At 40.8% G+C, this 121,896-nt stretch overlaps 8 protein-coding genes across 12 annotated transcripts; 3 read left to right on the forward strand and 5 right to left on the reverse strand.

Annotated features, from left to right (window-relative positions):
• Positions 1 to 9,032: 9,032 nt before the first annotated feature.
• On the reverse strand, positions 9,033 to 18,766 carry arrdc2 (arrestin domain containing 2). 3 transcript variants are annotated; one of them, XM_085246954.1, is made up of 8 exons: positions 18,703 to 18,766; positions 17,627 to 17,881; positions 11,961 to 12,178; positions 11,760 to 11,862; positions 11,422 to 11,678; positions 11,170 to 11,332; positions 10,675 to 10,835; positions 9,033 to 10,404 (listed from the first exon to the last, which is right to left on the reverse strand). In XM_085246954.1, the coding sequence occupies exons 2-8, from the start codon at positions 17,877 to 17,879 to the stop codon at positions 10,351 to 10,353; spliced, it is 1,209 nt and encodes a 402-aa protein (XP_085103080.1). In that variant the 5' UTR covers positions 17,880 to 17,881; positions 18,703 to 18,766; the 3' UTR covers positions 9,033 to 10,350. The 3 variants fall into 3 exon arrangements, with proteins under 3 accessions (XP_085103080.1, XP_085103078.1, XP_085103079.1); XM_085246952.1 differs by lacking the exons at positions 17,627 to 17,881; positions 18,703 to 18,766 and adding an exon at positions 13,527 to 13,965; XM_085246953.1 differs by lacking the exons at positions 17,627 to 17,881; positions 18,703 to 18,766 and adding an exon at positions 13,536 to 13,964.
• A 2,101-nt stretch (positions 18,767 to 20,867) lies between these two features.
• On the reverse strand, positions 20,868 to 24,139 carry LOC146558742 (uncharacterized). The gene is given in 7 exon segments (XM_085245912.1): positions 20,868 to 20,981; positions 21,239 to 21,266; positions 22,561 to 22,628; positions 22,631 to 22,654; positions 23,262 to 23,328; positions 23,665 to 23,987; positions 24,023 to 24,139. Coding segments are annotated over 7 exon segments (741 nt in total).
• A 1,178-nt stretch (positions 24,140 to 25,317) lies between these two features.
• Positions 25,318 to 27,202, forward strand: uba52 (ubiquitin A-52 residue ribosomal protein fusion product 1). The gene is made up of 5 exons (XM_085248268.1): positions 25,318 to 25,374; positions 25,803 to 25,914; positions 26,302 to 26,388; positions 26,683 to 26,785; positions 27,108 to 27,202. Exons 2-5 carry the CDS (start codon positions 25,812 to 25,814, stop codon positions 27,199 to 27,201), a joined length of 387 nt encoding a protein of 128 aa, XP_085104394.1. The 5' UTR covers positions 25,318 to 25,374; positions 25,803 to 25,811; the 3' UTR covers position 27,202.
• A 592-nt stretch (positions 27,203 to 27,794) lies between these two features.
• On the reverse strand, positions 27,795 to 81,861 carry homer3b (homer scaffold protein 3b). Its single transcript, XM_085248267.1, has 10 exons — positions 81,406 to 81,861; positions 53,642 to 53,798; positions 51,000 to 51,131; positions 50,402 to 50,509; positions 44,346 to 44,354; positions 41,536 to 41,672; positions 38,873 to 39,029; positions 34,656 to 34,766; positions 33,645 to 33,725; positions 27,795 to 32,306 (listed from the first exon to the last, which is right to left on the reverse strand). The coding sequence occupies exons 1-10, from the start codon at positions 81,408 to 81,410 to the stop codon at positions 32,121 to 32,123; spliced, it is 1,083 nt and encodes a 360-aa protein (XP_085104393.1). The 5' UTR covers positions 81,411 to 81,861; the 3' UTR covers positions 27,795 to 32,120.
• Positions 81,862 to 84,068: 2,207 nt separating this feature from the next.
• ddx49 (DEAD (Asp-Glu-Ala-Asp) box polypeptide 49) lies at positions 84,069 to 90,712 on the forward strand. The gene is made up of 13 exons (XM_085246132.1): positions 84,069 to 84,336; positions 84,520 to 84,643; positions 85,609 to 85,694; positions 86,067 to 86,188; positions 86,424 to 86,611; positions 87,066 to 87,206; positions 87,464 to 87,539; positions 87,839 to 87,915; positions 88,101 to 88,198; positions 88,287 to 88,361; positions 88,656 to 88,744; positions 88,929 to 89,000; positions 90,459 to 90,712. The coding sequence occupies exons 1-13, from the start codon at positions 84,222 to 84,224 to the stop codon at positions 90,627 to 90,629; spliced, it is 1,434 nt and encodes a 477-aa protein (XP_085102258.1). The 5' UTR covers positions 84,069 to 84,221; the 3' UTR covers positions 90,630 to 90,712.
• Position 90,713: 1 nt separating this feature from the next.
• Positions 90,714 to 104,862, reverse strand: LOC146558746 (regulator of nonsense transcripts 1). Of its 3 annotated transcripts, none has more exons than XM_085246129.1 (24): positions 104,463 to 104,862; positions 103,945 to 104,087; positions 103,196 to 103,285; positions 102,650 to 102,817; positions 101,029 to 101,209; positions 100,780 to 100,941; positions 100,239 to 100,449; positions 99,964 to 100,062; positions 99,684 to 99,792; positions 99,301 to 99,460; positions 98,924 to 99,042; positions 98,657 to 98,821; positions 98,427 to 98,541; positions 97,849 to 97,992; positions 97,379 to 97,592; positions 97,137 to 97,254; positions 96,769 to 96,925; positions 96,342 to 96,484; positions 95,947 to 96,121; positions 95,129 to 95,207; positions 94,882 to 95,046; positions 94,285 to 94,505; positions 93,548 to 93,670; positions 90,714 to 93,247 (listed from the first exon to the last, which is right to left on the reverse strand). In XM_085246129.1, exons 1-23 carry the CDS (start codon positions 104,631 to 104,633, stop codon positions 93,551 to 93,553), a joined length of 3,429 nt encoding a protein of 1,142 aa, XP_085102255.1. In that variant the 5' UTR covers positions 104,634 to 104,862; the 3' UTR covers positions 90,714 to 93,247; positions 93,548 to 93,550. The 3 variants fall into 3 exon arrangements, with proteins under 3 accessions (XP_085102255.1, XP_085102257.1, XP_085102256.1); XM_085246131.1 differs by having other exon boundaries at positions 100,365 to 100,449; positions 104,463 to 104,861; XM_085246130.1 differs by having other exon boundaries at positions 100,362 to 100,449; positions 104,463 to 104,861.
• Positions 104,863 to 106,624: 1,762 nt separating this feature from the next.
• Positions 106,625 to 115,212, reverse strand: LOC146558747 (pyroglutamyl-peptidase 1-like). The gene is made up of 5 exons (XM_085247274.1): positions 115,055 to 115,212; positions 113,287 to 113,339; positions 112,205 to 112,321; positions 111,376 to 111,608; positions 106,625 to 110,516 (listed from the first exon to the last, which is right to left on the reverse strand). Exons 1-5 carry the CDS (start codon positions 115,086 to 115,088, stop codon positions 110,321 to 110,323), a joined length of 633 nt encoding a protein of 210 aa, XP_085103400.1. The 5' UTR covers positions 115,089 to 115,212; the 3' UTR covers positions 106,625 to 110,320.
• Positions 115,213 to 116,503: 1,291 nt separating this feature from the next.
• Positions 116,504 to 120,209, forward strand: lsm4 (LSM4 homolog, U6 small nuclear RNA and mRNA degradation associated). The gene is made up of 5 exons (XM_085247805.1): positions 116,504 to 116,633; positions 117,159 to 117,200; positions 117,561 to 117,659; positions 118,141 to 118,321; positions 119,320 to 120,209. Exons 1-5 carry the CDS (start codon positions 116,631 to 116,633, stop codon positions 119,436 to 119,438), a joined length of 444 nt encoding a protein of 147 aa, XP_085103931.1. The 5' UTR covers positions 116,504 to 116,630; the 3' UTR covers positions 119,439 to 120,209.
• Positions 120,210 to 121,896: the final 1,687 nt, after the last annotated feature.

Raw genomic sequence — 121,896 nt, forward strand, 5'->3', positions numbered from 1 at the left:
TAACATTTACTTCTCAGGCATTTGAAACCTTTATCCAGCTATTGGCTCCGTGCAGCAGTACACGTTCTACTGCAAAGCATCACAACAGGAAACGAGAAGTAATGAGGTCAAGAGTTAGAAAGATAGTGACCTGGTAAAACTAATGACAAAAGACAAAGCATTGTGGTAATTAGTGAACGGACAGCAGAGGAGAAAAACAAAAGAAAACATAATCAACAAAACTAATCTTTTAAACCTCCCTTAAAAGTTACTTGTAAACTGTGGAACTCATTTTTACTGCCTCAAAAACAGTTGAATTATTTACTAATCATATTTTAGAAAAGTATTTTCATTAAATGTATTTGAAATTTGAAAGAGCCAATCATGCCATGAAGTATTGACAATCAAGGCAATCCATCCATTCTCTTCTGCTTTTCCTTTTCATGAGGGGGGGCTTGAGCCTATCCCAGCTGTCGTAGGCACTCAGGAAGGATACACCGGGACAGTCTGTTGCAGGGCTAACACATAAAGGCAGACAACCACTCACACCCATAATGAGCTGCCAGTTGCCCTAATAAACCCACTAAGTGCATGTCTTTGAAATTTGGGAGTACCCAGAAACCCACATGCAAACTCCACACAGAAAGACCCTGGGCCAACATTGGAATTGAACTCAGGACCTATTTGCTGTGAGGCAGCAGTGCTAACCTCCATGCTGCCAAAGCGAAGTGAACGCATTGAGTGATACTATATGAGGCTGATTTAAACAGCTGCAGCTGTTGGACGTTAAAATATTTTAATTACTTTGAGTAGCAATACAATTTTTACATACTGCTCATTGTCTAAATTTATCACTGATTGATAGAGATAATAAAGAGAAAACAGAGGAAAACCCCAACAGTGACTCCCTATGAGCAAGTGGTTTGGCGAAGGTGAGAAGGAAAATCTCCCTTTTAACAGGAAGAAACCTCCAGCAGAACCAGGCCATCTGCCACGACCGGTTGGGGGTAAGTAGTTGAAGACAGGACAAAGACATGCTTTGGATGAAAGTTAAAAAGACTTCTTATTCCTAATCTTGTGGCAGCTGAACTTAATCCTTGTTTTAGAGAAGAGGGATGATTACCTGCCATATTTACCTTAGCTTGAAAGTATTCAAATGATTGATGCCAAGATACTTCTGATCTCTTCTTGGAGAATAGTCCTGACCCTACAGAGCTGTCCAAACAACAGCCTCAGGGCCACCTTCATCAAATAAACCACTTGCATTTTATTTGCATGTTATCTGCTGTCCTGACTACGGGGGCTGGGGAAACCGGTTTTATATCCACATTAACTTGAATGCACATAAAGTTATGTCCTACATTGCTTCCACCAGTGCACACGAGAGGTTGTTTTATGGCTTCGCTTAAGTGTCGACAGCTGTTTAGTTTTCAGTTTTTGTTTTTGCATGCATGGCTTTCATATTTTCTGTTTGCAGCATCCTGTTTTACTGCATGGATAGCTTTCACGCCTTTCCTCAACCTTTCTTTTGGTGTCGTCATCGATCTATACATCTGGAAATGCGTCCTATATGTGATCAGCTCAACAGAAACTTTAAGTACTTACTATATTCATACTAGAAGAAATAATATGCACCCAGGAAGTGTGTATTGTGGTTCCATCTCTGAATAGAAACTTGAACTGTGAAGAAGTACATCACTTTTGTTTTTAGGACCTTAAATCCACTTGAACCCTTTAACAAATGTTCTTGTTTTTGTGCTGTGTTCAACAGCAGACACGGGCTAAAGTCACATGGGGTCTGATTTCAGTTCATAATCTTTTATTCACATGACCGAGCTGACAGTTATGTTAAAAACAACCTCTTCCCTCTGGTGTAAACTAGTTTAAATGCTTTGTTCAGTGTCTCAGCTGCACGGTATCAGAAGATTTGATTTACTTTGATAGAATTAAACTATTCAGTTGTGTTTATGTATAATCCTTCATATCAAATTGTCCAGGAAGAAAAACCCTCAACTGGATTCAGCCTTAAATATTTCAAATAAATGCTGTGTACGTTTGAACCCTGTAACAGCAGAGAAGTGACTGCAGTTGAAAACCTGTGTTTACCACAAGTCTCCTCCTCCTTCTATACATTTCAAAAACATCCAGGATATCTGACACTAAGCTCCGCCACACCTCCTTTTTCTTGGTGTTTTGCACTTGTGGGACATAATGTTCTTTTGGCCCTGAAAAGCAAGACGATTGGGCAACACTTTAAAGTCAAACTCACAAGTAACCAGCTCACAGTGACCGTTGTTTTCCTACTCTGCAGCTCTGAAGAGCTACATCATGTGCTAATCTTTTGCTCATTCCTGAGCTCTGCTTTCATGTTCGTTACATTATAGGGACCTGGCAGACAACCAACTCTACCAGCCAAACAACCGAGCCACGTGCACTGTAGTACAGGACGGGACAGGATGGGGGGAAACATGCATACGTCTGTGTGTATAACATGCAGGGAATGGATTCAGGAACAGCCTGAGCCGATTGCGTTGAAGTGGTCCAAAATATGACACACACACACACAAAAATGAGCTTTGATTTTATCACCTATTTACCTAAAATTCTAAATTTCAATTCATGTTCGATGAAAATGTAAATACAGTGGACTAAAAAGGCACCATCACAAAGCCTAAAACAGAGCAGCTGTTACAACACGCTTCCTCACAATAATAATAATAATGATGTACTATTATTTATTTAGGACCCTTGTTGCATTTTATTCATTTATCATGCATTATCTTTTTTTAATATAAAGATATATTTACACATTACTGTGTGAATGTGTAAATATAATCCTGGGGTGAAATGAGTCTCAGTCTTTTGAGAACAGAAAGCTAAATAAAAACATATTTATGTGGTTCCAGTGATAAGTGGAGAAACTAATGTAGTGCTGCCACAGGTGCTGATCGTCATCCTCAGATCATCACCTTTTCCTCTACATTTGATAAGAATCCAGCTGTGGCTTGTGGTGATGGCACTTGCAGGTACTGCAGATTGATTTAATTATTTGTTAAAATTCATCACGTCAGGCATTTTGGACTCTGTGTGCAGCCTCCATTGTCCAGGCAGAGATTCCCCAACAAAGAGCATCACAGAGTACCAAAACAAAGGGAGATAGATCATAAGCACTACAAAGCAACAAATAGATTTCATGGAACTCTGGGTTACAGCTGGAGGCGGGGTGAGCAGAAACAAAGCTGTCCTTATTGCTCAATGTCTGGGGATGTTGTTTGTTCCTACTCTGTATTTTTCCCCTTCTAGAATATTTTGGGGAGCCGCTTGGCATGCAGCCTCTGCTGTCTGCTCTCTGACCCCTCTGAAGTTACATTGATTTCCGTGAAGTCAGGGGAGCTGCAAGGTGATCTTCTCCTCTGCTCACGGTCAACAAAGTGCTGATCTGAACCAGCCCTGACGTCCTGATGTCAAATCGCCTGGATCCAAATCATCCACATCATGGCATTCATTGCACGCAGTTCAGTTAGCACAGGACAGAACTGGTATGGTAGTCAAGAATGGTAAATGGACTGGCACTTAAAGCACACAAACACCTTTTTCTTTGCTCTTTCCATGTAAGTGCTTTCTATGTAACCTTTACACACATTCATACTTTGATTAATGCACTGGAGAGCAACTTGGGGTCAGTATCTTGCACAAGGAAAAGCCAACAAAAAGTTTAAAACCCTGGAGCTTCTGTGCGTGAGGCAGCATAGAAACCCAACCATATCAAGTATAATTTTAATGAGGTTTCATTGTTGTAAAAAGGCATCTGTCTAGCAAGCGGGATGATAGTTTAACTAATGAACTCGGTTGAACTTGGTTGGACTTTGATTTTGTTCTGTATCATTGTATCAGTTGGACAGACATAAATTCAGATGGCAAAATGATCACCCAGACTTTGTGCTGTAGTCACTGTTTACAGATACATTTGACTATCCCTCTTGAACTTGCTATAGTGCATAATTACACTCCTGTGAAGCATGAGATTACTGTTAATAATCTCAGTGGCACCTAAAAAGCTGTAGCCTAATTTTCTAGCCAGAGTTGGCCTATTGTACTATTGTAGATCACAGATTTGGTCTTTTCAGTGTTATAGCTGATAGAAACCAAGGCAACATGATGTCTTCCTATTTAATCTTTCCTCCTGAAAAAAAACAAACCTCTGTGATACTTCAGCCAACATTATCGCAAGACTTTTTCCAGACTTTAGCTGGTTCGTTTCCTCTTTGGTGTTATGTCGGCAGAGCTGTAGACTCTTTTGGTGTTGTTGTTTTTAGTAAGGAGATTTTTGCTCTTAGCCTTGCTAGAGCAAACTCAAATCTTTCTAAATAGCAAAACGCTAAAGACAAAACACACTTTATTATTTTGCCCTGAACAAACCTCAACACTCAAACACCCAGCAACTTCCCTGTAGTCAGCAAAAAGCCAAGCCTGAGGATGTCCTCTAAAACAACCTGATGATGTGTCCTCCCCCTTGAAATGCCCGGGCGTTGGAGGAAAAACAGCTCTAGCTTGTTTTGGTTTGTCTGCCACCGTTTCATCTGGAGTTGCTGTGATCTCTTTGGAATGTGAAGTGGGCCAATGCTGATTTTAAACGTAGCAGAAACAAACCAGGATGACTGACTTCCTCCCAGCAACCTTGAAGAAGAACCTCGTTCTCAGCTCAAACGTTTTCCAACAGGATACTTTTTGTTTTCCTTGTTTATCTGCAGAAGAGACATGTGACAGTGAGTCTAAATGTGTCCAGATAAGGCTCACTGATGTCAGCACGAGATCTCAGACAGGTTGGATACAAGAAGGCCCGAAAGAGGAAGTTTGTTATGGAGAGTCCTTGGTCTGTTGACTGTTTGCCAACCAGTGTCTCAAAATGACTCAAAATTATAAACTTAAAAAGAAGTATATAAAAGAAAAGCACAGATAAAAACTGCACAGCTCAGCTAAGTAATTATGTTTTTTCTTCAATTTCTTTAGTTAGGTATTTATTGCTAAATGTCGCAGTTGTTCCATCTGGCACATGCCCTGGGAGCTGCCATATTTTCAGGATTATTATCTGAATGAGGCCTTGTCTTTGTAGCTGTGAATTTAAGAAGTATTTAAAGCCTAGAATCAGTCAGTGAGTGAGTTCGCTGTTTGACACATCCACTATGGATGAATGGTAACATGTTAAATGTTAGCTGGACTGAAAAGAATGAGCAAAAACTCTTAAAATGTGATGACAGCTGTGTTTAGAAGGTCAGGAGCTCAATGTGTAACGGTTTAACCCCAAAACACTTGCTTCACTTTAATAATCCCCAATGTGTTGAAGGGAAGTTCATCAGCAGCAGAAATTTGAGACGACTTGTCCTAAAAAGAGGAACCGTTTGACATCTTTGACATCATTGTGTCAGTTTAACTTCTTCATTCATGCAAAAATCCCATTTTCTTTGTGACTCATTGTTACCATTCATTGTGTCATATCAGCACATCTGGCTTTTAAACAAAGATGTTTTTTTTCTATTATTGATAGATTTTTAACTCAGTCCGAAACTGAATATGTAGTTATTAAGTGTAAACCTTATCAGCTAAAACGTCCTCTACAATTAAAATAAATATAGTTTGCATCCTGCATGCTTATTGGCCAGCGTAGGTGAGGTGAGTTAATATGTGCTTATGGATTGGTGAGTTTGCTGAGGCAGGGAGTGTTTCTGATGAGTCAACTGCTCGTGTGTGTCTGGAAGTAGGATCTGCAAAGGCATTCAGCAGCCGCTCAACAGTGTCTGGACAACAACTGTGACAGTTCACAGCGACTTAGACACAGAAAATATATACTCATGTAGTAACTAGATGACATAATGACATTTTGGAAATAAAAGCACATTTTAACTGATAAATTGACACATTTATAATTTACATACTTGTATATTAAACATGTTGTTCACTGGATAATACTTTAAAAGAATGTGAAATGGCTGTTTTTTACATACTGAGTAAATCCCTTTGGTCCTTGTTGTGATGTAAATCTTAATGCTATGGCATACAGCAGTGTTTTAGTGCTTCTATATATCACACACAACGAAAAGACTACTTGGTTTACTCCGTTTTTAAGTGGAGGAACTTGTTGTCCCTGCACACAGTCCTGTTCTTGTGGCTAAATTATATTCCAGAAACTTTTGACCAGAAAATATGTTTTCCAGGGAAGAGGCACCTCGGCGTTCCCAAAGTGGCACTGCTGTTTTTACACTCGTGTGATGTTATGCGTGTAAAACAACAAGCTTACATGACATCCTGACAGACGTTTTGGCTCCGTGGAGTTAATTGAAAGTCCAGCACAAACTAAAGCAATCGTTTTCCTCAGGCAAGTCACATAAACACACTCGTGGGTTTGTTTGTTTACCACTCGCAGCATGTGTTCCAGAACATTACTGCCTAGAAATCCAAAATGTAATTAGTGATCAGGAATGTGATGCTGACAACCTGTCCCGACTATGGACAACATCTTTGTTTCCATATGGAGCGTTGTCATTATATTAACCTGTTTAGGGCTTAACAAAGACGTCAGAGGGAACGATCACTTAGTGGTCAAAGGCCTATTTTGTTATTCAGCTTTTTTCCTCCAACTTTGAAAGTGGGAGGAATAAAGGGTATGCACAGATCTCTTGGAATGCTTTGCTGACCAAATTATCCTTCAGAAATTCCTGGATTTACTTGTTAATGACGCACTCAAAGCACGACAGCGGGCACGTGGTTAGGGTTAACATTTACATCATCTTTCTGCATCTGTCATTCTCTTTGTCCTTTACTTTAGAAGAAATAGCCAAGTTTTTTCTTAATGTTTGCCATTGGTTGTTTTCTGCATCCCTAAGAAGATTTACGATTTTAAGTAAAATTCTCTCCAGAGTTTTGCAGGTAGACTCTTTAATTCAGTCAGCTCAGCAATGTACAAAAAGATCTGCAGGGCATGTTTTGGGGGGTTTTCGGCCTTTTGAGTCCCATTAAACTGGGGCCACACAACAGCCAGGGGCATGACTTCTAACCTGCATGGAGGCATGCAGGTTAACATATGTGACTCCACAGTGAGTGCTTCCTTCCAAACCTTTTTGAAGACATGACAGGTAACTCAGAACACATTCAAAGTCACGGAATAAGTAAAATTGTACTTGCACATAATACAAATAACATAATATCTGAACTATGATCGGCACACGCTGAACCAGATGAGCTGGTTTGATACAGCAGGTGCTGAAAATACTTTTAGTGACTCATCGAGACAAATGAGAACATTGACTCGCCTGAAACGATTTCAGGAAAACAGCGGACGGCACTTCTGTTTTCTGTGTGGAAGAGTTTGTTTAAAAAAACACGCGGGATCACCAAGAGGTCACTGCAGAACATCAGGAAGACATCTGCATGTCACATGCTTCAAATCATTTCAACCTCAAATACAAAAGGTCATTCTAACTTTTAATTTAAACTGTGTTTCTCTTCTGTTCTGCTTTACATTCTCCATGGATTCATATTTTAAAAGCCATTCCTGAATAAGTCCATCGAAATTAAGGTGAAAACATGGCTGAACTTATCTGTTTACAAGAATGAGATTTAAGTTTCCTCATGCTGGAAAAGGTTAAACAGTTAAATTCACAACATTTCGGAAACACCCTGTTTATATTCAGTCGTGTGTATTACAAGACTTCTGCTAGTAACTTCTTTCATTTACAGCTAGAAGATGTATGCGGCCAGTGCATCTTCTTTTCATCTTTCTTCTTTTTTTCCCAGCACAAAGTAAACTTGGTCTCTGGATTAACTCTAGGCCTTCAAACATGTGTGGTGACGTATTGGGAGAGCTGAAATACATGTTATGCTTACAGCCTCAACTCTTATTTAAGTGAGTGAAATATAATTAAAGACAGGTGTCCAAGCAAAACATATCTGTGTACACAAGCTCGCTCAAACAGAACAAGCATTGTCTGTGCACACAACTATATTAATATTGCTGCTGTCACGAATCCTGCCTGTCTGGACTTTGAGCATGTGGTGCAAACATGAGAGGGGTATTTTTGTTTAAACTACTGCTTTATCTTCTGCTTTTTCATTAGGATTAGTGCTGAACGTAATCTTTGCATCCACTTGTAAGGTTGGTCTGATGTTTTGGTAAACTCGCGATTAGAAAATGGTTTTACTTTAATTCTACTCATTTGAAAAGTGTGAAGCTTTTCAGCCGCACTACTATCCTGCATCCACACCCATCTGACGTCCCTCTGTCCTTAATTGCTGTTTGCAGAAGAAACCCTTGAGAATTTCCTCTGATTTGGCTTTTAGCCATGATTATAGCTATGCTCGTTCGCTCCAATGTGTTACATGTTTATGTGGTGGAAAAAACAAACCAAAAAAAATAAAGCAAGAACTAATTATTTGTAAACAAATTACAAAGTGAAATCCGCAGTGTGGTGTGACTCCATTTTTATTTTGTGGAGCTCCAAAGGCACCGAGAAAAATTCGATTGCATAAGTGCGCAATAGAATAAATGTCACTGGCTGAACTTCAGTCTGTAATTATCAATTTGAATCACTGAGCCTAGCTTGTTTCTCCACTGAACCCTGCCCTTGGCAGTAATATAGCTTTGACTCATGGTGTTGGAGATGCTTTTCCAATTCACTGGCACGCAACATTGCTAAACAGAGACTCTCTATTATTTTCTTTAAAAGAAGAAGAAAGAAGAAAAAAAGCGGGCGTCCTAGCACACGTACCAGTCAAGGCAGTCGTAGCGCCTAAGCTGTGGAATAATTTACCCCTACACATCAGACAGGCTCACACTGTCAATCCTTTTTAAATCTTATCTTAAAACGCATTTTTATTTATTGGCTTTTAATACAGCATGAGAGTTATTTGTTAATTCATATTTGGTGTTTGCTTTTAATACTCTAAGTTGTTTTATTATGTATGTTGTATTCTTGTACAGCACTTTGGTCAACGCTCCTGTTGTAATTAAATGTGCTATATAAATAATTAAACTATTAAGGAAACACTGAAGACAAACATCTGTTCAAAAATTGTTTATTAGAAAAAACAATTACAAAAATTTGGGCAATACTGTGAATCAACAATTGCACTTGTATAAAAAAATAATACATTCGTCGACTTCAGCCATTGTCACACAGCTGAACCTGAAGACTTCTGAAACTCCTTTTTTTTTGGAAGTTGAGGAGAAACATAATCCTTGAGAAGGTTTTTTTTTTTGGAATGTTCTTTGTCCCTATGTTTCAGTGGTATCTCCACCTAAAGGCTTGACCCACAGCACCGAGGCATCTGGCTCCCACCGAAAGATTCAGTCCACACAGCTCGGAGGTCTCCACTCCTCCTGTCCTTTTGTTTAGCAGCTGGGAGAGCTAATCTACGAGCCTTGTGCAGTTTTATAAGCAAACTGGAACCCCCTATTTTATTACCACTGCATTATAACACCATAGCCATCTAACACTTCAGTGCCTTGAGCCTTGTGTTAACACAACAAGGCTCTTGGAATACATCTACATACATGCTGACTGCTTCTTTTTTGTTCTAAGTTCTTGCAGGATACATTCAGCTCTATCCAGCTCTGTCCGAGAGAACAGCTCCCTGAAACTCTCATGCAAACTTCAACTGCAGATAATTAAGGCACACATATTTTTTTCCCTTTTACATATTGTTACCTGCATGCATAAAATACGTCTACATCTTCTTTTCTGACTTTTCTGCTCCACCGTCACACCTACAGATACAGTATGCGTTCGAGTAACAGAAATCACCGTAGGCACACAATGCATAGTGATGTGTGTTTTAAAAATCTCAGGCATAGGGAAAGTTGGAAACTGAGGGAAATAATTGCATTTCTCTCTTTACGCCACTCAAAGATGACAGTCGGCCATCTTATCAAGAGCGCCTTTTTCAGACATCTGAATGCCAGGTTCAGTTCCAACTTTCCGCCTGGTGAATATCAAGTGATCTCAACCCTTCCCAAAATGTCCCAAATTCCTTGAAAACACAAAAAAATATATAGATATCTTCACGTTAGGGAATCGTTGATTGGGAGGTATTTGTAGCTCACCACGCAGGGAACCAAAAGTCACTTGGGAAGAACAGGAACCAAAGCAGAGAAGTTGCTTTCCTTTCAGCCAGAACAGGAAAGCATCCACTTTACTGGACTGGAAACAAAGTGGCACCTCCTCCACTAACATCCAGTTCCTGTGAGCTCCGTCTCCTGGCGCTCCAGTCAATCTGTTAGCAAGTGCTATTAATCAGAGAGACATAATCCGGGAGAAGACAAATCTCTTGATTTGTTTCGTTAATGAGGCTGCTTGAAGCTCAGGCAGGGCTCTTGGTTCAACATGTCATGCAGCGAGGTCTCATGTTGATGGGCTGAGGGTTGGGGTCAATCTGCAGGAAAGAAAAGAAAATCAAAATGCATCAGATGAAGGTTGGGCAAGCAGATAATCCAGTGTTTGAATAAAACACTCTTCAATTATGCTCAACCTACACTCTGCTTACACCCACAGATTTGTTTCCATTTAGCTATTGTTACACAACACAGCTGAGATCTCAAGGTTTTGGTAAGCAGGGAATAAAAGGCCTTTATATGTAAGCTTTTATATGTGCCACTCAATCGCAGTAAACAACAGGAGTCGCTTCCAGCCAATGGTGACTCACCTCGCTGTACATTGGCGGAGGTCTGAAGCGAAACTCTTGGACAAAAGCCATTAGGGGTCGCTCCAGGATCCCGCTCAGGTCTTCAGCCTGTTGTGAGGCCACGGCGTTGTGGCGCTGCTCGGCCTCCTCCTCGGTTACCACAGAGCTGTAATCCGGAGGAGCTGCAGGGAAAAAACACAGGCAGGATGAGTCCACTCGCGTGACACGACGGAACAGCACAGGTCCAAACATCGAGCTGCTGACTCATGACTTCATTTTGAAAGCCCACGTAACATTAAGCGCCTTTGGCAGTAACAAACACTGATCTGATCCAACATGAGTTTCTGTGGAACCAAAACCTTTGTTTGTACATCTGACTCATGCAGTATTTTGGCTTTCTTGTCAAAGAAAAAAGTGGCATGCTCTAAAAATAATACTGGCAAAAAGAAAGAAAAACTTGTTTGCCATATGGGGAGTTTTTCCTTTTCTTCCCATAAAGCAGTACGGGACACTTACGCTCTGGCTGCTCGGGGATGGCCATGCGCAGCCACTCCAGGTTGACGCTGTACTGGCTGCTGACGCTGGATGTTCGGCTGCCGAAGGGATGGAGGGGTATGGTGCCTATGACCAGAGGCAGCTCGAGACACAGCTTGGATGTTCCGGGTACATCAACACAAACCTGACGGGAGGAAAGAGAGTTTATAATGCTACCTGGACTGAGTGAGGACTCAGAACTGCAGCAGCGCCAATGTTAGGCCGGCAGCTTACCTTCAGCATGTACTCCACTTTGATGATGCGGCACTGCAGGATGGACGGACCTACAGGTGGGATTTTGATGGCGCGGCCGTGCCAGGTTTCCCGACGTTTGGCACCGACGATGTCACCGCAAAGCGTGGCCACGACGGAGCGCTTCTGCTTCATGGTGCCGCGGGCGATGAACGTCTGCGTCTGAATGATAAAAGCTTTGGGGACAACAGATCTGGAGGTAGAGTTGTCGAACTCGGCAAAGACCGGTATCACCTCGCCTGTGGAGAGAGAAAAAGCACGCTTAGAAAGATGAGACACTACAAAAGTTTGAGCACATGGGAAAAGCAGAATGTGCGTACCTGGTGTGTAGCCTTTGCGGTCAATCTTTGCAGTTACCGACACCTGCCCAAAGCTGCGGTACCACGCCCGCGCCATTTTATCCTTCGTACCCGCCTGTGGTGCCTGGAGATTATAAAAACCAGTGAGCAAATTCCATAAAACCCTCAAAATGCATAAATAAATAGATCCCAGCGATTAAAGGTGAAGTCTGAGGCACTTACCAGTAAGGCTGGTGTGTTAATGTCGATGGGCTCGATGACTGTAAATTCCTTCTTGATTTTCCTGACTGTGGCCCACGGCCTGTGTAGCTTAACTTTGACCCAGTAACGGATGCTGCCATGTTTTCCCTCGAAGGAGGTGACCAGAGTTTCTTCTGGCAGCTGGAAGCTGAATGGAAACTCGTGTTTGCCAGCAGGTAGGACTGTCACTTCACCGTTATCTGAAAGAAAGAGGGGGAAAAAATTCTAAGTCAGTCACCTGTTCTTTCATTTTTTTGTTAATTTCCCAAAACAATTTCTATAACAGAGGCGCAGAGACTCGCTCTGTGGTAGGAGGAAATTTTACAGCGCAGACGATCATGTAGCGCAGACTTTGTTTTATTTGATGATTTAATGGTATGTATAATGTATACTTCATATAACCTGCATCAGCTTTGCTTGACTGTGGAAATAAACCTCAACTTGACAGTAGAATGCGCTCTGATTACCTGAAAGCTTATTTATTTGGCAGCAAATACCCACTTTTAAAATTATGCATCACAACAGACACAAAAGTATTCTACATGAATAACGCTTGTTTCATAGGAACAGTCCCGTAAGCCTGTGTTTCTCTGCAATCACATGGTTGCTTTGCTTGCTCAGAGGGGCGGTTCCTTCTCTATTGTGCTGACTGAGAACATGTTTTCCTCGAGCGATATCACACAGCTCGTCTCAACTCTCCTGGGTTCTCTTCACTCTTGCAGCACAAATCCGGGGACTGGTGTTTTGGTTTTGGTGAACCTTTGTTAGATGAATACTCCGATTTCATTTAAACAACACCAACAACATGTCAACTTCACGGGTCAAGTAGGCTGCAACAAGAAAGCCTTTCTCGTGCTCATCAGCAAAATCCCCCAAAGCAGATTCAGCTGATATGTGCTGCATGATGTGTTTTCTCATTGCTGGCTGCAGGTTTTCACACAACATGCAGCCGAGCATAGAGGCTAAACTCGGCAGGAAAACAACAGAAAAATCGACAAAGCCCTTGGCTGCCCATTTCCTGCCTGTACTTTAAACCAAAAACAGCTCTGTGTCCAAATGAATGAAGCCAGAAACCTGAGGCAAAGTCAGCATGCAGAAAAGAAGGAAAAACAAGTCTGGATTTGCTTTCAATTTGGAAAAGCCAGTCTTACTTCTTTTATTTTTCCCCACAGACGTTTTGGGGGTGAGGAAGCAGCTGCTGCTCTATGTTCTTTATGTACATGCTCACGTATTCTTCTTCAAGGAAGTAAAAGAAATGAACCTGAATGGTTTTCTTTTTCATTGCCAGCGTTTACACGAGTTGCTGTTCTAGTTTACAAGTTTATAAATCATTCGTAACCAATGCAAAGTCTCCGATCTAAGGTTAACTACAGAAGTGGGGGCAGTTAGACTTTAACTCATCCCAGTCACCATCTACGCAAACATCCTGAAACACACTATTTTAAGTCTGCAGACAATCTGTCCCCACACAGATAAGCTGTTTTCACAGTTGTCTAGACCGCTCGATCACAGAGAGGACACTTTGGCTGCTTGAGTTGACAGACTTACTGGACTGACCTGCCTGCAGCAGCACCTCTCTGCGGTTCAGGTACTCCACTTCGTCGCCGTAGTTCTGGGTGTACGCGGTGCTGGAGCCCGCCGATCGGGACTCGGTCCAGTGCACTTTTGCAAAACCCTCAGCGTGAAGCTTCAGGGAGTCTACCCGACTCTCCCCGGACAGCTCCAGCACCACCCGCCCGGACACAACATCCCCACTGCTGTACACAGGAGGACAGTCCACCTCCGGAGAGTCGAAGACTATGTCAAACTTTTTCAGCTTGTCGAAAATCATTTTTTGCAGGTTTTGCGACTCCTCTCTGTTCTCAAACGAAAAGAAGTGAGAGATTCCTTTATTGTTCCTTCGCAGTGTGTTTAAAGGGTGCTGAGAGTGGCTCTCCAGGTTGCTGCCGCCTACTCTCGTGTGCTCGAAAGCTCGATATGATGTTCACTTTCGGACGGCAGCCTTTTTGCAGGCTGAGAAAGTGGGCGGAGTCTACGGATCGTTATGTAAGGCCTCAGGAGAGGGTTGAAGGCTGGGCGATGCTGCCTTCAGGAACTCCTCCTCGGCGCTGACCCTTCAGACTGCTGCTGTTGTTGTAAATAAGACATAGCCGAGACAGCTTCTTTACTCCGTCAACGTAAACAAGAAAACCTATCAGGTTTCAAAAAAGTGGACAGAACTTGAACTTCCCAGGATTCAAACAGCACATCTGGTAAACAGCAGGCTAAACCCACTTCAAATGCAAAAGAGAAACAAGTGGTGCGTCCGTGTTTTAGGGGGTTGTTGTTGGTCTAATTTGACCTCTTTTCTTTTTCTGCGTGTTTACAAGTTGACCTCCTGCTCCAGGAGGACGGAACAGGTATGAAACCACAGGGATACGTGCTCACAGCAGGGCCTACGAAATGATGTCAGAATTAACATGAGACTGTAATCATGATGAAAATGAAACTGAAAACAACAGCCGCTCATCTGGCCTGCTTATCAAATAAAAAGTCCCGGCATTACTTTCCATTTTGTCGGGCTGTTAAGGTGCAGCAATTCTCCCACACACAGGCACACACACACACACACACACACACACACACAAAAACGTCCACATTTCCAAACTAAGCCTGAAGGAAGCATAACAAACACGCAGGCTGGGTGTGGAGGCGGTAGAGGGGAAAACGGGGCCTGGGGATGATTGATGGTTACAGGTTCTTAGAAGAAAACAGGCTTACTGGGTATGCCTCGGTCTGGGAGAGACCCTGGGAGGCTCAGGGTAGTTTCAGTCGGTACCGAAGCTGTTTACTCCACTTCTCCCCTGTCTCTTTTAACATACTATTGCAATTCAGTACAAACACAAGCAGCAGTTATTAAAGAAAATAAAGAAAAGTCATAGATGAAACGCAAAGAAAAGCTCTGCGACAGTTTAATTATGTCATCAATAGAGACTTCTTTAAATTTAACATTCGGCTCCAAAAATGTCCGAACAGAGTGATCTGTGCGCAGAAGTGGGGGTTTTAATCCGCCACTTTTGCAGGTTCTCTTCATTCAGGTCTGCTCTGTGAAAAACAAACTTGTTTACGTCTTTGTTCCCGGGACGAAGAGTCAGCTCTCTACTGCCACTTACCGATCAGCTCAAGCCCAAATTTAACTTGTAGCAAACAAGTTGCATGCAAGGAGTTCCGATTTGGAGTAAAAGCAAAGCCAGCACGCCATCTGCTGGTAAGCAGGAGCAAAGCCGGCTGTAAAGTGCTCCATGCTTTAATGCAGAAGGCCATGTGGCTTTCTGCACATGCCTGATAGATCACCCCCACTGTGCAGATGACTCTGTATGATTACTCTCGGAGGGGGACCAAAGGGGCTCCTCTGTGTGTGGAGCTGCTCACTAAACAAATATACGAACTAAATTACGACACAGCAAATATCAGTTCTATAAAGTTCTGCGTTAATTCACAGACAACTGGAGAATAATGAGCCTTAAAGAACACTGCAAAAAGAATGGGGAACAGCAGCAGCTGACAGCACGGTAAAGAGGGCGGCGCCAAGGAGAGCCGTGGCTTGGTTTCCTTGTTGCCATAGTGACGTAGGCTGCATTTTTTAAAAACAGCCCCCCTCCACCCCACTCCTTCCCCCCTCTTCCTTCCTTTCTTTCTCCTGTCTTCTACCTCCTCCTCTTTTTTTTCTGCTTAGACCACATACAACATCCCACAGCTTTAATTAAATGTATATTTACTCCTGTTCTAAACTCACCAGGTATAAATAAATAAATAAATGTATAAAATCTAAAAAAGGAAATAGGATTTTGTTCTTGGGAAGATGTAGGACACATATCAGAAGGTTAAGGCTGTGCAAAAATAATTAGCGCTGCTATTTCCTGGAGAGGTCCTGCAAATGTCATTTACAGGACAAACCTCCCAGCGTCTGTGCCAGTGTAACATTATTCTGTACAAACCACACCAGTGCAAAATATACACGTACAACTCGTGCAATAAAGTTTTAAAAAACAAAATAAAACTGCATTTGTGTGACAACATTTATGAGACTTTTTTTTTTCTTTTCTGTGGCTATTAGCAAAGCTAAAGCTGTACCACCAGGTCCATCTTTCATACACAGGTTCTATGGCTCTACACCTTATTCACACTAAACAGTTTTTTTAGGCTTCACTGCTACAATGATCATTAGGACCAAAAATTGTCAAATCCTCACAAAACTATGTGATTTCACATAGTTTTGTGAGGATTTGACAGTTAAATTGCTTTAAATAGCACACTTCATTTCATGTAATAAGTATGGTAGGATTTAGAAGTTCAACATGATGAAATAACCACAGATAACTCTCCTGTTTGGCTAATTGTAAATAAATCAACAATAAAATAAAAAGTGTTCTTCCAAAATTGATGAATGAGATGAGGAAAACTGCAATGAGTTCAATTGGAAACCTGTTCTTTTAGTGACATATATGACTGAGGTGCCTCCATAGTGTAGTGGTAAAAACAAATCTCTTGCGTTGTGTAAGGAAAGGCATCAGGTCTAAAGTAGACAGTGATATATATGATTTAGGATTAAATGTAGGCTGTAGAATTAATATGAATGTAAAAAGCATGCTAAGTGCACCTTTAACCACAGAGCAGAAGGCGCAACTGTTGCAGCAGATAATGATGCACTGTCTGGAATTGCAATTTCAATTCAACTGCACTGCAGCCGCTGGAATCTAAAACTACTGGCATCTACTTATCTGCCCAAAATATGGAGTCAAACACAGCATCCTATGAAACATTAACCACTGTGTTTATTTACACTGCTACGATGGCCTGTGCTCTCTGTTTCTCGATGCTGTCCATGCTCAGAGAATTCAACACGTTACAGTACCACGTCCAGTACAACGTCATACCCAGTGAACCAACTGCATATGTTTGGACTTTACACTAATGGGTTTGTGTTTAATGTCAAAGATTATGCTATCTGGCAGATATATCTGGTCGCTCACGCAGGTTTCCGCGCAACACATTTGGCCCAGGTGGCTCCAGTTTGCAAACTGCATCGACTACAAGACGCAGTGTTGACCAGCTGGCACACAAACAACAGATCAGCAGTTTAACACCACATTATTCGGCGCAGAGAGAACACTTTTCATCCACCAGGTGCAACATACACTGAAATACAGTTGTTACGTTTATATTTAGCAACAGAGCCGCAAACTGCAGAAACTTTATTGACAATAAGACTACACAGCTACATTATGGGACAGAAGAAGTAGAAAAAGAGTATGAGAATGGCATCAGGTTCAACACAAATAATACAAGTGTCTTTAAAAGTGCTGTCCTGCCCTTTCCAGCAGTCGCAGTTAATAGTTTGTGTGTTCACCACTACTGTCACTGCATCAAGTGCATCAAAAATTAACTCATTTGCTCACTCAGTTGTTTATTTTGTTAAATATAAAGAAGAATGGCAAAAAATCTACTTCTCACTTGCAACTTTTGCATTATGTGTGAGCCTGATAGTGTGTTTGTGTCTCAACAGAACCTTGAAAAAAAAGACTGTGGAAATTCACCTGGGGATATTTTACAGTCAGAGTGAACATTAACCACTGTCAGTAATATTATCTGCAATCTTTAATACTAACCTCTGATCAGATGCTGTCTCTTCCTAAAATAGGTGACTTTAGAGGTGTAGTCATTATAGACGGAGTTCATGCCACGGTTTTCCAGCCAGTGTGCTGTGGCTACTCCTCGTCCCAGCACCTTCATGGAGTGTACTCTGGTGGCCCTGCGCAGCTCCAGGACCACCTGGCCAGACACCACCTCCCCTCCAATGAACGCCGCATCAGCCGGACCATCCAGCTCTAGGGTGAAGGACTTTATGGAGCTCAGTGCCATTTCTACATGCGAGGACAGAAGAACAGCACATAATGTGCACACACTGTTCACCAAGGTTGAATAGGTTGCCACAGTAATGATGCAAAAGTGTGCAAAACTGTTTTTTGGGTGCTGTAAAAAATATAGGTCTACTGCAAATAGAAACAGTCAGGCAGAGTATATATACTGTAGCGTGTCAGCTGGAGACATGAATGCTTCTAAAGCTTCTGTAAACACTAGGGAACCATGACACAATGAAATTATGCATGATGTCCTACCTGCCATGTTTAAAGGCTGAATTTAAACGTGTACAATGCATTAAATAAAACTCGAATCGAACATACAGTACTGCAGTTTTTCTTTCAGAGTTATTTGTAGGGTGGGGTTTGGGTGGTCTTAATTAGGGTGTCGGCCAAGATAGCAACTATTATGCGGGCTGTTTCGGTTTACAAACATACTTCATAATAATAAAACGCTCCAGTGTTTCTGCTCTTTAAACACAAATCAGGCCTAATGGTTACTTGGATGGTTTTAGTTACCTGTTTGGCCACGATGCATTTAAATTCAGTCAGCAATATTACAAAAACATTTCCCTATATACACCAAAGCCACATCTGCTTTGTCGTGCTATAATACTGTAGTAACAACCAACACATGTTTTCTGTTTATCGTAATGCATTTGGATCAAGACAAGTTCAGCCTAATATTATTTCCATTATGCGGCTGCTACGTTTCAAATTTATAAGTGTCCAGAAGAGCAGGTTAGAGTTAAGAACAGGAACTGCGTCTTATTAAAACAGCTGCGACCGCTGAAGTGACGTTTAAAAGGCTCCTACTAACTCACCGACGGAAGATAAGAGACGTAGAGGTCCTCGCGAGGGTCGACGTGCTCAACTGCGCGTTCGCTCTGACTCAGTGAATGTTAAATGGGAGCTCGGGCTTTATGAACGGGGGCAGGTTTCAACGCCCAGATACAAGACAGCTCCGTGCTGTACTCCAATGAAGAAGAGTACATGCTCGCACATGCCCGCCCACTTTGCCGCTGAGGAGGAGGAGGAGGAGGAGGAGGAAGCACCGCGTGGAGTGTGCTCGCTGTACATCAGTTAACAAGGTGATTTTTCCCCGCTGTATTTACACAGTTTGTAGCATACTTCACCCGTGTTTATGTCTGTATATAAACAAGGTTTAGGTTAAGGATAGAGAAGGGTTGACTGCAGGCTTTTATTTTGAAGGCCGTGTGTATTTTTCATTTGAACTATCAACGCTTAGTTCTCTTATTAGTTTTTCTATTTGCATTATAAATACCAAAAAGTGTGTATTAAACTTGAAATGTAAAAGCCTCTCTGTGACAGTTGTGAGGCAGACGTGCCTGGACGCATGTCAGGCGTTTAAAAAGGAGGAGAACAAGGGCAATGAAAAGTGTTTTCTTGTTTGCATCTCAGTCATGTGCCCCAGCTGAAAGATCTGCTCACATGTTGGTCTAAACTTGATTAAGTTGTGATATGATCATATTACTCACTCGGTTTTTTTGTGTTTGTAGAGTTTCGTCAATTAATGATAAAAATGTGATTATTAATAAATCAAATCAAATGTAAAAAATAAAAACATCCTTTTCAGCATTTTCTGTCTAATGTTGTATCAGCGCAATATGCTGTATATTCATTATTTTCATGTATTGGGCTTACATGTCTACAGCAGTTCAGATAAATCAGGAAATCATAGTTGTCCTTTATAAGCACTCGTTAATATTAAACTTCTATGTCTTGAAAGCTTAATTATTAATCATTTCCATTTACTTTAAGTGCTGATATTTTCTAATCTGGTCATTCTGGAGTTTAATCTGATATTGCTCTGTCTCCCTGGCTGGCCTGCTAACTTTCCAGCCCGTAACTGGACTGTTGCCTTTAAATGGTAAATGGCCTGTATTTGTATAGCGCTTTTCTAGTCCCTAAGGACCCCAAAGCGCTTTACACAACCTGTCATCCACCCATTCACACACTGGTGATGGCAAGCTACAATGTAGCCACAGCCACCCTGGGGCGCACTGACAGAGGCGAGGCTGCCGGACACTGGCGCCACCGGGCCCTCTGACCACCACCAGTAGGCAACGGGTGAAGTGTCTTGCCCAAGGACACAACGACCAAGACTGTCCAAGCCGGGGCTCGAACCGGCAACCTTCCGATTACAAGGCGAACTCCCAACTCTTGAGCCACGATCGCCCCATTTAAGGTTGATGAACTCTATAGCGTCAGTTTGTTTACCCCTACTTGCTTCCATTGCAGGCTTCTTATTATTACTATTATTACTATTTTATCATCAGGGCCTGCTTCTCTGTGTCAAGGCTGTGTATTGCTACAACATGGATTGTTTTTATGGAGTTTTGTGGTCAGTCATGCTTGAAGGAGGGGATGAGAATATTTCTCCAAAACACACGGTAACCTTCTTCTTGGCAGTCAGCGTTGACAGTGTAAACAGGGTGGAAGCAGGACAGTCGGGTTCGAGGCCGCTTTAACTCTGCAAGATATTGCAGATGAGGCTAAAGGTTTATGTTTAAGCCATCTAACTGCTAAAGCCGCACTTGTACACTGACTCAACATTTCACACAGTGCTAGCCTGGGTAAACATTTATTTATTATGATCAGGCCAGCAAGTTCATGGGAATTCTTCTGCAGTTCTCTGAAAAACAAAAAACAAAAAAACACCTGAACTTAACAGATTTGTAATTTTTAAAGAACTCGAGGATCATGGCAAAAGATTAACACGAGGATACATTTGAACAACAGTACATGTTTGTTTTTTTGTAGAAGCTTGCAGAAAACGTAGTACCTGTGTTTGACCTTTTTAATCATTCACACTGCTACATGAAAACAGTTACGTGAAATTTTAAAACATGGATTTATTCATTTTTAGAAGCCTTTAAAGAAAAAACAATAACAATATCAGTAATAATCACATATTCTCTTTAACACTCTTTGTTAACAAAAAATGCTATTCTCAGTCACATGACGCCTAATGAGAGACGTGACTGCAGCCTGTGTGATGCAGGTTCAAGGGTTTGATTGCGTAGTCCTCACTGCTGGTGGTTCTGAAATGCTGCTGGACCAGTGGAAACCTGATGTTGCTCTATTTAAACAACAAAGATCAATAAACAGAATAATCAATATTATTTAATGATTCACAGGATAAGACAAAAATGGAAGGAAATAGAATGTATATAATTAGTGCAGTAGTCTTGCCACTAATATTATTTTTACTAATTTGGGAGCAGATATCACAATCCTGGCTCCTTCACACAATAAAGGGGAGAAATTAATTTTTGCACCGTGTTGATTGACCGATGCAGAGTTTTCCTGTTCGTCTTTAAAAGAAGGTAGTCGTACTTGGTGGTGCTGAGGCCCAACCCTTGTTCTGTCAGACACAATGAAAATGTTTAATATATTCACATATCTCTTTGAGCAAGAAAGAAAAAGAAAAGAAAAAGAAAAAATAGTAGTAGCATCAGATATAACACAGGAGGATCATTACATCAAGCTTAACATAGCAAAATACATCATCATCAAATGTAAGTCCAGGCTCTATGAGTCAAGTTAACCTGAAGTGAAAAACAACCATTCTTTATCTGTTAGTGAATGTTTAAAATACAAAACTAAGCAGGAGGTGTGCTATCTTACATCAGAGAAGGAGATTTTGTTGGTGGGGACTGACATCCTCTCATCCATCCCTTGTGTAGAGAACTAACATTTTGTGCTTTTGAATCCTAACAACTGGAGCTTCTGGGAAATAAACAAAACAGACGAATCCAGGCAGATAAATGAAGACAGAATAATATAATAGCCTTGCATTTTTATCCTAATATCGTATCATAATACTTTTGATTTTAAAAGAAACTTTTAGTCGCACAGTCAACCTACAGATCATTCAGGTGAAAACCTGCATCAAACTGTAATCCATGACCTCACTCTAATTTTATTTTTTTTAGACTTTTTACTAAGACAGAAAGATTGGAAACATAATATACAAAAAAACCTCAAAAAGATAATCTGGTTTTAAACTTGTAGTCAAATATTAACATTTAAACACTGAGTATAGCAGATGAATGCAGACCATCATCAAGTAAAAGTGTTCCTGCTGAGTCATGTCTCCTCAAATTAGACAAAGAGTTTGTGTAACAATGAGCATAGCCTTTGGATGCCAGCCTCTTTCTTGGTATCCAAGGGCCATGAACTTTTGCTTAGCTTGATTTAATAATTCCGGTGTTGTGAATTATTAGTTACCAAGAATGAATACTAGGGAAAAAAAGCCTGTGTGGGCATGGAAGAATATTCTAACCCAGGTTGTGGTAACAAAAGTCCTCCCTAGCTGTGGAGGACCAGGAGTCGGTTGAAGCAGTGTTGTGCTTGCTCTTTCACCACAGGCTGCCTGTATCAAAAACATAGATAATTCATTTATTATTTGTGTAGTGGGGAGTCCAGAAACTAGTAATAATTTTCGTATTTTGCATCATTTTAAAATTACCTTTGAATCAACTGGATGTAAATGTTACTGTACATCTTAAATCTCAAGCAGGACTACTGCATCAAAAAAGAGCTATAAAGAGAGGCACCAGGCACTATGGCATTAATTGCTTCTACTATTTGACATCTTTGTGTATACAGCCGATCATGTGGAAGGGGTTTTCCAGTGAAGCAGAAAGGTTGCAGACCTGCAGACACCGGGCTGACTGAATGATGTAGCGTGGGTCGTCTGTCTTTCCACAATCTTGACACGATCAAACCCAAAGGCACTGAAGAGGTGTGCTGGAGGGAAACAAAACAACAGCCACCGTTATGATTTGTGTGCTGATAACACCCATGTCCTGGAAAACTTCATGAAAAGGTCAATACTCTTTTCACTTCTGCACATCTACTTTAAGTTGACACTCAAGGTCAGACTATGCACACAGCTGACAATAGACCTGAGAAAATGGGTTCCCTGGAGCAGATGAGGATTTACAGGGAAGACACTAAATTCAGTTATTAATCATGACCTGCAGTTATGGCATTGGGTGCAAATGTATGAGAAACCTGTGGGTAATACATTTATTGCATGTAGTTGAAAAGCTGTAGTCAGTGTTAGGTTATTTTACCTTTATATTATTTTATTGTTAATTTATTGCTAATTTTATTGTTAATTAATTACGACTTTTATGTGACCTAAATCAGGTATAAGGTTGAAAAGTTCAGTTGTGAGAATTTTGAGAATTTCAATTTTTTCATGGAAATTTCTATCAGAGTAAATATTTGTCCTACTAGAACAGTTTATATCAAGCAGTTCAGATTATCATCCCTGCCACGTCGTTATCAGAATATAAAGCTATCATTGCGATGTCTCATGACGTAAGAGATGCTGCACCCACTTTATTACCCGTTTCACTGATTGAGCAGCCCTGCTCCAAGTTCCCTGAAAGGTGTTGTTGTACTCGGAGACAAAGCTGTGATCACACACGTCCCCTTTATTTGTGGGACTCTGTCTTCTACAGAGAAATTAATGATTTTGTTAAACATTACATTCTCCTGGATTCATAGATGAGTGCTCACAATCACAAGAGGTCCCATACGTGTTATTTGTTACAAGGTGATGACATTGAAAGGACGGCATTTTGAAAAGGTTTACCTTCTTCTTGAGTGTAAACACCCAGATCTGATTAATATTCATGTCAGTCAAATGTCACTTTAGCAAGGAGTCCATTATCTAATGTGGATTTTTCAATTTTACCAGAAAATCCAAAACAATTAATCTGATTATATTTTAATTGTGTATATTTTACTAAGCTAGATGTTTAACTGTAGCTTTAACAAAAGGAGAGCCAGAGTGTGGAATGAAGCTCACTCGGATGGTGCTTTCCAGAAGCTTTTCCACATGCTGGATCCTAATGGTGGCGAATGTTGGTCGGATGGGTCTCTGAGGGAGTTGTAAGGAATGAGCCTGGAAATTCTGGGCATGCGTGGTGAGGTATTCAGCTATCCGAGAGTCTGTTTCCATCTTGAAGTTAGTTTTATGCATGGCACGTGGGATCAGGAGAATCTGTGGCAATGAGTGATGCTGGTAGGACACCGCTGTCTCTGTGAAGTACTCAGTGTACCCCAAGTCCTTGGCATGCCCCTGGGCTGGGACAGGGTGATGACATGGCTCTACCTTAAATTAAAATGCTGGAAGTCCTCTTGGAAACAGGTTGAGTATGCATCTGGAACGTTTCTGTACAAAAATGGGATGTTGGTCGATGGGAGCAGCTCTTTCCCCATTCGACGGGCTGAAATCAGTGTTTTCTCCAACAAGACAGTCATACTTAATACCACAACTGTCCTACTTGAGTTACTGTAAATTGCTTGTTTAGCATAAATATGATTCTGAAGCAGGTAAAGAAAATGCTGCAATGCTTCACCAGAGAAACGTCTGTGCTGTGGAACATGGTAATGTTGATACTGCTGCTTGCTGCTCCTGCAGAGAGAAAAATAAATACTGTGGTGTCCTGTTACCTGTCGAAGACAGTGAGTGGAGTGGACACAAAATTATTCAGCAGGAAGATGTATTTCCATAATAAGGATATGTAAAATGTCTGTGTTATTTTAGGTATGAGAATTTTCCAAAACAGAAAAATGCCTTGCTGAGGACACAGTAGACTCCTCTTTGCCTTTTCAAGGTGGCGTTAATTCTATAAAGTCTTGTCTATTGGTACCATAATACATAATCATAGATAATAAAAATGCATTTGGCACTTAACTCATTTTAAAAATATGGGCATAAGCTTAACGGTCTATGTTTTGAAATGATTAAAATATAAAACAAAAATAATCCGTCTTTGTCACAAAATAAGCTAAAAAGTTTATTTTTCACAGCTGTAGATTACCTAAAATGTCCTTTTGCAATACAGCATGATCATTTCAACATTACAGTGGAACATAGGCTTTAGGGAGCATTTTAAATAACGAGAGCTCAATTAAAATACAGAATATATTTAAAAAGCTTTGATAAGACACAAAATTCAAGTTAGATATGGAAATGCATACATTTGAAAAAGCAGCCTCTTTTTGTTTCATTCATACGGGTTGTCGGTGATCGCAGTCACTTCCAGTTCTTCAACAGCAGGTGTCCGTCAAAGTTCATTTTTGACCACTCTGAATCTTCACAGGCTCATATAATTCACAATGAGAGTCGGCACTCTGTCAATCGTTATATTCGCTTATTTTATGCCGGTATTATTTAATTAACTGATTTGTATGAAGTGTCAGAGCGAATTACACTGCTCGCTCCAGTTGTCTGTTTATAAGCCTCCGTGGTGTACAGATCTGATTATTACAGCTAAATGAAAGGGGAAATATCTAAGATGTTTTCATAATGAAAAAATAAAGTTTTAAAAATGTAAACACTTTGACTTCAAATCACATTTTATTCTCAAAGAGACAGCAAATTAGGAAGTGACGTATTTCAGCGTCAGCCTCTTCCGCTCTCTTTTCGTTGAGGCTCAGCTAGCGGCCGGGTGGGTAGAACGTTTTGTTCAGCAATATTTAACGTTTTTAAGATTATAATAAATGTTTGAAGTTGAGTAAAACAATATCGCTTTCATCCTTTAATGACAGCATGTATGTTTGATGTAGTCTTACATTAGTTTCAACGAATAAAATTGACATAATTGTGATTAAATTCCGCGCTGACGATAAGCATGTGGCAAGGCCTGCAACGAGCCTCTTCTGCTAGCGCTTGCTAATGTAATGCTAACTTACCAAAAGCGCCGACAGTCGGCAAAATGATGAAAAGACTTTATTTATTAGGATAAAAGTTCCGAAATCTTTTATGATCTAGCTTTTTTATTCATCTCGCAGGCGATTCGGTTTTTACTGTGATCAGTCAGCGAGCTAAGTAGCTACACGGCTAAAAGTAAAGCTAACGTCATTTTTCTGTGAACAGCCTGCAAACATGCAGATCTTCGTGAAGACGTTGACGGGGAAGACCATCACCCTTGAGGTGGAGCCCAGTGACACTATTGAAAATGTCAAGGCAAAGATCCAGGACAAGGAAGGTGAGCTAACTCGTCTAAAGTGACGTTTGTGACTTCTTGAAAAATATTTGGCTGCTCAAGATGTAATTGGTCTACACCTTAAAAAGGGACAATTCGAGTGTGCCAGACTCTACATTTTAATACATGAAACTGCGAATTGGTAGATATTTAGTGTCCAGAACTCTAGTGGCTGTGGTTTTGAATTAGAAACGTGGGTTCTTTGCCTTTAAGACTGTTATGGTTTAGGGTACAAGTTGAAATAGGTTTGCACTCAAAATCACACATTAGACCACAAAGGTGACATAGATGGACTTGTTTGGAGCAACCTGTGAAGTGATTTAGCTTTAGATTCAGTTGTAGTTAATGTTCATGTTAAAGTGCAGATTGGTTGACTAGTGTTGTTTACAGGAATTCCCCCTGATCAGCAGCGTCTGATCTTTGCTGGCAAACAGCTGGAGGATGGCCGCACACTGTCCGACTACAACATCCAAAAAGGTAACGGCTGTGTTGTTTCTGAAATTGGCAGTAGCACACAGTAGACAATATATAAAATGAGAAAGTACTCATTAAATTTGTTTTATATCACAAATGCACTTTGCTGCAGTTGCCAGTAGTTTGTATATAACACCATTTTGGATATGTAGCTATGGTATGGTGTCATTATTTCTGTGTTAAATGATTTTTGATTGACTTTTAAATAACCAAGGTGTGCATCAGTTTTCCTGGTAGAGTAGGCTTTCTGTTTAAATATAAATTTGACATTAACATGATGTATTTACTGTTCACCAGAGTCTACTCTCCATCTGGTTCTGCGTCTGCGTGGTGGCATCATTGAGCCCTCACTCAGGCAACTGGCCCAGAAATACAACTGCGACAAGATGATCTGCCGCAAGTAAGTCCAGTCCTAAGTATGAAAATTTGATTATCCTCAGGCCTGCTCTTATTTCTGTTGATATACATTTTAAATATATAATTCAGTGTTGGTAGAGGACCTTATAAACTACATTTGGAGGTCTTTGTATATATTTGAATTGAGAAATAATCAGGTAGATAGAATTACTTTGGTTTGGTTGCACAGTGCTTTAGTGTCACCTGAAATGGCAGTTGGGAACAGCTGACCTTAGTTTTTGGCTGAAGTGGGTTTTCTCAGGATCTTTTTCATTTCTAAACCCTGAATGTTTTTAAATTGGTACGCTGACCTTTTTGTTTTGCAGGTGCTATGCCCGTCTGCACCCCCGTGCTGTCAACTGCCGCAAGAAGAAGTGCGGACACACCAACAACCTTCGTCCCAAGAAGAAGCTGAAGTAAACATTTACAACTAAATTGGCACTTTGTGCTATTTTGTGTTAAAATAAATGTAGAAAAAAAACTGCTGCTTGTCTGATTTGTGTTATTTAATGAACATGTAAAGGTGTGTGTTTGTTAAATTCACTTGAAAAGTGACCATAAGGCTGTGCTGGCTAAATTAACAGCCAGGAAAAAGTAACCAGATTAACTGCAGTAAGGTGAAGCTGGTGTAATTGACTATTGGGATTTAACAAGAGCTTCCAATTAAGTCCTGGGATACTCATGAAACCTGCTTCTTGGATCTGGTTTAGGATTAAACTTAAGATCTGTTCCAAAACTAGATGATGATAATTTTGTGTAGTTTACAACAAAAGGTGTCAATTGACATCAATGTTGGGCAACAAAATACGCAGCTGGTGTAGTGATTTAGAAGTTAGTGTGCAGGTTTTATCTGGCTGATGATTAAATACAAGCTTTCTCACTGATTACTGTTCTAACCCAAGCAACATGAAGGGAATAGTGAACTTGAACTATTTCATAAATAAAAAAAGTGGAAATGTGAGGATTAACACCAGGTTTTTGGGGGGGTTTTCATCACACAAGAACCACAGCAGTGACTTTGCATGACAGTTTTAATGTTTAAAACATTTATATACAAATCCCATACAAGCACCTGCTCTCCTCAGATTCAGTTTTCGTACCTTGTACTTCACAACACTTCAATGAGACTAACCTGAACTAAACTATTCTGAGGTATTTAGTCATACTGAAAGGTTAAATGTGTCAGAAAGCAATGAATGATGGGTAAAAGCTGACATGAGATGAAGATCAGTGTCACTCATAAATTGGCTGTTTGTCGATTCCAGTTGTGGCTTCTGTTGGACATCTTTGGTACTGCGATCTCTCAGAGCGGGCAACAGACGGTTTTTTAAAAAGTCCTTATTCCACCGTATTTTCTGAGGGATCCACACTCAAGTTCAAAAATATATCCTTCAAACATCTGGCGATCTGCATTTCACAAAATGTATCGTGAGACTTTACAATAAGGGGTATCAAAGTGTATTATTAACTCTTCAGGACAGGCATATTTGAACAGAACCATAAAGTGCAGTAGTAAAACGTGGTTTATCATTGCAGCCACAGATGATGATGATAATAAAACACCAAATCTCTAAAAGGAGACAGAAGTGCAATTTAACTCAACAGGTCCTGAAATATGAGTTGGATTACTCCTTTCATGTTATGTAGCTACACAATAATACTGCACATTAGTCTGTTTTAAGACCACTGATTATATTTTGTATCATAATCACGTGTTGTGAAATGCTTAATTATCCTTATTCTAAAAGGAAAAAGTATTTAATCTTGCAGCACACAAGAACTACGCCTGTGTTAACACAGTATCATTGTGCAGCACTCAAACAGGAATAAGGCCGTTTGAAGTGTTTCTGATGTCATTCATGTGGAGCTTATTGAGAGGAGCTGCTAGCCTGTTTTCTTCATGCTTACTAAAGGCTGGTAGCAAATTCGCATAATCTGGTGGAGCGATGACAAAAAATGCGTGTATCAACTATTAACAGGCAATTAAGCTAGAATTTTTTTTATTGCTAATTTGTTAATTGTTGCATGTAGCAGCTGATGTTAGAAACCCCCAGACCTTTTGTAACTTGTCAAAGTGATGAAATATCAATCTTTATACCAAGTGTTAATGTGATAATAGCAATATAATGCAGAAATGTGTCATTATTAACATATTTAGTACATTCAGAATTAGAACTGCTGCAGCAATTCTTTTGATTATCTGCACTAAAACTTAAGAGAATCCTAAATCAGTATATCATACACACTGGCAGCTGAACATGCTATAACACTAACAAGGAAAGTAAGAGGGGGTAATAACGGGATGCTATTACATTATATTGTAGTTTATTACATTAACACATTTCACAATTTGACATGTTACGATTCTGGCAGTCACTGCATCACCAGCTGCAAAGACCTGCACCTTATTTGTACCTAGACTATTACTGTCATACGAAGGAATCAATAACTCATTACAGGGCAAGAAGCAAAGATCGATAGATATTGTGCATCAGAAATTCTCATACAGCACTGACAGACAAGTCAATTAAGTACCAATTTACTAAAACTTATGCAGTTGTGCTTTTAACTGGAGCGGTCCGAGGTTACACGCACACATCCTCGCATGTTTCACCATTTATGTGAGGACACTCGTGCTTAGCAAAGCCTTAAGGGACATTTCACCTCAAAATAAGATACATCAATAGTTTTATTTATCCATCTAAATCTATTTGACCTCAGCTGTAGACATATCTACTTTCTCATCTTACTATAATACACAGATTTTATTATCATATGCAAAATTTGTTTCCTCCAGCTCCTCCTACACGACCAATACTTGAGCACCTAAAGTTGGCACACAGGTACATCCTAGGAAGGTTCTTATCCATATCACATGACAGCCACCTAGTAATGGGTTAAAACAACCTGTTTTTGTTTGTTTTTAGCATTTAACACCTTATAAAAGCATCAAATCTTATTATTTCATAACAATAGCATCTGATTTATATCCAAAAAGTTTCAGTTGTTTATGATATAGTATAGATTGCCTGGCAATCAACTAGCGACAGGCTTTTAAACTGACCTGATTTTAGACTTTACACACCTGTAACACAGCAAACAATCCTACAGCACAGGCATGTGCTAGTTAATATAACGGAACTAAAAGGCAGTTTTACCTTGTGAGCAGATTGATGTAAGATTTATATTCTTTCTACTTAACCAAGCCTATCAGCTGTATCACTGGATCTACCTGTAATGAGAAGTTTCTACTCATAACAGTGTGACAGCATGTAAACGTTAACAGCAGCCTCCTCAGCTCTGTTGTAAACTTGACTAGCTGCAATCTTCGTTTGGTTGGTGAGTGCAGTTGGGCAGAAAGAAACTAACTCCTACACAAACCTGCTCACACCAAAGTACCAGGGTCAAACGTTCTACTATTTCTTTGATTTCAAATGCATTGTTTGTGTTTGTGGTCATTATGTTCAAGAGAATGCATAGATGCTTCTAATCGTCACCCTCACCAGAGCAAAAACATGTACATTTTGGGGGTAACTGTCCCTTTAAAGTACCCTTTAAAGTTGTTGGGGTCGTTCCAAATGTCCTCACATCAATGGTTTTGAACCAGTATTAGTAAACACACACACACAGCTTCACATTTCTTGGCAGGTATGGGGCTTCTGCAGAGCTCATGCAGGGCTCTTGTAGTGATCTACTCTGCAGCTCCACCGAGCCTCTCTCTAGGGTTATTACTATTATGGTAACTGATAGTGTTAAGCAACAAGGAAAAAGTACATTAAGCAGAATTGTTATATAACTTTGTGAACACGGACAAATGTAAACAAAATAAAACTTGGCACACACGTTGTGAAGTGCAATCTCAGTGTCCGGGTGGGAAAACGGCACGTGTACAGACCAGAGCTGCTGATATTACTCTCCATAACAAACTCAGTTCCTGCAGCTTGAATTTTGCAACATTTGTGGCCGTTTTCTCCATCCTAACTGCGAGTAACTCATCGATGAACATAAATAATAGAGTAAGTGGTGAGAAAGAGCAGTCCTTATAAAACATGAACAAAAACAGTTGTACGCTGGCGATGGAGGAGACAGAATGGGAGCAGGTTGTTGCATCTCTGAGTTTGTAGATGTTCGGGCTGGTGTCAGACCAGTCTAGGCTGATGATGGTGAACTGGAGCAGAGTTTATTCAGGGCCTTTGCTTCCAGAAGCTCTTACACAGCTCACACTTTTACCGGGTGCATCTCCACAGTATCAGCAGAGGATCGTCACTTTTTAAAAGCAGACATGACAAATACGTACATTTAAGAACTGAAAAAAGCGAAAACGCTTCTGCCAAAACTGCACTGAAATAAGCATTTATGGAAAGCCACTTTGTTTCTATGACCCAAATATGGAGGTTTATGAAAAGTTGTTTATGTTTAATGTAGCTATAAAATATAAAAGCAGATTATATTTGATTTCACAGCTCTCCCAAGGTTGATGAAACCCTTGCTCTTACAGCGCTGCAGTTTCATGGTTCGAGGGTTTCAGACTTCCTACTTTCCCTGTCAGGTAAAAATCTTCCTTCAATATCGGCCTTTGCAAAATTCTACGGTAATCAACTCAGGGTGTTATGTACCATTAGGATGAAATGCTTCACCTCTCTTCTTTACTACTGAAAATCACAAGGTCAGACTTTGACAAAATCCACTTTCGGACATGCACTTCTTTCCATTTACCGCATGGCATTTGAATGCATCGGTTTACATCCAAATGAACACTGCAGTAACTTTTCTATGTTGCGACTGCAATCCTACTAGGGTGGACCGAGTAACATTTACAGATCACTTTAGCATAGCAGAGGGAAAAAGAGGACAGGGCTCGCCAAGACGCGAGGTAATCTGAGGAATGCAATGTGGAGGGCGATGCAGGAGGCTCAGTACAAGATCTCTTTTTACTCAGTAATGTTTCAGCATTGGCAGAGTGTGTTTAAGTCACTAAAACTCTCCAATGCTCCATGTATTGCAAAGATTGCATCACTTTGTGGGTGCGTCTGAGGGAAGCTATAATGTAAATCTGACTCATGTCTGAATGAGGAGATAAAAAAGTCTGAAAAGTGCTCATTTTTATGGCACCAGCAACAGGACTTTTATATGAATGGTGTGAATGGCAAACAGCACAGGTGGTTTGCTCTGCACATAGCAGCTTTAAGAGGTTTCCAATGCTGGACTGATGGTGAAAAACAAAGAAAGTTCAACTATAGTGTGTTTGCCTCCATGTTGCTCTGATCCCGTCTCTGCTGTTAGATCAGTTAAACTGGAGGGAACGAGACTGTGGAGATGCACCCCAGCTCCTGCTGTGGCTACTTGCTGACCAGTTTTGCCAGACTCTCTCTCAGGTTGTTCAGGTCACCGATTTTGATGTCCAGAACGTCAATGATCCGTCGTACCTCGACCTCCGCGTGCGCCTGCTCCTCCCGGTTGGAGGCCAGGGTTTTTTCTGAGCTTTGAACGCGATCCTCCAGCTCCACATTTCGTCTCTCCAGATCCTGCAGAAGCACGGTTATTAATTCAGGTTTTCATTTTTCTCTTTTCATTTAACCCAGTAATTGCTACCAAAAGTGCATCTTTGCCCACATTCTTATCCACAAAATGCCATAAATGTTAGTTTCTCCAGAATATGTTGACAAGATCGACAAGTTATGTTTTGGGAAAAACCAGATCACAATTAACCGAGTAGAAAAAGTACAGGCCTTTATGCCTTTATATTGTGTTTCTATACATTTAAACTTCAGAAAATATGCTGTAAAACAGATGTATTCCAGGGAGATACTGCGGCTGCCGACTGCTATAAAATTTGCTAAAAAACTCCTCTCGGAGCAATTCAGTTTAAACTGTTTATAATCCAAATTCAAATCTGCAGTTTCCTGTTTTATGGGGTAATTCTGTATGCGAAAAAGCAGAGATGAGTACTTTATGGAATAAATCCAAGGACAGCAAAGGTCAAATATGAATACAGATAATTCACAACTGACACCCCCGGTAAGAATGATAGAGGACCTAATAAAAGCTATGCAATATGCATCAAGTCTCATCTCAAGCATTAAGAAGGAAATTCAATCCAATTTGTTTTCTCCTTGAAGCCCTCAGTTCACCTTTGTAGATTCTTTGCCACACTTACTCTTGTCTGAACTGTACGGTCTCTTTTATAGCTGTCCCTGATTATTCATATGCCCTGGTTTGGGTAACAGCAAAAAGGACATTTATATGTAACAGATCATGAAAACTGCCAACTAAAAATAAACCCTTTTTAGGACTAGAGTGCTTTAGGTCAGTGTCATGCACTAACCTCTAAAGGTTATGCATAAGTATTTTAACAGTTTGTTGAAGAAAAAAAATCCCTTTTATGTCTGGTTGTTGTGGAAAATCACAACCGGTCAGCTAGCGGCGCCAATAATTTTCCATTTTGAAGACTTTGACACACATCAGTCAGCCTGGTGAGCATTTTCATTGCTTATCAGGTTGACGGATGTCACACTTGCAATCTAATATAGGGATCCATTATATTAACTATACACTAATCTGCTGATGACTTTCTAGAACGAGCGGTTACTTATTAGCCAACATGCCATCAGAAAACTGACAAATATAAAAGCATATTCAACCAACCTAAAAAGTGACATCATCAAATGTAATCTTTTGTACAGCAAAGAGTTAAACAAGTCCTAAAATGTTCATTTTACTACAGCGTGAGGAAGAAAATCAGCAACTTCAGAACTGATAGTCGTTGAGCTATAAAAATGTGTGACATTTTCCACAAATGTGTTATTTGTGCAGCACGACAAAGTTGTCCAATTTGATGAGTCAGTCACAAAACTGCAGCTTACCTTGAGTCTCTGCATGGCCTCCTCCCTCTCCCTTTCTAGCTCGCCAACATCTGTTTTCTTGCTCTGTAGATTGTGAATTTCCTGAAAACACAGTAACTCCAAATAATTACAACACCATCTTTCCGATTCATGTACCTCAATGTCCCGAGGACAAGCAGCGTTCCTCATTAATTTTATAAAGGGGGTCAGTGATAAGATTTGGGACGCCTTCATCTTCTTGGGAAGGAGGGAGGGAAACATGCCACTGTGACCTTGCATGAATCCGGCTGCCAAAAGTGGACTGTGTTTAAACGACGGGACAGATGTGGTTATGTTAATGAAGCTGGCAGAGAGCAGCAGGCTGCTTTCAAAGGAGCATTTTGCTTTTATTTATCCTGAGGAAACGTTTCTTGGCTCAGCGTGTCCTGCGTGCATTAGCGGACATTGACTTTACCCACAGAAACATGCACCGTTTGACAAGATGATGTGTGTTTTAGAAAAGTTACAGATGCCATCAGAAATCTGTCATTCAGTACGGAGGAGGCGGTTCGGAACATCTACATCTCGAGTCTCGGCGTTGCTCGGTCGTGTTCCGTAAGACTGTGACATTTTATCAAAGCACTCTTCAGCGTGATCAAAGCGACAGACACGACAGAGCCCCAAAGCTGAATCCAGATCTTAGCAGACAACAAATGAAAAAAGCCAGTGAACACATTCTTCTGTCGTTGTCTGCACGAACTCTGCAGCATTTTATCAAGTAGTTACCTTTTACACAAGTACAAGAAAATATTTCATTTAACGCGTTCAAGATGATTTAGAGAACAGATATTCAAAATGACACTTACTCTTTCAGAGTTTTTATGGCGTAATTGAATATCAGAAGAAGATTCAGGCTCACACATCCAAAAGACTGCTGGCAGTACATAATGTATGCTCTTGTAAATTAAGCTAGTGGTATACACCGAGCTTCCCTTTAAGGTGGCAAATAGATTTGGACAGTGTGCATTGCTGAGAGGAAATTTGGTGTCTTGCCTGGTCTTTGGCTCGCAGCAGGGCTTCCAACTCCTCCAGTGACCGGCTCAGCTCCTCTTTACCAGGCTGTCCAGCAGAAGGACGCCCCAGCTGGGCTTCAAGCTCGGCCACCTGGAACACACACAAACACACAATGAATAACATTAAAAACAACATTATAAGATAAGAAAAGCAAGACTACCATCTAAATCCACCTTCTAAAGGCTTCCATCCAAGGTGAGTTTTGAGAGATATCACAAATCTTAAAAAGACGGGGGCCTTTTAAATGTTGGAAGAGAAATCCAGAAATAGGAAGCGGCGACTGTCACTCCATGTTTAGCTTCACTAATCGAAAGAGAAGCATGGACGGGAACATGGGATCACAGATTCAGGCTTTTAATGTAACTCAGGCAGAACTAGTGCGATGCGAAATATTATACTGTAAACAGTAATCGAGCATGTATCAAACTGTGCAAAAAGAAGTCTCATTTGTAACCAGCATAGTTTTGAATCTGACTGATGAAAATCGACAGCAAACCAGAAGTATGGAAGCCAGGCAATTTCAATCTCATTTCCTGAGACGGTCTGATTTAGTTTTAGCTAAATCTAATTTAGTCTTGAAGCTAATCAGTCCAGTTTTCATGTTATTATGTTTTCACATAATCTTTCTCGTACACAGATATGACAAACAAGAATCAGCCTTACAAAAAGACCAAAGAATCCAAAGTATAATCCTAACGTGTGATATAATTTTCACAATGCACAGAATTAATTCATGCTATTAATGGAAACCAACATGACCACGGTCTATGCACAAACACTTTACTGTCCATCTATGTGCAGACAAACAGCAAGTGAAGTGATTTTCACAGCTAATAAAAGTCCATTTAGTGAAGAATTATCATGCACCACACTGCTGTGCAATTTATAAATGAATCAAGGACATTTTCTTTATTCATTGCCTCTCTCCTGACTCTGCTCCCCACCACACACACACACACGCACACACACACACACACACACACACACACACACACACACACACACACACACACACACGCACACACACACACGCACACTTAAAATGCTTCTGTGGAAAAAAGCTTTGCTGCCAATGGGCACAGCACTGAAGCCTCTCGCCTTGGAGACTTTTTTTTTAGCTGTTCGAGGGGGTTTGACCTTTTGAAAGATATTTTCCCAATCTGACCCACTTCCATGTGTTTAGCATATTAATGAAAAAGTCAAAGACCGTCAAGATTTGACAGACGGTTTGACGAAACAAGGACAAACTGTGCAGCATTTGAAGTCTGAACACGATGAGATTCAGCCGTCTTTTAGGCCTTTGTAGTTTAACAGACAGACCGAGGCACAAACAGTGACAGGGCTAGAGGTCACGATAACATATTTACTTTTGCTCCCCATTTGATTAAAGGAATAGCATTTGATAACGAGACACTTGAGCAATAACGAAAGGTTACCGTTTTACTCGAGATCACTTGACCATTTTAATCACTTTGCATTGTATTAAATTAAACGAGTGCGTGCCAATGGGGACTAAAACATGTGACTAGACTGCAGCTTCTATTTGATAATTCCTTAAAATGAAATGCATCACACAAAATTCTTCCAGTGAAACAATCAGCTCAGTAATTTTATTTAACATTTTGTGCAACCATGCAAGAAAATCTCTGGTTCCAGTTGTTTAAATGTGATTATTTACTCTTTACTGTTCTATGACAATAAATGTATCTGGGGTTTGACTGTTGATGGGAAATAAGAAGTGGGAAGATGTCCCCCACGTAGTTGAGATTTTTGATAAATTATGGCTTCAGTGTGAAAGTTCCTAAATAATACCAGTTTGTGCTTTAGAGTCCCATTTACGATGCATAATAGAGCAGAGCTCAAACAAATCTGAGAAAAAGAAATAGCCGTGGGATTCAAGCAAGCCCTTGATCTTCTACTTTCGGTTTATTTTAATGCCGGTGCTGCAGAAATGGACGACTTTTCATTTTCTCTCCTTTAAGCGTGTCCTCTGCATTTTAACAGGTAATTTCAAAGTGGCATTTTAAAGATGCCAAGGTACGCTACTCCAGCCAAGCCGAGCTTAACAAAAACCAATGCAGGCTAGGGATGGGGGATGGGGGCTTTGGTTTAACCTGGTCTGTGAGTGACAGCCATTGTCCCCAGAGGCAGTAGCTCCATCTCTCTGAACTCCACACAAATAGTGTAGCATGAGAAAAAGCCTGTAAGAACTGTGGTATCTGTAATATTCCCACTAAAGTTGAACTGTTTTAAATAACCGAGACGCATCTGCTTACAACAGCAATAGAGCGCTGACATAAACTTGTCAGTGTAGTTAATTTGATTAATTGTTAAATATTTATATGGTATGTGCCAATGAAACTCAAACTAGATTGGCAGAAGAACAAAATACACTAAAATGGAAAAATATACTATAAAAAAGAACCATTCAAATATCCTTAAATGCATACAAATTGCTGTCAGCCTCTCTGTGGTGGACAAACACAAACTTGGCTGAAGCTGCTCAGAGTGGGACGAGGGAGGAGAAAGCCAGCCATCCTCTCTCCTTCTACTCCTGCAGTGATTTATCTTCTTCCACTAACTGGGGCACAGAGGGGGGAGGAGGTGGGCAGTATAGGGTGTCCTACCCTCACCCCCCTCCAGGAAAAAAAAGGAAAAAAACAAACAAAACCCTGCCACCCTGTTACCAAACCCTGGAGGCCTGCTCTACTTCCAGCCACCTGGTTGACTTTGCTACAGTGTGTGTGTGTGTGTGTGTGTGTGTGTGTGTGTGTGTGTGTGTGTGTGTGTGTTTTTTGGGGGGAGGTGTGTAACTTTCACCTGCACTCAGAAATAGATGAATTGAAGATAATAAAAAAAACGCAATCTGAAAAGAGGCAGTACTGTAAAGGTTATAGAGCAGACTGGGTTGCAGCAGCAGCATTTAATTCTGTTGCAATAAAGTTGTGTCGTTAAGCTCGACCAAGGGCAGAATTTCCTCTCCCTAAATTAAATATGAAATGTCTGCATTCTGGCCCTGCGACTATCACGGGAGCCCGTCAACAGAAAATATCCCAGGGAGGGGGGGCTGGATGAAAAATGCATCTGCAGTTTGGAGCAGGCCTTGTAGGGATTTTAATGTGATACTGACACATTTGTATAAATGAGTAAAACAAAGTTTTATAGAAGAAACTCGATAGATGCATTTGTGCTAGTTTAGGTTAACATCATACCCATAAATATAATTTCTAAACAGTTATCAACAACAACAACAATGCACAATGGGCTGCATATTCAGTTTACAAGTCCCCCATAGTGCTTACTGTAAATCACACAGTGTAGCATACAGCGCAGGAGCATAAAACAGGACACTTACTGTGTTTAAGTTTTTTGGACATTGGCTTTTCAGTCCAGCCTAAAAGAACAAGTCCGCTGTGGTCTTATTGGAAGGTGAAGAAGCTGTTCTTAAGGAAGGAAAATTGGGAGAAATGCTAAGATGTGCCAAAATACACAAGAAATGAACTGAAAAAAATCAGTGGCAACAGGAGTGACGAATCCAAATGTGAGAGCTTTGGTTCAAATCATCATTAATATGTACAGAAGAGGTCAGGGGAGAGCTACAAAGAGCCCAAACACACTGCTAGTGTAGTTATAAAGCCTCCCCAGAGCCGGGATCTCAACAGTATTGACGCTGTGTTGAATATGCGTGGGATCATGTTGACAGGAAACAGAGCAAAAGGCAGCCAACATCCAAAGAAGAGCTTTGAATGTCCTTCGAGAAGCCTGGAGAATTAGTCCTGAAGACTACAGAAATGATAAGACTTCCTTAAGAAGTGCAAACTCATTAACGTTGTGATTTACTCATTTACTATATTTCCATGTATGTTTGGACATATTTCCATGAACTGCTGCATTTACTTCCCATTTTCCTAGAGAAATATAAACAAACGAGGAGTGGCTTAAGACTTTGATATGGCACTGTACTTTCTTTTAGATCAATAAGTCTCATTGGTCGTCTCATTATCGTGTTTCATAAAGTGACTTCAAATAAAATTCTGTATTAACAAGTCAATCAGGCCCCTATCGTTTTTCCCAAGACTGTGAAAGCATCTTCAGTGTCATCTTCAAAGTATAATGTGAATTTCTTCAAACACTGACTGAAAAAGACTCAACTTAAGCCTACTGTAATTACTCCTCTGTGCACTACATAAGGTCACCTGGTCTCGGAGGCGATCGGTCTCTTCCTGGTATTCAGCCAGCTGCTTCTTCCACTGTTCCACGCTGCTGTTAGCTTCCTGCAGTGCTGCCACCAGCTTGGCATTGCTGTCTTGAAGAGTGAAGAGTTCAGCTTCCAAGTTGATCTCACACATAGACCTGAGGACAAGTTCGCCACACACAGACTTCGTTAATTCTCCTGAAGAACTGGTACTCTGATTCTCTTTGTTCACCTGAACCAAATCAATCGAATGAACCAATCACAACTGTTAAATGATGCTACTTTAAACAGATAATGTTTGACACTGTTGGAACGAAACCTTGGAAAGGAGAAAGCAGAAGATACAGAGGTAATAGAGTGAAACATTTCTATTATCCTGCAGTAGCTGTGTGAGGAAGTCTATTGACATTTAATGAATTTAAGGAGACAGACGAGTTCTGCAAATTATGAACGTTATGATGACTTTATATCTTTTTTGGATAAGTGCTACTACAGTGAGCTTTTTTTTATTATGCCTTTAAAAAGCTTCAGCAAATATTTTTTAGGAATTAAAGTGGACCAAGAAATGCAAAAATAATTATTATGGCATGCTAATTTTTCTTGGGTTTTTTAGAATCATTTTGTTCCAAATCTGCAACAGAGCAGAGCAACACTCACCTTCATCAGTGGGAAATTGTACCACAGGGTACTAAAAAACCCAAAACAACAGCGGTAATTTGTTCTGCTTTATTAAGTTGTGGGAAAGATTCAGTGTGCCGGTAAAGGTCATAATTCAGTGGGGATATTTAATAAAGCAGAGAGCTTCCTCTTTAGGAAGCAGAGTCTCCACCATAACGACTAAAACTGGCAACCATAATACCCCTCACCATAGCAACGGGAGAGAAGGGCCTGCATTGGCCTAAAACAATCATAAAATAAAACTGTTGGAATAATGGGCTGTAAAGCAGCTGAGAAGTGCTTCACTGGTCCCAGATGGAAGGTTGAGGGATCAATAATGACCGCTGTGATGATGATGATGATGATTACGAGCTGCAAAATTTAGCACCTTTCAGGCCTGGGTGGTTTTAAGTCATGGACACACATACAGATTAAAAAGAGCACAAACGTTATGGTTAGGCCTCAGGTGATGGTGTTTAATCTGCCTGCTACAGAAGAGGCACAGATATGCACGATATGCACACATACCACACTGCAGACCAGGGGAGAGTCCACCTGTAAAGAGCTCAGACCGACTCACTGCTGCTTTTCTAGGTAATTAGCTACAATGTTTGAGCTTATGTGTAAGGAGGGTTCATTTTCAGTCCTTGGCCATTCGCTCTTTTCAAAAAATAAATACATAAATAAAAACTGTATTTCTTGATTTTTAGTTCCTAGAATAAATCAAAACGAAATATTCCAGATGTGTGGTACCCACACGCAGAACTATATATATATATATCATCACTTGCTACTGTGCTAGCACTCAGTCTCATGTTTCATTTTAAAATTATGTGTTCTTATTGTAAACACTTTGAGGCATCTGTGATTTTGGATTACATAAATAAAAAATAAATACAAATCACATATTTGCTTGACCTGCTTGACCCATTTAACTTCTGATTGGCTAAACACACCTGATTCCAGCCACTCAGGAGTAAAGCGAGGAAAGCTGGCCATAGCGGTGCTCGTTTCCCATGATGCAGCTCGATGCCACAGTGCAGAAATCACCTGAACGTTAAGTGAAATATGAACTAAAAAGGCACAATTCATTCCGGTTTCCACTGCATGTTCACTAATGATGTTAATCTGAAAAGAGAGCATACAGATGCAGAGTGAGCGCCACTTCTGCCTCCAGGATGACTAACGGTTTTCCTCATCTGTGGAATACATCCACGATACCATCACTACGCGCCAAAGAAGTCATGCGTTCAGTTTCTTTGAATGCAAAAAGCAGAGAAGTGTGACGCCTTAACAATGGCGTGCACTCTATAAAGGCTTTGCAATTTAATGGCTCGTAAGTCCGCCTCAGACAGGATACAGGGGACTTTTTACTCAGTGCTTTGAGTTCTTACATATGCTCGTGCAGCCAAGCTGGGGGTTAGACACTGCATTGTACGAGTGGGTACGTGAAACAAAAGATGGAGGATCCAAGTGATGAGCTTAATCAAAAGATAATCCAGTACTTCAGTACGATCAAAATCTGGCAACATGCATATGAATACATTTAGGAGGAGAAACCTGATGTCACTGGTGAATAACAGGGAGTTTTCTTATAGTTAAAGCATTACTTTATCCATTCTTAGTACAGTATGTAAAAGGAGGGAGTGACAGATTTGTTTAAGATACTTTTGGATTTCCAGTGAAGAAAACAGTTGTACTGTGACTAAGCGATACAGAAAAGTTTTCTTGAGGTAGCAAGCTAAAGAGAATGCTTTCTAAAAGTTTCAGTACTCCCACATGCACATCTGACAGGGATAGCCCATGGCTGTTTGAAACCTATAAAATAATCTAGAACAGTTTATTGCTTTATTTTTATATAAAAACATAGCAATATGATATATTTTTGCTATGTCAGAAAAGACTGAAACATTTTCATTTTATGGCTTTCTTTCTGTCTGTATATGCATCTGTTGAGGGAGTTTTAAGCATTTCGGTGACTCGAGCAGAAACACAATCTGTCATTACCCTTCAGACAACATCTTCTTGACCCTTTCTTTCTCTGCTGTCAGCTCCACTTCAGCACTCTTGCTGCGAAACAGCTTTTCCTCCCCGGGCCCGTTGACTGTCAGCAGCGGCGGTGAATGGCGGTCCTCTGACAGCTCCTAAAACAGACAGCGCACGGACCAACGGGGATAACAATACAAACAGGATCTGAACACTGAAGAGATGACATGATGTCAAACCATCAGTTTCGTGTAGTACAAGAAAAAAGGCTAGATAAACCAGGACCTTTCATGGAAGCGTTATTGGAAAAAGGGGATTCTTCCTTGTTTGCGATTACGCCGTAAATCCTCAGGAGCTGCGCTGCAGTTTTCATATCAGACAACAAGAGTGCTCAAGCAGAAAGTGCACGATTAAGTGGCAAGAGCACTTCAACAGGGTACATTTCCAGTATTCTGCATTGTTATATTGAGTGTGTGGTAGAAATGACAGTGAATGCTTTGATAGACCAGCATGGCCAAATGCAGGCCAATAATTCTACATTTCTGTTGCTCTTTCTTCAAAGCATAGGTTTAAACTGGTGGCCCCTCCGTTAACATCCCTATACCCAAACCTGTCATCGGGACACAACAGACCAAACACAGTAGCAACAACACAGGACAGAGCTCAACATACCGGTGCTTGATATGTCCCATCTGGGCTTCTGTAAACAGGCTCTACACAAAGCGAGCAGCCATGTGTGGAGCCCAGCTGCTTTTATACAGCATCACAGATCTGATTGGACTCTGATTCAACAAGAAGTGACTAAGATACAGCTGCTCCTTCCAAGGGCTCATCTTTCAGTGTGTGTACAGAAAAAGTATGTGCATCGTGTCACCGTGTGTGCATTGGTTGAGAAATGACACATACCGCACATCTGGTAAGAGGCGAACTGGTAGCACAGGTTACATACTGGAGGGATTCAACGTTCATTTTGGAAGCTGGTTTAGGGTTTAGGGAAAATTAACTGTTAATTTCAGACTAGCTTGTGTCATAATAAAAGTAAATAACAGACATAAAAATCAACTTCAAACACCAACAGCTGTTCAACAGCTGTCTTCCACATCACATGATCCTCCTCAGCAGATGTCATGGAATATTTCATGTTCAGACTTTTATTCTGTCAAATATATAAGATTTATCACCTTAAATATGAAAGCCAAGCCTAATTTTTAGTCACTGCCTTTTTTGAATAAATATTCACTGGATGAACCAAAAATAATCATCCACACAGTCTCTTTGTCTTTGAATCAAGTGTTTTCAGCCCCATTGCCAAAGGCGTATAAAATCAAGCAAAAAACAAACATTTATGAAAGAACAGGTCATTTTAAAGAGTTTCCTAAATGCTAGAAGTTCCTCAATCAACCTTAAGTGTTATTATTGAAGAATGGACTGTAAACCCAGTAACTGACCTCCAAACCTCCTTTGATGTTAGCAAGGGACTAAATTTAAGATGAAATTATTAATAGGAGGCTACAGAAATATACCAAGACATCAATGTAAACTATTTGTTTTTTTCTGAAAACTAAATAACAGATGAATTATTGAAATAACAAGAGCCTTCATAAAATTAACCCACCGCTTCTTTACACATTATCTGAGCACAAATATTTGAGATATTTGTTAAGCTGAACACCATACCCATATTTTAGCCCAAGTATTTAGCTTAATCAAACTGAGCAACATAAAAAGAGACCTAAAATCTGACATTATACTTGGCTCGTCTAACCAATCTGCTTTGATATTTACATTCCCTGCTGCCCAGAAAACGGTTCATGCTTCCTGTCACACATTTTTGGGAACCACTCTGGTTAATCTGAGGCTGTGGGCTAAAAGGCAGCTCCACTTGCTTTTTAAAAGCATGCAGATGAATTAGCTCAGGCACATTTCTATACCACCCGTCGCCCTCTTTCTTTCTTCTTCTTCATGGAAACCCAAACCTGAATTCGTCAACGGCCCAGTCTCTCACTGGAGTATCGCAACCCTGCACTTACTGTAGAAAGAGCTTGTATTATTAATTTGAGTGAGCCTGACTCTGTTCCCCTGAGGACAACGGTTTATTATCTACAGCTCAGCAGCTCCGAGTCTATGCTTATGGATGGATATGGAAATAAAACACACAGCTGACTCAATGTGGATGAGCTCTGTGTCCAAAGGAAGGAATGAGAGAGGAGGAAAATCAAAGCTAAAACAACTCCAGTCCGGACCCCCAAAGCCAACGAATCGACTATGTGTATTGCTGAATAATTCATAGCACAGATCATGTTTAAGTCATAAATGGGATTGCACATTTACAGCAGGTTCCCCCTTTTTTTAAATTTGGTGTGTTGTTTGCAAACAGACTGAGTGGAAACAAAACAGAGACGCTAAGAACACGGACTAATTAGCCAGAGTTCAAACAACTTCCAGTTTTTAAAGGATGTATTTGTGCATTTGTTTTCAGGAGATGTTGGGGAGAAAAAAGAAATCAATGAAATGTTTCCCCTGATGATGGGGGAGGCGTGATGAATTCAGTTTTCTGTAATACTTAAATTAAAAGAAAAAATACAGAGTCGATTACACTCTTTGTTGTTGTTGTTGTTGTAGCCATACTTAAAGATCGTTTTCCCTTTCGCGGAAAACGCTCGGTTTGTTCTGAAACTTTAATTTGCTCTCAAGTCGACTTTGATCAGACTCCAGATAAATTATTGAGCGCGAGTGTCCGTGCAACACCAAGTCTACGAGCAGCAGTTCCATCGACAAAACAGTCATCTTTGCTGTGTTTGTTGTAGGTTGGTGCTTGTGTTTTCACGCACCTGTGAAAGCTGAGATGGATGAGCGTGCGTCCCACGATGCATCAGCAAAAGAGAAAGAAGAGGAGAGAGAAAAAATGTTATTATATGATAAAAAAAAACCCTCTTAAAGTGAAGGCAAAGGCAGTTATCAGAGGCATGGCGAGGGATCTTTTTTTTTGCTTGTGGATTTCCTCTGCGTGTCACAGTGAAACAATTTCTTCGACATTTACAAGTGACTTTGGTCTCCTTTTAACAAAAACAGCCTTCACAGTAGTAGGAAACTGGTGCTACCCAGCAAGAGAACTTGTAAGTGCAGCTCGCAGATGCGGAGGGAAAGTTGAAGGTTACAGGCAAGCGGCCGAGGGACGAGACAAGAATTAATCTGCACATCACAGTAAATGATGCTTTCAAGGGCTTTCAAATCTGGCTTAAGCACAGTTATTTTAACTAAGCATATACTGTTTTCCAGACATTGCATGCCACTTGTTTGTGTGGAGTTACACAAGGTTATTGGCAGAAGCACTGACTCCAGCTGAAGGACGAACACACGGACAAACTGTACCAACAGATTAAGAGGCGCTCAGAAGTCCCGCCCACACAGACTGACGGACAGTCCATGGAAACAACAGCAAGGCGAGCTTAGCAACAAAGAAACATTAAGAGTAAATATAAAAGAAGAATAAACGCAGCACATATTTTTCCACTGTCATCATAAAAGAGAACATTCAGTTTGTGATGCCCAGCTCAGCAGGCACTCATACAATATAATGCACGTGCGTGTTGTTTTTTTAAACACATAAACAGCAACTTGTAAACTTTTCAGGGTCCTGAGAGAATCCCGGCTTGATAATCGGTGGAATCCCAGAAACTGTAAATATTAAATTGCTTTCCTGAGAGCTTTCCTCATGACGGCTCCGCACCACTGTTTGTCTTAAGTACATCTACACTGTTTACTTATTTATCCCAGCCTCAGTCCATTTGCTTCCTTAGCTCTATAATGCCTCTCTTTCTCTCTCAGTTGTACTCCCCACTTGACTTATTCATGTCTCTATGCATCTGAAGGTACCTGCACGGGTTTCCCTTGAAGCACCTGTCCTTACCCACTGAACGACACACAGTAATGCATTCACTTTTCAGCTGCTTTTAATGTCAAGACAGGGGTTTAAAATATTGATAGCTGGCATTTCTGACTCGACATGCATAGAGTGAAGGAGACGAAGAGGAAAAGAAACAAATGTTTGCAGGCCATCAGAGGATGGTAACAGCTTCTGTAGCCTGCTGTGATCACGCTGAGAGAAACACGAATACATATGGACTGTTTCTGACATACATTTACTGTGCAGTCGTGTTTCAACTCATTTCAAACTGGATATTATTGTAATAATAAAAGAAAATCCTTCTAGAAGCTAATTAATGCCAGTAAAATACAGGAGTTTATCTGGGTTGGGGTTTTATTCTCACTGAGTATTAAAACCCTTAAATACAATGAAATATTCTTCCTAATTATTTCTCAGTTCCTTAAAACTATTATCCCAGTTACAGCTCTGTCTGTTTATCATTGTTCATTAATTTTATCTCGCCGGCTTCGCCGTCTCCTCTTCCATCTCATCTTTAAGCTCTGCAAATAAGCCAGAAAGCTGGAGCTCCGCTGCATGCAGATCCCCTGCTGCTATCCACACACACAAGTAGAATATGTGCTCGGTAGAGCCTGAGGCTGCAAAGATACAGCTCTGCAATACCACAGGGCTTTTACTGACCAACTGTAGGTGATACAAGACCTATTGATGCACTGGCAGGAAAACAAAACAAGACAAAATAACGCAGCTTCTCTGCAGAACTGCACGCGGGGAAGTTAGGAAGACGTTTGTCGGTTTATTGTGCCTTTGCTCAAGTATTTTTGTATTTTTAATTTAAGAGCAATAAGTTTCTCAACAAACGCTTGCATAACGCTTTAAACTCCGCTCTGCACAACCGAGCGAGTTGCTGTCAGGCAGAATGTGCCCATGTGTTTGTAGAGAACTTTAAACAGTACTCACACATTGGCAACTGTTTACAAAAGCTTAACAGCCTTAATGGAGCTCTTGACTGGCATTACTGCCACACTGGAGCTGCCATCAATACTTGGCAGCGGCTCAAACCTGCCTCGTCCTCGTGTGCTCGCAGCCTATAACAACGTTGATTGGGTATTATTTCCACATTATACCGCCGCAGACAGTCAGCAGTATGGTGTTTTACAATGCGCTGCGGTGAGCCAGAAGAGAGACGACGTGATAATAGCCACAGCGCCTCTGCGTTTACGGCCTGCCACAAAATCAATGACTGCTGTCTTATTGAGAAATCAGTCCAGCTTGTTCGCCTGCCTCTGACCTTGCAGTTCTAACCGGGTGACATTTCTCTGTGTGTGTCTGTGGTTGGCTTATTGAGACATATTCATGTGCTGAGAGAAGTCTTTTTCTTTTTCAAAATCAACCAGCCAACAAAACAGGTCTCTTGTTGCCATGGCGACTGCAAGTAACACATCTGCTCGTTATTATGTTACTAACCCTGACCTCTGACCTCCCAGTGATGCAGGCCTTTCACATTACACCAACTGACTGAGAGCTTAAAATCATATCTCTATGCCCAGTGTCCTTACTGCAAATGAAAATGTGTTTTATTTACTTCTTTTCTGGATTTTTCGAATTTGGGAACACTTTGGGAACGCATTTCAAAATTAATCAGGAAATCATATGTATAAAGATATGTTCATGGTTTTAAAGATCAAACTTTAAGCTTTCAAAATAGCTAATAGGGACACCGTAGCAACAGTAATTATAAATTTTTGGTGTTTTCTGTGATACGTTAAGTTAGTTTGAAATAGCCATGCTTTAGCTGGATTGAGAGAAACTGTGGTGGCGTTCACAGATGCAGACAACACTTGGGAACAAGGTCCAAATTTTGCAAAGCATCATATGTGTCTGAACTTATCAATTCCTCTGCTAACGCCTGCATGTGCTGACAGTGCACACCGACTGCAAAGCAACAACGTCAAACATGTGTTAGAACTAGTGTTGCCATAAAAAAGGAGATGACAACAGAAGTAGTTCTAAGCTCTGTAACATGATCATTTCAAATGGCGAAAGTCCAGCAACATGCCGAAACATCTTTCTACATAACATAGGATTCACTCCCAGGACTGTTGTATTTCATGCTCTATGTTTGTGCACCACAAGTGTTACTGCTACTGTTTCCCAGCTGAGCAGATCATCTGTACAGATGCTGAACACGGGTTTATTAGACTTAAATTAATGACAAAAAATATATTACCTCAATTTTTAGACGTTGACTGAGAGACTGATGACACATGTAGCACTAGGAAGTATTCTGTTTGGGATTTTAGATAATATAGCAAGTGTGCTGACACTGGAGTTGTTCATCGAGATGTCCCTTAATGAAGGAAATGTGGAAATTACTTTAATCAAAGTCAAATTTATTTTAATTGCACTCACCTACTGAATATTCCCTCTGATAAATACCCATAGTCTCATCAATTACAAACAGACTATGGGTATTTGCTGCGATTTATTTTGCAGCAAATCAGGACCAAGCATAAATATACTATGAACATATTTAGGCAATGTATTTCCTCAGATGTGAATGTACACTCACTGGCCACTTTATTAGGTATGGCTCAACTGCTTATTAGCCTAACTATCTAATCAGCCAATTACATGTTGCAAAGGCAGGTAGATATGGTCAAGACAACCTGTTGAAGTTCAAACAGAGAATCAGAGGATGAATGATTTTGGTGACTTTGAAGATTGCGTGGCTGTTGGTGCTACACAGCCTGGTCTGAATATTTCAGAAACTGTTGATCTACTGGGAATTTTCCCACTCAGCCATCTGTGGGGTTTACAGAGGATAGTCTGAAAAGGGAAAACAACCAGTGAGAAGCAGATCTCTGGGTGAAAATGCCTTTCTGTTGCTGTCAGAGGTCAGAGGAGAATGGTCCAAATTTGGCCTAAAAAGCACCTAACCGTGAATCCATCCCGTCTTGTATCAATGTTTCAGGAGGCTGGTGGTGGGAATATTTTCCTGGCACACTTTGGACTCCTAGGTTCCAACTCAGCATCGTTTAAATGCCACAGTCTTGACCAAAATCTCTGAGGAATGTTTCCACCGCCTTGCCGAATCTATCCAAGAAAGAATGAAGGCAAAAATGGTAAATGGCCTGTATTTGTATAGCGCTTTACTCAGTCCCTATGGACCCCAAAGCACTTTACACTACATTCAGTCATCCACCCATTCACACACACATTCACGGGGCTCGAACCGGCAACCTTCCGATTACAAGACAAACTGCCAACTCTTGAGCCACGATTGCCCAACACAACAGTAGCGAGGTGTACCTGATAAAGTGGACGGGGAAGTGGCGTAAGACTGTGGCACTCCAAACATTTCTATCAAAAACTGTGACTATAACCTCCTAAAGAGCAGATTGGGTCTGCAGCAGAACTTATCACCGTAATCTTGGCAGATTTGTGACAGTGGAGATTTTAACCTCAGCAAACATCACAAACCCGTTCACCTGGTTTCAGAACAGACCCTTCACATCAGCTTGTGTGCAGGTCTATTAGGTACCAGCACACAAATTTAACAAAGGTTTACCATTAACTGTCACATACTTTGATAAAATCCAGCTCTTTCCAGGAATTAATGCTCTGCTTTGCTGTATCCAGGAGTGTTTTCTCTCAGCCTCGACACACTATCAGCTCTTATCTGAGAGTCTCAGTGGTGAGGTTGTGGTTGGCAGCGAGACTCTGCAATCTCCCGTAGCTGCCGAGTGGCTCTTTGTTAAGACTTACGCTCAGTGCACACCCACAAAAGCATAAACAAGCACTTTACTCCGTTTTGAATCTGCATTGCTACAACATCCAAAGCCGCTCTCAACTCTAACACTTGGCAGAAATAAGCAATGTACAAAGGCTGGCAGAGCAACTCTGAGACTTCCAAATGTTTGCAAGAGATACTGTTTCCTCCATTTGAAAAAGAAAACAGCAACTAATAAATCACAACTTCTATAAATACCACTCTGTGCCTTAGGCTTTAGCACACAATGTCACAATGCAGCAGCTTTTGTGAGATGACGGACATAAAATTTCCACCACTGACAAACTTTCACTTCTCCACCTGAACCCCTGACTTATCGAGTTCACCAAGAAACTGCCTACTGTGGCAGGACAAAAGCTGCCCATTGTCCTGTCAGCAGCAGCCAGATTCTCTTCAATTATAGATGATTGAGCTCCCACCTCCATCCACCCTTCTTTATCCTCCGTACTTCGGATCTGTCATTCTTCTTCCTTTCTTTGAGTCCCAGCCATTACTGCCCCTCTGAACACCTTCAGCGCTCGCATTTCTTTTTGCCTCCATTTTTCATGCATGAAATCTTTTAATGGAGTTAGCCGGCAAGAGAATAATGGAGCAGCCAGATGGGGATCATATAATCCCTCGTGATTCTGTATATGTTTAAAATAGAAACAAAGGCATAGAGTTTGTCGGGATATTAGCGTTCTGCTGTCATATTGGGGCAAAGGCCACGGAGACCATCAAGTCTGTTTAAAAGACACACAGTAAGTCTACTACTTGAACCTGCTGTCCATGGTTTAATGTTCTCTCAGAGATTCTTATAGATGTGTGTTTAATGGTTTAAAATTGCTACCAACAGCTCTTAAATATGATGAAGAAAACAAATTATATCACATTTTCCTCATTTTATTGTAATGATTTATTAGTTGAAGTAAAACCACGCACACTATTGTTACATAGTGAGATCTCCACACCAGCAAGTAGAAAACCTTTTAAGCAGCGATTTGTGTTTTGTTTGGCAAGACTGCGTGCATCCCTCCCTCGTCGTATAGCTGAACGCTGATATGTCTTTGATGGTAATTCTCAGATCTGTTATGATTTTTAGCTGCTTTCACTTTGATTCTTGTGAGATACGGAGTTTTGATTTTCTCCCTCTAGGATGCTCCAATCAACCAGAGTAAGAGAATAACCTGTCTTTTTTAGAGATTTAAGCAAGTGCAGCATCGCTTTACCTGTGGAGCTGCGATGTTGAGTGCAGGGTTGGCCAGCTCAAACCTCTCCTGGGATTTCTCTCTGGCTAGACGGGCTGCCTCCTTCACCTCCTTAAACTGCTCAGCAAACTGCAGATTGAGGAAGAGAAAAGACAGAAATTACACTCGGTTTGAAAACGTCACAAAGTTTCCTCCTGGAGAATATCTAGAGTGTCCGATCAATTTATGTTCTGGCACTAAAGTTTCTCTGATCTCGCAATAAATTATCTACAGTGCTAAATCTAGTAAATTAAACTCCCTTTAATTCATTTCAGGTAAACAGAGAAATCTTGAAGATGAATGAACGTCACCAAAGGAAACACTGCGGTAAAATGAAAATGCACACGTGTGTTGTGGATGCATTTTAAATATAATCTGAAAGATGTTCAAAACCAAAGAGAAAACGCTGCCCTTGATCATCACAGGAGTGACCTCTACTGCTTCACAGTCCTCTTTCTTAAATCTCCTCTTTGTTTGCGACATCTAATAAATTAGCGACGCTCTGAAGTGTGTGTGTGTGTGTGTGTGTGTGTGTGTGTGTGTGTGTGTGTGTGTGTGTGTGTGTGTGTGTTGTGCTCACCTGCTGCAGCTGCTGCTCTGTGGAGAAGCCTAGACCGTAAACTGTGTTGGCCCGGCTGTCTGCCCACTGGCCAAACTTTTGGGAGGTTTTGGTGAAAGTCATGTTGGGGGTGACGGTGCTGTTGATGATGGCCTGGCGCCACAGAGAGTAAAAACAATAAATCACATGAATAAAGCGCAGAAAGATCCCTGAAGGAAAAGTGGGCTATTTTTTGTGATAAATGAAGCAATGCTGCCAGAAATGTAGGACATAAATAAGAAAGAGGCACAAAAAAAGATGTTAAATATGTTGTATTTGATATGTAGACTGGAGCACATGCAGACTACATCTATAAAGCATACAGAGGACTTATAGATAAACATAAATCTGAGATATGAAGTATTTGGGTTTTTCTAATAAACCAATCAAGGTCAGGGTGGATGATCTTCACCATCATAATTAACTAGTGAGATGTTTGGCACTCGTCAAGTTATTTCAAAAGTCTGTTTTCCAAGATCCCTTTCGGGGATAAATGATGGGCGATCGTGGCTCAAGAGTTGGGAGTTCGTCTTGTAATCGGAAGGTTGCCGGTTCGAGCCCTGGCTTGGACAGTCTCGGTCGTTGTGTCCTTGGGCAAGACACTTCACCCGTTGCCTACTGGTGGTGGTCAGAGGGCCCGGTGGCGCCAGTGTCCGGCAGCCTCGCCTCTGTCAGTGCGCCCCAGGGTGGCTGTGGCTACAATGTAGCTTGCCATCACCAGTGTGTGAATGGGTGGATGACTGGATATGTAAAGCGCTTTGGGGTCCTTAGGGACTAGTAAGGCGCTATATAAATACAGGCCATTTACCATTTACCATATACAAATCAAACAGAAGAAGGACATTAATAATTACTGCCAACAAAAAATGATTTTTCATTTGTACAAACTGAGCGAAAAGAGAGCATCTATTCACTGTAGCTCATCACAGCAAACTGGGCAGTGTGTGAGCAACAATCACAGCATCACCAAACGAATCATGTGACTATAATCCCTGACATTAAAAATAAATTAGTGTCACATACAGTTGCAATCAGAGACAAAAACAACCTATAACCAGGCCACGGAAAGCAAGCTACGTGAAAAAGCTCGTTCTGTTGTGTCTCTTCTGTAATATTCTCGAGTGAGCAGTCTGATGAGGTGAATTTGTTGCCAAATGATTTCTTTATTCTCTTCTCCAAAAGCCTCCAGTCTCAGGGTGGCAAATTGGCACAACTGGCTGAAAAACAACAAAGTGCAGCGTTTTCTCTGAATTTCTTTCACTAACAAGATATCCTGTTAGGGACTCCCAGGTGCTTCAGCGCTGCTGTGGAGGCTGCGTTACCAATGTGGGTGCGTTAGAGATTTTCTGCTGACGATGGGTGTGTTTGAGTAATGCAATCCCACCCAAAACAGCCACAAAGCAAACAGATCTTCTTCCAGTGCTTCAAAGAATCTCATTTGCTAAATAAAATGCAGGAGAGGAGAATATAATACTCCACAAACAGTGTCTCTACATCAGTGCTATACTAGTACCAGATGAGGAAACTGCAATTAAGATAAAAGTAAAGTAAAATTATATTTATACAGCACCTTTGAAGAGAAGTATCACAAAGTGCTTCACAACAAAAGTGGTGAGTTTTAGCTGCTTTTTATAAGAGCTGGTCTGAGGGCCACTGTTGCAAAATGTGTAGGAAAACATACAGTATGTGAGGGGAGGTGTGATAGAGACAACCCTAAAAATGCTAATTCACACAGTCCCACACGTCAGGCTTCCTGTATTTAATAGAAATGTTTTCAATAAATGCAGAAACAAATGTTCATAAAATTCATGGATGCTAAAAGAATTGAGAAAGTTTGTTTAGAAAGTGGTTTGCTTTCATCGTAAAAACCTGAGGACGATTCATTGTCTAATGTGCCTCAACTCCAGAGTTTGTGGTAACACGTGAATGACTCAAAAGTGACCCGATGAGGAATTATAAAAGCAAGCAGCAATTTCAGAGGATTAAAAATAAAATATGGCAAAAAACTGCAGTTCCTCTAATGGCCAAAAATACATCAACTGCATAGATTCCTGTAAAATATCCAAATTACATTGGCGTGTATGTAAAAATAGTCTATATAAGGACTTTCTCCTTTCTAACTACTGGCGGTCCTCTTTCACCAGTTGTGCCTTATTAAACTATTAGTTGCCAAGCTATGCTTTACCTCTGTGTTTGTGGTATTGTTGCCTTTTGAAGTTTTTTTAATGCATAAAATACAGCACATTTAAAAAGTCTGTGTTGAAATTTTATTTTTTAGTCTTATTAGATTTAGCAAAGCAGGTACCGGAGCATCCGTAGAGTCTATGGATGCAGCTAAAGGCTAGCAGCTGAAAAGTCCGCAAAGCACTGCATGATATGACAGCAGCTACCTCCATTGTTTACATACAGTCTATAATAAAACCCATTCATGCATCTGTGTTTGACACCACTCGGCCCGTACAGGATTCTTACAGCCCCCGTGCAGCTTTGCCTTATGCAGTAGAGCTGTGGTCAAATCTGTCCTGGCATTCCTAAAACTATTCCAGATCTGTGTTTCAGTGAACAGGCACAGATCTGAATACATGTGTACTCTCTGACTGGATTTAAGAGTCTTGGGCTCCTACCTTAGTTCCACCCACACTGATGATCCGGTACACATTCCGGGTGGCATCATAAAAGAAGGACACAGTGACGGCATGTTTGCTGGCCGGCAGCCAGTTGCGTTTGGTGGCCGGGTCGATCTGGAAGACATGAGCTCTGGCACTGAAGATGGGCTGCTCTCTTTAAAGGAAAAGACAGGAAAAAATTAACTTATGACTGTTTGGTGTCACGTTCATTAAAAAGCACAGTGGCACGTACACTTACGATTAAAGGGACTCCGTAAACAACTTGAGCATGTTCAAACGACATTTCTACATATCACATTAAAACTTTTTTTTTTTTTTTTTTACAAAAATGACAAGTTTAATAAGGTCATGATTATATTTGATGTCTGAATTCTGAAGAAAACAATCTATAAAGCTGTCAACACATCTGTTCATAACTGGAGAATTTAAGAATTATTTATTGTCCAAATCTGCCTGCAATCTCTAGCTTCTTCATGTTTGAAGTGTTATCTGTAAGCCACATGCTTTGTTGCTTAAGGCCAGCAGGAGTTTATATTTACCAACATGTTGACAGAAATAAATTTGCAGTTATCTACATTTTCTTAAAATATATTTATACAGTAAGAGAAATGGCATGAGAGGAAGAAGAATACAAAATGTTATTTATTTTATGAGCAATACAGCATTTAGCATATGGACCATCAAATTAAATGAAAAATGTTTCGGCACTTATGCATATTTGCTCGAGTGCGCCTAATTTGTTTATGTATAGTGCAATCAATCATTTTGTAACAACACGTCACTTCTACCGGGAGGTAAATGTATCACCTTCAGCCTGAACTCTTTACTTGTCACTCAGCTCTATCACAGACAGAGAGGCTTGCCTGAGGTCAGCCGTTACATGCCTGATTTCTCAGGAGACTTAAATCTGTCTGCATGTGACGCTCTCGGCTGAGCCAGTTTTCACAGAGGAGAAACTCTTTAGGGGCTCTGAATATAAAGAGGAGTGATCTTTGGAGCATCACAGAGCAATGTTGGACCATCACTTTAAGTGGAACACAGGGTCTGTGTGTAGTAAGATACATATTTATATTTTTCACTCAAACTAGCTGTGGCTGTATTTGCACAGTTTCTGAGATATCCACATGGATATCTGACCTGACAGTTTTGACACTTCAGTCTTCCTGTCACTAATTTCATTCGCAGTTAAACTTGCTCTACATTTTATTTATTTATTTTTTTGGTTTGTTTTCTTTTGTTTTTACTTTTTAGGATAATAACACAGGAAGAAAACAATATAAACAAAGCACAGAAACCTTGTGAAATACTCACTCGAAGCATTTTATTTACATCATAGGTATCAACAGCAGGAGTCAGCAGTAACACCCATAACCCTCAAAACTCTCTTAAATGAACTGAAGTGAACGGATCAGGATCTCACTCAAGTAATATCAAATGTTTCTATCAAATTACCAGGATGCAACCTTATAGAATATAATTCTACCTTTTTCACTCAATTTTAATGAGCAGCTGGCTTGAAATTCTAACAGAGGCGGTGCTTTTGAGTCTTCCTGAAACTTGGGTGAAGCTAATTTTGGTTGGAGCAGGTTCTTTTTAGCTGGCAGTCGCTGTATAGATTAATGTTGGATGGAATAATTACAGACAAAATAAGGCAATTCTGTTAATAAGTGTTTGTTTTTTGCTTTTTCTGGAAAGACAACTGTAGTCTGAGTTCTTTTCTGATCTTTTTGAGCCATAGAGAAAATTGCAAATTGTACAACAGTTTTTAGCTCACTAATCTAAGACTATTCCACCTGTATCCACCAAAAACAGTGACTCAGTATCATTATTCTTTGATGTAAAACTGTCAGGATGCAAATCATCAACTAAAATACTCCAATCTCTAAATGTGCTTGTGTTTCTCACAGACCTTCAGGTCATTCATGCCTTCCTGGTGTAATGAGGCTATTGATGCAAATGAAGCTGAAGATTTGCTATGTACTAGCGGTCCAATTAGCGTCCCGGCCTCTTTGAAGGCAATGACATAGACTCGCTGTGGGCTGGACAATAAGCGACTACACAGGATCTTTGGAGAATTCACGCAACACTACACAGCTAATAGAGTTTGCACAAAGTCAGTGTAGCCAATGAGCCATTCTCATGGAAAGTCAATTATATAGCAACAATAATGAGGATAATGTGCAACGTGAGTAGGCTTTGGTCCTTCTCCAAGCAGGAGAAACACGCATGTATATAGGTCAGCAATGACTATATGAAGAATTGTTCCTGCAGGATTTGCTTGGCATTACTCAACATTTGCATACAAACAATAGTTCTTAGTGTTTCAGCACAAATGCTGAAGTACAAGAGACAATAGACAATAGCAGCACCAGCAAGCGAGCAGATTTCTGTCCTTCAGGTCCAGGATGGCTGCAGCAACAGATATAAGGACTATCACTGACTTCTGATAGAAATGATAGTACCCAAAAGTGGATTCAATCAAAAAACAAGTAAGGAAATATCGCATTAGTCCATGTACACACTGGATTTACTGGTTTCATTCCTATTCTAATAATATTCTGACAAGTCGCTTATACTTTTTTCACTGAGGCTAAAGAAACACTAACATTTTTTATCCATAAATGTTCCATCATAATGTCCCCAAAGACAGAAAAATGTGAGGCACTGATTTTACACAAGCATTCAGAGAGCAGGAACTCCTTTAATAAAAACCTTTAGACCTCAGAGTTCAGTGCGAACTGCTTTGCTCACATTTTTGTGAGGGCCAAAAAAAAAAAAGAAGTGATTTGACTTTGCAGATTTGACATTGATTATTTTCTTTTTCCAACCATTCTGTTTTTTTGTTTGGTGACTTGCTTGTTGTATAACCCAAATTCGGCAAAGCTTTAATTACTAGACAGATGGCCTCACATTCGTTTCTAGAGAAATGTGAGGCCAATTACAGAGGCGTTGATGGTTGACTCGGTGACTGCACGGTGCCCAGGTCCTCTGGCTGCAAGTCTAAATCATCACCCCTCCACTACCATGTTTGGCAGCTGGTTTGGCTTTTCTGGTATCCTGTTTGTGGCACCGATTACTTAAAATCATGAAATAAAAAGCTGTGCAGTAATAGTTTTCCACTCTGCTACTATATTTGTTACTTAGTAAGTCACTTCAGAGCACTGATAACATTAGACATGGCTACACAAAGAGGAACATTCAGTCTCAACCCTTAATACTGCAACATTTAAGCTGCACTAGTAACAGTTAGTCACACTTCTACAGTTTTTTGTTTTATCAGTTTTTAATATCGTTTCTCCCTGGCAGTCCGTCACATTTGATCCGATTTCTGACGTTGAAGCTACAAAAAATAAATAAATAACCAAACAGCTTTTTTTGCAGCCATCTCTAAAACATGGTGGACGCTCCATCATAGTTTGAGGCTTTTCAGTCAGTGGCATTGAGGATCTAGTCAAATTGATGGAATGGTGAATTTAGAAAAGTACCTTTAGATTTTGAACCACCGTGAAATTTAATTTGTTATGCACCTAATTCCACACAGCTTTATTTTTCAATGATCCCAAACACACTGCCACTGTAGTAAAAGAAGAAAAACACACAGTGGAACACTATCAGTCAGAGACGGGCCTCCCCAGAGCTCAGACCTCAACATCTGAAGTAGTGCGGAATCATTTTGACAGAGAAGGTAACAAAAGTCTAAAAGTCAGTCAACATCCAAAGAAGAGCTTCGAAGGTCCTTCAAGAAGCCCGGAGAGCGATTCCTGGAGACTACTTTAAGATACGACATGAAAGTTTGCCCAACACAGTTCTGACTCTGTTGAAGAATGAAGATGGTCACAAGAAATATTGGCTTTCAAGCTCATTAGAATTAAATTACTTGTTTTAGACAACAATCGCTTTACACTCCGTTGTTTTACTTGGTTTTCACTGTCATTCACAATAAGTTGATAAGTTGAGACAAACATTTACAAATGTATTATTATCTGTGTCGTTACCACAGACCATTGCCCATTTCTGTAGGGAGAAATTCAGCGCTGTTCCTTCTTGTACACATCGTGATTTTTAATACAGTATCATTCATTCATGCCCTTTCCCCCTTCTTGCTGGAGTCAGTGCTTGCCCAAACAAATTACAAGCTCATGTAATGCTTTTATTTTGACATTTAACAGGTCATGAAAACAGATAGTAATTCATTTTACACCAAGCATTTTCCTACTGAAAATGGATAGGTGTGAAATCTATTTTCAATCAAGCAAGACTTTTGTTTTGTGTATACTGCACTGCCCTACTTCAGCATGAAAACTGTGAAAACTACGTAGGTTTGACGAGAATTAGCAGAGAAACCGATCAAACGATGAATTGATTCTAGCACACTGAAGTTCCAGCTCTTCTTTCATATGCGATCCACTCCTAATTACGATTCTCCATGTGATACTTGAAGGCAGCAGAAGTTTGGACAAATCTTTAAACTTTAATGCAATGCAGAGAATAATATCACGCACGCTTAAACTCCATATCTGATGGTCTTGGAGGTGGAGATTTCAAAATAATTGCTTTCATTCCATTGTTACTTCATCACTGTCAGTTTAAATTTATCTGGGATGTGATTTTCCTCCTAACGGAGGTAATGAACCGTTATCGGAGATGTCTGAGCAGTAATTTGAAACTGAGCACAAATGGCTGCAAAGTGAAAACAGCCACGTAGGTCAGCTGAGGTGTATTAAAGCCGTCTTTTTCGCTGATGGCTTCACTCTATAGAGCATTGGCACTGTATCTATTACCCATCACCCAGATGTAGCTATCAGGTGCCTCTGTTTATGGCCTCTGCTGCACACAGTAGCCAAGTAATATTTTTCTGTCGCTGCGAGGAATGATTTCATTGGTGAGAAAAAGCTTGAAGGAGACAGACTGCAGAGATCTGTTTTTCTTCTTTTTGGCTCAGTGAAACGTTTGATAAGATCTCTCATTCTGTATGTGCACCCTTATCCTTGAAATTCATATGAATGTTTCTTGGGAATTAATTTATTATGAAGGTGGAGTGTAGCGGCTGGCCTCAGGGCTGAGTGCCCCCTTCTCCATGTGGTGTCAGAGCTGGAAGTTCATGTTGTGGATTAAAAGAAACTTTAAATTTCATTCAAGAGCTCAGACACAGCTGCTTTACTCTTCCATCCTCTGACAATGGCGGGAAATAAAGATTTAAGGCAAACTTCAAGTGACTTTATTGTGGCAAGGTGTAATTCCTACGCTACTATTTTTGGCTGTGCATCAAAATCACCATCCAATTCAGAAGCTGCAGACTTGTGCAGTGCATGGATACAGAGATCTGCAGAAGGAAAGATAAAATGTCCCAGAAAGGCATGAACAGTGATTGTGCCATTCAGGTTTGAATGGCACTCGAGAATTCAGCCTTGTAGCTCTGCTGGCTGACGTCCCAGCAGTGCTTTCTCTCCCGTATCTGCCAGGTTTTGCCTGTCTGTGTTTTTCCTGACTCTCCACTCTGACCCTGAATACATAAAAAAAACAAACAAAAAAAAACAAACAAGAAATGCAGTAGCTGCTTTTATAACAGAGTATATCAGAGTATCCCCAACAAAACAGTCCTTCAAAGACTCCCGGATACTCTTTACTGCCATTAAGACATTATTTTATAATTATTTATTGTAATAGATTATTCCCATTATAGCTGAAAGAACTACTTAAATCAGTTCAACGACAAATATTTCAGTAGTAATTTTTTTTGTTACTGAGTATTGATAATAAGTTATAAAGGGATTTGTACGTTTCTGTTCTTATATGTGTTGCATGAAAATTGCGTTGCACTAGCTCTGCTTGTGTACTGACAATAAACTGAAGTGAACTAAATTAAGAGTCTTAAAAATAGCTGTAATTATCACCAGTGCTGTGTAAGTTCAAGCTTTGCAACAGCTGCCCCAAAGTTCAGTTCATTTGGGAGTTGAGGAAGAACATCATTATTCTGAAAACCCCAATTAACTCAAGTCAGAGAGAGAAATTAAATAAAATACAAGGTGTGGCCGAATCAATAATCTGCATCATTCTTAAACAGAATTCTAGGCTGGAGTGAAAGACCACAGAAGATACCGTATTTCCACACTATAAGGGGAACTTAAAATCCTTTAATTTTCTCAAAAATCGACAGTGCACCTTATGTATGAATTCTGGTTGTGCTTACGGACCTCAAACGGATTTTATGTGGTACACGGCGCTCAAAAATCTGTCAAAAAATGTTTTAGTACGACTTTGATAAGCTACGCTTGATGGATTGTCTAAGCATTATGGCTACCGTAGTCAGGAGCCTCTGGGGCCAAAACTCGGTCTGCTTCAGGCCCCAAAGTCAAACAAACGCTGCAGCATCACTGAGAGTTACAACTGTCTAAGTTCTTCCATCTTTAATAAAATGATCAGCTTTGCTGCTTTACCAGGTGTAACAAGTAAGTTTAACATCCAGGTGCGCCTCATGGTTCGAAAAATACGGTAACTAAAGTGGCAGAATTTCCCTGGTTAAGAAAAACAAATTCATAAGAGCACTATTAAGGAGGTAGGTGCATCATTGTCAAGGTCTACAGTCCGAGCAGGCGGCAGAGGAGCCTTCATGAATGGAAATACAAAACGTTTACAACAACATGCATAGGCATTCATTGTCAAACACGGTGGAGGTAGCATTATGGCATGGGCATGTAGGGCTGCCAGTGGGAAAAGTCCTTAGTGTTTATTGAGGGCTGCTGACAGAAGTAGCAGGATTAATTCTGGAGTGTACATGGCCGTACTCTCTGCTCACATTGAGTCAGCTGCTGTCAACTGCTCATCACAGTGCAAATGGATAATGGGATATTCTTCAATGTGCACATCAGTCACCTGAATGCACCCCAAAAGAGCAGCTTTTTAGTTATTAAAATACAAAACTCAAAGCAGAGAGACCCACAACTGAAGGCAGCTGCGGTGAAAGCTCCAGCAAAGCAACTCAGGGGAGGAAACAGTATTTGATGATGTCCATGAGTGCTAGCCTCCAAAAGGATTTTAATCTGAGTATTAAAATTAATCCTTATATTTAAAATGATATTAGTTTGTCCAATCATGCAGGACTGTTTTGTTTTGTTTCTAAAACCACTTCAATTGCAGTTGAAAGTCTGCACTTTAATCACATCTGGATTGTTTGATTTGAAATCCAGTGTGGTGGTGTAGAAGCAAAACTACAAAAAAAAGAAAGAAAAAAAATCTTTATAGACCTAAATGTCTCTTCATGAACTTTTTGCAGCTCATTGTCAGACCTTTTGTTAATGATATCTAATAACTTCATAAAAATGTCACATTTTTGCCAATATGGCATTTTTATTCATTTTTAAAGACGTGTTGGGTATGGTTAGCATCAAAAGGTGAAATTATTTATATCACAAGACTAAATGGATAAATATTTTTAGTTCATTTGGTTAGTTTTGTTTGATTACACTAACTAAACAAACCAAAGTACTGTCCACTTCACTCTTTACGTGAACATTACAGCTTTCATCGGCCACTAACAGCTCTGCACAGCTAAGTAGGATAGATAACCCAAACACATTGCCTAGCATATCATTAAATAATGCAAGTTACCAAAGCTATTTCTCAGAAGCTATTGCTCATCCATTATTTACACACACATGCCAAATAAAATCTTAGTAGTACAGTAGGATCTGCAGATTCTTTGTTTTTTTTCCCCTTCATGAATGATATATATTCAGTTCACCAGTGGGTACATGCCTCATAGACTAAAACCCACTAGTTTATGTCCACATCGTGTGGTAATGACAGTGTGCACACATTACATTAAGCAGACGTGCATTATAGTGGATTTAGTTAAACTGTAAAATTCTCAGTGGAATAAGATGGTGTGCAAAACAACTACGTGCGATTTGTGGATAACATTTGTGTTTAGTGTTTTGTGAAAAGTTTTACGTGTGCATCGTAAAATGCATTCACAGAGTGTAAAATACAGCAGAAGGCTGAATGCTAAAGACTATTTTCAGAGCAGAGTCAGTAATGTAGGATTTCTTTTCTTGCTGTTGACTTACGATTTTATTTTATAGTCTTATTTTTTTTTGTATTATTTTGTCCGTATCCTTCTATCCACTTCTAATAGTCACAAACAAAAATCGTACAAAGGGTTTGTTTTTTGATTTGTATTTGCATTTTAGTGCCATATGAAAATTTCACTGTACAATAAAAACATGATCTGACATGAAAATCTGCACTCATCACAAAGTGCTTCAGATTCAGCAGATTTGAATAGCTTCTGATGACTGCTTTAGAATCTTTTATTGAAGTATACCTTTATTTAGACAGTATTTAGACATTGGATCAGCATGCTTCTCGAATTAAAGCAACAGAGGGAACAATAATTACATACATGAATTTATTTGTGCTTAAATATATTTTTAAGCATCTATATTTCATAGCCCAACTCTAATTCACACATAAAGAACAAAACTATATTATATTGTATGAAATATGATGAACAGTGTGCCATCCATCCATCATTCATCCACTCACACTCATTCACTCCTATGGCCAGTGTTGAATTGCCAGTTAATCTGTTAAACTGTGGGAAGCTCATTTTTTGATGTATGTAACACACATAAATTTGAGGTCTTACATACTTAATTTTCTTATTTATTTACTTTTTGGCATTCTATTGCCGGCATAAATAGAGATGCATACAGGAAATGAAGGTTATTTCATAAGCATCCCTCTGAACCAAACGTACTGGCCCCCCAGTACCATTTTTGGTGATATCAAATTTAATAGCAGGAAATTAAGTGGGCATATATTCTTTTCTTTCTCTCTTTTTGCCATATTTCAAATAACCTTTATTTGACAACAGCATGATAATACAGCAAACACCATTTTTTTGGTTTGTCACACCAATATTTTTAGTGGCCCCCATATGGCCACCCCATGAATAAATTCTGGAGGCACCCCTGGAACCAAACCTTGAAATGCAGCCCCACATTTGAACCAGAATCTGATCTAGGTCAAGGCAACGCTACTGCAGACCTTCATACATTACCCCAAACACAATTTTTCATCCAAGGACATTGCCACTTCAAAAATGACTTGCCCCATGACCATTTGTTCCTCTGCTAAACTGGGGTGAAGCCTCAAGCCCTAGGAGAGCTTTTTATGTTTTCAGTTTCCTTTGTTTGTCAGCACGATTACTCGGCTGAATTTTAGAAAATGCAGTGAAGTAGAGCTTAAGCACAGAGAGTGCCCATTATATTCCACCGTGGAGCCAGAAATGTCTTTAAAATTGCAGTCCTTTTCTTCTTGCCTTCATGGGTCTTAAAATATTGCACAATTCCTGATTGTTCCTCAGCACTAAAGGAGTGCATGAGGACTCTTGTGTTTACTCTGGCAGGCAGCAGCAGAACATTTAATACGCTTTGCCTGCGGTTGAGACATTTTAGCCAGAGAAGCTGCAAGGCAACTGCTCTTATTTCAAGGGCATGGCAATTTTACAGCTCGATAGCCTTGTGTAAATGTTTTACATAGTGATGTCATTGATGAAGTCATTGAAGAATAGTGGTCAACTTAAAATAAAGGTTTCATGTGTTTCAGAATCTGTTTTCCCTGCAGGAGAATCAATACATCTTGCTGTGGACTTTGGAGTTTGTAAGGACATGAAAAACCCTCGAAAGTATAATTTGGGCTTAAGATGCTTTACAGACATAAAGACTGACTAAACAGTGGTTTTGATATTTAACAAAAGGTGTAATGCACCTGGAAGACTGACAATAAATATAACATAAGCATCAGCAAGAAAAGAGGATGTTAAAATAGGCCCAATCAGCATGTGTTTACTTGACTTTCACAAAAGTTGTCCACGTCTAATGATTCATGTAAACTGTGCAGAGTACAAGTCGGTACAGCACATGCAGACATGCAGACATGTGTTTTGTGAGGGTGTGAGGCTCTTTACTGCACTACATTAGTTCAGACGAGGCTTCCCTGACTGCCAAGCTGCCGTGCGGTGTTTTTGCTCATTCACCTCAGGAGGAATTTAATCCTGTTTTAATCTGCTCATATCATCAAACTTCAACGTGACGCATTCTGTCTGAGCTGATTAGCTTGACAGGCTTTTCATGGAGCGGAGTCAAGGCGGGCCAAATGAACGACGCGACATTAATTTGTGTGTGATCTGCTGTGACGGCTGTGAGCTGACAAGCAGTCACTCATCATTTCTCATTAAGATGAAAATATGATAGAAGGGAAATCCCAACAGAAGCTGCTTTGCTTTGATGTTAATTCTTATTTATTTTGGCTTATTGGTTTATTGCATTTAACATCCCGAGTATCCATTATGGAGCCAGATAATTCGTTTTTATTGAGTCTAATTAAGTACTTTCATGGTGCTGTTAATTTTCTTGATCCATATCTGATGTTTTGAGCAGGATTTTATCTTTTGACGGTGAGAATATAAATATTATTGTCTGCCATAAACATTAGATTAGAGTCGCCCAACTGAAAGCTGTTGGCAGATTGTTTCATATAATAAAGATGAGGAGATGGTTGCTCCTTGAGATACGTAAAATGTAAATGACAAGATAATGCAGAGATGAGATTTACATAATGCCAAATGTTGAAACTGAGATATTTATATATGCTTCTGTAAAAACAAACAAACTTCTTCTGTAGTTTTCCATATCTCAGCTGTTTCTTGACAGCCGCCCTTCCACTGAGCCCACTTCTGATGATGGATCAACTGAATGATTAGGTCTTTGCTACACTTCCTATTTCTTATGAATATTTCAGCTACTTTTCCACTGAAGTTTTGTTTTTTAGGCCTTCCACTTGTCCAGTTTCCTCAATTTTTTAAAAAAAGCAGCCAATGTTTAAAGAAAAGACCTCAAGAAAGCCGACTGCTACTCAAGAGCACTTCAAAAAATTACCAGCAGGTCATGGAAGCAAAATGTAAAGAAATGATGGGTAGCTTAAGATTCTTGTATTGCACTGTAGGTAAGGAAGCTTTGTTAACAAGTAGTGTCAGTTCAAAATGTAAAATATTTAACTATGAAATATTCCACTATATTGGATATAAATAAATGTGATCTAGCCGTGATGTGACATTTTAAACTGCACTGTTAATGTCAAAGATTGTTCTTTAGTATGGATTTTTCCCATCAGCAAGTCTAAATAGTTCAGCAAAGTTTGCATAAAGTCAACCAGAGGTCCTTCGTGCACTTGGTAAACTTAGTGTATATCATGCTAGAAACATTGAAATACTTTCATCCTGATATCTTCTTTGTGCATAAACTTATAACTGTGGACTTTAGCTTAGACTTTTTAAAAAGAATTTCTTATTCAGTCTTGATCTGCCACACACACACACACACACACACACACACACACACACACACACACACACACACTATGGCTTTGCTGTGTGAGCTTCACCCCAAGTCATCACTTTCTAATCCTCTCTCGCTGTTTTCTCCATCTCTCTTCTTAACCTCAGTACCCATTCTGTACCCTGATCTGTTAAACAGGAGCTGCACCCTCCTGTTTGGCCCTGCAGTCAAACATGACCAGTTGCCCATTGAGAAAATACTCCTCTAACTGGCAATAATGAAGCCTTTAAGCTGTAGGGGCTGTAAATAGCCTGAGGGAAGTGGAAAGCTGATGAAGTCACTGCCAGAAATCGTATTGGTTGTGCTTAAAAGCCAGTGTTCAAATCTGAAAAGGAAAAGAGGAGAAAGCTTGCAGGAGGTCCAGTAGAGGCGGAGAAGAACAGGAGGTTAAGAAAGGGTCAAAAAAGGAGCATTTACACATTGTGTAGAACAAACACTCCTTGCTGTAAACAGCTGAAAAACGAACTACATTAACACAGAAGCATGGACCGTCATGCAAACAGTTTACAAGCGAGAGTCTGTGATGGCAGCGACTGTGAGATCTGTAGAAGCCCTGTTAATGCCGAACGTTTCTCAAAGAAGAAAAATTATGTTTTAGTAACATTTACCCCAGCCAAGGTGGCAAAGTTTTAAGAAAGGAGAATATAATTTATGACTATGGGAAGCTTTTAAAGACATATTCACTCCTAAGAGGAAGAGAAAGTTTGTTATGAATACTAACGACCGCTGTGAGTAGCCGTTTCTCTCTTGTGCTAACTCAGCAAGAAAAAAAAAAGACAGAAGTACAGTTTCATTCATTGCACCACACAGAGTGCTGTATCAATCATTCATGGAAAATTATTACTTACATCCAAATTATGTAAGTAATAATCCAAATTATTATGTAAATGATATTTTTCTCTGTTTTTCCTAAATAGTCGATTCAAATGACAGTCAGCATAATTTTCGAGTCATCAACCAATAGAGCATAATTCAAATGTTACTGAACAAAACTCCCAATGAAAACAGTATGTTTTTCAAAAATAAAAAACTTAAAAAGTACTGTTCCAATTTATTACGCACACAGAGTTTCAAAAGATTTTATAGGTTGTAGAGAATTGAAAATGGTCATTTGTTGAATTTGCAGCATTAGTACAGGGTGGGCCATTTATATGGATACACCGTAATAACATGGGAATGGTTGGTGATATTAAAGTCCTGTTTGTGGCACATTAGTATATGTGAGGGGGCAAACTCCTCAAGATGGGTGGTGACCATGGTGGCCATTTAGAAGTCGGCCATCTTGGATACAACTTTTGTTTTTCCAATAGGAAGAGGGCCATGTGACACATCAAACTTATTGGTAATGTCACAAGAAAAACAATGGTCTGCTTGGTTTCAATGTAACTTTATTCTTTCATGAGTTATTTACAAGTTTCTCTTTGTTCACAGCCATTGACATGTCGAGGAAGTTAACACGTGAGGAGCGGATTGAAATCGTGTTGATATCTGGTGAACGCAGTAACCGGGTCATTGCAGCAGATTTCAATGCAAGACACCCAACGAGACCACCCATCTCCCATGCTACAGTTAGCAAACTGCTTGCCAAGTTTCGTGAAACTGGTTCAGTGTTGGATTTGCCAAAATGTGGACGCAAGAAAACTGTTACTAATGAAGAAACATCAGTGGCTGTCCTAGCTTCATTCAGCAAGAGCCCACAGCGTAGCACTCGCCGCATGTCACTGGAGAGTGGACTTAGTCGAACATCCCTTCGGCGGATATTAGCTACTCACAAATGGCACCCTAACAAACTCCAGCTACTACAGCATCTCAACGAGGATAACCCAGATCGGCGCACAGAATTTGCAGAATGGGCAAAACAAAAATTGGAACAGGACCCTCAGTTCACGCAGAAGATTGTGTTCAGTGATGAGGAAAACTTTTATGTGAATGATGAAGTTAACAAACAAAACCACCGCTATTGGTCTGACACTAACCCACATTGGATGGATCACTCCAAGACTGTTGGAACAACAAAAGTGATGGTTTGGTGTGGTATATGGGGTACAACGATAGTGGGTCCATTCTTCATCAATGGAAACCTCAAGGCCACTGGATATTTGAAATTGCTACATGATGATGTGTTTCCCTCTCTATGCACTGAAGCTGGCACGTTCCCTGAGTTTTTCCAGCAAGATGGTGCACCACCACATTATGGGTGCCAGGTCCGAGCATTCCTAGATGAACAGTTTCCTGGAAAGTGGATTGGTCGTCGTGGACCAGTTGAATGGCCCCCAAGGCCTCCCGATCTGACCCCCTTAGACTTTTATCTTTGGGGTCATCTGAAGGCAATTGTCTATGGTGTGAAGATACGAGATGTGCAGCACCTGAAACTACGGATACTGGATGCCTGTGCTGGCATTTCTCCTGCGGTGTTGCTATCAGTGTGTGAACAGTGGGAGAAGAGGGTTGCATTGACAATTCAACACAATGGGCAGCACATTGAACACATTTTATACGTGGTCAGAAACTTGTAAATAACTCATGAAAGAATAAAGTTACGTTGAAACCAAGCACACCATTGTTTTTCTTGTGACATTACCAATAAGTCTGATGTGTCACATGGCCCTCTTCCTATTGAAAAAACAAAAGTTGTATCCAAGATGGCCAACTTCCAAATGGCCACCATGGTCACCACCCATCTTGAGGAGTTTGCCCCCTCACATATACTAATGTGCCACAAACAGGACTTTAATATCACCAACCATTCCCATTTTATTACGGTGTATCCATATAAATGGCCCACCCTGTAGATCAATTTCACTGAAATCAAAAGCTATTTCAATCAAAAACATCTTAACAGTTCAAGTTACATATTAACATAGGAGCCCTTATTTGATAGCAGTTTTACAATTCTTGCATCCATGGAACTTGTAAGCTTTTGGAAAGTTTCTACTTGAATGTCTTTGCAGGATGTCAGAATAGCCTCCCAGAGCTGTTGTTTGGATGTGAACTGCCTCCCACCCTCATAGTTTTTTGCTTGAGGATGCTCCAAAGGTTCCCAATAGGATTTAAGTCAGGGAAGAATGGGGACCACACCATGAGTTCCTCTTCTTTTATGCCGATAGCAGCCAATGATGTAGAGGTGTTCCTTGTAGCATGAGATGATGCATTGTCTTGCATGAAGATGGTTGTGTTGCAGAAGGCACAGTTCTTCTCTTTCTACCATGGAAGAAAGTGGTTGGTCAGAAACTACACATACTTTGCAGAGGTCATTTTCACACCTTCAGGGACCCTAAAGGGGCCGACCAGCTTTCTCCCCATGATTCCGGCTCAAAACATGACTCCACCACCTCCTTGCTGACGACGCAGCCTTGTTGGGACATGGTGGCCGTCCACCAACTATCCACCACTCCATCCATCTGGACCATCCAGGGTTGCACTGCACTCATCATTGACCAAGACTGTTTGAAAATTAGCCTTCATGTCGTTCTGGGCCCACTGCAGCCGTTTCTTCTTGTGAGCATTGGTTAGGGGTGGCCGAATAGAAGGTTTATGCACAACTGCAAGTCTCTGGAGGATCCTACACCTTGTTGTTCGCAGGGCTCCAGAGGCACCAGCAGCTTCAAATATTTGTTTGCTGCTTTGTTTGCTGATGTATTTGTCTGGCAGAAACCTTCATCATTGTGCCTTTATCTGCACAAACCCATGTGTGCTCTGACTCAGCCACAAATTAACATTATGGTTATCACGCTTAAATTTTCGTGAAATATTTAAGGTTTTCATTACGTGTCCAAGGCATTAAACTATTTCACGCTTTTCAGCAGGAGAGATACTTTTTCCTTCCTATATTGCTTGAAAATGGTGGTCTGCTTAATAATGTGGAACATCCTTCTTTAGTAGTTTTTCCCTTTAATCGGGCTCGCCTGGCAAATATTGATCATAGGTGTCTGAGATTGATTTCAGTGATACAAAGAGTCCTGAGACACAATTCCATCCATGGGTTTAATTGAAAAACAACTTATTTAATCTTTATGAAATTTAAACACAATTTGCATAATAATTTGGAATGCGGTTGTTAATGGAAAATTGTATTTAGTAGTCAGTATAATCTTTTAGTGATATAAGTTTGCATATGGTAGAATACTGCATGTAGTTATTTGTATTAGGAAATATTCAACCATGTATACTTAGAGGCATATAATTAATTGTGTGTGATCTCTAGCAGGCTGCAGGCTTGGCGTGCACCTCAGGAATGCACCCCCACGTCCTGGGAGAACGAGAGAGCTTGTACCTGGTTTTATTGTTTTATGGTAGGATTAACGTAGTTACGTCTGTTTTAGTCTAAGTGCTTTAACTGCTTGACTTCCTCACCAATGTTATCTAGGGTGAGGGAGGTCTACCCTCTTCCTGACCAAGGATGTGCCTTTTATGACCCTTTGATCAGCAGGACACACACGCGCGCACACACGCACGCGCGCGCACACACACACTGAAGTATAAATAAAGACCGGGGCAGTTTCTAAGCGCGAGTCTCAGTCTGGAGGCTGCCCTTGCTAGCAAGAAGTTCTGTGTGTTTCTCTTCTCTGAGTCTTTGCTGAAGAAGTGTTTTAGAACATTTTCCCTAACAGCGGTGTACACTCATTGGCCACTTCAATGGGTACACATTCATGGTGTTGAACCTCATTTTGCTTTGAAGATTGCCTGCATTTTTTGTAATATAGATTATATTCCTCAAAGGTTTTACCCCATGTTGACATGACAGCATCACAGAGTCGAAGGTTTGTTGGCTGCACATTCATGATATGAATCTATCCACGCAATCCCAAAGGCACTCTATTGGATTGAGATCTGGAAGCAGCCATCAGAAGATGGATACAGCGTGGTCAGAAAACGATGAATATGGTCAGCAATGATACTCTGGTAGGCTGTGATGGCTAAATGATGCCACACCAAAACATCACCAGCCTGAACCACTGAAGCAAGGCAGGATGGATCCATAATTTCATGTTATTTACACCAAACTCTGACTCTATTATCTGCCACAGTAGAAAACTCAAACTAAACTCAAGTTTTTCTAGTCTTATGTTAGCCAGTCTTTTTTTAAGTGTTTTTGATGAGCCCATGTGCACTGTAGCCTCAGTTTCCTGTCCTTAGCTGACGTGGTCTTCTGCTGCTGCAGAGGTTTGATACATTTTGTTACAGTGGTTACAGTTACATTCCTAACACTCCTTTGATATTTCTACCCTTTTTCAGACCATCCTCTAAAATCTGGTGTGGGAAAATCCCAGCACATCTGAAATACTCAGACATGCCTGTCTGGAAAAAACAAATATGTCACATTCAAAGTCACTTAAATCATCATCCTTTTGTTTGGTTTGAACTTCAGCAGGTCTATGTGCATTTATGCACAGAGTTGCTACCATGTGACTGGCTGGATAGACAGTTGAATTAATGAGCCATTCAACATGTGTACCTAACAGTGTCCTGTGAGAGTAGTTTTCCTATAATCAGAATATAAATGAACCCAGTTTTATAGTCAAGTCTACTTTACCTATCCGGTTGTTAAGTGATGACGTGACGAATCCTACTTCCGGGCCTAAAGTAGTCTGCGTTTAATATGGCTTTTGTGTTGTTAACATGTTTAATGTTTTGTATTTTCTTCTATTTAATCTCAAAAAGCTCCTAAAACAGTCAGTGATCACTGTTGACCTCCCTCGGCTTTTATTACCGCTAATTATTTATTTAAGCTCAGTTTTTAAAACCTTAGGATGTAACTACAGCCCAGCCCGTGCAGCAGTATATGAATGACTAACCTCGTATTGTGGATGGATTATCTCAGTTGTTCTCCTGGCTGAAGTTTGGTCCTTTTACAGCATCCTGCCATGCGATTACATTTGTTCCTGACCACCGAGAACACTCACGTTAACTTTTATTGAGTGGAAAAAAAGTTAGCTTGTTTATATTATGCTAACATAGCTGTGTCGCTAGCGGTCATGTAGCACATCATTATATACCAGCTAGCCAAACTTCAGTAACCCTACAAACGTCACTGCTGTTTAGTTTTCTGTCTTCATTTATGTTGGAAGTGATAACAGAGATGTACGTTTTAATTTGTTTCCAGAGCCCCGCAGTCAGGACATGCTATATTGTATTTAGATAGAAGCTAGCGAGCTAACGCCCTGCTAACTTCTAACTCCGTTAAATGTCATAAATTCCGTTTTCATGGATGCCTGGATGTTAAACTCAATTGTTACACCTGGTAGGCAAGGCAAGGCAAGTTTATTTGTATAGCACAATTCAACAACAAGGTGATTCAAAGTGCTTTACAGAGACATTAGAAACAAAAACAAATAAGAGCAGAACGCTGGTAGAGCAGAACGCTGATCATTTTATTAAAGATGAAAGACTTTAGACAGTTTTTCAACTCTCAGTAATGCCATAGTGCTCGTTTGATATATGGACCTGCAGCGGAGTTTAGGCCCAGACACGGCTAGTGACGTCAGACTGAACAACCGGATTCTAAAAAAAACCCTGTGTTTGTCAGAGTTCGTCTACAGATCAGTCAGCCAGATGACAGCTTCACCTTCTCCAGTCTGATGTATTAGAGCACCATGTGCCCAACATCAAGTCAGTTTCATTTATAAAGCCCAGTATTGAAAAAAAAAAAAATCCCAAATGTGCTCAAGTGGCTTTACAGATTTTAGAGCATGGACCTTCGATTTGTGGAAATGTACCCTGATTCATGTGGGAGAGAAAATATTTCAAAAGAAAAAACTGTGTGTGAATTTTAAAAAAATGCTGTCAGCTTTGCTACAGCAGGAGATGTGATTGCAAAGACTGCAGATGGTCTAAGGCCATGTCCACATGAATACATTTTCATTTTAAAATAGAATCTTGATGCAAACGACCTCTTTCCAGAAGAGTGTTTCACATTCATACCATTCATGTCCGTCTGCCTGAAAATGCACCATTCAAGTAGACCGAGTGTACCTCCTGTGCATTTAGGCAGGATTGTCATGAAAGAATGCAGAATTTCCCTGCACAATTATCACAACACAAGGTCACCGACACCTGCATTTGATTTTAAATTCAATACTGCTAGCCAAGCCAGAGATGTCTTTTTTTCCTTCCACAAAAAAGTTATGGGGTAGAAGCATGGTGCATAAAGGAAGGATAAGTAGTGACTGATCAGACACGATCCAGAAGTATCTTAAAGTTTCAGTTTCAGGCTGTGCAGAAAATGAAAATGGGTCAGCAGTGTTTCCAAATGCTTCTGCTTTAGGGGTCCTAAAACAGCAGAGAGGTGGGGGATGCTAGTGGCTGCTGATGAGTGAGGTTTTGACCCACAAACATGGATTTGTCCTAATTTCTGCATCCATCTGAAAAGGGTTAAATTCACTCTAAACGAGCACATCAACTGAGCATCACTGTTCACCATCTGTGAATTAAGACAACAAACAACAGGCAGCCTGCTGTGGCTTTGCACCCTCTGGGAGCGTCGGGATTACCAAAACAGGAAAATGTTTTTGCTTCTCTTTGTTCTTCTGACAGTACTTCTACTTTAAAGGGTCTGCTTCCTCCGACCTCTGAGAGCCAGTAGCCCCGCGTCCACCTTTCCTGAGCCAGCGAAAGTGCCTGGCATGTCGGGCAACATGACACGCTACAACTACATACCAAAATAGCACAGCTAAGTGAAACACCAGCTCATATTGTAGCTGCAAAACAAGTCCCCATATCTGTCCAAATTTCCAACTCTGGCACAAAGTAAGGAAAGCTTTGGAGGTTTATGGTTGTCACTTTAGATTTTCTTTGATTAGAAGAAGTTGAACAACTCATCAAGCAGCTCCACGGTTCACTGATTTCACTTTAACTGGAAAAACGCCCTAACGTGAACTCCAGCTCTGCTAAACAGCAGCACTGCACTTATGTGAAGGTCAGCTCCTCTTGCAGGAGGCTGACTGTTGTCACGATTTGTGTAGGTGACACAAAGCCAGAGTGTTTTCTGTATTCAGGGCATGAAAGACAGGTAGAAACACAAAGAAAGAGCTGATTTTTTCCCCCCATCGTTTCACTTTTATGTACTTTCAAGACAGCAAAATGAGGTAAGATGAATAGAAGTGAGTCAAGATGACTGGTTATTAATTCAATTATGCATGTCTCAAGAACAGCAATTAAGAGGTTATTCTCCCCACAGAGCAGCTGGTTTTGTCCTTGACCAGAGCGAGGACACAGATAATCCACTTTACTATCATTATACTGAGGGTAAACTGAACATGTTCAAAGTGTAGACACCCTGTACGATGCACATGGAGGCTGCTCTGTGACGTTACAAAACATTTCAACAGTAAATGAGCTTATATTGGTCTGAAATATCTTAATCCTTTCCTATGACTCCACAGTAATTAATCATCATTAATCATAATCATACTCTGCCACATGCTGTGCTGTATAACCATGAATTCAGACAACAACAAACTCCAATCCTCTAATGCGCATTTATGTAAAAGCTTCAATTTTTAGATGAGAAACTGATAGCCAGGAGCTTAGCTTCTCATAACGACAGGAAGCAAGACAACAGCTCGTTTCAGTTGCCTACAGGAAACAGCTTTGATGCACTTATTTCCACAGACTGTATATATACGATGGATGTAGCATGGAGGGTGTCTCGAAAGTGAAGCAAATTCAGAAATACCTTAAATCTGCATTCTCACTAAGCTTTCTCATTGGCTAATTTCAAGTCTTCACAGGTTCATTTCCTCTGGTCCACACAGAGAAAACTAAGAAAACTGTGGTCAAACCACAAATGTGTCACATTCAGTCCACTTATTGGCCAGATATGGAAATAGAAATAGCTCTGGTAGCTGATGGAAGTCATCTTAAAGAAACTGCTTTGTAGTTCTCTTGGACCCAGACCAAAACCATCTCTTCCAAAGGGGTCTTGGTGTGAATGTTTTGGTGTGCACCGAATTGTGATTAGGATCTTCACAACTGCTTTTCCAAAATTAAAATAGGCAATAAAACGTTGGTGTGTTTTAGCTGGGCTCAGGCTGAGGCTCCCTTATGATTGACAAATCACTATTGTATGACCATGAAGTTACCTCGGTTTCTCAATCCTTTACTCATTCAGTGTTTGAACAAAAAAAAAACAAAAAAAAAACTCCTTCTTATGCGGAATTTTGAGAAATTAACTGGCCACTCCTTCTCCAAAGAGTCTACTGTTTAGTTTTTCCAGCCAGTGGCTGTTTTCTTGGAAGCCTGTTTTTCACTTGGCACATCTAGCATCACAAATGTCATTGCAGTGAATAAAAGGATGCACATTCCTAATCCAGCTAGTTAGCTAGCATTGACCTAGTGGGGCAAAAAAGTATTTAGTCAGCCACCGATTGCGCAAGTTCCCCCACTTAAAATGATGACAGAGGTCAGTAATTTGCACCAGAGGTACACTTCAACTGTGAGAGACAGAATGTGAAAAAAAAATCCATGAATCCACATGGTAGGATTTGTAAAGAATTTATTCGTAAATCAGGGTGGAAAATAAGTATTTGGTCAATAACAAAAATACAACTCAATACTTTGTAACATAACCTTTGTTGGCAATAACAGAGGTCAAACGTTTACTATAGGTCTTTACCAGGTTTGCACACACAGTAGCTGGTATTTTGGCCCATTCCTCCATGCAGATCTTCTCGAGAGCAGTGATGTTTTGGGGCTGTCGCCGAGCAACACGGACTTTCAACTCCCGCCACTGATTTTCTATGGGGTTGAGGTCTGGAGACTGGCTAGGCCACTCCAGGACTTTCAAATGCTTCTTACGGAGCCACTCCTTTGTTGCCCGGGCGGTGTGTTTTGGATCATTGTCATGTTGGAAGACCCAGCCTCGTTTCATCTTCAAAGTTCTCACTGATGGAAGGAGGTTTTGGCTCAAAATCTCACGATACATGGCCCCATTCATTCTGTCCTTAACACGGATCAGTCGTCCTGTCCCCTTGGCAGAAAAACAGCCCCATAGCATGATGTTTCCACCCCCATGCTTCACAGTAGGTATGGTGTTCTTGGGATGCAACTCAGTATTCTTCTTCCTCCAAACACGACGAGTTGAGTTTATACCAAAAAGTTCTACTTTGGTTTCATCTGACCACATGACATTCTCCCAATCCTCTGCTGTATCATCCATGTGCTCTCTGGCAAACTTCAGACGGGCCTGGACATGCACTGGCTTCAGCAGCGGAACACGTCTGGCACTGCGGGATTTGATTCCCTGCCGTTGTAGTGTGTTACTGATGGTGACCTTTGTTACTTTGGTCCCAGCTCTCTGCAGGTCATTCACCAGGTCCCCCCGTGTGGTTCTGGGATCTTTGCTCACCGTTCTCATGATCATTTTGACCCCACGGGATGAGATCTTGCGTGGAGCCCCAGATCGAGGGAGATTATCAGTGGTCTTGTATGTCTTCCATTTTCTGATGATTGCTCCCACAGTTGATTTTTTCACACCAAGCTGCTTGCCTATTGTAGATTCACTCTTCCCAGTCTGGTGCAGGTCTACAATACTTTTCCTGGTGTCCTTCGAAAGCTCTTTGGTCTTGGCCATGGCGGAGTTTGGAGTCTGACTGTTTGAGGCTGTGGACAGGTGTCTTTTATACAGATGATGAGTTCAAACAGGTGCCATTCATACAGGTAACGAGTGGGGGACAGAAAAGCTTCTTACAGAAGACGTTACAGGTCTGTGAGAGCCAGAGATTTTCCTTGTTTGAGGTGACCAAATACTTATTTTCCACCCTAATTTACGAATAAATTCTTTACAAATCCTACCATGTGAATTCATGGATGTTTTTTTCACATTCTGTCTCTCACAGTTGAAGTGTACCTCTGGTGCAAATTACTGACCTCTGTCATCATTTTAAGTGGGGGAACTTGCACAATCGGTGGCTGACTAAATACTTTTTTGCCCCACTGTAGCTAGCTGATCAGCTCCATCCTCATCAAACTATATATTCATGTACGCTGGCTATATCCATCTTACATTAATTACAGCAGTTATCGCCACCTTAAACAACAAATGTAGATGGCTCCACATTTCTGTATAAAAGGATAAAGAAGCATGATACATGTATTGAAATTGTCTTCATGAGCTAGCTAAATCCAGACCTGCTGCATCTAACTGCTTTTTCAATTTCACAAAATACTAAAACAATAAAATCCCACAAGCTAAAAAAAAAAAATCAGAGTTTGCTTTACTCAACTAACAGTTAAAAAGAAAAAAATGATGAAGCTGACACCAGCACCTCATTATTTTTATGATTTAAACATACAACTGATTGTCAAGGCCTAGAAGAGAAGAGAGGACTCAACTTTTGTTTCTTTTAAGAGTCCATTATTTGTCAGTGAAGCTTTCATGTGCCTGAGGCCTTTTATACTGACTGTGTTCACTGAGTGGGCAGAGTTGTGTTCAGCCAACCAACAACAGGTTTCTGTGAATGAGGAATGCTGAAAAATATTTCAGTAAAAACAAATTTCCCACACGAGGGACTAATAAAGGTTATCTTATCTTATCTTAAATGTGAAACTCCATGTTTTAAGCTACAAGCGCTAAATTGCTCAAAGAAAGTGTTTCACACAACCCCCCCCCCCCTCCCACCCAAAAAACAGAGCAAAAAAAACAATGAGTTTAACTTGAGTCAAGAATATCCACAGTATATTTTTACATCACAACATTTTTTTAACATTTGTAGTTATTTTAAACACCGAGGCTTAACATGCAAAACATGCCAAGAGCTCGTACAACACGATGCACTTGCAAGACAATCCAGCAGCACATGGAACAGCTGAGCCGCGACAAAGTGTGTGACAGGACGACAGCATGATAAAAGGGACACCAGGTGATGACAGCGAGGGCAGCACAACATGCTGACAACATTTGCACATCACGACAAGCATGAAACCTCCACTCTGCGAATCACATCTTACAGCTTGTTACAGTTTCCACAGATACCGAGCAGAGGATTAACACGATGGGGAGGATGAGATGAGGGTGGATTTTGTTCAAAGGCAAATAAATATTTAATGAAGCAGGGATGGGAGAATTGATCCCCAATGTATTAATACCTGATGTCTTATTTTGGAGAATCAAAAAAAAAAAACCTAACTGTAAAAATTCACAATTTCATGATGTAATGGTGACATTTCCATTAATAGCTGCCCTACTTTAAATTTTACAAGCGTCCCTATATTCATACTGAGCTACTTTTTACACTTTTTTTTTTAAACCAAATAATATTAATAGATACCAAACTTATACGCTTTGAATACCCCAGGCGTTTGTAATTAAGCAGCTTCTGCTGAGTGAAAGGTACACACAGTGACCTAAAGCTCAGCATTAATTGGTAGGAGGTATCACCCATCCCTATCAGACAGAGCAACAACACAGAGACAGCGGTGTGTTTGTACCTCTCTCGGTGTAGCGGGTACATTTTACAGCTGGCAGACCACTCCTCTGCAGCAGAACAAGAAGGAGATAGTTCAAGTTATAAGGTGAAGCATAAAACCTGCTGATCTTACCAGCCACTGCTTCAGGGGGTCCACATCAAGAGGTTGGGACATTGTGTAAAATGTCAGTGAAAGCAGAATACCGTGATCCGCAGATCTCATAAACCCATGTTTTATTCACAACAGACATTTTACTATTTCAGGAAAAATATTAGCTCATTTTGAATTTGATGGCAGCGACACGTCAATAAGTTGGGACAGGGCCATGTTTACCACTGTGTAGCATGCCCTCTTCTTTTAACAACAGTCTGTAAATGTCTAGGAACTGAGGAGGAATGTTGTCCCATTCTTGTCTGATACAGGACTTCTCAAAGTGTCTTCTTTCTTGTATTTTTGGTTTCAAGATGCTCTAATTGTTCTCAGTTGGTGAAATTTGGTCTCTACTGCAGGCAGCTCAGACTTCTACTATAAAGCAATGCTGTAATAGATGCAGTGTGTCGTTTAGTATTGTCTTAATGAAATATGCAAGGCCTTCCTTGAGAAAGACATGTGGATGGGAGCATTATATTGCATGTACACTTTTCAGCATTATTTGATGCCTTTCCAGATGCACATGCTGCCAATTCCGTAGGCACTGATGTAGTGATGAGTGTTGATAACAAGCCGGATAGTCCTTCTCCTCTTAAATCCAGAACAGTGTCCATGTTTTCCCAGAAGAATTTAAAATTTTGATTTGTCTGACCACAGAACATTTTCCCAGTTTTCCTCTATCCATTTTTAGTGAGCTTTGCCCAGAGAAAATGGCAGCATTTCTGGATTATGTTGACATATGCCTCTTCTTTGCATCATAGACCTTTAACTTGCATTTGTGCATGCAGACAGTGATTTCTGGAAGTGTTGCTGAACCCATGCAGCGATTTCCATGAAAGAATCATATCTGTTTTTAATGCAATGCTGTATGAGGGACAGAAGATCATAGGCACCCTGTATTGATTTTCAGCCTAGTCCCTTGTGCACAGCGATTTCTCCAGACACTGAATATTTTTGAATTATATTATGTACTGTAAATGAGGAGACATTTAAAAGTCTTCATATTTTTTCATTAAATGCAGACCTGTTGCCAAATGTCATTATGGCAAAATGTTGTTTCCTTTCAGTAACACTTACTTTTTCAGCATTTTGTTGCCCCGATCCAACGTTTATGAGATGTTTTGCTGCCAATAAATTCAAAATGAGCTAACATTTTCCATGGAAGAGTAAAAGTGTTACAATTATTTGGAACTGGGGAGGTTGTTGTACTTATCAACAGTACCAAGAGAACATGATCATATCCTGCACAAAACACTTCAAGGATCATAAATAAGATAAGATAACCTTTATTAGTCCCACACGTGGGAAATTTGTTTGTGGTAAAAACAAAGAATTTCATTTAGGTTAGACCTGCTTAAAAACACACATGAAAAAGACTTACACTTAAGACCACAGCTCCATTTAAAAATAGTACTTATACATAGTCCTTGTGTCATTAACACACAATAAACCCATTCATTAGGCTCCTCCAAATGCTGCCCGAAAATGCAGATTTTCTGAACCATTTTTAATGTATTGCTGTTGCCGAGCATTGATGTTGAATTAATAGAAACTGGTCATAAACTTCACCCTGTCTAAATCTGCAGCCTGTTACCTCAAGCTAGAAGGTGTTCATTATATCAAGACTGCATCTCCATCCATTTCCAGGCTACCCATGTCAGAGGATAAGAACAAGAACTCCAAGACAAGCAGCACGGCTTGAAAGCACCTGTGTGAAAATTCATTTGGTTTATGGACCTGAAGCGACTCTTAATCAAGACTCTGCTCCATCTGTCAAGTGTGCAGAAGAGCTGCAGGCCGTCTCTGGATATTATGAGTTCTGCAGACTCCTGTTTGAGAGTACACGGTGGCCCAGTGACTAAATCTAGCTTTTTTTCTCCTTTTTTGCCATTTGGCCCAGGTGACTGAATCCTGCTGCCTCTCTGCTGCTCAGAGGGATGAAGCAGAGTTGATGCCTGGCTTAAGCTCTGACAGTGAAAATGCATCAAACACAGGCCATCGGAGCAGATGTTTGCTTGTTTGTTACTGTCAGAGGACCATTTCCCCGCTGGCATCAACAGAGTGGATACAGTCTACTTTAAGCTTTTAGCGTTGACACTGTGGCACAATGCCACCCTGACTGGGGTTGGGTATTTAGTTCCTAATCTGACTTTTATTGACAGTAACACATTCCAGTGCACCCTCTCCATCTCACACATGGAAAACACGACAGCAAAAGAAACATTTGTGGTTTCAAAGCCCTGAAACCACAAATATTTCCATGACTTTGAAACCTCGAACCTTCAAACCTAAGAATTGAATGTGTGGGTGCTTTACAGCAGTTTGCAATCACTTTGTAAAAGTACTCCAATCACTGCACTAACACAAGTGAAATATTACAATTCATACTGGAATTTCAGGTATGTATAGCTACTTGTTGTTGGCCAGTTTACTTTATTTATTTTTTTAATGGTAATTGTAAACAAAAAAAGAAAAGGTGCCGCTCAGGTGCGTCCTCGGACTATGCACCGCCACATAAATGTTAACCTGACCAACTCAATTTTGGCCCTGGATCCAACCAAATAAATAAAAGAAAATATTAAGCTCAATGAAAAACTGTTCAAATCTGAGTTTCCTGGATGACAGTTGTCTTACAGTGCAGATTTCTAGTCTTTTCCATTATCACATATTTTCCATCCATCTTCTTCTGACTATCTGGATCCGGGGTCACAGGGCAGCACTTTTAGCAGATATGCCCAAAAGTCCCTCTCCTCTCTCCAGACACCTCTTCAAGCTCGACCCTGAGGCATTTCCAAGCCAAATATTTTGCTGGCAAGAAAATAAATGTTCTTGAAATGTATTTTAGATCACATTTTAGCTGTATAGGAGCACACGTTTTAGGAAATGGGGTCTAATCTGAGCAGTAAACGGGTAAATATCGGCACTGTTGCATTACTGTGCACTGAGAACGATTACATTAAGTAGTTTAGACTGCAAATAAATAGAATGTAAAACCACAATAATGCAATAATGCAGTGAAATCGGATCCTCCTGCGGGTGCCAGCTTATCGTGGCGCATCAGTGAAATCACATTAAAGATAAAAGATGATGCTCTCGTGCTTTGCATTCATTTAAGGAGCATCTTAAAGCGCCATATAAGTCTCCCAGAGGTTGGAAGCTAACAGCTTGGACTCTGGTAGTGGGAAGAGGGTTCAGGTGTATCTGAAGCCTAGCTGGAGACCTGCACGTATAATTGAACACACGCAAACACACTGACAGAGTTAATGAGATTGAGCGCAGCATGACACCAACAGCATCCCAATAAAAGCCACCCAGGATCCCCTGCAACAGAATCAGCCTGCAGACTCGCTCTTCAGTGAGGAGGAACAGAATAGAGGAAGTCTCAGCAGTTGGAGCATTTAAATGACCTCCGTGTGCGTCATCATAAAAAATTACCATTACTTTTAAACAAACCGCCAGCGTGACAGCCAGACGGTTACATGTAATGCGATTATCTTCGTTGGCACAGCGGTCAAAAAAATAAGAGTTTTGATCAAAATAAGTTGGGATCTACGTTTCAAATTAAAGACTCCTTTCTCGCTCAGCAGCTACCGGGATGTAAACAAAGAAAACAGCAGACTGTCACGTGTGAACTAACGGTAGAATTGCTCCAAAAGCTTGTACAAGATGCCGTCCAACGGAATCAAAAACCCACGTCGTCAGAAACGAAACTACTTCGTCACAAAGTTCACATTCAGCTTTTCTTTTTTTCTTTTTTTAAATCAACACTTGAAGAGAAAAAATTTCAGACACAAAACCACAACTTACCCCATGCTCCGAGGATTTAGATGTTATTTTGGAGGTTAAATCCACTCCTAATTTCCCTCTCGCCAAAAAGATTTTTCCTTTCCTAAAACCCTGGACGTAAGTTACATTTCTGAAAAAAAAAAAAAGACAAATCACTTCCGACTCCAGATTCCTCCAGTTTCCCCTCCAACAGTACTCCTCTCCGCTCAAGTCAGTTGCACTCCAGCCCGCCTGCCCTTCTTTGTCCGCGGGGTTTCCACAGCCAAGAACACCGCGAAACTGTCGTATCCGTGCGTAATTACGCACCGCAAACGTTTGGCTCTGCTTTGCGGCTCGGACAGACGGACGAATGTCGATGAAAAGTCGGGCAGCACAGTGCTCTTGGCTCAAACCTCCTCCAGGACTTGTGTGCTGCGCTCCCCTCCTACCACTGTGCCAGATCACACTGGGATTCCATTCAACTATTTCTGTGGGACCGCGGGGTCTCCACAGTGCCATCTAACGGGCTCCGTGGAAATGACTCCTCATTATTCCGACTGTTCATTTATATGCCAGAATAAGAACTATGTCAAAATGACATAGTTATAGCCTTAAATCCCCCGCCCCGATAGCTATTTACGACAAAAGCTTAAGCAAACAATCAGTCATGATGCGCACTGCTGCACTTGATGTGTTAATCTCATGTCAAACCAGATTATGGTGAGTATGGAGATGTTTATAAAGAGCTATATGGTAATCCCAATTATTTCAAATCAGTATAGAAATGTACAAATATATGCCAGATTAGATTAGAGCTTTTTTGTTTTGTTTTTTAAACTCAGATGCAGGCATTAAGCCTCTGAAAACTGAGAGCAATTGCTGTAGTTTTTATAGCCATATTGGATCTCCTGAGACTAAGTCTATTCACGCCCTCCTTTGTTGTATTTTTCCATTTCATAATTTGCCAAATGCTTTCAGTGCATCGCCGATCTGGGATATAGACAGGTCGGTTAAGTGCTACACAGTCGGTTTCTTTTTGGAAAAGCAAAACTTGTTTGCACCATTTTGCTTTCTTGTTAAAGTTCTATATTTCCCCCTAAAAGTGCTGGAAATATTTCTGTGTGCTTAGAAAGAGTCTCCACTGATTTATCTGCATGAATATAGGCTGAACATGGGAGACTGGAGCCTCAAGTGTGGTGGAAGAGCAATGGGAGCGCTAATCATGTTGCTCAGTGGGCTGTTACAGCGATGCAGCTGACTGCGCCTCTGTGCTGCAGGGAGGCAGCAGGGAACATCGGATCCTCGCCTTTGCATTCAAGCAATTTTCCTTTTAATTTAGAGAGACACTTTTCACTCGGTCCAAGGCAGTTTGCAGCACAGCTGGACGGTCTGGACAGGATGGAGCTAAACCTTCAGGCCTTTGCCTTTAACACACAGGGCATTAATCACCTCTGGCAGCCCGGTGTACAGACACAGATGGGTTTTTCTTGGTGAAGCTTCTTCTGCCTCTCTAGTCAAGCAGTAACTGAATTAACTCACACTGTCCTTCGCAAGCCCACAGTGGCAGGTGAAGAAAATACTCGCATGATCATCTGCAAGACATTAACAAATAAATCTATGCAGAGAATCAAATCTTGGATTTTGAAAGGAGATTCTGGAGTTTTCCATGTGAGACTGCTGCAGTTCTGCGCAGCGCAGAAGCACAGAGAGCCAGGAAAAAGTCAAGGTTTAAGTTCAAGGTTTATGCCCAAGCAGATCAGGATACGTGGCTGACTGCAAAGCCTCTAAAACCCACACGGACCACCTTCTGATAATAAAAAAACATTTTCTGACTGATGTGAAATTTAACAAGTTCTGACCAGAGAAAGTGTATTTTTATGATGCCTGTGAAAGATTCCCTTCATCTTGCTGGTCATTAATCACACGTGACAATACACCACGAAGCGATCAGTCTGACACAATCTGCCACATAGAGAAAATAACAGGTTTTTATCGATCTGAAACTTTGTCTCACTTCATCATTGTGACGTGAATGGCGAGAACTTTACGACAGGTGATCTCTCAGAACCCTGAAGGCTTGTGTTTCACAATAAAAACAAAATCTTAGAAATCCGGGTAAATATATATATTACTGTAAAGATTGGGGATTTACAGATAGGCACATTTTATTCAATATTTCCTTTAAATGTGCGCTGCAAAGACAAAGTAGAGACAGCCCAGCTCTACAATGAAAATGCTGAGGCTCTGGCAGGTTCAGAGGTCAATACAAATCTGTAGTGCTGGACACAAAGAACTCGAAACCTGGCAAAGCGTCAAGCTCCACTACGTGTGCATATTTCTTTGTGAATATGCAACGTTTAATTAAACTGAGTCTTACAAAGGGGGCCCAAGGTCTCATATATAGTTTCATTACATTACATCATTATTTAGGCACATAAGAACGCTCTGCATGTTCCTGCTTTAATTTTAATGCGTTAAAAACGCTGAATGATGCGCATGTCACAGAGAAACAGCTCATATATGAAGGGTCAGCTTTAGCATCGTTCCAGAATAGATGAGATTGGATTTCTGTGGGGACAGAAATAAATTAACCGATCTATCAACTTTTTTTTTTTTTTTTTTTTTGCTCCACTCTCTGCTTTCAGTGTCGTTCGCTACACCGACCAGGAGATGGCAGCAACGCGCACTTTCCTCCAGTGAAGAAGACGCATTCTTGTTACGTAATCAGAAAGCGCCCGCGGACCTGATACACGAGGATGTGTTAGTGTTTACTGAAATAAGAGTATTTTAGCGATTCTTTTATCAAAACGCGTCCACAGCTGATCTCACCGAGCTTCAGAGGACGAGGTAAATCAGAAATGGGCGACTTTTCCTCCCTCGGTCTGTCAGACTGGCTGGTTAAACAGTGTAAACAGCTGGGAATCAACAAACCCACTCCAGTCCAGGAAAACTGCATGCCAGCTATCCTCCAAGGTAAGACGGGGCGGGGATACTGTCACATATATGCTTGTAATACCTGCCGGAGGATCTCTGAGTAACTGTTAAGCTGGTGTTGAGGATGTCTGGAAGACTTTCTCTGTTATTTACACAGCGGAGGTGGACTTCCTCGGCAGCTCTACATTTGCTCCATCACTATTGAGGTGTTTCTTTCCACAGGTCGGGATTGTATGGGCTGTGCCAAGACCGGCAGTGGGAAAACAGCAGCGTTCGTGTTGCCAGTGCTGCAGAAACTCTCAGAGGACCCGTACGGCATCTTCTGCCTGGTGCTCACTCCTACCAGGTCAGTGCAGGGGACAGATGTGAGCATCCAGAGTCTCAGTAATGCCTCATCAGACAAGCTGTAATAATGTTTTTTACCAAGGATATTTCCTCCATGTTTGTATTTTATTTTAGTTCGTTTTCAAGTTCACAAAGTCATTTTAATTAGTTTACATTTTTCCAAAAGTCTAGCTAAATTTAGGTAACTAACTTCTTTCATATCTAGTTTTATTATACATTATAATAACCTCGATGTACATTCAAGATTCATGGTGATAATTGAGAATCACTGGGTTGGTGCATAAATACTATTTTGTGCTGTGTTATCTTCATTTTCACAGATTTAACTAAAGAAATGGGAAAAAATGTGTTTTTAATTACAGGCAGCTGGTAACAAAGTGCTTAAAGATTCGGTTTAAAATTGCTTCGTTGATCAGCCTGTTGTGTGTAGTGTTGGGCTCGTAGTTTTAAAAAAGCAGTACACGTTGCTCTTTGCTTCTCTTAAAAGTAATGCAGTACTTTGCTTAGTTGCACGTCAGAGAAAGTAATTTGGTAAACTGCTTTTTTTCTCACAGGCAAGTTACTCTGTAGTAATTATAACTGCAATATGATTACTGAATTTATTAGAGTTACTAAGTTACTGAAAAATCTAATGTTATTCCATTAACACGTTACTTTGGAGCGTGTTATTCTAATACTGGTTCATCCTTTGAGCTAAGTGTCTCCTTTATCCTTGAATGAGTCATAGGTCAGTGTTGGCTTAACAAACCAAAAACATTCATCTGAAAATGATCAGTTACAAGGACTAGAGTGAAAATGAGTGAAAAGCAGGCCAATGAGTAACTCTGAAAGACCTTCAGAAAGCCCAAAGAACTATTGTTTAAGACCACTTTAAAAAAAAAAAAGAAATACGAGAAAGTCTGATCCTTGGAAACAAAATATAAAGAAATGAGGGGTCGTTCAAGATTTTTACACACATTTTTACAGGGAGCTGGCCTATCAGATTGCAGAGCAGTTCCGAGTCCTGGGGAAACCTTTGGGTCTGAAAGAATGCATCATCGTCGGTGGAATGGGTAACTACTTTCTTATTTCTGGGTTGAGGTTTTTGTTTTTTTGTTTTTTGCAACAACAAAAAAAAGAAAAGAATAAACATCAGAGATTCTTTCTCCCTGAAATCTCTCATCAGTATTTTTGAAGCAAATAATTGAGCAGCTGACCTTTAATCAGAGTGTAAAAATGTGCCAGATTTACCTGTTTCTGTTGTGCTTTGAGTGAATTTATTCCACCTGTGCAGAATTCACAGTTCACCGTTAAAGGTGGGAGTCCTGCTCAAAATGTGATGATGCTCAGCTGCAGGAACCAAACAGTGTTGCCATTTTCCATGAACTTGGTTTGCTTTTGTCTGATACTCGTGCTCTGTGCTGACTCTGCTGTGTTGTGGGCAGACATGGTGACCCAGGCCCTGGAGCTGTCCAACCAACCACATGTAGTCGTAGCAACGCCAGGCCGACTAGCCGATCACATCCGCAGCTCCAACACCTTCAGCATGAAGAGGATCCAGTTCTTGGTGAGTTCACCGAAACTCCAGATCCAATGATAAGATTATTGTTATTACATAAACTTCTGTTTATATGAAGTACTTATGTCACGTACAAGTTGTAATCTTTCACCAGTGTGCACACTGTTTAGTATTTTTCCACCTTGTGGAGCCACAGTTAGATGTTCAGTAACTGTGATGTAATTGGATATAATATCTCCTGGTTTTAGTGACTGTTTGTGTGTCTCCTTTTTGTCTGTGGCAGATTTTGGATGAAGCAGACCGGCTGCTGGAGCAGGGCTGTACCGACTTCACCAAAGACCTGGAGGTGATCCTGGAGATCCTGCCGGCCAAGCGTCAGACGATGCTGTTCAGCGCCACATTGACCGACACCCTGCAGGAGCTGAAGAGCATCGCCATGAACGAACCGTTCTTCTGGGAGAGCAAATCGGAGTGAGTGACCTGCATCTGTCTCGCGATTTGCAGGTTATTCATGGTCCAGTGAGAAATCGAATAAAACTGTTAGCAGGGTTCAGATTGGGAAACGGCGTGTGCAGATTTTCACCGGATACGTTCACAGAAAACTAAAAGAAACGATGTAAAATGTGAAAGTGTGTACAGAATAAAACAGCAGCTCAGCAGCTGAGCTTTATGTTCTCTGTTCAGCTTTACATGTTTTCTCCTCCTGGTGAGGTTAAATCTGTTTTCTGATCTCGGTGGGCAGAAAAAGGTAATAGAATCTAACTGTGCATGAGCGCTGTGTCACAGAGGCTCCACAGTGTTCAGTTGTTTCATCACCTGATGTTTCTGAAGCCCCGTCACCTTCAGCGATGCTGTCTGTTATATTTTTGAAATATCAAATCTAATCAGTGGTCAGTGATTTATCTTTTGTTATTGATGTTGTCAGAACACGAACGGTAGAGGAGCTGGACCAGAGATACATCCTCACTCCAGAGAAGGTGAAGGACGCCTACCTGGTTCATCTGATCCAGACATTCACCGATGAGCATGATGATTGGTCCATCATCATTTTTACCAACACGTGCAAGTAAGAAGCCACGAGGGGTTCAGCATCCTGTGTGCACATTTACAGATTAAAGCAAGGCGGTGCTGTTTTATGAAGCACAGTCTGGACTGTGATCATTAATTTTCCACATGTTATAACATATATTTGATTTAGAAGAGGAAAAAAAAGATCATATGAATGATGTAAAACTTCTGCGTGCAGGTCTTTGAGTGTTCTCGCCTTTTTGTAGCTGTGGTTATGCTCACGTCGCACTGAATACATTTTCTTGACCAATTCAGGAGCTGTCAGATCCTCACCATGATGCTGCGGGAGTTTAACTTTCCAACCATCTCTCTGCACTCCATGATGAAACAGGTGAGGCTTGTGTGAACAGCAGCAAGGGCACAAACTGACATCAGCAGGGGGCCTGCTGAGACATTTTAAGGGCAGCTTCTTTGCAATGACAGCTGAGTGAGGTGCAGTCAATTAACTTTGCACCTACAAAGCATTTGACTTTGCTTTCTGTGTTGGAGATTTCACAATTCCTCAGAGGTCCTCTACAAATATCTGGGAATTATATTTGTGTCATTAAAGGGACAAAGAGTCTGTTGAAAAGCTTTTTATAGTAGATAAATGAACCCGCAGAATAACAGACTGTGCTTTTTGTTCTTCAGAAACAACGATTTGCAAACCTCGCCAAGTTCAAAGCCAGCGTCTACAAAATCCTGATAGCGACTGATGTAGCTGCCAGGTGAGAATGCACACAGAGCATTGGAAAGAAATGAAAAGGCCACATTTTTATGACTCTAATCAACAAATCTGACACAAACATTATGTAGTGTGAGCCTGTTTAAGGCTTCTGTCACTCCTCAATGGAGACACCACAAAGCATTTCAATGCAGAAACATGCGTTTTCCTGTTACTTCCCACCCACAGGGGTTTGGATATCCCAACTGTCCAGGTCGTCATTAATCACAACACCCCCGGCCTTCCCAAGATCTACATCCACAGAGTCGGGCGAACAGCCAGAGCAGGTTTTGTTTCTGGTTCTTTTTTTCTTCTGAAATCGTCTTCCTCGCGACATAAACACCACTCATACACTGTGATGTTTTCCTCCTGCAGGGAGGAACGGAGTGTCCATCACGCTGGTCACGCAGTACGACATCCACCTGATTCACTCCATCGAAGAACAGATTCGTAAGTCGCATCTAGGGCTCAGTTTAAAGACCTGTGAATAAAGCTGGTAGGAAAGCTGCACCTCAGGATAGATTGTAGTCCATCGGTAACATTAATAAGTAAAACATGTAAAACTTTTGACTTTTAGAGATTGTATTTTATCTTAAACTTGGATGTTTGCACAATTTCTGATTGCAAAAGAGATTAGATAATGATTTTTGCTTTTTGAGATCTACAGCTCATCACCATCTTGTAAATATCACAAAGTGTGTGTGTGTGTGTGTGTTTAAACACTGGCCTCTCGTCTTCTTACAGAAACCAAGCTGAAGGAATATCCTGTGGAGGAGAAGGAAGTCCTGAAGATCCTCACCCAGGTCAACGTGACCCGGCGGGAGTGTGAGATAGTACGGATGTTTTATCACTTATGCTCACCTCTTGCTTTTCACTGTGCTGAATCCAGTTAAAGTGGAACATCGCTGTTGTTTCACACGATGACTGACAGTCTGAAAATTGTCCCGTTAGTCAGGGATGCCTGTTTTGAACCTGCCTCACCAGTTAAGTGTTTTCACTGTAAACTCCATGTTGCAGAAACTCGAGTCAACAGACTTTGATGAGAAAAAAGAGATCAACAAGAGGAAACAGCTGATCCTGGAGGGGAAGGTGAGTGCAGCCTCTTAGTGAACTATTTAAACATTATTCTGTTTTTGATTAGAAGCATCATTATTATATTTTTAAGTCGAGTTGAACGTCTGAACAACAGTGAGGCGTTATTTTCCAGATCTCGGGGTGACTGCTACTTAGGCAGAAGTGACAAAATAATTTTAATAGTTTGATATAAATATAAATAGTAAAACTAGACTAGAGTCTATGAAAGGTCTGTAAAAAAATAAACAGCTTCTTATAAACTCTGAAATTTTTATGAGTCATGCTTGATGCCTTTTACTTCACATTTAAGGTTGATTGAAGATCATAAACATTCAGAACAGCAGCGTTACACATCAACTCGCCAAAACTATGAATACGAGACAAATTAAATGTTATCCAGTATTTGACCGTCTCCTGATGACATCACCTACTCCTGAAGGGTGAACGGCAAAGCAAGATTAATGACTCGGTGAGCTCTTTTTACCGGGCTAAATCGCCATGGTAACTTATGCTGAATACATCACCTGTGCACGATGTTTTAGCCAAGTTTTAGTTTAAAATGAGCTGGATTTTTTTTAAAATTATTATTTTTCATTTATTTACAGGATACTGTGTGATATAGATTATGAAGGAATAATATATGCAACTAAAATTAGAGCTAGCTATAAAGTTCCACCAGTGCAAACTGTGTGTAAGTCTTTTATAGTGCTGTAATTGCAGCTGCTGGAGCAAAATTGACGATGGCATTTGTCACAGCACACAATATTTTGCTGCGAGGCTGTCGGAAAGTAACCTGTGACTAAATACATCCAGTTTAAAGTTTCGGAGCTCTGATGTTCACCTGACATAAAGAAGTGAAGCGCAGGATTCAAGTAAATTAAATCAAGTTGAAATGTTTTTATTTGACGAGTCTGCCTTGCAGCAGTGTTGCATTTAACTGTTACATTTTTTTTGTTCTTTCATCACCGTTGTGATGACAACGTAATGTAACAGTAATGAGAGCCCACACAGAGCATGAAGCAGAGAACATTTAATAACCACTCTGTCATCTCTGATTGGGGTTCTGTATCTTGTCAAGCCAGCGACTACAACACAGCTGTGGTCGCTGAGGGTCAAAGGTTACGCTGCTCACACTCACAGGCAGTAGCTTTTTTTGGCCATGTCTACTTTTAGTATGGATTCTCTACAAGAGAAAATCCATCATAAGTGTCCAGCGCCCTTCTGCAGCGGAGAACTGATGGAATAACCAGTACGTGTTATTACGACCATGTGCATAACTAGCCTGTGTGAAACAAGCCTTTAGTAGCAGTGTGATGTTTTGGCTGCACAGGTGTAATGAATATGGACACACATGATAGCAGCAGGCACCTCTCTATTCACCGTGTTTTAAATAGAGTGCCTAAAATACCTGGTACCTGCCCTACGGTGAGTTTGGCATTCTGGTATTCAAGAAGTCATTTCCTGCCATTTCAGGATCCAGAGCTGGAGGCCAAAAGGAAAGCTGAGCTGGAGAAGATCAGGAGCCAGAAGAAGAAGTTCAAACAGAAAATCCAGGAGAGCATTCAGAAACAGAAACAGCTAAAAAAGAAACTGATGAAGAGAAGACAGACGAAAAAGAAAGAGGCGGCGCAGGCAACTGCATGAAAACCGCCTCATGTATATACTGCACACTGTATAATAACCTGTAATATTTGTACCTGCAAATAAAATTCAAGCCACAGAAACAACTGAAGTTGACAGCGTTTATTGATTCAGTTTAACAAGAGAATCAGCATCTTGTGATGAAACGTCACTGCAAATAAGACTGTTTCAAATATGTATTTACATCACATTGAGACTTTATTTCATGAATTAAATCTCGGCCTAATGACGTGGTGAATGAACGCTCTGTGTGGAACAGAATCACATCTTCAATGATTGCTGCACATGTTGGAATTGACTGGAGCTCAGAAGATGGGAGGAAAAAAATATTACGGCAACATTTTTTTAAAGCTCTAACACATTAGGATTCACCGGAACAAGTTGATATGCTAAAATGTCAACTATTTCTAACTCAAACATAACAATGTAAAGCGCAACATGATTGTCACGTGTGTGCAGAAATAAGAAGCAGGTGAGAAACAACGGTGCAGTACATTCTTGCTGTGTTCAGAAAGTGTCATTCCTGGAAGAAGTTACAAAACTACAATCCTTCGGACAGTTTGAAGAGAAGATACAAAAAAAAGAAAGAAAGGAAACGGCGTCCCGCTCATTCCTGTACTCAGCACGTTGCTACGAAAAAAATAGATATATCCCATATTTCAGTAAAACTACACAACGAAACGATGCACACGGCAGCAAAATGTCTGACGAAAGCAAAGTGGATCAACTCAGGAGGAACTGCTCAGCACAAATCAAACAGCCACAGAAGGGGAAAATAAAATCTAACAACCTCCAATTTTACCTCACAGAGAAGGAAGGTGGCTTTTGTATCCCCTGCCCCTCAATCAGCCCAGCTGCTAGACTCACTCGCATTTTATTCAAACAATAAAAATATATAAATAAAACAAGTCCTTTTCTGTGGGTTTCTTAAGCCCTCTGGTGTCAGAAAGTTTGTTGGAAATGCTGGTCGTTTGACTGGAACTACATTCATGCTTGTGCTGCGGCTGTTTATCTGAGGGTGAGCGGTTATAGGCACTGATTCTGGTCTCATTCGCTGTTTATTTCATCTCTCTGCCACCGCCCGATCAGTACTGGGTGGCATTTTCTGCTGTGAGTGACTGGGGGTTAATAACAGAACAATTTGAATCCACAGGAACCAAAAGTCTTTCGGGTCAAGTTCATTTCTGAATTTCAAACACTTCTTTTCAACCTGATTAGCTTTCGTTGTATTTGGGTGGTCAACGTGACCTTTAATATGGCTTCATTAAGGTGGAAAACACAGTGGCATCTGGTATGAAAAAGTCCACTCTTTCCCCTAAAACTTTGACTTTAACATGTTTCCTTCTCTGCCTCAGCCACCTTCCTTTTCTTCTACTTTCTTGCGGTTGATTGATCGCCACGACTGCCTGTTAGTCTCATCTAAATGTCCCCGTTTAGTTTCTCTTACCTTAAGCAGGGATTCACGTGATGAGTGTGGACAGTCCACAATCCCCTGAGGAAATCACTCAGATCAAAAGCATTCAAGCATTTGCCAATGTAAGCGTACACAGGGTGTTTTAAAAAGACAGCGGGACGTCAAAGACGCCGTCGTCTGAAAGATTAAAATAAGAGGGGAAAAAAAAAAAAAAAAAGCCTTTGCTGAAACATCAAATGACGCTGAGCTGAATATTCAATGCTGGTCACGTTTGATAGTTTCAATGACTTTTTTGCAATTTTGTGCTCTGTGGTAAGAAAGGTAAACTGTCCCATGATGATCGCGACATCGTCGGGATTCGCGTCTCATGTCTTGAAAACGAAGGAGAAAAAAAAAAGTCTGAAATCCCCATGCCCCTCCACCACTGACGGGTGGTCGAAACCACCCCACTGCAGACCTTGTGAACGAGCCAGTGGTTCTCAAGGCAAATGAAAGGCCTTTCAATATCAGACTCAGACACAGAAACAGAGTTTGTCGTTCCTCTCTGAGAGGGTCCGTCGACTGCCGCTTTCTTTAGAGGCTGCTGAGGTTTGGAGGGTCCAGTAGAAGACAGTAGGTAGCACGCTTCTCCCATGTCAAACCTAATTTTAAAAACAGTCCAGGGCACTGCACAGGTTGATAGTCAACCAGCTTTTAAGCATGGGGAAGCAGAACGGCAACCAGGTCGTGAAACCAGGTTTCTTCAAATTCTGCTGAAAATCTACGATCTTCACCTGAAGACGAGCGTATAAACTTTTCTCAGACGCTGTGGATGGGAAGGTGTTGGGAAGATTATTTTATTTGGAGCTCAACCTCATTTGGATTCCCATGAGAGACCGTTTGGACCTCTCGTGTTTCCCTCAGCAGCCCGACCACAAGCCGCCATCTTTTCGACCTCCCTCCTTCACGGGCATTGGTTCCTGCCTCTCACTTGTTCACTCGGCCTCTTATGCCATCTCCCTGCCTGTCTGTTCGTGCTCTCTTCTTCTACCCTCTTTGTTTCTCTCGCTGGTCATTGGTTTGGTTTCGCTATCCCGTCGCTTTCACTTGGTGGTGCTTCGGTTGTAGCAGAGGAAAACAGGTATCCATTTTATGTTTTTATTATTTCCCAGATTAAAAAGCTGATGAACTAAGCTCAGCTCAAGCCTAGCTCCCTTCTTTGGGTAACCTGCAAGACAACACGGATGAGAAAAGTTGAGCTGGTTAGAGCTTTTGCATAACATGTTTTATATGCCTGATGTGATTTTAGCTCATCCACAAGTCAATTATTATATAACATTTCCAGTGGATGATTCCTGAGGTTTCAGGCACTTTCACAAAGTTTTATGTGAAACTGGACTTAAAATATATTGTAAGTTAGCCAAGATCAGTGAGACACCTGAAGCTTGTGGCAATCAGTCATGAGATCAGCTTTCCTCTGAATACTTTGACACTACACTGCAGCTAAAGACATAGTTCATGTACTTACACTTCAGTACTGCGACAGTCCAGTCACGCCGCCATGCTGGTACGCACGTTCACCCTGGTAGGTCGAGTCCTGGGACAAAGCCACGTCGATTTGGGACTTGAACTCGTCACCCAGGTAGCTGTCCTGGAGGACATAACGGTACACAAATCAGTTGTTTTTCCATCCAAGATTGTTCAAGTTTGTCCACCGACGCCTTCAGAGTTTAACCGATAAGTGTTGAGAGTCATCCAGACGTTTTCAAGGGACACTCAGACGTACCTGCCCCTGAGCAAGCAGTTTTATCTCTCCTGAAAACAGCCCTGAATGAACTGCTGCAGAACTTTTGCAAAGTGAGAACACACAATGGCGAATCAAAAAGCGCCTGGTAGTTCCTGAGGTGGAAAACACTGCAAAGTGTTTAGACAGGAAACTTTTTCTTTAACCTTTTCTAATTCAATCTTAGTAATGCTTTTATTTATTTATTTAAATTGAATGAATCTGGATTAGAATACAGTTTCTCTGGTCTAGATAGGAGACTGGTATTTATAATGATTTTAAAAGATATGTAGCAACTCATCATTCCAGGTTAATTTCAAAACAAAAAATTCTCAGAGGATTAATGCATGATCACAACCCAAGAGATTATTAATGAAACAGCAACACTGATGATATTTATGGCAGCAGTTAAACTTGGTTGTCATTAAATTAGCGTTACTCTCTGCTGCATCTCCTTTCTTTAAGCAACAGTGACGCGTTACCTGGGAGAGCTCCGGCTGGGAGAGGCCAGGCTGGCTCATCTGTGAGGGCTGGCTCATGGAGATGTAGCCTTGTGTCAGTGGCCCCTGGGAGAAGGATTGGGAGGCTCCATCCTGGCTGGCCTGACTGTTGGGTCCATTACCCTGACAGGCACCCTGGTGTGCTGAACCACGGACCCTCTGCCGCCCACCACGCCCAGGCTTACCTTTCATTGCTCCACGCCCTTTAAGGAGGGGGAGGAAGGAAAAAATAAATAAATAAAATCACAACCTGTCAAGTCATTATGCTGGGTAGGTATAAGGCATGAGAAGTGACAGTTATCAAATATCATTGAAGGACTTTGAATTATGCCCTCAGTGAGCAGCAATTTTTTGGAATCACTGAACATTAAAAAACAAACAAAAAAAACAACACACATCCAGAATAACCCATCTGCGTGCCGTTATTAAGGTAGTCTGAGGTGGGACTAGTCCGAGCAATGCTGGAGGAGGTCTATCAACTTTCCCTCTCCCCCTTTTTTTTCCCTCCTTCTTAGGTTTAGATTTGCAGTTTCAATGAAAAACAAACTTTCCTCACTTCTCCTTTTGCTGTTATCGTACCTGCAGCAGGGCCATTGGGCTGACCTAGATAGCTAGGTGGAGCCATTGGTGGCATCACCAAGTTGAAGGGTATAGGAATATTCATAGCAGCCATGGGACCTGGGCCTGCACCAATCATCCCAATCTGGTCATGTGTTTGGAAGTACATATTAGATGGACGTCCACCTGAAAGAGATCATCAGTATCGATAAGACATGACATGCATGATTTAAAAAAAAAAAAAAAAAAAAAAAAGCTGACATATTACCATTGCTCCGGTCGTATGCAGAACCAGGGATGAGAGCCTCACGGGCATCGTACATTGCAGTGCTCATAAAACGTCCTCCCTGGAAAACACCGGTGATGTTTAGAACAGATTGGACTGATTTGCACTAACCAGCTTAAAAAACAACAACAACAACAACAACAACAACAAAACCACTGCTGCCTTCAGTTTACTTCCTGTGACAGCTGACTGGATGCATGCAGCCTTTACATTCATGGCACAAGTTTTGGGAGACCCCCTCGTGTCAAAGCAGGTGTGAATGTTGACACTAATCAGACTCTCCTCAACTTGCTAAGCACAACACTCCTCATCAGAAGAGAAACAAGACACATTTAAAAACAAATAGACAGCAAAGACACAAAAACACCTTGTGACCAAAAGGTTGAGCCCCTTTTCCACTAGTACCTACTCTGATCGATTCGCCACCTGATACCAGGTACTAAAATGTGAGGATGTCAAACTGTGCATGCCACCGATTAGCAGGTCAATGGCGTCACTCAATGAGTCACGAGCATCTTGTTCACAAAAACACATCCTGTTGGATACTAATTTACGTCACAGGACGCTTGGCCGCGTTGCTGTGACGACGACCATGCACATTAGGTTGTAATGGAATGCCAGTCGAACAGAGTCAAGTCAATCCAAGCAGGTAGTAATGGAAAGGTATCACGATCCTAAACTACTTTTTAACTCAACTTCCACTGTTACTCAGGTGCCAATTCCCAGTATTAGTTTGGATTCATACATCATTTAAAAAATTTAAAAAAAAAATAAAAAAATGTATGACGCGTCCTACTCACAGGGTTGATGGTGTTGACCAGTTTGCGGGGCTTGCTGAACTGCATGAGGCTCTCCCTCAGGTTGTTTAGGGGCCCCTCCACGAGGACCTTTTGCTCCTTGTAGTTGTTCAGCAGGTTGTTCCACAGTGGCTGCTTGGAGAGCGCCTTGGGGTTGCCCACAATGATGACACCATACCTTCAGACATAAGACAACTGATGAGGGGTAGGTTGCAGCTTACACAAATCACACAGTGTGAAATGTTGTGTGCGCAGAACAGAGTCAATCTAGTGTGTGTTCATATAGCCTGATCGTTAAAATGAAGCTAAATTTGACACATGAGTCATTCAAATCAGAAACGCACGATCGATTGAGCCGTGCTTCATCTGTCCACTGTGATTATTTTAACAGTTCTTACTTGGCCCTGGTCAGCGCCACGTTGAGACGGCGAGGGTCGTTCAGGAAGCCAATTCCTTGGTGCTCGTTGGCTCGAACACAAGACAGGATGATGAAGTCCTTCTCTCTGCCCTGAAAGGCGTCCACGCTGGCAATTTCCACTTGCTATAATGAATCACGATAAAAGGTGAAATTGCATTGTAAAAACAGAGGACCAAATCTGAGTGGTCGTGTGCTAAACTTTAAACAATAACTTCATGTTGGTCTACTCTCAACTCTGGCTCTCCAGTTGTTCACTTTCTTTTTTGTCCATCTCCTCTGTGGAGGAGACGGGACGTCCTACTCCTAACTGCTCCATGTTGATGTTGTCCTGGTATATCTCCTAATGTGTGTAACTATAAAGTGTTTGCTGGAAAAGGGTATTTTTGCATTTGTGTTATAAGTGATACCTGATAGAGTTTGGTGTGCAGGGAGCCGCTGAACTGCATGTATTGGACCAGGTAGGAGCGCTGACCCTCGTACGGGGTGATGATGCCGATCTGATCGGGTTTGGCTCCCGCCTTCAGCAGCCTGGTGGTGATTTTCTCCACGTTGGCAGCTTCAGTCCTGAAAAAACAGTCAATCGTATCAATATTGGGACAATCATTTAAAGTTAACTATGGCAAACTGATGCAAAAAAAAAAAAAAAAAAAAAAAAAAAAAAAGCAATCACGTCCACAGTTGCTTTAAACCAGGGGCCAAAACAAATTACGTCAGCAAATTTAAGTAGGATTGAAGTGAAATGCCACCAAGTAACAAACAAAATGTGAGAACTTACCTGTTAAGGTACGAGGTTCCAGAGCTGGCAATCTCCTCCTGACCTTGAGTAACGTAAAAGAACATGGGCTTGTCTGGTTGTGGCCACTGGAAATCAAAGCCCTTCTTGATGCGGTCAGCTGAGGAGAACAGGACGGTCTAATTATTGTTAAGTTATAAGTTGGTGGATCTTCTACTAATCAGTGTGGAAATCAATTTGCTCCTTCATCAAACCAGATAGTGAACTGCCGGATCGTAACAAACCTGCAGTGACGCCATTCTGCAGGGATCCCTCGTAGAAAATGTTAGAGGGGAAGGCACTGAGAGCCGGGTGCATACGGTACTGGACCTGCAGGCGGATCGGCCGGATCCCCAGGACCACTAGGCGCTCAAACAGGGACTGCGACAGACCTGCTTTAGCCGCCTTCTTACACATCACCACAGGACCCAACTGGCAGTGGTCACCCACCAGAATAAGCTGTGTGGAGGAAGAAGAGCCACATAAGTGTGACGCTTTGGTTAGTTTAACAACACAAGACAAGATATTAATGTTCAGACTGTTGAAAGTTTTAATACTTGACAGTAGCTGCTACTACAGTTTAAATGACAAAGCTTTACATTTTTAGTTGACATGTGCCAAAGTATTTCTTCATTTACTGTTAATGCAAAAAAACGACAGAAACCAAAGCAAACAGCAGCAGCTGGGAACTGATGCAGCTGTTTGGGTTTTGTACCTGCTTTGCTCCCAACACCACGGGCACCATACACTCGGGCTCAGTGGCTTGGGTGCTCTCATCGATCAGGATCGAACGGAACTGCATCTTGGCCAGACGAGGGTCTCCAGCTCCGACACAAGTGCAGCAGATTACGTCAGCATTCTGGACAACAAAGAGGAAATTATGATCATTATCTGCATCTCAGGTTGAAGAAGCTATTGAATCATCTTAATGGACTGGTACAGACAGCCAGTTGAAATGGGATATTTTCTTCTCCTGTACTGTCATGTGCTGACTGGCTGAGGCCAGTGGAGTTGCAGGATTTAGCTACACAGTAGTGTAGCAGCAACTGTCTATAATAGGGAGAGGCAACTAAGGATGTGGACAACTAATGTGGTGGATGTTTAAATGCTGCTGCCCTCAGTGATCAGCACCACAACTTGTAGTTAAAAATTAAATGTATAAATTAGGCCACTGCTTCTGCAGAATAATTCTCAGAGGCAAACAACATTTGACTGAAATCACTTGTTGCACCAAGAATGCCTGAAATCGCCGACTTCCAGCCGCATTTAAAGTGAAAACCAACACCTCCTCACCATGAGCAGCTCCCTCTCAGCAGTGCGCTTCAGAGCCCTGTAGCGTTTCTCATCAGCAGACGACAGCTCGCCAGTCTCATCTTTTAGCTGCTGTAGTTTCTGAAGCTCCGGCATACTGTGGAGACAAAGACACATCAGATTATTTACACCAGTACATTACAACACCAAATCTGTGATATAACATGGTCACACCTGGAAAATGAAGGACTATTTCCCCTCATGCTACTGACCTGTCCATGTTGCTGATCTGGTTGTGTAAAGCAAGGAAAGACACAGGGGACTCGATGGCCTCCCTGCTCTTGGCACACAGCCTGACAACCTTCAGTCCAGTCTTATCGATCTTCTCAGTCAGCTGGTCCACAGCAATGTTACTGGGAGCACACACCAAAACTGGTCTACAGGACACATGCACCACAGAGAGAAAGGGAACAAGAATTACACGACTGGAATAATAACACGCTTCAAGTATAAAAGGGTTAACTCAATTTTTGCCTCACCCGTTGCCCTGTCGGGACAAGTGGTACACAATCGTGGCAGAGGTGACGGTCTTCCCAGTGCCAGGAGGCCCCTGGATCAGACTAAGAGGTCTCTGAAGCACCGTCTTCACAGCATACACCTGAACATGCAAGAAACAAAATAAATCAACTGGATACTTAAAACAAACGCAGTTTGCCAAAAACACAAAACACTTTTTGCCGATCATAACAGAAATCTTTTCTTATTCTTTGAGTTTTCTAAATTAATTTACAAAGATGAATGTCTTTGTTGCACTAATGTACAGTAAAAAAATCAACTACAAATTACACTATGTCCTACACTGAGATTATGGCCATCTAAAAGTTTTCTCGTATGAGTTACGATGTCCAAGTCTGACCTGTGAGTGATTGAGGTCAGGAAGGCCTGGGGCAGTGAAGCGCTTTGGCAGCTGGCACTTAATGGTGACATCCTCAACTTCATGCCCCAGGAGTTTGTGGTAAATGTAGCCAGACACTGAGGTCTCATCCACCGCAAACGTCTTCAGGGCGCTTTGCATCCTGCAGCAGGACATAAACAACTAAGTCAGCCGTTACTGCCAAAAATAGCTTACCAAATGCATTTAAATTAAGCTGAAATCTTTACAACTGGTAGTCAAATCAAAAAAAAGAAAAGACAAGACACAATGAATCTACTGAAAACATGAGGTGGAAATGAAAGGAAAGGAAGAAAAGACCTTTTGGTACGCCATGTCGCTAAATGCTCTGGCATAAAACAGCTTACCTATCAAAGGAAGTCGACTTCCACACAAAGTCCACCTGGAAGTTGTGGGGGATTTCCACAGGTGCTCCAACACTGCTCCGCAACTCAATGGCAATTTCATCTCCATAGTCTTTAAACACGGGCTATTAAGGAAATCCAGCATTATCTGTAACATACTTCTAGTGGGCGAGTGTGGGCTTTGCTGTCTGTACTTCTCGGTTAGGACAGTCACTGCTGCCGTAAAGGGCCACGCTGGAAGGCAACATTAAGAAACAGATCATATCAGCTGTGCAAAGGATACTGTCTGGGACCTTGATGACATGACCGATGCCCTTCCACAGCGGGGCCAGGTCTCCCTTGTACCGCAGACAAATCTCATCACCTTGCATCAGCCGCATATCTGGGGTCAAGTGAAAGGACACAAGTTAGAAACTTGCATACAGAAGTATTTAAGGACAGGGCTAAGTTTATGAAAACACATGATACAATACCGTGCCCTCATCTAACCCCACAACACAAAACAGAGGTAAGAGGAGAAAAAAAAACAAAACAAAAAAACAAAAACAAAACACGCACACATGCCACCAAAAGATGCAGGGATGGGGGAGGTTGCGTGCAAGGCCTGAGGGGGGGGGAGTAGGATGGGAGCTACATCTGTACCACAGAACCACTGGGAGGAAGGAAAGTTTAGAGAATTACCACCTGAATCCGTCTTAGGAAGAGTGAAATAGGCAATCCGCTTTTTGTTCAGCCCCAGATCCCACCTAACTGTTATATTATCTTGAGTCTGAAAAAGGAGGAAAAAATGATCAAAACATCAGGAATAATAATACAGATATCACAGCTATGACAATATTGCAGAAAATAAAGTAAAAACACCTGATCAGAAAAGTGCCTTATGCCACAAAAACACATTTCAGATCGCATCTGTAGTCAGGAAAATCTATCATCACATCCTGCTTCAGCATGAAAATAAAATAATCCTCACCATACCATTAAAATCATTAAATGATTAAAGGCTTTTTAAAGATTAAAAACTTTAGCCATGTACATTTCTGGAAGTAAAACACCAGTAACCACATTCCAGGCACCTCTGTGTGGAACCATGTTCAGGTACCTGTGACTCCTTAAGCTTCTTGTCGTAGTCAGCTTCCAATTTGACCAAAGGGCCAAATATATTTTGGTATTGATAAGCATCCTCGTAACGCAGCAGTACATGCTGGGGCTCCTCATCTACTCCAGGTTTCTCCAGGTCTTCCAAGGTGGCAGTGGGATTGTCCTGTAGGAAAACCACAAAAAACAATAAAAACAAAGTCAACACTCTTACAAGCCCTGAAAGAGCAAAAGGCATACAAGTGGATCGTACCTTCCAGAGTTCCTCCAACTTGTTGATTTGCTGGGCCGTGATCTGACGGGCTCTAAGCTGCTCCTGTTCTGATGGGATCTTCACCAGCCAGGACAGAAAGCATCGGTCCTGGATCAGCGGCTGCCACTGCGAGCTGTCCCAGTTGATGTCCTTCAGGCTGCTTTGGCTGGCACAGGGCTGCCTGAATGGAGGCACAAAATTCAGGCCAAGTATTGGAGGTTTCAAACTAATCGAACTACTGTTAAATCACAGTACTTCTTACTGCAAGTCCATGAGGCCATACAGAGGGTTATGTTTACTGTCAGAGCCGCAAGCTCTATTTCAAGCTTAATGCACATTAGTAGGGCGGTCCAGAGACAACAGCTGCAGACTCTATAGCTGACTGCCTGTTCACTACTTTGATTGATAGTGCATATTATGTGCTATAGTCAGAACACTGGCTCTGTCTTCGCTGAACACATTGGTGTTTGTGTGACAGAAAAATCCACGCTGGGGACTTTATTTCCCACTTCCAGCACAAACAGAAAGTAACAGTCCAGAAGTGTTGTAGCTCTATTCATCTGCCATAGTACATAATGTATGTACACACACAGCTCTGTGTCTGTGCTGAACTCTGTTGATCAGAGGGCAAAAGCAGAGAGTTTCTCACACTTCCACCATGAAGAGAAAGTATCACGAGAGCAGCAAGTTCCATTAACCTCCTTCACAAACAGCAATGAACAATTAATCCTAATAATAATAATAATAATAATGATGGATTGGATTTATATAGTGCTTTTCAAGGCACCCAAAGCGCTTTACAGTACCACTATTCATTCACTCTCACATTCATACACTGGTGGAGGCAAGCTACGGTTGTAGCCACAGCTGCCCTGGGGCAGACTGACAGAAGCGAGGCTGCCATATCGCGCCATCGGCCCCTCTGGCCAACACCAGTAGGCAAGTAGGGTAAAATGTCTTGCCCAGGGACACAACGACCAGGACAGAGAGCCCTGGGATCGAACCGGCGACCTTCCGGTTACAGATGCGATTCCCAACCCCCTGAGCCACGGTCGCTAAGTCAGTCTAAGCAGAAGGTAAAAAATATAAAACCATAACATTTATGCAAAGCCTGCCCAGTTCTTTTTATTAACTTGAAAAAAAAACAAAACCATAAAAAACCTAGAACATCTTCTTGACTGTTCTGAGTCTCTTTTGAGCTGCTTTAATATGTCTGAAAACAAATATGAGCCTATGTGGGGGGGCTGCAATACACAGGTCAATTAAAAATTTCTAAATACGTGTTTCATATAAATTTCTGACAAGATTATTTACCCTAAATTATTCCATTTTGCAAAAGAAGAGCTCTCTTTAGCAAAAATACATTAAAATAAAAAGGTTCATCAATTTTGTTCATGAACCTTCATCTGTTGGCCATTTTTTCCTGTCTATCTCATTATTCAGGCATCTCAAGGCCTCTTTACCAGTGTCCTAAAGTCTAAAGTAAGGGGGAGAAACCTAAATAACTGAGAAGAAAAGAACTTTATCATAAACTTCCAGAGTCAAATGTAAATATTCAGATCAAGCTTCACAGAGGTAGAATATTGTCCTGCTTCAATCAGGACAGTCCCCAGCAACATACCTGCAGAGTAGCACCACCACAGAATCAGCCTTTGCTGGGATGAAGCCCAGGAGAAAGACGTTGCGACAGCCGCAGTTGTAACATTCCAGCACGGTTTCGCCCAGCGGCCCATCTTTATGCAGAGTCACTTCTTTGCATTTCGCTCTCACCAAATGGTTCACAATATGGCTGCGAGGCAGACAATGGAAGTCAAACCAAACAGAAAATTAAAAAACTGACACTGAGCCCGAGAGCAAAAGTGGGAAACGGCCCACTTCACAGTTATGAACAAAGGCTGTGAATAGGATACGATTCCTATTACACTGCTTGGTAGCATCTACAGTAAATAAACCTGAACACGCCCTCTGTTCAACCAATGCAAATACAAGAGTTGCCATCTACTTCTCACAGATCTCTCATTACACACATGCCACATGACCTGTCTGTCAAAATATGGCTGGTGTTGGCAGAAGTGTGTGAAAATTTCATTGTTATCGTTTCAGGTTATTAGTAGTTTCACTTTCCGATTCCTACATGCAATTAAATAAAGACAAGCTGACGACGCACCTGCCGGATGTATTGCCACGCCCATTACAGAACCACTTCTTGCTGGTATTGCAGTACACCACACACGCTGGATCGTGGATACCACAGTAGCTGTAAGGAACAACCACAGCAGTGTTCAGAGCAAACACAACAAGAGCAAAAGACCAACTGTACACACATGATATCGGATGTCAAAGGAGTCAGCATATTATACGGACCCTGTCAAATGCTACATGCTCACATGCCTCAAACACAAATATGAAATGTCATGGGAATATGTTGCCGCCATACATGCAGGACTCTTGAAGCTAATTCATATTCAATAGGTGTCAAAAACATGTACAGTATTTCATAAGTTTCAACAAGAATGCACACAAACACTCCCAGAAAGCCAATTTAAGAGAGTTAAATACATTTAAATTGCATATTTAACTGCCAATTCTTATTAAAAGCTTTTACCTAAATTGCACTGTCAATTTAATGTTTAGTATTCTTACAGGATTATGAAAGTAAACAGGAATGAGATTCAAGCAGTAATGTGAAAAGTATTAAAGCTGGTTGACATTTCATCAGGGCCACGTGAATCGTATCGTAGCACTAAAATTATAAACCTCTGATAGTGCACTACAATTCAACCATTGTGAGTAGCTAAAAATTGTACAGCATACTAGTGATGTAGATGACGATCACTAACTAATGTACTGCAATCAGTTCATCGGTAACGCACAGTCTGCTGACATCCTGCCACGGTGCGATTTTTTCCAGCGTACCTGCACGCGTGCAAGGGCAGGTCTTTGGTGTAGTACGTGTCCTCTTCATCCTCCTCAAAGTTCAGCTCGGCCAACAGTTGGCTGGCTTTGGCCACGGAATCATCCACTCCACCGTTGTGAAGACCCTCATCGGGACCATTTACCTGCAGCACAACACCTGCTTTACTGAACAAACTCACCGCTAACGATTAGCAGCCAGGCACACAGCGCTGAGAGAGCCACTAAATTATAAGTTGACAGGTTGTCAGCGCTCATGAATTTTCTCTATGATTTTTACAGTTACGCTCACGAGTTTAGTTTACCTAACACAGTTCAAAATAAAGATAAAAATACAATTACTGTTACTTCAGAAGTTTAGTTAGGGGGCTTGCTAACGCTGCAACCCAGCTAACACTGAGCTAAGTAATGCTATCCAATTTAGCGGGCTAACAGGTAGCGCTGGGTCAGCTAGCTAACTACAGCTAGCGTCAGTAAAGCGCGCTTTCTCGTGCCTTCCTGTGAAATTGAAAACCTCAGACCTGGCTGTCCAGCTGGCTCTGTGTCTGCCCTTGAGTTTGCGTCTGACTGGGAAGGGTGAAGTCGGTGAAGTCATACTCCGAGCCCTGGGTGTCCGCTCCGAGCAACTCCGCTTCCTCGGTGTCCAGGAAGGTGAGGGTCTGGGAGCTCGGCCCGTACGCCTCCACGCTCATCTCGACTCTCTCAACTTTCGCTTTACTGACGGGTTTCCGGGATTAGTATAAAGACAGTTAAAATCCAAAGCGTTTTCGTTGATCGACAATTGGTTTAGAGCCCGACGTTAACAGTCTCAGTTTGAACCTAAATAAAAAAAAAATGGAACCGATCGGAACCTCGAAAGCTGCAGCAGGTCCAACAGCCGCGGTGACGGACTTCCCCAACGTGTGACGTTCACCGGAGGCTGGAGCTCAGCTCACAGACAGGTCTCTACAGGGAAGAGCTCTCACTCTGATCCCATATCCGGGTCTCAAAGCAACGTCACGAAACGCTGTGAGGAAATCCATTAAAAATAGCAATACTAATACATATAATACTCCTAGCTCTTTTGACAGTTTTTTCAGTAGGTTTTGTTTTAATTTTTTTTATACAAATTGCATGATTCCCAATTTGTGTCCAAATCTGGTTAAAAAAAAAATTTAATCTAATCGTGTTTTTAGTATGTTTTGTATGGATAGCAACGAGTAAAAACTCGGTCCCACGAGTTTATCATTGAGTTTTAGGTAATTACGTTAACAGCAAAATTGTTTAAAATAGTATCAACCAAGGCAGGGTCTGCTTAAGTAACTTAAATGTGAGCATTTAGATGGCTCCTATGCCAAAATGTATTTTAAAGAATTCAATCAAATGAGAGGTCTACGAGAGCACTAAGATATGAAGGTATGTACCAAAGAGGAATGAACGTTAATAGGAGTGAGCCATGCCTGTGAATGAGAGAGGCAGGTGGAAAGGTCAAGATGCAATGAGGAGGTGGGTGAGTTGAAATACTTGGGGTCAACCATGCAAAGCAATGGACAGAGAGGTGAGAAAGAGTTAACATAGGATAAAGATGAATGTCAGGTGATTTTTCCACAGGTAATAGGTCTTGAATAATCAGGTCCTAACTTGTCTTAAAGATCTCACAGTACCATACCGCATAAATAGAGAATTTGTGGTTCTACTAGAGTTTCTAAAAGTGGAATGGGAAGAAGAGCCTTCATCTTTCAGGCCCCTCCACTATAGAATCAACTCCCTGTTTGGATTCAGGAGACAGACACTCTCTCTACTTTGAATATTAAGCTTAAAACTGATTTTTTAAAAGGGTTATAATTAGGGCTGTATCAGGCAACCCTGAAATTTCCCTTAGTTATGCCGCAAAAGGCCTAGACTGCAGGGAGCTTCCCATCATACATTGTTTCTTCTTCAATCACCTCATTTTCACTTTTTGTGTTTATGCACCACTTTGCATTCAATCACAAGTTATTATTAATCTCTGGCTCTCTTCCACATTAGGTTTTTTGTCCCTTCTTCCTCTTCTTACCCCCAACTGGTCACAGGAGATGGCCACCTCTCCCTGAGCGTTTCTACCTGTTAAAGGGAGTTTTTCCTTTCTACTGTTGCCAAGTGTTTGCCCAGAGGGCGTTGTATGATTGTTGGGGATTTATTCCAGGGTCTTTATCTTCCAATATAATATTCTAATGCTTTTTTGAATTGGTGCTATATAAATAAAACAGAATCAAATGGAATTGGTGACAGGAGGATAGCAGCAAGAATGAAACGGGAGGGGAAAAAAAGACAGGAGGCAGAAGTGGAGGTGACAAAGTTAAAGTTAGTGACCAAGAGAAGGAGGCACAGCTTAGGCTGAATAGTTTGGAGACAAAGTTAGAGAAAAAGGCTGGGTATATTAGGATAGACCACAGAGAAGGATCATGGATGTAGTGATGGGCATGTGTGACTGAAGAGGATGCTAGAGATCTGATCTGATTAAGATATAGGCAACCTAACTTCTTCATAATATTGTGAGTTGTGACCCGTGTTTTGTGATGGTGAGTCACAATCATGTAGATGTCATTAACAATAGAGTGGAGCCTCGTGGTAATAACTGTGACAGGCCTTTCATGGTCATTGTACCAACATGTCAATTACAAGGTTTCAATAGGAGTGAGTACTGAATGGAAAAGCACAAACATCACTTGTACTTCTTTTATTTCAAAGCCTTTCCTTTACAAAGCCAGGATTACTTACTGTAACAGTACTTTGTTAATGAAGCTGAAGAGCATACCTTTCAGAGGATACTCCCAAAACACAGGTAGAGCACACACTGATATTAAAAAAAAAGAAAAAAAAAGAAAGTACTTTTTGAGGTAGCCACAAGGACAGCATCAGTACTACATCTCTGACCTGACCCACTGAGAATTAGTAAGGCCTTTTCATAAAACACATACCCAACAGCAAGGCACAGGAGGGAGTTTGGGGTCAGAGGTCACCTCATGTAAATTTGAGGCTTTAACTTTTGTGAGAAGAAATTCTGTTCTTACACAACTCTTTTTTTTTTTTAAACTTCTCTGCACACACAAAGTCACAAGGTAAAATATCAGCACCTAAAACAACATCAGAGATTTCTGAAACACCACAACCAAGAAATGAGCTGTGATAAAAAAGTTTAGGTCTGAGATGGAATTCAGTTATGTTCAGCTCCGTGCTTCACTTTGTGATGTACAGAACAGCATTAAAACAAAATACAAAGCTAAAAACGGCAATTTACTCAAATTTAATGGCACCAACTTGCTTAATTATTACTGAAGCACTACACAGTGTCAGGTATTATGACATAGATACAGTGGTGTGAAAAAGTGTTTGTCCCCTTCCTGATTTCCAAGTGTTTTACATATTTGTTATACTTGTCACCTATTAAACCAAGATAACCTGAGTAAATGCAAAATGCAGTTTTTACATGATGATTTCACTGATTAAGAGAGAGAAATTATCCAAAAGTAGTTGCCCTATGTGTTAATCATGAATTTACTGCGATTAACCACATTTTTTGGAAAGCTGAGTTCAGTTTCACTAAATAGACTCCGGCCTGACTACTGGCAGACCTGTTGAATCAAAAAAAAATCCTTAACTATAATCTGTCTGACAAAGTGAAGCAGATTAAAATATCTCAAAAAGCAACACATCATGCCACAATCTAAAGAAACACCTGAGCAATAAAGTCTGGGAAGGAATGCAAAGCCATGTCTAAGGCTGTGGGCCTCCAGTGAACCACAGTGAAAGTCATTATGTCATATGGAGTAGACTTGGAACAGTGGTGACGTTTCCCAGGAGTGACTGGCCCACCAAAATGACTCCAAGTGAACAGCAAGGACTCATCCAGGAGGTCACAATAGAATCCAGAATAAAATTAAAGAATCACAGACTTGTCTAGTTAAGGCCACAGCTCATGATTCAACAATAAGAACCAGACTGGGCAAAAATGGCATCCATGGGAGAGTTCCAGGAGAAAACTACTGCTGACCAAAAACAAGAGAAAGACTCATCTCACATCTGCCAAAAACATCTTGATCATCCCCAAGAGAGCTAGGAAAATGTTCTGTGCAGCATTTCAGAAAAGGAACATCATACCAACAGTAAAATATGGTGGTGGGCTGTTTTGGTGCCTCTGGGTCTGGAAGACTCGCTGTACTAAATGAAACCAGGAATTCTGCCGTCTGCCAAAACATCCTGAAGGAGAATGTCCGGCCATCTGCTTGTGACCTTAAGCTGAAGCGCACTTGGGTTCTGAAGCAGGACAATGATCCAAAACACACCAGCAAGTCCAACTCTGAATGGCTTTGGAGTGGCCTAGGCAAAGTTAAAAAAGCAGTTTCTGCTCTAAAACCCTCCAGTGTGGTTGAATTACAACAATTCTATAAAGATGAGTGGGACAAAACTCCTCCACAGCACTGTAAAAGTCTCATTGCCAGTTATTGCAAACGCTTGATTGCAGTTGTTTCTAGTAATGGTGGCCCAAACAGTTACTAGGTTTGGGTGGCAATCACTTTTCCCACACAGGGCCATGTAGGTTCCCCTAAATAATAAACACTTTCATTTAGAAACTGCATCTTGCATTTACTTGGGTCATCTATGCCTAATATTTAAATTTGTCTGATGATCTGAAACATTTAAGTGTGACAAACATACAAAAAAAAAAAGGAAGCGAGCAAACACGTTTTCACACCACTGCAGATCTATCGTTGAGGCATGAACACTGTATTTAGCAGTATATAAATGATTACAGGCCAAAATTACTTGAACTGAAGCTGTGTTAGGTGTAGGCAGTCAGATTCTCAGGAGCCAGGGAGTGATCGAGATGACAAAACACAACACAATCCAATTTTTTTTTTAAAAAAAGAAAAAAAGAGCATTTACTCTGGGAGTGTTACTGCCATCGCCATGCATTCCTGCTCTACGTCATAATCACCGTGAGGAAAAGGGTTGACAATGGAGGTCTAGAAAGCTACACAAGTTAAAGTGACAGAAAATAAAAACAAAACAGAAGCTTTCACATTGCTTGAGAAATGCTGTCCAAATTCCAGATCAAGTAAAACTGAAATACACAAGAAAAGAAAGAAACCAAGTGCTACAGAAAAGACAGGAGGCCCAATTCTGACTGAAAGCCAAGTCCAACTTCATCAAATCAGATTCTCAGATAAAATAAGCAGCTACACCTGATTTAATGACAGGAACGACAGAAAGTTAATCAAGGAAACAGTTAGAGCTGCACAACCACAAAAGAATGATTTCCAAAAGGTTTAAGATAAAATATGCAATGTCAAAGCCAGCAGGCATCCTCAGACACAAATCACAGCAAGTGTCACTATTTCACCATCCAGTGAGTCTGGGAGAGTCATGCCCAAAGTGCGCTTTAACAACAAGGCTACATGATATGAACTACTTCACTCTATATAACTCATCTGTTACAGTTTAATACAGACTTTCTACAGTTAAAATCCAGTTGTGCAGCCTTGATGTATGACATAATTATCCCACTGAATCAATGAATGAGATCTGTGAAGTAACATTGCACATCCCGGGGCCAGATCTCAGTGGGGGTGGGGGGTGGAAAGAAGGGGGTGTTTCTGTCAGAACTGGGTCGACAAACTGGGGAAATGTGAGCTGGAACCAACCCGTTCCCTGATTTAAATAACCTTTGTCAAAGAAGGCAAATTTACAACTTCTTATAAAGAAAAAGGACTCAAGAAAACAATTCAATATAAATGAGAAAAGCACAGATAAGCTTTAGAATACAGAGAGGAGAATATGTGAAGGAAAATAAAATGAGCAGTTTACTGCTGGATGTTTCATATTAATCCATAATGCAGACTTTTATGTGTGCTACGTGAAACCTATTGTGACCAAGTAAGAAAAAAAAAATCAGAGAAAGAACCATTATGATTACAGTTTCCCCCAAATGTGTCTTCTATAATAATTTTAATAACCCTACCCCTATAAGGTGCATTATTAGGAGTCACATTTGGGGTTACAGGTTATAATATCTGCCACATTAGAGACCACTTGCTGCGTCCGCATGTGAACAACACAAGCAGCATTTTGCTCCTGTGTTTATCTGGTTTTTCCTCACATTTTGCTACAATGTCAGAATGCTTCCAGTTCTTTTAAAGCTTACGTTACAATGAGACTGTAACAGAATCAGGCCTAGCAAAGCAAGAAGCAAAGAAGCAAGACAAACTTTGAAAGCAGATTATACTGTGAAGTGTCATTATTACCAATTAAAGATACAGTTTAAAAAAAAAGGGGGGGGGGGGGTTTGGCTACTTGTGATTAAGTGCAATTTCTCTTGTGTGGTAAGAGCTGGAGAGGCTAGTTGGTATATGGAGGTCACTTAGTGGAAGTGTTGTTGGCAGTGAATCTTCCCCTCAGCTTGGTCCATAAGCTCCAGCATCTCCTGGATGACGGCCTGCAGTGCACGACCCAGGTCTTCTTTACTGTAAGGCTTTCCAAGAGGAGGCACATGAATAAAGGCAGAGCGGCCGTGGCTCAGGTACAGAGAGGTGTAGTAGGTAAAATCACAGAGATACCTGTCAAAGAAGGGAGCACGGTATTTAATAAATGAAGAGACTGACTCCATAACACAAACAAACAATAAAACAGCATTTCCATGACGCAAACTCGCCTCTCAGCTGAGCCACTCAACCGTGCACATACCTTCAAAGGGCCCTGATCACTACCTGTCACACTGAAGCATTGTTATGTCACTGCTAGACCTTGACAGCAGTAAACATATTTTGCCTTTTCCCAAAGGCCAAACTGCATAACGTGACTACTGTTTATATCATTACTATAGCCTGACAGCTGTCAGTATATCAGAAACACTGCTGTTTGTGGCCTAGCAGAACAATTTCAGGCTGCCTCTGAAATCTAAAGCTTAAAGCTTCAGTCAAAACTTCTAGATTCAACTAAGACAGACTTTACTTCAAGTAAAGCATCAGTTTAGCAGCTTAAGTGCATTTATCACTGCAACTAGCAACTAGCTAATTTGTCAGCCTAGTGTAGAAACTTTCAAAAAGCCTAAATTCAAACCATGAGAAAATATAAAAATAAACTCCAGAAAGCTCAGATTCAAGTCAAAGTTCTCTGTCTGTTCATCACTGGGAACTTTGTTTTCGATCTCTCATTATAGTAAAAATAGTGATTACAGTTTCTTTCAAACATTTGCCTCAAAAAACAAAAAAAAATATTAGTCAGGCTCCAAAAATTGAACTTCAGCAGAAAACGCTGATAAGGTCTCAGTATTTACAATCATAGCAACATATCTGTGCCGAGTTCTGAGCTAGCCATCTCTATTTAAAAGTACCGCCATGTGAGCAGTACATGCAACAGTTGGACGGATAAAGATACACAACTTGGTAAAAGAGAAAAAACACATTAAATAATGACCTCCCGGCATCTCTGGAGACAGACACGGCTACTCCCAGCCCTGATGCATTCACTCTTTTGCAGACCGATTCCATGTCAATGATCGAGTTGATGCAGTCTGGGCCTCCAACAACGCAGCACTGTGAATCGGGGCAGAAGCTGCTGTTGTCCAGGCCCTTGTAACCATGATTTCTTCCACACTTCTCCAGCGTGACAGTTGTGGCCATACCCGAAACTCCAACATGAACTACCAACTGTCCAACAAAGAAAACAATAAAAACACAAAGTCAGAATGACTAGACTATTGTAGGCTTCCCTTACACCTGAGGCATCCATGCTCTCGAAACAGGGCCTAGGATTATTTTACTGAAACAAAAAAAAGCAAGGAAACTCAAGATAAAAGCTCAAGCAGAATTTTACAATGTAGCCCCTTCATAGCGAGCTTTTAACAAAGGCACTTTCAAGCCCATAATTCATTGTATTGTTCATCGGGGCTTCTAACTCTTAAAGCAGCGGTCCCCGACCTCCGGACCAGTTGTTTGGTACCGGGCCGCAAGAGTTGAGGCTCGGGTGTGAAATTCATGATTTTAGTTTTTAGCACTATTTTTTTTTTTTTTTAATAGTTTTTATGGTTAAGTCTGTGTCCCTGGGTCTTTTCCCGTGTGTTACGAATACATCTTTTTTGGTACTGGTACTGGTTTTATTTTGTTGTATTTATCTGCAACACCTTAAAGGCCGGTCCGTGAAAATACTGTTGGACATAAACCGGTCCGTGGCGCAAAAAAAGGTTGGGGGACGGCAGTCTTAAAGCGCAATAATGCTGTCAGGTTAAATTAGGCTCTCCTCTTACCAGTGGATGATACTGCTTCCATAATGAAGGAACCAAACTCTGGACTTGTTGGTACTCAACAGGAACCTCGTGTACATGCAGATTCACATCACTGCCCAGCCCGAGCTTCTTCAGTTCCTGTCAGAGTAAAATTAAAACCTGAAGTTTAGAAATCATTCCACATGTTGAAACATCAGTTTCAGCTTCTTCAGTTAAATTTAGATAATTTACAAAACTTGCAGTAGATAAGCCATGAAATGCATTCGTCATGCGGCGCTACACGCTGTGGCGACCCCTTGTGAATAAAAGAGCAGCTGAAAGTAGTTTTACAGGATACTGTAGGCTGCCTCCTTTGCCTATGCTCTTATCATTTTTACTTCATGCTCACTGACATCACTGACTTCATGCTCTCTTAATGCTTTGCCATTCCCAAATGGTATAATTTTACAGTCAACTTGGCAAACAGAATGAACAAATACTTCAACCCCAAACTCAGGCTTCTTCAAAAGCAAAATCAAGAAATAAAATATGCCAAACACCGACTTCACATATAAAAACAAACAAATCTGTATCAAATTCAAAGCCAGTAACCCAACAGCTCCCCCAGTCTCCCTGCAGGACAAATAGCCCTGGACACTGACCTCCCAGCTGTATTGAAAGGAGGCTTATTTGACCACGTCTGTAACCCTGCCACAATGTGCCCTTTTGTTTGCCTTTAATATCCTTATCAAGTCCGTCTAGACACCCTGACAACCACCATCATCCCCCCCCACAAAACCTCTGACTAACACTGCTACATAGTACGAAGCCGGCTGTCAGCATCGCAGAACTGCCGCACAAACATCTTCCAAGTGTCGGCAAAAACCACATGACAACCTTCAAGACTTTTGAAAAGCATTTTTGGAGCTAGTATAAATAGATAAATAAATAAATAAATAAATAAATATAACACCGTCACACACTTTAACTGTATGGCACATTAACTTGTATCAAATAGACTTTTCCAAAAGTCATTTAAGTGTAAATACCAATTCTGCAAATTATTACCTCTTTATTAGATGCTAAAAAAATGAAACAAACAAACAAAGAAAGCCAATAAATACCTGTACTGCTACCCAGCTAGCGTTGACAGTGTGCTCTCCAAATGGCCCGAAACCTGCAAAAGATGTCAGCTGCTGAATTAATGTGGATTATGTTTGTGGTGTCTGCAAAAACAGACTTTTTTATAAGATTTATTTATTTGTTTAAATGCTTCTACTGATATGACCTTAAAGGTAGTTTCTAATGGAAAAAGGGGGCCGTTAAAGATTTGGGTTGACTGAAATGCTGATTTGCAATATAAAGGTATACATTTCGTCTTTTATGTCAAATGCAACATCCTTTTCAGTAGCATGACTGAGATGTAATTACCTGTTGTTTGAAATTATAAACTGTTGTTTTGAAGAATGCACCTCATTATTAATAAAATAAAGACCCGCTGATGCACAACTGCAAATGAAAAACGGTAAAATCTCAGCAGCCCATGGAAATTCACTCGGGGCTGTTTATATAAGGCTCTACCACGGATTCCCCCGCCCCACTGTCTATCCTAGGGTCACTGGGTCCCTGGGGGTTGGGTGGAGAGGGGATCAGTCAGTCTGACAGGCTGATGAAAAGGAGCAGAGTGAGGGGCCGGCAGCTGCCAGCCAGCCTGCTATTGTGAAGGTGCTGTTCCCAGGCAATCTACACTTCTCCTATCAGCTGGGGAGACACGTTTCTGCACCCCTTTGTGTCTATAAACAGCAAATTAATGTGTCTGTTCTGCCAAACGTCACCATTTAACACTGCTGTTTGCACTAACGAAAATATGTTCATATAGCTGGACTTGAAATTGCATCGGAGTGTGATTTAGATAAACAAATATGTGCATACACAGTACTTGTTATATTAACAAGTATTATAAATTGGTGATTATTACATAGGGATGTAACTTTGAATCGCAAGTGATGCAAAATAAGTTTTCTGAAATACAACACAGAGACTGGTTGATGAACAGCAGCTCTAAGTCTACACTAGATTACCATAATGCAAAATAATGAGACTAAACAGGATGAACTAGCATAAAGAAACTCATTCAATAACTTATCAATAGTGGAACCTAGTCACCATCTGGGAATAGGATATGTATTTTTAGCCACAGATCTATAAAGGCATCACACACAACAACTGGACAGAGGAAGATACGAATAATTCAAAGCAATAAAGAATAAAAAACAATAATTTAGGCTAAACGGTTCATTATTAAAATCTCTCTGTATTGTGTTTTCACCTTTATCTTTTGTTCATCTATCTATATTTTGTCGATTACTGACATAACTCCTATGATATCAGTTTTTTTAAACTGAAATAATTTCAATAATGTCCCAAGTCACAACTAACAACATCTAATATTTATGAAAATATATGCATTATTACCTTTGCTGCCATATGGTATTGTGCTCAGTATTTCAGTGACAATACTTCAGATGAACACGAGCTATTTGAAAGCATTTAGAAACAAATATGATACCGTAGCCATAGAGCAAAACAAATGTGTAGACAACACAAAAGGCGCTTGTTTTTGGAGGAGTAATTTGTTTACTGTCTGCGGCCTTTCAGCTGAAGTCATCTAAAACAATGGTGAGACCACCGAACCGGCCTGTAGCGTCAATAATGCATCCCCCCCAAAACTCTAAAGGGTCAAAACTCCCACAAAACAACTCGTTCCTTTCTGTACAGTTGCAACAGAGTGGAGCAGGAACGACCTGACGCCATTAATGGAGCAGCTTTAGTCTCCTCAACTTTTCCTCAACAGACAAAAGAGACAACGACAGCGGATAAAAGAGCCCAAACCTGTAACGACCACAGCCCGTTTACTGTTATCCATCTCCCGTCCCGTTCACGAGGAACCGTTGCCTCTTTTTCTCGGTCTTTACTTTGAACAGGGTTAGAACGAGAGTCTACCCCGCAGAGCTGACGGCTCCTTCTCCCACACACAGACCAAACCGGAGGTACTCCCTCCTTCCGCAGGCAGCCTAAGACGTGACGTGATTACGTCAGCAAACCCCCCGAAAAGCTACAAAAATGTATACAAAGGCAGTATACATTTTTGAAAGATTTTTTTAAATTGCTCATTTATTTATTTGTTTAATTGAAAAATATAAATCCATTCATTGCCTGCGCTGAAGATGTAACTTCAAAAATGAATATTATTTTCATTTTCTATTAAACTATTTACATTACTGTGCAAAGGTCTTGAGCTACCCGTTTTTCTTTATATTTTGCAAGTAAAATGGGAAATAGGTGCAGATATATATCGAAGCATGTGCAAACATACATGAAAATACAGAATATAAAGCAAAAAACAGAGTCTATACAATTCTAACCAGCATGAAAGTCAATATTTACCTTTATTCTTTTATTCTTCAACACAACTTGAACTCTATTAAGCTTTCTCGTGACCTTTTTTAATATGGCTGTTTTATACTTAAATGATATAGGTCAGTGTAAGTGGTATAAGAAAGAAAGAAAAAAACAAAAAGCATTTCTCTGAAAATGGTCAACTATTAGGATGGACTGTAAATGAGTTAAAAAGCAATGAATTTCTAAGGAAAAACTTTGAAAGACCTTCAGAAAGCCTGGAGAGCTGTTGCTAATAACTGCTTTAAAATAAGAAGAAAGTGGTTATGGTTGTATTCTACATTATAATGATGAACAATGTGTTGAACTCAGTGTGTTTTTGGCTGTTGACCTGCTTTTGGATTTCATGTAAATCCTGTGTCTCATATCTGAAAACTTTTCAGTTATTTGGATCATTCGCCTCCATTTCCCAGTGTATTTGTTGACTTTAACGATCAGTAGTTTCAAACAATTGGTAAGGGACTAAAAATGTAAGAAGAAAGAAGAATAAAATTCTTTAAATAACTAATCTAACTGTTTGCTCACCACCAGAACGCCATACAGTCTCCGGTTATCAGTTTTAAAATCTGGGAGAAAACATGGTTCAGATAAAGGGGATTCTCTGCTAAATTAAACACCCACTAGTAAACTATCTTTATAAATAAAACAAAATAAGTATACCTTAAGTATATCTTGGGAATAGGAGAGATGCAGCTAAAATAAAATAAAAAATGCAATTTTAATATTTGATCTGATTATTTTGATGATATTTTTTACTTTACTTATTCTTATTCCTATCCCTTTAAAGTGGCAAACACGAAAAGAGATGCACATTTTAATCTTCGCACCTTTCATTTGTGCTCATTTGATATTGGAAATGCGTGTTTCTGACAGTAGGGGGCAGCATCATATAATACAGCCATGAATGCGCCTCGCCACACCGGAAGACAAAGAGTAAAAGTAGGTGGGAAAATCGTGTTAGCAAGTAAGACACTAAAAGAAAAAAAGAAACAATCAAGAAACCATCAAAATGGTGAGTTGTTAAAACTTTTATTCTCTTCAGTGGCGCTGAGTGCTAGATTTTCAGCTAGCATTTTCAGTGCTAGCAGCATCGCCTTGCCTCTCTATACTCGGTCCGTTAGCTATGGGAAGTTAGCTTAGCAGCTAAATTAAGCATCGTTTACGTAAACTAGTCGTTTTTAATAAGCATATATATCCAGACTTAACACACAGCTTTGGAAAGCTTTTAGGTCGTGCTCCACTTGCTGAGGCGGGGATTTATTATCTCGTTTAGCTCCATACTCTTGCAGCTGTAAGGTTACTGACAGTTCAGTGGAGTCGGTGAGTAAACGACGTAGACATAAAGGCACTCTTAAAAAACCTGAACATAAAATCACCTTCATGTCTTTACGCCAAACACCGCGGCTATGGAGACGTTTTCTCTGGAATAAAACACTCCTGGCTGTTTTATGCACTCTCGCTTCAGTGCTCACTTCGGTAAATGCTGTTGATTACACATCTTTTGCCATGTTTGACCTGCTTCTCTGTTGTTTTGCAGCTTCCCCTGTCTCTGCTGAAGACTGCCCAGAACCACCCTATGGTGAGACTAACCTGGACCGTGTATACAATTTTATATAACAGGCTGTAAAATAATAATAGTCATGAGGAGAGAAAGTGACATCTCAAGATTTCTTACATGTAGAAAGCAGTGAATTGTAAATGTGTGAGCAGAAAATGATTCAGGTTTCTTTTGAAATTTATACTGTATATAATTGTGGATTCAGCTCTGACTGTCTCATTTTATTTTGCTAAACTATCGCCCGTCCTAATTTCTTTTTAGAACTTTAATTGGCACAAGTTCAGTTTAGTTTTTGTAGTGAGTATTGAAACTTTTAATACAGCTGTGAATTCTGAAAACATTGTAAGACAAGCTTTCCCCCCTCGTCTTTTCTCTCTGTAGTTGGTGGAGCTGAAGAATGGAGAGACGTACAACGGTCACCTGGTCAGTTGTGATAACTGGATGAACATCAACCTGAGAGAAGTCATCTGCACATCCAGGGTAACACTGACCTTGCTCTTACATTAAACTCTAGATTAATGACTGATGGTTAAAAAAGACAGTTTTCAGTGATTACTTGAAGCTTTCATTGTTGTGTGCAGAGTTATCATTTTATATTAAGGCTGAGTAAGTTATTTACACTTTTTGGTGGATACACCTGCTGGCTGTCTGCACTCTGGTGTTTGTGCACAGCCCTGCTTTTCTCTAACTGTTCCAAAAACACTGATTTGGACTGAGCCACACATTAGTCTAGATAAATAGGTACAGGGAATTTTGAATGGAATGAGAGTGAACTTTTGGATTTTTTTCCCCCCCCTTTTGCTGTAAATACACCTACTAAAGTATTGTTTCAGTACAGATATTTCTATATATGTAGCTGTTCGGTCTTATGAGAGAGTGCTTTTTTTTTTTTTTTTTTTTAATCTTGAGTTAATTGTTAAGCCAATTTGATGAACCGAAAGCCCCACTCCACCTCTCACAGGATGGAGATAAGTTCTGGAGAATGCCTGAGTGCTACATCCGAGGAAGCACCATCAAATATCTACGAATCCCAGATGAAATCATCGATATGGTGAAGGAGGAGGTGGTGTCGAAGGGGCGTGGACGTGGAGGCGCCCAGCAGAACAAACAGCAGGGCAAAGGAAGAGGAGCAGGTGGCCGAGGTGAGAGGAAGCAGCTTTTGTTGTTCGTGCTGGATGTCTTAATAAACATGGGAGAGTACTGAGTATCGTTTCCACATTTCTGTCAGTTCTTTCCAGAGTGTTCATAAGTTAACAAATTTACACCTGATAAGTGTAAAAATAAATTATCTAAGTTCAACTTTAATTTCACTGAGGTTAAAAAATTATCGAATCCCTAACCAATCTAGGAACCCATGACTATTATCGTAATCATAGCTGAAATTTCTGACAGCTTCTACCACATACAATTATGCAGGATTTGACCAACAGGAGCCTCATAACTTTTTCTTATAAGTGTTTCATTTAAAGTCTTTTCATATCTACTACCTTCTTTTTTTTGTTCACATGAGAGGATTTTGGCTGCTTCACATCAAAACCTGATGATTTGTAAAAGATATCAAACAGATCTTTCCAGTTGGGCAGCACGGTGGTGTGGTAGTTAAAAATGTGGCCTCTCAGAATAAAGGTCCTGGGTTTGATTGCATTGTGGTTTCTGTAGGCCCCCAAATCTGCTCGCAAAGTTGGACATCCACAAATATTTTGGGGATTTGAAGGATCTATGTTAACTTAAGATACACTCTTGAAAGTCTGTACTGCTAGAGCAGTAGTACCAGATATTTCCCTATTTCCCTAGACCTAGCTAAGGTACTTTTCTTAGAAAATGAAGTTTTGATTCCCAAGTGCATCTTTCACCCCCGATTTTCTTTTTCCTCTGACAAACCTGTGATAGTCAGGTGTGAGGCATTTCCAGTTATTAAACATATATTGGTCTTTACTTGGTGTTGGTGGCAGGTTCTTTATAACTTTAAATTTTTTCTGTTTTCAATGTCACATACCAATTCTCCTTAACTGCATTATTAATTCTATTTATTTTTTTTCTATCAATTTTAAATATTAAGATTTGGTCATGTTTACAGGGGAATGGGGATACTTTCTGTTACCTGCTCTAACACAGACTTTCTCTTGTATCTTCTCTGTAGGTCTGTTTGGCAGCCGTGGCCGAGGGATGACTGGCCCCGGTCGGGGTCAGCAGCAGCAGCAGCAGCAGCAGTCGGATAAGAAACCAGGAAAACCACAGGGAATGAAGAACCAGCACTGAAGGACGACGCTGCACCTCTGACAACATCCTGTTAATCAGTGATTCTTCCTTCGGCACATGAAGAAAAAAAGTCTCTGTGGTGTGTTTTTTCTGCTGTGATCTTTGTTAGGACTGATTGTCACAGAAATCTCACTGTGAGACGTTAAGAGAAGCCGTGCTTTTGCACTGAATTTTGTTTTTTAACATCTGGAAGTTGATATTAACATTTTTTTATGAAAATGCCAGTGTATCGGCCAGAGCTGGCAGACTCCTCCTTTAGCATCAGTTTGTATATCGTTATAACAAGAACATTTTGTATCATAAACCACATTATCTAAATTCCACTTTGCATCTGTTGGTACACTGGGAAAATGTTTTTACTTTTAGTTTTTGACGGTTGTCTCCTCAGGTGTAGTTTTCATGGTGTAGTGGCCCATCTTCTGTTGCAAGAATACTTTGTTTTCCTCGTTGTTTGTGAAGTTTTGTGGTTTGAGACCTTTCTTCTTTTTTTGTCTGCTTGCTCCGCTGTGGGGTCAGTCACAGCAGGTGAACAGCAGACTGATAACCAGGAGACACAAATTCAGTCCCTGTAAATTAACACTTCTGTTAAAACGTTTGTAAGACAACCAGTTAGGATATACAGACAAAAAGATTCTCATATTCTTAAGTCTGAAATGGATAGAGTCCAACATGTGACGTGTTGGTTGGGTTTCATTTTATTTTTGTAACAAAAGACGATATTGTAATTTATTTACAGGAGAACATGAGAATAAAACAGCTTTTGTTAAAGGAGTTGTAATTATTAAGTACTCATGTCTGAGTCTCAGTTTGCTGTTCAGGGTCTTGTTCAATATTGTGGTGAATTAAGTGGTGCTGATATCAAGCTTTTCTAGTCTGAACAGTCAAAGTGCATTAATTCATACACTGATTTATTCTGTGCCTTTTGGGGCTTTTAAAGTAATGGACACACACACACACATTCTGAGCCATAGGTACCACCACCTAGATATATACAGGTGAAACTCTAAAAATTAGAATATCATGCAAAAGTTCATTTAAGTAATTCAACTCAAAAGGTGAAACTAATATATGATATAGACTCAGTACATGCAAAGCAATATATTTCAAGCCTTAATTTGTTATAATTTTGATGATTGTGGCTTATAGTTTATGAAAACCCCAAATTCAGAAGCTCAGAAAATTATAATATTGTAAGAAGGTTTAATGTTGTAGGCTCAAAGTGTCACACTAATCAGTTAATGAATCCAAAACGCCTGCAAAGGCTTCCCGAGCCTTTAATTGTCCATTAGGCTGGTTCAGTTCAGTAGGAATCTCAATCGTGGGGAAAACTGCTGACCTGACAGTTGTGCAGAAAACCATCATTGGCAGCCTCCATAAGGAGGGAAGGTAACAAAAGGTCATTTCAGAAGAAGGTGGATGTTCCCAAAGTGCTGTATCAAAGCCCATTAATAGAAAGTTATGTGGAAGAGAAAGGTGCAAAAGAAAAAGGTGCACAAGCATCAGGGATGACCGCAGCCTGAAGAAGATTGTCAGGGAAAGGCCATTCAAAAGTGTGAAGGACCTTCAGAAGGAGTGGACTGAGGCTGGAGTTAGTGCATCAAGACCTGCCACACAGACACAGATCCTGGACATGGGCTTTGTATTCCTCTTGTCAAGCTGCTCCTAAAGAACAAACAACAGAATCGCCTCACCTGGGCTAAAAGAAAAAAAAGAACTAGTTTGTTGCTCAGTGGTCCAAAGTCCTCTTCTGATGAGAGCAAATTTTGCATCTCATTTGGAAACCAAGGTCCCAGAGTCTGGAGGAAGAATGGGGAGGCACACAATTCAAGATGCTTGAAGTCCAGTGTGAAGTTTCCACAGTCTGTGTTGATTTGGGGAGCTGTGTCGTCTACCGGTGTTGATCTACTGTGCTTTGTTAAGTCCAGAGCCAACGCAGCCATCTAACAGGACATTTCTTCATGCTTCCTTCCACAGACCAGCTTTATGGAGATGCTGACTTCATTTTCCAGCAGGACTTGGCACCTGCCCACACTGCAAAAGATACCAAAACCTAGTTCAATGACCATGGGGCAACTGTGCTTGATTGGCCAGCAAACTCGCCTGACCTGAACCCCATAGACAATTTATGGGGCATTGCCAAGAGAAAGATGAGAGACATGAGACTGAACAATACATAAGAGCTGAAGGCTGCTATTGAAGCATCCTGGTCTCCCATAACACCTCAGCAGTGCCACAGGCTGATAGCATGCATGCCATGCTGCATCGAGGCAGTAATTCATGCAAAAGGGGCCCAAACCAAGTACTGAGTACATATGTATGATTATACTTTTTAGAGGTCCAAAATTTCTCTCTTTAAAATCCTTGTTTTATTGATTTCATGTAATATTCAAATTTTCCAAGATTTTGAAATTGGGGTTTTCATAAGCTGTAATGATCAACAAAATCATAAAAAGTAAAG

Source organism: Mchenga conophoros, linkage group LG15 (assembly GCF_057382185.1).
Source record: "Mchenga conophoros isolate Kocher_MC1m ecotype Shallow Benthic linkage group LG15, M_conophoros_male_GT1.1, whole genome shotgun sequence".
NCBI classification, from domain to species: domain Eukaryota; kingdom Metazoa; phylum Chordata; class Actinopteri; order Cichliformes; family Cichlidae; genus Mchenga; species Mchenga conophoros.

Bases quoted from the DNA above. Each gene is read 5' to 3' on its own strand.
- arrdc2 (XM_085246952.1), bottom strand. From the start codon at position 13,809: ATGATTTTCGACAAGCTGAAAAAGTTTGACATAGTCTTCGACTCTCCG. The intron at 11,333-11,421 runs GTAAGCTGCCGG...TCCTCCCGTCAG, and splicing joins AAGTGGAGTACATGCTGAAG to GTTTGTGTTGATGTACCCGG. The intron at 10,405-10,674 runs GTGAGTCACCAT...TCTTTCCTGCAG, and splicing joins CTCCGCCAATGTACAGCGAG to ATTGACCCCAACCCTCAGCC.
- uba52 (XM_085248268.1), top strand. From the start codon at position 25,812: ATGCAGATCTTCGTGAAGACGTTGACGGGGAAGACCATCACCCTTGAG. The intron at 25,915-26,301 runs GTGAGCTAACTC...TGTTGTTTACAG, and splicing joins AAAGATCCAGGACAAGGAAG to GAATTCCCCCTGATCAGCAG. The intron at 26,389-26,682 runs GTAACGGCTGTG...ACTGTTCACCAG, and splicing joins CGACTACAACATCCAAAAAG to AGTCTACTCTCCATCTGGTT.
- homer3b (XM_085248267.1), bottom strand. The intron at 51,132-53,641 runs GTAGGAGCCCAA...CTGTGGCGCCAG, and splicing joins TCAGTGTGGGTGGAACTAAG to GCCATCATCAACAGCACCGT. The intron at 50,510-50,999 runs GTGAGCACAACA...CTCAATCTGCAG, and splicing joins CAGAGCAGCAGCTGCAGCAG to TTTGCTGAGCAGTTTAAGGA.
- ddx49 (XM_085246132.1), top strand. From the start codon at position 84,222: ATGGGCGACTTTTCCTCCCTCGGTCTGTCAGACTGGCTGGTTAAACAG. The intron at 87,207-87,463 runs GTAAGAAGCCAC...TGACCAATTCAG, and splicing joins ATTTTTACCAACACGTGCAA to GAGCTGTCAGATCCTCACCA. The intron at 87,540-87,838 runs GTGAGGCTTGTG...TTTGTTCTTCAG, and splicing joins TGCACTCCATGATGAAACAG to AAACAACGATTTGCAAACCT.
- LOC146558746 (XM_085246129.1), bottom strand. From the start codon at position 104,633: ATGAGCGTGGAGGCGTACGGGCCGAGCTCCCAGACCCTCACCTTCCTG. The intron at 101,210-102,649 runs GTATGTTGCTGG...GCCTCCATTCAG, and splicing joins GTGGTGGTGCTACTCTGCAG to GCAGCCCTGTGCCAGCCAAA. The intron at 97,255-97,378 runs GTTTGTTACGAT...TGTTCTCCTCAG, and splicing joins GCAGAATGGCGTCACTGCAG to CTGACCGCATCAAGAAGGGC.
- LOC146558747 (XM_085247274.1), bottom strand. From the start codon at position 115,088: ATGGATAACAGTAAACGGGCTGTGGTCGTTACAG. The intron at 113,340-115,054 runs GTTTGGGCTCTT...CATCTTTTGCAG, and splicing joins ACGGGCTGTGGTCGTTACAG to GTTTCGGGCCATTTGGAGAG. The intron at 111,609-112,204 runs GTAAGAGGAGAG...TTTGTTGGACAG, and splicing joins GGAAGCAGTATCATCCACTG to TTGGTAGTTCATGTTGGAGT.
- lsm4 (XM_085247805.1), top strand. The intron at 117,201-117,560 runs GTGAGACTAACC...TTCTCTCTGTAG, and splicing joins CTGCCCAGAACCACCCTATG to TTGGTGGAGCTGAAGAATGG. The intron at 118,322-119,319 runs GTGAGAGGAAGC...TCTTCTCTGTAG, and splicing joins AAGAGGAGCAGGTGGCCGAG to GTCTGTTTGGCAGCCGTGGC.